The sequence below is a fragment of the Pyrus communis genome, chromosome 6 (genome assembly GCF_041283825.1).
Source record: "Pyrus communis isolate YQ-2024b chromosome 6, ASM4128382v1, whole genome shotgun sequence".
NCBI lineage: Eukaryota > Viridiplantae > Streptophyta > Magnoliopsida > Rosales > Rosaceae > Pyrus > Pyrus communis.
This window is the reverse complement of record NC_142570.1, coordinates 3,532,733-3,668,399: the sequence shown is the minus strand read 5'-3', so window position 1 is coordinate 3,668,399 and position 135,667 is coordinate 3,532,733. Positions and strand designations below refer to the sequence as shown.

The window sequence follows — 135,667 nt, the reverse complement described above, 5'->3', positions numbered from 1 at the left end:
TTGGGGTGGACTTACTATAAAGGAACCACGAGGGTCGCAAAATCACACGTGTTGAAGTTGTGTTTCTCGATACATGCCATGAACATATATGGGCATAAAAACAAAAAACAATGCCTTCTCTCTAGCTCTATTTCGCAGTAAATTTCCAAATCAACCGAGCAAACACAATTTCCTGCAAAGTAAGAAGAAACTTTCAACGAAGTGGAAGGCCCGTCAACCAAGTCTTTAAATATTAAGAAAACATTTTCTTCTAGTCTTCTTTAAGTGAAAGCATATGTGCATCCGGGTGGTCTTGGGACCATCCAGAAATGTGAAGAAGCGTATGTAAAGATCTCTAATGACCATCCAACGGTTTGGACAGGTGGTAGATGAGAGAATATTTAAACCAAGAAGAAAGATCTAACTTAGACGAAGAGGAGCACAAAGAAGACCACCGGTTATGTTGTTCTTGGACCTTGGTTCCATAGAAGAAGAAAGACTCCCTCTACATTTCCCACTTATCAACTCCCCAAATTTTTTTTTTAATTGTTATCCAATCAGGTTGTGCCGCCTAACATTTTAATAAATTAAAAGGTGGTGTATTACTCAAGAATACATTTTATTAAATTTATTCGACTTCTGAAGAATATTTTGCAAAGTATTATAAACTCTTAATCACTTGAACTTTCATCTTAAACTACCAAATTTACTATGTTAAATAAATAATTTCAATTTTCAAAAGTATAGTTTTTTTAGTGTAAATAGACACTTACGTATATGACATATACGTGCCTAGGCCACTTCTACGGGCATAGGATTTCTCACCAAACAACGTTATGCAGGCACCAATCTGCCTCTTGACAGATTTGATCACTCCAATGAACAGCCTGTCACCGGCAGTCTGCCTCACCCTCTGTATCAGCTGCGGGCGCGTTACCTTGTTCTACTGCAAAATCAATCGAAAAGTTCGAAATAAAGTGATCATGTTGTCATGATTCATGAAGATTAAACATGAAAAACAGAAAATACCATAAAACTTTGAATTCGTTGTGACAAGCAACAAGCAAGTGCATTTTCTGAGGGGGCAAGAGCTTCGAGAGAATGGACATCAGATTAGGGAAGCTCATCCATGGAGATGTGGGGGTGGTCTCAAAGCACTCTGCTGCATAGACCCGAAATCTTCACCAAACCAAACAAGGAACACAAACCAAATTACCAATTCGAATTTCGAATTGAGCTACTAACCATTAGGGAGAGTGCTAGGAGCCTTGAAACTGATCACATGGCAAGGATAAACGTGAGAGTTCACGATAGCACTCAAAACAACATATCTTCTCGGATTGACCAGTTTCCACTCCAGTGTCTACCTCCTTGCAGCTCGATTGCTTTGAGCCCCGCGCCACCATTTATGCCTTCCCCAATAACGCACGGCACAGCAAGATGTGCTTCAGCTCATTTCCATCCACAGCGGACGACAATGCCCTACACAAATGTTCAATACAGTCCACTAATTTTTCGATAAAGATGAAACGTTTCGATTTTAAAGATGTCGAACCTTGGCATTCTTGGTTCTCTGTATCCGTAATTCCTCGAGAAATTAGTACAAAACAGGACACTAGTCATATATGAACCTGTTCTTACCACTAAAAACACGTTCATTAATTAGTACAGCTGATTACACGTGTTCTTACCGGTAAGAACATGTTTATTTGTAGAGCTGAAAAATTTACAAGCTAAGAACACGTGTAAATTTTCAACTCAATCAGAGAATGTGTTATTACCGGTAAGAAGATGTTCATATATAACTAGCGTCATGTTTTGTACTAATTTCTAAAAAAATAATTTTAGGCCTCGAGGTCTACTCCTTCCTAGATCCTCTTTATTGCCTGAATACAGGGCATGACATGTCTTGACACGCTAACCCTCCACTGGCATGTTGAGTGTGAGTTCATGTGGAGGTGATGAAGAAGCTTGTCCCTCGTTTGACGGTTAAGAGGGCTTCAGAACCAAAGTTCGTGCTTATTCTAGGCATGCATAGATAAGGGTTAGTGCTATATGTTTGGTCCTTCCTAACCCCATTGCACGTCGAAAGCGAGTTCAAGTGGCAGCAACGAAGTTTCTTGGTCCCCGTTGAACTCTTCGGTTGACCCTGTTGCCTCGTTTACGATGGGCTCGTGCGAGCACAATGTGGGATACTACGACGCGTTCAAGCTTGAAAAGCACAGGAAAGATTTCGACGCGAATGTGACAAGGCTTGTGCTTGCAGGCATATGGGATGAGATAACTGATATGCTGAAAATATATGATCTTCCTGATGAAATTGAGGCTATATCAGATTGGGTAGAGCTGGGAACTGAATATCGCCACCTTGTCGAGCCTCTTGAAATTGCTAACTTCTACAGGCACGCAAGGGGAGAAGACACCGAAGTCTATATGGAGAGAGGCAGGCCAAAGCGTTACAAATACACACAATGATGGCTCGAGCACGAAAAAAACTGCCAGTACCCCGGGGGAATCCTGCCTTTGGGGAGAGTTGGAGGAGTTGCACAATCTTTCTGGCGACGACCAGGACCACCAGGCAGTGAACAGGGAGAAAAAGAGAGCGTTGAACCTTCAAGGACAAGTAGGAAAATGGATTGAGGACAGGGTTCTCGGCAAGGATGTGTTGAAGTCGTCCACCTTCAAGGCATGGTGGAGCGAACTCCCCGTTGACCTCAAAACTGAAACTATTTCGGGACTTATGAATGGTTGAGGAAATGTGCAAGTGGATTAGTACCAATTAAGTGATAATATAGGGGGCAGACCTAGGACTAGTGCCGTAGCCATTGGCATTGACGGTGTGCCAAGTGAGGTATACATGTTATGTCAACCAATGAGTTTATCGCGTTGAGTATTGGTTATATGTGGCAATTGTCATATCACGTTGTACATGAATGTGGTAAAAAATTATGGTTTGTCTAGTATTTTCTATTTAGATATTTTTTTCCAGTACTTACAAACATTCACGTTTTTCTTGAGCTTTGGGTGTCATCGATGACGATTTAGCATTGACTTTTGGTCTACCTAAGCCTGTAACGTAACTTGTAACGGTCAGACTCTCCTTTGAACCCCATATTACAGAACAAAGCGTTCCTCTGCCTGGCTCCGGCTATTCACCCAAGTTTGAATCCACTCTCTACAGTTTTAGTGTTTTGCTTTGGTATAGTTTTGATTACGAGTACAGTTTTCGTTTGTAATAGTTTTGGTTCCAGACATGCTAGGAATGTTCAGCACAAATAACATCTATACTTTTCTTAAGGGAACCAGAAGGCTTACAAAAATATGACAACAAATGCAATTGTTGAGGTTGTGTGGCTCGATACAAGCTATGAACACAAGCGAGCGTGACAATTCACTGCACAAATACCACAATAATTTACACGCCAAAAAAAAAAAAAACGGAAAGAGCACTAAATCGACAATAAAAACAAAAACAATGTCTCCATTCTAGCACTATTTTACAGTAAATTTCCAAAGCAACAGAGCAAACACAATTTCCTGCACAGTGAGAAGAAACTTTCGACGAAAGTGGAAGGCAAAGACGTTGCATTGCAGTATTAAGAAAACATTTTCTTCTACTCTTCTTTTTCTTTTGGGTCAACTTCTAGTCTTCTTTAAATATTAAGAAAACATTTTGTGGAATTAGTAGGAAACTTACATGTGAAGTACATCAAATTTAAGCCTCGTCAGCCAACGTAAAGCATTACTTGTTTATGACAATTAATAATCACTTTACAGAAATATCCTAACCACGTCAATCATATACATGTCATCTTTACACCTACTCGCAACCAAGAGGGCCACTAATGAACTCAAATAAAGATGCTTCCTCCTTTGTTGTGTGTGGGAGTGCAGATGACATATATCATAAAAAAAAAATGAAGTTCTGTTATAAAATTAATTGGTAGTATGAGAATAATACAACAATTCATACTCACAGTAGTCGACTAGTGAAGACAAGAATTCCAACCAAAACAAAACAGGAAGCCCAAGTCTTGACCAAGACTTGAGGGCATCCTTATACTTTTCTCATTCATTCCATCCCGCCACTCCTTTAAAGCAAGACCCAAATCAAATTATCAAAAACCAGAAAAGAAAAAAAATACCATAATTTAGAAAAATGGGAAGTGAAAGGCTGGGAGAGAAGTTGAATATAAGCGAGGAGCTTATCAAGAAAAGCTGCTCTCTTGCCTTCAAGGCACACAAATCCCCAGATGATCTGTTTCATGTGGAGGAATATGCTTCTGGATCATCAGATGTTGTTTTCAGCTTCCCAGGATCTTGGTCTGTGGAGAGTTGGGCTTCTGGAGAAAGTGCTTTTGGGGAAAAAAAGATCCAACTTTCACTCTTTCCTTCCATGAAAAGCATAGGTCATTATGATGAAGCTGCAGGACCTGGTGGGCACCAAGATTTTGCCATTGCAAGTTTCAACCAAGCCTTTTTGCAGAAGTTTGAACATGTATTGCAGAATTCCCAGCTTAAAAATAAGGTATCAATTTGATATTGTTATTCATTTGCTATAGTTGCTAATTGTAAATTTTTAATTTTGCTACATAAACATTATATGTAAAAGAATGTAAAGTACTACGTCGAAAACTTGACAAAATAAAACGCTATATATAAGCGAGTGTATTCACAATAAAAATATACAAGTGCTAAAACTGATGCGGACTTTTCATGTATAAGCATTTGATAGCGTTACACTTTAAAGAAAAACACTTGAAATCCAATACTTCAGAAAAACTGTCTACTGCGTGAAGATTTTTCCTCCTGATGTGCTATTTAAGTGCTTTTGTATAAAACGTATAGTTTTCAGAGCAATTTTCCTAGTTTACTAAACTATTAACACTTTGACATTTTGTAATAAAATCCAACACCTATTGGCTATGCCTTAGTACGCACAAATATAATGTGTTGCGGGATGTTAATTAGTAACTCAGGTGGTCTTTCATTCTTAATTCTCTCAGGTGCAAGAGGTTGTCAATGAAAAGAAGAGAATAGTATTTACCGGCCACTCTACAGGCGGTGCAACTGCCGTGCTTGCCACAATCTGGTGCTTTGAAAATTACCCGAAACAAAGCCATGAAACATTTTTCTGTGTGACTTTCGGGTCTCCCCTTATTGGTAACCATATTATTTCCCATGCTCTTAGGAGAGAAAATTGGTCTCAATACTTCATACATTTTGTCATGAGATATGACATTATCCCTCGGATTCTGCTTGCTCCGCTCTCTTCCATTCAACATGAATTCGAGAGGATCCTTCCCTTCTTCGACCCAAATTCCCCCGCCTATGCGAGTGAGTCGATTGGATCATCCCAGGAAGCCTTCCTTTTGTTTAGAAATGTGATGAGAAATGCAGCATCTCTTACAACTCATGCTGCTTCCAAACTACAGGGGAGTACCAACCCATTACTCGAAACTGTAAAAAAGTTCGTTAAGCTAAGCCCGTACAAACCTTTCGGAACTTACATTTTTTGCACCGGCAACGGGAAACTGGTTGTCATGAAAAACCCTGAAGCTGTGCTGCAACTTTTGTTCTACTCGTGTCAATTGAGCAGCGAAAGTGAAGGAGCAAGGATCGTGCTTAAATGCTTAAACGAGCATTTGGCCTACGAAAATGAGCTTGAAGGCAGCTTGGACATGCAGTGTGTGACTTATGATGATAACCTAGAAACGCTCCCCCTAGCCTCAGATGGTTTCTTTGATGACCTTGGCATGGTAAGTACTTTAATCGTTTCAATAATATTACATCACTTCTCTTCAAAATAGTACGCTCTAACTTTGTCGAAAATCGCAGAGCGAAAGGGCTAGATTATGCCTTCGCGCAGCAGGAGAATTCGAGAAGCAAAAACGAAGAAACCAGGAGAAAGTTGGTTCAAAACTGGAGATGATCACGAAACATTTGAAAATAATTGAAGACTACCGGGCCTTATGCGAGCACACTGTCGGATATTACAAAGCCTTCAAAATTCATAAAAACAAGACAGATTTCGATGCTAATTTGAGCAGGATTGAGCTAACAGGTATAATGGATGAGGTCATTGAAATGTTCACAAGATACGACCTCCCCGATGAACTGGAGGCTACAAAAGAGTGGATAAATCTTGGAACTAGGTATCGCCGCCTTGTCGAGCCTCTCGATGTGGCTAACTACTACAGGCACTCGAAGGACGAGGACACCGAATCCTATATGAAGAAAGGCAGGCCAACGCGCTTCAAATGGATGCAGAGATGGCTCGAGTACGAACAGAAACTGCAAACTGGTTCATGCGGAGAGTCTTGCTTCTGGGCAGAAGTTGAGGAGTTGCACAAGCTTTCCGGCAACTTTGTGGCGGTATACGAGGAAAGGGAGAGAGTTTTGAGAGTTCAGGAGCAAGTAGGGAAATGGATTCAGGACGGGGTGATCGGTAAGGATGTGTTGCTCAAGTCGTCCACCTTCGAGGAATGGTGGAGCAAACTTCCCGCTGACCTACAAACAGAAACGATTTCGCTACTTGTGAATGGTTTAGGAAATGTGCAAGCGTAACAGTACGATGGTGCGCGAATTTGGTTCCAACAAGTGGGAACCGAGAATAAGATGTAGAGTCGTCTTCATTGTGTATGTCAAAATGTATGCCAGTTCCTGTAAGCCTTACAGAATAACAGCAAAACCTGGATTTTTCGTGGATTTGTTCGTTTTCAAGATCAAACGCGAAATATAGAACTTGACACACCCCGTTCTGACGTACTCGAGATCAAACTAAAAAGATTTACGCAGAACGGCACAACAGGATTCAATCTTATCATACATCCTACACCGGCACGTTAATTTGCTCGAGTGTGCTACAAATCACTTCCAGATAATACATTATATGTTCCGAACGAATAACATGTATAAGATAACCAGAAGGGTCACAAAATAACATTAGTTTGCTGGACTGTCGGGAGCTTTTATAAATGGCTTCCCTACTGCACATGCACAAGAGAGATCAGATTAGTTTGCTACGACGCGTTTTCAACACATGGAGGGAGTGCACAAAAGAACATCAACATTACTAATCAAGGTCATAGTCGACGAGAAGAAACACATAAAGCAAATACTAGTAATCACCATAAGAACTACGAATTCTAAAACGTAACAGTAAGCATCAAGACATGAATAGTTTCGTTATGTGTAAAAGGCAAATTGGTGTATCAAACCATTCCATATATGAAGAAATGCAAGTGAAACATTTGAGTTTAATTTCCTTGCTACGGCTGCTTGAGAAAGAACAGAGAATCCATGTATACAGTCAAGTTAAACTGCGATAGAAATACCGAAAAAGCCATGAAAGTGCATACAGACAAGTGAAACAGTGATAGAAACATGAAAAAACCCATAAAAAGCAGGACTTACAAGTGACCGGAGTCATTATCTCCAGGTTCCTGAGGGATAAAAGATACCTTCTGTATTTTTTTGTCTAAGGAGATAAAAGATAAATAGTACTAAATCAAATGCAACATAAGTCTAATACCTTCATGCCTTAAACATTTGACTAATCCATAGATAGAAGTTGAAAAGGTACATAGCCCTCGACAGAGGGGTTAAGACCCTTGACGATGGTACCAACACCGTCCTAAGCAAGAGAAGCTCCTAGGTTCCCTCTTGAAATTGTACCCTATTCTCTCACATGAAACATGTTACCAGCACAAAATAATTGTAGATTACGGTTTGCTAATATCCATGTTAACCTTAAAAGACTGATGCCCATGTACAGAAATCTTACCCAGACGAAGCTCCACATGAAAATTCTACACACCATAACCTTAGAAAACTAAGATCCCCTACATTAGAAGTATAAACAGGTAAGTGTATAACATTGTTCTCAAAAGTTAAACAAATATATTAATGGACCACAAACAAGATCCGAAATTTCTAGATTACCATGACTTAACAGCTGAGATTAATGAAAGGGACCTCGCGTTTGAATCCAAATCCAGCCATAGAGATGTACAATTATGAAGAAACTATAGAGTTAAACCATTAGGAACAACTCATCCGGGATACGGATGGCTTCTACACCATTAATTAGAAATGAAAATAAACCAAAACTAAATTACGACAATCAAATACTACATAAAGGAAAAATTAAACTAAAAGAAGTAGCATACCAGAGAATAATTGATTCATGTATTGAATTTCTATACCACCTTATATATTCACATAAGAACACCGAGTCACTGAGTTCTCTAAATCAGCAAATGCACCATACAGATAAGAACCAACTCAAAATAGAAGCAGGTCAATTCCGGGCGCTCAAAACCCTATATACCCACATCTAACTAGCGAAATCAAATTCTAACACTGTAAAACACACAAAACCGAGGACTCGAAAAACCAGAGACCAGCATACATACATAACTCACGAAAAGCAGAAGCTCTCCTTAGGACCTTGTGATCATGCTACAAGAACGAGGCAGCTGAAATGTGAGACTTCCTCCATGCACACTTGTCTCTGCCTCAACAGGCTCATGCTCGTACGGCTTCCTGCAGCCAGGGCAGCGACCGTCCTCCTCCAGAATCCTATTGTGGCAGAAAAGGCAGAGCCGGAATCCGCACAAGCAAGGCAAAAAGCTCGTGTCCGTGAAATCCAAATCTTCATAGCATATAGGACACGAGGATGGCACGGCAACACCATTATAGGCCCAAGGAACACCACTACAACTGTAATGTTTCCGGTTTGAATTCGGCAAGCTAAGCTGCTTAGCCAAATTGGGCAGACTCTCAGGCCGAAATGCATCGTCAGGCCTCCAAGCATGGGCATTCCCCCAAGCTTTAGGGATAGCTCTGCCACACTGAGGGTTCAAATTCTCAACCCCATCGGACCCAATAGTCGTTTCCTGAGGAGAAACCATTTGAGCAATTGGCTCTGGGGGCGATTCTGGACATGGGATTTTCGGCTTCTCATCCGCAGCTAAGGCGTCAGCCACCGCTTCCCAATCGTCCAAGCAACCATCGTCACCACCAACTTCCTCATCCTCTGTGATATTACCAGAGCAACAGCCACCGCTGCTACTACTGCTGCTAGTAAAGGTAGTCTCGGAATAGTTGCTGCCCAAGACACTACTTGTCAAACTGGTCGGACTGTTCGACTCCAAATCGCTGTCATGGTGGTGGTGATGGTGGATCGATCCGTCAATCTGTCCACCTCTTGGCTTCATCTCCATATTACCAAATGAACGGTTGTTATTCCGCTCCTTGCCCGCTTTAATGACGCCGTTCAGTTCCTCCTTGCAATCCTTGTTCTTCACAGCGCCTAAATCCCACCAAATCCAATCAATCAAATGCCAAAAACAATAAATTTTTACAGAAATCCCCACAAATCTCCGAAATTTAACGACATATACAATCACAAAGCAATTAAATGTATAAATTATAAGATCGCATGCACACCTTGAGAAAGCCATTGCTCCCGACGAACATCGAGCTTGCACTGCTTCAATTTGGCAGACCTGGCCTGAAAAATCCCCAAATAAATCAATCAAATCGTCAAAAATCAATCAAGAAACAAACTTTCGCACCTAGAATCTCAAGAAATCTAAAAAAAGAGGGAATTAAAATTTGAAATCTCACCCTCTTCTTCTTCCCCAAATCCCTGCCGCCGTTGTTCGGGGCTGCATGGACGGAGGCGCTGGTAATTGCATCGGAAAGCATTGTTCCTGTCTCAACGGACGGATTCAAAATTCCAAAGATTCACAGAAAAACCCTAAAATTTGGTAAAAATCTTCAAGAGATTGAGAGAGAGAGAACAGGATGGATAACGGAAATTCGTAAACTTCTCTGCTCCGCTCGCCCTTTCGTGCTTCTAGAAACGTCTGGGTGAGTTACATTTATATAGCGGTTTATTCACGTAAATGCCCCTGTATTTTATTTAATTTTCGGGCTTGTCCCATTGAGGTTTACAGAATTTTGATCCCTTTTTAGGGAATTATTTATGTACGGAAAGGGTGTTTTTGTAAAGTGCTTTTAACGAAAAAACGTGCATGATTCCGCTTCACGGAGACTTTAAATCCGATACGCCATCGTTTCAGGTTTTGATTCTCTAGGAATTTTTATCTTTTGAATAATTACAAAAATATTGGTGCACGAACGTAAAAGTAAATTCCAGATGAGATACACTAAATTACACATTAATATCGATAACCTTCTTAATTTATTTTTTAAAATTAAAATTAAAATAAAATAAAATAAATAAATTTACTGTACTTCAAGTATTTCTTAATCCTTATAATATGAATTCTAAAAGAAATGCCGATCTCACTTAATGGGATAAGCCCTGATTGTTATTGTTATTGTTGTATTCTTATTTTAACGACAATATCCATAGGATAATCAATGTGATTAAGAACGCGTGTTCAATAGCTATATTTGCACAATTTGATTGCATCTTTGAAATTCATTGTATTGAGTATTTCATATCCCGGCAAATTTGTAATAAATAGTAATTTTACACTCGTTTTCTCTTTTTGCACTTTCTTCTTGTTTAAGTCGTATTTTCATGATAAGACTTACAGTTTGGTTAATGGGCTGCAATGCAAGTAATAATTTTACACTCGTTTTCTCTTTCTACATTTTTTTTCTCGGACGAAGTTTCATGTTTACTCAAAGTTTTACTTGAAAGGGTCAAAATAAAAATAAAAATAAAAAATTGCATGAAAAATAACATGAATGCACATCGTTGTTTAGGGTTTAGAAGTTCAAGATGGTGACATTAAATCAAATACTTAGTGAAACTCAACTCCTTACAAATTTCTACTTTCTTCTGACTATCAGAATTGGATTAGGACAGAAGTATGATTAACATAAAGACAATTGTCAATTATATATGTATATTTATATTACTACCACTCTTCTCTTCCATCATAAAAACATGCATTAACTGCTTATTTAATTCAAAATTTAACTTGTTATGGTATAAATAAATATTCTGTAGTTGGTATGGTATCTACGTGTTTCATACTAAAAGTTTTTTTATTGTTCATACGATGACAGCCAATATAATATGTTCATATGTATTTGATGACCGCTTTTGAACCAATATGGTTGTTTGAAATTGACATATATTCTCAGTTTGGTTCTTCACAATGAAAATCGATAAAAGTGGTATCTAAGTTTGTCCATCATGAATCGTTTTGGTCATTTTATGAAAAAGCTGTCAATATATTTATTAAATTGTCACATGAACGACCACGTGACCACCTTTTTAAGGGTTTTTTGACCAAACCGACTCTTTTACTTAACGAGAATATTGACAGATTTTTTATGAAATGACCAAAATGATTAGCGGTGAACAAACTCAAGGACCATTTTTATCGATTTTCATTGTTAGGGACTGAAGTAAATAATTATATCAATTTCATATACTGTTTTGGCTAAGAAGTCATTTGATGACACATAATGTGACAATAAACTTATGTTGGTTTAGTTATACTATTGGGAGATATTTAATTTGATCGTTGCTATCAATTGTTGATCATGATTCATCAAGATATGCGTCTTCAGACTCATTGAGATATCTACATAAAAGTTGACGATCAACTCGGTTGCCATGAGTGCAAGATGCTAGACAAAATGCTTCGTAAAACCGGAACTAATGAGCTGACGTCTCAACTCTTAAAATTATATTTAAGTGATGATTAAGAAGATGGTTAGTCAAAATTATAGTACTAAACCAACCTTAAAACCCATCACCATATATATTGACATCACATCATGTGTAATTCCACCCCTATGAATCATATATTTAATATTGACGTCGATCAAAATATGTAAGATTTAAAAAAATACGTTGCCTAAAGAAAAGATTTCAAAATATGCATAAATATCGAGGGAAAAATGAAGGAGCCGGCCTTTGACTATAACTATGAATAAACAACGTAAGTCAATGCAAACATTACAATTTGTAATTCAATACCTGAAAAAATAGAAATTAAATTGATTATTGGGAAATTTAAACCAGTAAACAATCGTTCTTCATAAGTAAACCATCCAATACAAATCCAGTCATTTGTGGTAGATTTTGGCTTCATTGTTGGACATTTCTTTCAGTCTATAGCTTTCGACTGAAATTTGCTGGTAGGAAGCTGTAAAACTCGTCGAGAAGATCACGATCCTGAAGAAGAAGGGTCACCTGCAACAATATTCAGCAACAGTTTCAATAATATGTTTTTTTTTTTTTCAGTCAATTTATGACTTGTATGTATATACGGGTTCCTTGTTATGTCGTATGAATAAGAATCTCGTCCAACAAGAGGTTTGTAACTCACGTAATTGAGAGTGATTGTGAACATATATTCATACGTGTGTGTTCAAAATCTCCGTTTCTAATATATGTACAAAAATAATAACAATAATATTAACCTCGTCCACTACTTTGGACATGTCTATCTTCTTGGCCTGAAACTCATTCAGAATATGCAAGAACAACCTGTATTTCTGCTCGTCATTGGAAAATCGTTTCTGCAAAATGAAATACGTAGAAAAACAAATGGAAAAAAAATTAAAACCATAATAGTTCGTGTCAAAAAAAAAATAAAAAATAAAAAACAACACTTGCAAATTTGTTGCTTTGAAATGTTGTACCTTGACTTTATTTACTAAATTTAACGCGTCTTCAAATTCGGCCTCAAAAAGCCAAACGGGTCTTGCAACCATCTTCTTCTTTTTTTTCCTTTTCAGCAAGAAGCTGTCCAAAACTAAAATGCTCATAAAAACCAACAAATTAGGGTTTACGCAAGGAAAAAAAACTTGCTTACAAAAAATATCGAGAAATTACTCAGAGGTTCACAGGTAAAAGTTTACAAACATTTTTTAGATATATTTTAAAAAAATAATAATAAGAAGGGCAACTCCATTTTAGCAAGCAGTTAAAGGACATGTACGAAGGACAACTCGAATTTTCAGAAAAACATCACCCAAGTCATTTAAGAGACTCATTGGAGTTCGGATGGTCAGTTGAGAGTACTCATCAGTTGATCCCCTTGCCCCTTGATAGGTCTGACATTGGACCAAGTAATAATGCAAAATATGTAAAATATATTACCAACGGTGAGTTTCATATAAATCTCACATCAATCAACGGTTTATTCATGACCTGTAGATTACAAATTATGATAGGGTTGAAATACAACAAAAAAAGAAGAAAAAAATTTAACAAATCGAATCGAAAACTCATTCAGATATGCAATTTCTAGGGTATCAAGATAGTTGAAAAGTGAGCATACTAATTACCTCAGTTTAAACTCGAAGCACCAGTGCTGAACAAATATTGAAGATCACGTTTAAATAGAGGGAGACACTCTTAATCTGTTCAAGTTTGACACAAATTCCTTGTTTAACGAAACAGTAATCCATTTAATTAGACTAATTAGTTAGATTAGAACACTGTTTCTGGAGTGGCGTGAGTTTTTTGTTACCCCAATCTTTATCGACCAAACGGTTTGATTCCTACACAATAACAAACTTTATGGTGATGAGAGTCATACTAACTCACGAGATAAATATATTACTCAAAATAAATATTAATTAAAAAAATTAAACTCACTTGCAACTTTTCGACTACCGTGTGAGTTTACAACAACAATAATAACAGAGTCTTATCTCATTATTTAGAATTGGTTATACGAATTTTAAAACGCTACTTCGTTCAATTTTGCACCAAATATTTAGTTTGTGACAAATGCTTGCCATGCTAAGAGCATAAATCGGGCCAAGATTAAACAAGGTTTTTGGACTTGCCACAACAAAAACCCAATTAGTCCCGCAACTAAGAAAGTAGAATTATGGATGAAATCTTCTTGATGCTACTGGAGCTCTTAAGAACAATGCTTAGCTACTCAATAATGAGTAAGAACTCTAACTTAACAATTTTTGTCTCTGATTTATAAAATTTCGTGCCTATAATAGGAATAATTCATATTATAAATCACTATGCAAAGATAATTCTTGCAAAAGTTGAATATAAAATAAGGTCATTTAGTCAATTAATTATGGAAAATAGATAAACGGTTTGTAATGCTTTTACTATTTTTAACCATCTGTTTTTATACAATTCACTGACTAAACGAGCTTAGAGCATTCACTATACTAAGAAAAAGTGGGCTGGACTTATTTTAAAGATTTGCATTGGGCTAAAACTTAAGCAAGTTTTCGAAATCTTTGGATGGCCAAATTATTGAGGGCCCAAAAAACAATTCTTGGGTGTCCATAAAATCAGCACCAAAGGAAGAATGAAACTGTCCATGTCCTATTTAGTTCACCTTTCCATTTCAAATCCAACCACAAAATTATGTTGCCACCAACAAGTTCAAGGCAATTTTCAGGTGTATGCATCTCATTGCGTGGGGTTCTATGACTGGTTAGATCTGATGTTGAAGGCCTAAAGTTAGGGAACTTCAAGTTTGGACTACCATATCCAACAATCTTGTGGTCCTCAATATGGTTGACCATGGCCTAAACCCAAATTACAAAAATGATAACATCAAAGTATAAACATCAAAGTTTTGGGGTAAAATTAATGTTTAGACGGTGAGCCTAGTAGCGTAGGCTTGTAACTGAGTAAGACATTAAAGTGATTGGTGATACAGCCTTGGTCAAGTGAGGCATGGTGTTTTAATTTTGTTCATTTTTGTTGCGAAGTCACTTTAAGCTCACCCTAAACCACTCGGGTTAGTAGGGATGTCCCACCCATTATGAGTGGGTAGCAAACCAAAATAATGTTTAGACCTAATACGATTATACAAACCACAAATTTAGGTGACACTGTTGAATTTAGTCGCTCAAGCACTGTTTTATCATATGAATATGAATTATGCTGGAGTTGGTCTCTCACACATTGTTTTATCAAATGAGTGAGATTGTTAAAATTAATCATCCACGCACTGTTTTATCTGATAGTTTGTATGGTAAATCAAATGAGTAGGTCTAATTAAACCCCAAAAAATGCGAAGAAATGAAGACCCTAAGATGGTGCCAAGGACATTTTGTTCTTTCTTTTAATTCATTCTCTTTGAAAGCCAAAGGCCACCACCTAATTGTCCTTTTCCTTTGCATGTGGAATTATGAGGTGTGTTGAATCCGATGATATCCTTATTTTAAAGGCACATTACAGAAACAAGTTATGAATGATAATCACAACGGTGGTTCAGTAGTCGATGACGAACTGTAGACCTATATTTCACGCGGTATATTCTGAGTTTGATTCCTGCGTTGTGAATCACAAGATGGTGGCTAGAGAAAGGTAAGAATACCCTTGTGAATCTTCTTAACCCCTGAAAAAATGCATTACCTTGACGAAGCCACCAACTGATTGCTTTATAAAAAGAAAGAAGTTGTGAATCATGAAAGATGATACATGTATATAGGATACAATAATTTATAATTTTAATGGCTATAATGCCACTCAAGCTAATTTTGAGTCCAAATCCCATGTGGTATGATGACCTTGGAACATGCACATTGCACACCTATAAGTCCAATCAAAGTCTTGTCTTTAATTCTAAGTCTCCCACCTATATATTGAAGCAAAATGATATATACCACTACAACAAAATTCCCAAAACTTAGATCTTACGATATTATAAATTCTCGTACTCTATGTGAAAAAGTTAAGAAAGAAATAGAAGGTTTTTAGGAAAAAGAATTCATACATAAGTTATCATTATGTTAACTTTTGTTATTTTATCTTTTTCAATTCATCCGATAACCAGAAATTTAAAATAATATATGAAAGGTAAAAATGACGTGTGAATAACACAACATGGCATCAAAATCCTAATGATCATAAGATTGACTATGTATATTGATGTGTCCAATTAATCTACATGAACAATAAGAAAAATTTTCACGTGACAAACAAGCATGGCAGCAGGCAGTACTCTAACCAAAAGAATGTTTTGTTCTTGGCAGTATCTGCCGCATTCCCTGTATATGGTTTGTATACACACAACTTGGGGCTTCCCAACATATCTGAACTCGTTATCCTCCACCCTTCTTCACTTGATGCCGAGATAGATGCCAGCAATCAATATGCACTTTAATTCATCAACTACTTTTGGCAAAAATTAATTCCAAAATCAACTTTTCCCTTCGCTTCGTGACCCAACTCCAACGACGCTCTAAAAAATTACTCTTTTCCTTCATAAATTGAATCTAGCAAGCCCTAATAAGTGGATTGACAAAAATATCCCGCCCTGTGAGAGGCACGTGACATGCTTGAACTCGTAATCCTCCACCCTTCTTCACTTAATGCCAAGATAGATGCCAGCAATCAATATTCACTTTAATTCTTCAACAACTTTTGGCAAAAATTAATTCCGAAATCAACTTTCCCCTTTCGCTTCATGACCCAACTCCAACGATGCTCCAAAAAATTGCCCTTTTCCTTCGTAAATTGAATCTAGCAAGCCCTAATAAGCGGATTGACAAAAATATCCCTCTCTATGAGAGGCAGGTGACATGTTTTAACTAAAATGAATGGAAAGTAACATATGTCATATATTTCAACCGTTAAGAGAGTCCAAGTCGTTAAAAATTAAAATTAAAAATGCAAATGGTACTCGCGTGCATGCTTTCAAGTTCAGGTTATACTTGTGTACAATCTCATACATATAACATATAACATATAACATATATACATATGTATATACATATATATATTATAATATATTACTACTTGAATACTTAAACCGGATATATATGTTTTGAGCTTGGAAACTTAATGTTATTTGTCGCGCTACATACAAAGCAAATTGCACATGGCCTGCACCCTGCAAATAGAATTCACTGAATTGAGCCAAGACCAAAGTTCTCGTTCTCTGCATGAGAGACATACGGATGAGTTTTGTGCATCAACAGTCAACACATTAGAAAACACGTTAAGGTATGGTGCGTTGTCCTTATCGTCCCCACAATCATACATTCAATTTTGCTTGTATGGCACCCTTTATATAAGATGAAAACTTGATTACCTCGGTTTCATGCACCAATCGTGTATGTGTCGTGCACACACTGACACATATTTGGTGTATAAAACCAAGATAAGGCAATTCTTCTACATGTATAAAGGCTGGATTAAAGTTTATTGAAAGTTGAAATTCAAATGCCACGTGTTTTTAAAAAAATTTTAGCAATAATATTTTTTAATTTTAAAACTACTTAAAATGTTTCCGGCAAGAAATACGTAATTTTTACAAGTTCATCAATTTTATTCTTTCTTGTCCACAATCATTGCCGTTCATCCAGGCGAAGTAATAAGTTCTTTTGCTTCAGAACCATTTAGCTTTCCAATGAGGGGTTAACTGGTTAATTAGGTAGGTAGGTAAGGAGAGGTTGAAAGGTTGAGACCCATATTTTACTGTACGGTTCGAAAGCACGCATTTCTTGGCCAGTTGGCCCACAATTATTAACAAATTGCATTCCTGATTTGATTTTGTTGGTCCACTAATTGTTGTCAAGCACCATAAATATAACAACCAGTATTACGATTAATGGTATTCTTATTTACTTATAAATAAAATATGTCATGGTCATCTTACATGAATGATGAAGACGGATAATATTGTGACGAGTTTGACACCTATTAACAACTAGTTCATTGTGTGACGTAACCTAATCCAACTTCTTTTAAAGTAGAATATCGTTGTACATAAAAATACCAAAAATATGGATATTATAGCTGTAATGCCTTTGTGAGTTTCCCGTCCCCTGAAATGGTGGATTGATGTGACGAAACCACTACCTCTATTTAAAAATAAGAAATCAATACGTTCTTATTATCTAATTCATATGGTCTGAATTTTATAATTTTGTATGTATTCTCGTGCTAATATGCTATCATATTGAATCTTTAATTAGTTCAACATCTCTCTTATTTGTTAGGTGCAACAAATAAAGGATTAATCCAAAATTTTGATTAATTAAATAATTAGTTCTTAAGCATGATCAAGTAAACCAAACCCTCCGTTAACCACTATGCACTCCGTTATGATTTAGTTGAATCCGATGCACTACCGGAAAATTCGCTTCAAGTAGTTATCATTTTTTAACAGTAAAATTTGTCGGCAGTGCACAGTAACTTTGGCATAATTAACCCCGGCAAATATCACGTGACCACCTTAATGCTAGGTCCAAAATTAACCCGCCATCTACACCCGGTGTTATAATTAGCCACGTGCTCTCTTGTCTCCAAATTTACCTCTCCCCGTCTCCCGGACCACCGTGGTCCTTCCACCTGAAATCCCTCCCATTCTTAAAAGTTCCCCAATTGGACCAACCAGAATCTAACACCGATGTCGGGCTCACGTGTACTCATCCTCATACAATCGTGAATTTCGGGCTACAACCTCGTGACATGTTTACCCGTTTTGAATGGTATTTTATTAACTGAGACGCTTGTTTTCTAATATTCGATCTTCGATTTAAATGCCAGATTGACCAAGAGATATAGTCGATTGCATTTTCATTCTTTGTCTTTTACGTTCATGACTTCTCCGAAAAATAGAATGTCGGATAAATAAATAAATGAGGCTCACAGTACAATTCCTAATCTAAATCTCAATCTCTGAATCAGGTACTAGATTGATTTGGAGATATAGTCGATTGCATTCTCGTTTTTTGTCCTCTATAATTATGACTTCTCCGAAAAACAAAATGCTGGATAAATAAAAAAAATAAAACCCTCACAATACAATATGTAATCTAATACCCGATCGCAAAATTAAATATTAGATTGATTCAGAAATATAGTCAAGTGCATTCCTATATTCTTGACTTCTCGATTCGATTCCCATGTTCCAAGTAAACATAATCAAGGGTGATTTGGTAATCCAGCAAGGTTTAATGACTAAACATCCTTGAGTGAAGTGAAAAACTGGTAATTAACGAATAACGACTGCCTCCCTAACCGAAACGACACCGTAGCGATTACCCGCGTCAAAAGTTCCGTACACCGACTCCTCTTCTCTTTCGGTTTAAAAGCACAGAGCCTCGAACCACCTTTCTCTCTAAACACACACCGACCGAACCACCTTTCTCTCTAAACACACACCGACCGAACCACCGTCAGCTCCTCCGGCAATGCTGCTGGAGATTCGGGAAGTTCCGCCGCCGGACTCGTAAACTCGACCCGACTCCACCAAAACCGCTCCATCTACAATGCCTCCCGCCCAGAACCTCAAGCACCGGGTCTTCACCTGCCTGAATAAGCTCTCCGACCGTGACACTCATTCCCTCGCAGCTTCCGAGCTCAAATCCATCGCCCGGACCCTCGAACCGACATCCGTACCCGTTTTTCTTTCTTGCATCCAGTCCACCGACGCCTCCGACAAGTCTCCGGTACGCCGACAATGCGTCCACCTCATCACCGTCCTCTCTGAAACTCACGGCGACTCGCTGTCCCCGTACCTCTCCAAAATGCTCACCAGCATCACCAAGCGGCTCCGCGACCCGGACTCGGCCGTCCGATCCGCCTGCCAAAATGCCGTCGCTTCCCTCTCCTGCCACGTCACCAAGCCCTCTTCTTTCGGCTCGTTTCTGAAGCCGCTAACCGACGCGCTTTTCACGGAGCAGGACCCGAACTCGCAGATCGGGTCGGCCCTCTGCCTGGCTTCGGGCATCGACGCCGCGCCCGACCCGGAACCCACGAAGCTGGCGAGGCTGCTACCGAGGCTCGAGAAGCTGATAAAGTGCGACGGATATAAGGCGAAGCCGGCGGTGCTGACGTTGATCGGGTCGGTGATCGCGTCGGGCGGGGCGTCGGGTCAAGGAGCTTTGAGGAGCTTGGTTCCTTGCCTCGTCGGGTTCCTGAGCAGCGAGGACTGGGCCGCGAGGAAGGCCGCGGCGGAAGCGCTTGCCAAGCTGGCGGTTGTGGAGAGAGACACGTTGTCGGAGTTCAAGGCTGGGTCCTTGAGAACGTTTGAGAATCGGAAGTTTGATAGGGTAAATTTTAATTCTTTTGTTTTAATTGATAAATTTATTTAATTATCGAGTTTTTAGCGTAATTAAATATGTTTAATTGTTAATGTGGGTGATTTTTAATTATGTGTGATAGGTGAAGAGTGTTAGGGAGGTTATGAATCAGATGATGGAGGCTTGGAAGAAGATTCCGGATCTCTCCGACGAGGCTTCCCCACCGCCGCGATCAAATGCTTCCTCCAAAGGTATTACTAGATTTGAATCATTGATTAATTGGTCTTAGTTTTATGGAAATTCATTGGATTAGTAGGTTTTCTAGTCTTTGAAGTGATTTTATTTGATGTTCTTCTGTTTTTCGATATTGGTTTCAGGTTCTTTGATGGATCCAGAGAATGCAAGTGATGGTGATGGACGCCATCCGGTTAGGTCTAGAAGCAGCGATGCTCCTGGTTCCAGAGCTACTCAATTGAAGAAGAAAGCTACCTCGGCAAGCAGATCAACTCAGCCTGAGAGTTCTTATGCTACCACTGCTACGAAGACAAGTACTTTGAAGAGTAAGGACAAGAAGGTGAATCCAAGGACGTTAGGGAAACCAGACCGTAAGAAGCCTTCAGATTGGGAAGCTGAGATTAGTGCGCTTGGCGCTCCCTCATCGGCTGGGGCCTTTGATGACGGTTTTAAGGAGATGGATGAGAATATCCCAGAAAGAAGGATCAATGGGAACACAAAACGTACCTTGTTCCATAGGAGTTCTGATAACAAAGTGCACAAATTTGGTGGGTCAAGGTCAGCATCTCGTGTGGCTCCGTATCATGAGGAGAGGACAGAATCTACCGTTGTTGTCAGTAATGTTACCGTGGATAATCATAAGAACCACAGAGAATGCGAGGATTTATCCCGGATCCGCAATCAACTTCTTCAGATTGAAAAGCAGCAGTCCAGTTTACTTGATCTCGTGCAGGTTTGTTTCCGCTGCTTGAAAATCGAGTTTACTCGATAGTAATTTGTTTTATTTTCCTGGATAATTGCAGCTCGAAATATGCCTATATTATGATTTACTCCGTTGTAAAGAAGAAGTATAATCAACTCTTGAATCGAAACTAATGTATTACGCTAGTACTCATCCGTGAATTTGTAGTGCATTTTGATGTAGGGCTGCTGCTAATCATTTTCTTCGTTTCACTTCCTACATTAGAAATTCATGGGCAACTCGCAAGCTGGAATGCGTTCGTTGGAGACTCGTGTACAACGGCTAGAGCTAGCACTGGATGGGATCTCATATGATTTGGCTTTGTCAAGTGGAAGGATGACCAAAGTCAAGTCACGCCGCAGCTCGTGTTGCCTGCTACCTGGTGCTGATTTTTGGAGTTCCAAGTTCTGGAGGAAAACAGAAGGCAGGTACTCAACGCGAGGGCTTCCTAATTCCAGGGGCATTGCACCGGCGGTAGCCATGCGCTACAGAGCAGATGACAGTGGCAATGCTGAAGCATTGGAGAACCTTAGGTTTCAGCTCCAGGATAGGAGTGGGTTCATTGTAAACCCTTTGGCAGAGATTCGGAGTGATTCAAGGCGTATATCAGATGCCACACGTCACTAGCGAGTTGGATTCAGAGGTACCTTACAAGATTTTCATCGCATTTCTGATGTCATTTTCATAGTGTTTGGATCGTTGGCCTGGTTGCTATCACTAGATGCCGATATGATCAAAGCAATCCGAAGGTTTGTGCTATGTTATTGCCTTCTCGGTTAGCAGCCTCCGCCAAATCACCGGCGATAGTATTCTTTCATGCGGTGAAACGAAGATACGAAAAAGAATATTTTGTGTTCTCTTCATTCCCTGCACCTCTCTTTGTTCTTTGTAGTAAGAGTTCAAGGGAGTGTGATATATCATCAAACGCCATTTTTCTTGGTGGTTGGTGCAGAGAATGTGTTGTGTACAGAGGGGTCGTAGAGTAAGAGAGCCGAGAACACGGTCCGGTATACCGGGTGTTTTGACACTTGGTGTACCGGACTCTGTTTCCAGTACATTGAAAAATCTCTTGTAGTGCAGGGCCTTCATTCCTTTTAAGTTGTAGCCTTCTTACTGATCATTACTTGCTCTGAAAGAGTTTAAGATGCGATGATGAAGATGAATTCTATACTTTTTGAAATGGCTGTTTGTTTCGGGGTGCGACCCGACCCGACCCATTCAGTTTGATCTACGAATAAAGCAACGCAATAATTAAGCATGTTTAAAAGTATTTGCAACATCATGTTATGCCTTTAAAAGGGCAGGTACATGAAAAAATTTTAGAATGTGTCGGCCCATAGCATGGACCGGGTTCAATGGTTACTGATGGTTATGGAATCTTGATCCATGCTATGAACCGGTCAATTTTAGACAAACTTAGGCATGTGAAATGGGGAATTTTGGAAAAATAAAATTACAGCCACCTTTTATAATTATACAAAAAATATTGATATAAAAGTATTAATATACCCTTCAAACGAGGTTTTCCCCAAAATGAGGACCAAGTGTCTTTTGTGGCAATTACGCAGGGAAGAGAAAGACAGATGGAATTTGGCGATGCAAGAATTGTAGAAAAGTGAAGCTTGACAGTGCCTACCGTGACACTCTTAGTTTTTTCACGGTTAAGAGCAAATGAGAAAGTTTTTTAGTTATTAAGAGTATTTAGTACTTTCATCTCGATTTTTTATTATAGTTATTATAAACTTAAAAGGGTTATAATTCGTTATGAGGTCAAAATTTTGATAATTTTTCCAAATTTTCCTAGAAAATGCTGTGGCTATGTTACCGAAGGAACTCAATGATTTCACAATTCAGGATAATAATTTATTAAATCTAAAAAAAAACAGATACATATTAAGGGGCTTGCTCAGCAGCTGCAGAGAAAAATAAAATCTCAGTTAGGGAGCTACTAAAAGGAACAGTTCAACAAGAAGCGCATAAAAACATCATAAGCCGACACTATTATCTGCTAGAAACACCAAAACATCGATTTTCTTAAGACTCCTTTGGAAGTCATTTTAAAATGGTTGAAACACTTTTGGAACCAATCTTTCGTAACAATGCAAGTGAATTCTAGAGAAATACTTTATTGCTTCTTGTAGAAAGCACTTTAAGTGCTTTTGGAACCCAAAAACATTTAGTTTCAGTCATTTTAAAAACAGTTCTAAACAAGCCCTTATATTGTCAACAATATTGTTTTCACAGTTTTGATGAGAAGAGAACACTTCAATGGATTTGAAGAGCATATTAAACACTTGGACACAACTCCGAAAATCTATTCTATGAAAATTGGGGCGTTATCGCATGTTTCAATCGAAAGGATGTACAAATCTAATAGGGTTGTGGTTTTCTTGGCTTCTTATATTGCAGAAGCAGTTGTCCATTTTGTTAATGGAATGAGATAACAGTCACACCAATTGCAGTTCAACCAATACAAAATTCACCGCATAAACTAGTATTGACTTAGAGTTCGTTTGGAAGTGCTTTTGAAATAGCTGAAAGCGCTTTTGGTGAAAATGTTTTTGGAACCAATTCTCAACAAAAATGCAAGAGAATCTTGGAAAAACACTTAAAGTGTCTCATGCAAGAAGCACCAGTTATGTGTTCTGGAAAGCGCTTTCAGTCACTTTAAAAGCACTTCCAAACCAACCCTTCTCTAATTTACACCGTCTTTCACATTGGATTGCCACTATTCTAAACAAAGGAAGGCGGAGAACTATTGTTTACTGGTACGCCGGGGTGAATGGGTTCAAAAGCTTTTTACTATCGAAAATGGCTACAAAATTTAAACAGAAAGGGACGATCTTTCATGCTTCGTACAAGATCACATAGCTAACAAATCACAGGAACTGAGAACCTAAAGCAAAACCTAGTTGGAGAGAGAGAGAGAGGTGTCAAGAGTTACCGATTGAGCTTTGTGCCAGGCGAGGCCTTTGTAGACATTGGCGGAGAAAGTGGCGGCGAGGTATAAGGTGGTAACGCCGAGCCCCGCCGTGAACGCCTTGAATGCCCAATCCCCTGCCTTGCTTACTATCCCCATCTCTCTCCCTCCGCTAGTTTTTGGTATCGTCTGTGCGTGAGTGCGAGGCGCGCAAGCTCCTCGTCCTACTAGTTAAGGGTTTGTTTGGAATTGGCTTTGGAACGACTAAAAATGTTTTATGATAATAAAAAAATGCTTTTGACTACGTTTAATTGAAAAAATATAAATCTTTATGCATTGTGAAAGTGATTTTAGGAGAAGCACCTTATGATCTTTCTTTGGAAAATCCGAGCTTTTTCTAAAAACACTTCTAGCTGAAACGCTTATAAACAGAAGTGCTTCCAACATAAAAAGCCTCAAAGGCTTTGTAAAAGCAGTATAGTCTGTTGACAACCGTTTGGTGTATAGGTGAATTATGTATGTCCTAAGCTGCTCGGGTTAGTAAGCCACCGTTTCATTGTGGATGCATAGCAAATGAGTAATTTCCAAAATCTAATTACCAAAACGAGTAAGAGAGGAGGTAAATCCCAATTATATATAAAAAAAACCAATGATTTTACCTTCAATTATATATATATATGGGGTAAATGTTACTACTAACTCAGGAATCTACACTTGGTCCTCGACAGTGGATCTTTCTATCCTTTCTTCTAAGTCTTTGTTGCAGAGGAAGATGATCTGGTTTTGTTTCTAACTCGACGTCAAAATCCTCGCCGTTGGTATGCAAAGTCCATCGATATCTCTATTGCCACCACTTCTTCTCCGACAAAGATATAAGCTGTGCAACAGAAAATGCAGGAGGCATCAGTAAGTAAAATTCTTCCCATGTTCTCATCCAATTTCAATACTAAGTAAATTATTCAAAGCTACAAGATCCTTAGACCGTTTACGCCGTCTACTAAACAAAGAAAACCTCAGGCTGAGCATTTATCAACTTTGAGAAGATTAGGGATAAACCGAAAACACGGTGAAAGTCATGTAGGCAACCTAACAAGGTGAAATAAAGGGTGGACGACTAGATAAGGACAATGCCATTGGAGATCCAAAAAAAAGTCGGAGGCAAATCTCTTCGAGGCATCTGAAACGTCAGTGAAACAAACAAACAAGACGGACAAGTGTGATGCACTAGAAGATGATCTTCGAGCATCGGAAAAACATGACAAAGAAAACTTATAGGAGATTCGACATGGTAATTGATCATTAATGAAAAGATATTAATCTCTTGGTGAATATTTTGAATCTTTTTAACACATATAGGTTGATCTCTAAAACAAGGTGCATATACGAGAGCACTTTTGGGGATGTGAACAAGTTGACCGACGATATTACACAACTACGGTCATTCGCATCTTATTCCAGGATGTTGATATGGCAACGCCACACATCATTCAACATCGAACCAGCTTGAGTTCGGCTCTAATTCACAATATTTTTCAGGGTAACACAGGCATACTTAATCTTTTCGGGAAGAACAGAAGACAAACTAGGCAAGCACTCAGATTGACCTTCTCAGTATTCAGCATCGACAATTGGATCTTGCATAACTTTACTAGCACACATGCATGAAAAAAAACACACATGACAAGAAGTAAACACTAATATTATGATTATCCCTACCTGACGAGCAACCTGTGCTAGTCGTCGACTGTCCCGAGATGATTTGAGGAACAAGCTTGACTTCTGTGGCTCTAGAGAACCATTTTGTTCCTCGATTGTCTTCCTTTCCAAAGTGTTATTGTCAAGAAGGGACTCGCTTTCAGGGTTGTTTAGCGTGCCCTTCTTGCGCTTTCTGCAGAATGTATATTTGAGAAACTTATTGTTTTCAGGTTGACTAGCAGTGCCATCATCTAAATTGGATACTTTCGTATTTGACTTATGTAACGGATAATCTTTCTCAACATCTCTTTTGCATGACAGAACCACCAGACTCTCGGCAGAGACACTTTCCTGCCCGGTCAATCTGGATTCTTCAACAAACATTGTTGCCTTCTGACCACTATCATTTTCAGTAACATTAGCACATTCGGACTGTGTACTCATTTCAGTTGTATCCAAGGGCAGTTTTGGGATCGAAATGGATGATGTGACTTTTTGAATTTCATCTTCAGACTTCTTTGAAGCATTATCTGTGAGAACACTGCTATTGAGTGAGGAAGCAGAAGTTCTAGAGCACGAGAAATCAGATACTTGGCGCATTTCCATCAACTGATGAGGATCAAGATACCTGCATGAGGGAGCTTTGCTTCTCCTAAATCTAGCTGCTCTCTTTCTCTTCTTCTGGAAGGACTTAAAGGCAAGTGCTTGAATATGGCTACCATCTGCCTGCCTCACTTTCAGTTTTGGGTTCACCTCTACCCGATTTGTATTATCACCATTCGGATTAGGGGTTTTATGCAGATGTTCATCATCTCCTCTGATGAATGTTCCATTCTTCCCATCATCAACAAGTCCGGAAAGAGAGAATTTTTCATCCAACAGGTTTCTTTCAAATGCACGAATTCTCTGAGTGCATCCATTTCTGTATAACTCAGGCTGTTTACCTCTCATTACTAGCGAGGCGAAATCAGGATTACAAGCACAGTAATTATCCTTAAGAGAATCATACGTCCCATTCGAAACTGAATTCAATTGAGATGTTATTGACCCTCGAGCAGCAGTATTACCCTCTAAATTTTGCTCATCTGACTGTCTTGGATTACTTCTCGCCTTCTCCAGTTGAGCCTGCACTTCACTCAACTCTTCCCTAAGCTCCTTCACTATATCCTCAGCTTCCTGCAGCTGGGCTTCGAGTTCGTCAATCTTTTCTTGTTGACTCAAAGACATCGTCTTTGCCTCGTCATCCTGAACACACGGCGAAATCAATCACCCCCTCGATTAATTTCATCAGTAAATTAACAACAAGCATGTCTTTTTCTCCAAGAAATCCCCTTTCAAATGAAAACAAAATATAACAAGAAATCTAATCCTTCATCAAACAACAACTGATCATATGTTGTTGAGAAAAAACACAACCTTAACCAAACAACAATTCACACTAACTCACTTCACAAAACACAACTTTGACCAATCCCAACTGCAAATCCACATTACTCGATCAACAGAAAATCAAGCACGGTCAAACCCGACATCCAAACAGACCAAAAATAAGCAATCCCATAGTCCCCATTTGAGACAAAACATGTTACCTTGGAATCCAACATTTGTTTGAGCCTGAGAAGCATCCGAAAGGCCTCGTCTTTCGCCGAAAAGAGCTCCCCCTGAAACCGCAGAGCTTTCCTCTCCGACACCACAATTCGCGACGCCGCCTCTTTCGCCGTGTCGAGGATTATCTCGGCGTACGCCTTCTTCAGCGCCGTCAATTTCTGATACAAAACCCAGAACCCAAGAGACATAAATCAAACGAAATCCGACACCAAACCAATCGCATACAAGATCATAGAACCAAAAAAAGAAAAGGTAGTTAGTTCCGAAATTACAACCTCGGACTCGCCCATTTCCGTCAATGCATACAATCCCGACGCCGCCATTGGCTTAAAACGAAGTCGTTTGTGAGTCCTGAGTAAAAAGAAGGAAGAAGAAGAAGAAGACGCGGACGTTTTTCTGTTTGCCCCCTCACTTCGCAGCAGCTGTCTGTTACGAACTGAATGTCTTTACCATATTACCGATTTGCCCTCGTTACCCTCCTTGAATTGCGGTGTTTGCCACGACCCCTGACCCGGCGCATACTCGGTGCGGTTTTTTTAGTCGCAATTTTCAGTTGCGACCCTTGTAGTTTGTGGGTCCCGCGCCATGGTTTCGGTCCCACTAGTGGTGACGTGGATGTCTAGTAGGCGTGAACATTGAGAGCGGACACGTGGCTGAATGACAGACATTTGGGTTTGGTGTAGAGAAATTTTTTATTGTGACGGGAATACGGATGGTACACGGATTTAGATCATTTCCGGATCCCTTCACTGGGGATCCGAAGATCAATGCATAGTAACCGTTTATCAAAGATCGTGCTGCCACAATTGAATGCTTTTTATATTTTTAAAAGTAAAGCAAATTTGTTTTGCTTGAAAAATATAATAAAAAAATTATGACCGCACAATTTTTGATAAAAATTACTATGCATTAATCTCTGAGATTCTCAGTGAAAAGATCCAAAGAGGATCTAAATCCGTGGTACGCCATATACTTTTATGTAAGTGATGAAAATTTTTATTTTTTAAGTTATTAACTTTTTAATACATATATTTCATCATTTGTATCATAACATGTTATATTGTTTAAAAATCTCTCTTCCGGGAGAGGGAGCATTTTGAAATGCATGGTGCGACAGAACTGGTTTAAATTTGATCCGACCCACTAACTCTTCCCGCTTTCTTCCCCCTATTATCCACAACCAGTTCCACGTGTCCTTCTTCAAGCTCAGTCCTTCCCACCCGGTCTCCTCTTCTGCTGTCTCCTGTAACTTTCTCGAGAAAATTCACAGAGAAAATCCGATCCGAAGCTCCGAAAGCTCATGCGAGCTTAATTACCGAAATGCCCTTCTCCCCCACGCTCTCCATTTCCAGCTCTTCGCCTATATCCACCTCAGTTTCCATAATTAACCCCAAGTCCCACCAGCTCACCGTCGTCACCAAGGCCCCGGACTCGTCCGTGCACCGGAGATTCTTATCCGTCCGCCATAACTTCCTCTCCGGCGACCGTCGTCTGGCGTTCTCTGCCGGGGCGAAGCCGAAGGATCTCATCCTCGGGAACCCGTCGGTGACGGTGGAGAAGGGGAAGTACAGCTACGACGTCGAAACCCTAATCAACAAGCTCAGCAGCCTACCTCCGCGCGGCAGCATCGCTCGGTGCCTCGACATTTTCAAGAACAAGCTGTCGCTGAACGATTTCGCTTTGGTGTTCAAGGAGTTCGCCGCGCGCGGCGATTGGCAGCGGTCGCTCCGCCTCTTCAAGTATATGCAGCGCCAGATATGGTGCAACCCGAACGAGCACATATACACGATAATGATCAGCTTGCTCGGCTGCGAGGGGCTGCTGGATAAGTGCGCCGAGGTGTTCGACGAAATGCCTAGCCAGGGCGTGGTCCGCAGCGTCTTCAGCTACACCGCCTTGATCAATGCCTACGGGCGTAACGGTCAGTACCAAACCTCCCTTGAATTTCTTGATAGAATGAAGAAAGATAAGGTTTCGCTGAGTATTTTGACTTATAATACTGTGCTCAATGCTTGTGCAAGAGGTGGGTTGGATTGGGAAGGGTTGTTAGGATTGTTTGCCGAAATGCGGCACGAAGGAATACAGCGGACCTTGTTACTTACAATACTTTGCTTAGTGCTTGTGCTGGTAGAGGGTTAGGTGATGAGGCGGAGATGGTGTTCAGGACTATGAATGAGGGTGGGATTGTTCCGGATATAACCACGTATCGTTACCTTGTTGAAACTTTTGGTAAATTGGACAAGCTCGAGAGAGTCTCGGAGCTTCTTAAAGAGATGGAAGCTGGAGGGAATTTGCCTGATATTACGTCGTATAATGTGTTACTAGAGGCATATGCACAATTGGGGTCGATTAGAGAGTCAATGGGTGAGTTTAGGCAGATGCAGGCAGCGGGGTGTATGCCAAATGCCGCCACTTATAGTATTTTGTTGAATCTGTACGGGAGTCATGGAAGGTATGATGATGTTCGGGAGCTTTTTCTTGAGATGAAAGTGAGCAATATAGTGCCAGATGCAGCTACGTATAACATTCTCATACAAGCGTTTGGGGCGGGTGGGTATTTTAAGGAGGTAGTGACTTTGTTTCATGATATGGTGGAGGAGAAAATCGAGCCCAATATGGAGACGTACGAAGGGTTGTTATATGCTTGTGGAAAGGGAGGACTCCATGAGGATTCCAAGAAAATTTTACTTCACATGCACGAAAATGGAATAGTGCCTAGTACCAAGGTCTATACAGGGGTTATTGAAGCATATGGGCAAGCGGCATTGTATGACGAAGCTCTTGTAGCCTTCAACATAATGAATGAAGTGGGAAGCAAACCATCAGTTGAAAGCTACAACTTGCTGTTACATGCATTTGCAAGAGGCGGATTATACAGGGAGACTGAAGCAGTCTTGTTGATAACGGGCGAGGCTGGTGTTGCCAGGAATGTCCATACAGTCAATGGCATGATAGAACCTTTTAGGCAAGGAGGTCAATTTGAAGAAGCTATCAAGGCATATGTTGAGATGGAAAAGACAAGATGCGAACCCGATGAGTGGACCCTTGAGGCAGTTTTAAGCGTTTACTGCGTTGCAGGTCTTGTTAATGAGTGTGAGGAGCATTTCCAAGAGATTAAAGCCTCAGGAATATTACCCAGTGTCATGTGCTATTGCATGATGCTTGCTGTTTATGCGAGGAGTGACAGGTCAGTATTCACGCAATAGTTTCACAATAATTTGCTTTTGTTTGTTAAATTAAACCATCCATTTTAAGCTAATGGATAAGATATGTATTTGCTAAAAGAAGTGGCAGTAAGGGATTTCGGATTAATGAATTTCAGTAACTAACCTACCAGTCTTAAGTTCTTAATCTATTTTAGGTTAGTATCGAAAAATCAGTCTTCCTAAGTTCTTAATTATTAAAGAATCCATGATATATTAGTAGCTTGCACTGCTTCAGACAATACATCCTTTACATTCTCTGTCCCAGAATCTTACAACTAAGAGGACTGGCAATAAATATGTGCAGTATGGCCTCTGCAACCTTAAAGCTCAACCTGTCATTCTCTATTCACTACATTGTTAATCTTATAGCCTTTAGCAACCGGTCACTGGAGATTTTCAAATCAATTCTACTTGGATTGCTTTTGAAGCTTGCATAAGTATCGTTGGTCCATGGGATTTTGAAACTTTTACAGAAACAAAGTTTATTTGTTTGTCTTGTGATGTCTTACCGTTTAGGCTCCTTGCTTTCAGGTGGGATGATGCCTATGAGTTGCTGAATGAGATGCTTACAAACAGGCAATCAAATATTCATCAAGTGATTGGGCAGATGATCAAGGGAGACTACGATGATGACTCTAACTGGCAGATGGTAGAATATGTTTTTGACAAATTAAAGTCTGAGGGATGCTGGTTGGGAATGAGGTTCTACAGCACTCTACTGGAAGCACTTTGGTGGCTGGGTCAGAAACAGAGAGCTGTGAGAGTTCTTAATGAAGCAACACTGCAGGGGCTTTTTCCTGAACTTTTTCGTAAAAATAAACTTGTGGCGTCTGTTGATGTGCACAGGTATTGGAGAATTTCTCTTTCTAGCCATGTTCTTTCTCTTACTTAGCTTTATTTCAGTCTTGACGTTGACCATTTTGCAGGATGTGGGAAGGTGGTGCGTATACAGCAATGTCAGTTTGGCTAAACAATATGTATGAGATGTTCCTCAATGGCGAGGATCTACCCCACCTTGCAACTGTCGTCGTAGTGTAAGCTGCTCTTTCCTTTGTGCAATTTCTTTTCTGATGTTCGTCTTCTAAAAGCCTACTTGATCAAAACTTGCTTAGGGATTATATGGTCTGGGTTGGGTGGATTTATATGGTCTAGGTAGGTGAGAATAAAAAAACGTGAAAGGCTATATTTAGGAATTACAAATCGAATTCAGGGTTTTTGTAACTTTGCCATTGGTAATGCGTACTTCACCTTGTCTGACTACAGGTGAAGTGTTTTTTATTTGATCAGACGAGGGAAGATGGAGAAAAGTTCCATATCACAAGAACTACCGATTGCAAAGGCTGCCTATACATTTCTGCAGGATAATATGCCAGCATCCTTTTCTTTCCCAAAATGGAACAATGGTCGAATACTCTGCCAGCGCCCTCAGCTCAAGCGGATTCTATCAAGCATTGAACCATCCACGGAGGGGTCCGAAAGGAATAATATAACCACGTTAAGTAACTCTCCGTTTCCTCCTCCAGGAACAAAGACATCCTCCAGTGCTGTCAATGGTGGACGGTATAATGATGCCAGTTCGGATGAAAGAACTAGGACAAGAACAGAGCTTTTGACAAGCCCGGTTTAAACACACACTCGATATACTCATCATCAGCTAACAGGTTTTGAATGTTTTACCAACTTTTTTCCCAAATCAGAACGACGGGAATGCTGCTTCACGATAAGTTCACCGTTTGATTTCTTAGAGTTTCAGTTTCAGTTTGACGGAGAATGATTTTCGGTCCTCACCGCGAAAAAGGTCAGTTAAACGTTGTTTACAGTTTTTGATACGAATTCAGTTTTGGTCCTTGGATTACCCGCGTAAGACCTCAAGCGGCGAGAATTGTGTTTTTGTAGGCGTAGGTTATTCTTTTTCATGTATAAACGTACACTAGAATTTTGCGTCGAGGAAATCTTTGGAGACAAGTTAAGAGACTGTTCTAGTTCACACTTCACAATATAAACGACCTTCAAAAGTTTAAGTACCAATTAGACGCAGTATATTTCTGATTAATATTGCAAAATTTGGAAAAAAAACATTTAGCGTGCTGCAAACACGGTACAGTACAACATTTGTCATATTATAAATGGTTTGAAATTTTTTTTTTTTTTAGTTGCACTTGATGTACCGGGCTGAAAGTTCTCTCCGAAATTTGATGTATTACTATTTTCGAGGTAAAATTTTGGACATAAATTTTAACAGACTTTACCATAGATCCTAGTTTTTTCACCACAAGGGCTATTTTCTAACTACTTTATCACCATGGGAACTATTAATTCAATTAGACCAATATTTTATCTTCTGTTTTCAAAATATATAACCAAACCTGGCAAAGAAAAAGCTAGACCCAGGAACCTTTCAGCCGACTGCAGCCACCGCTCTTTACCCTAGCTAGTGTTCTCAACCATTTAGGCCAGCTTTCAGGTGAACCTGCAAGGCATTAGAGCGTCCCATGGTGTGGGGCTCTATGTGCGGCTAGAAAAGTGGTGGATATAACCCATTTTAGAGCTTTGAGGAATTTTTCAGGCTTTATAACAGAATGTCTCATAATGAGGGGCTATTAGCTTTATATGAGGTTATATATATATATATATATATATTTATACAGTAATTTGATTATGCAATAACTTTTATTTTTATTTTATTTTATTTTATTTTTTATGTGTTAACTTCTCGTAAGTTGATTTTTGGACGTGTTATTTTAAATTTTTTTTATGAACCTTTCAACCTAGAAAAGTTCAAATTCTAATAAAGTTAGATTTCATCAATTATGAACCGTTCGTTGGATTAGAGAATTATCTCAATCTCATCCATTGAAAATACAAACATTTGCTTGGCCCTCTGAAATAATTTGATTTTCACGTACAATACAACAATTTACCTAGCACCATTTGGAAGTTACTATCATATATTTGAAAAAAAATATTTGAAAATTTCACCCACTAATACCTTGAACGTTAAATCAATTTGAAATTTTAGGAGGAAATTGTAGCAATGGTCCCTCAACTTGAACCCAATTGGAGCGATTATCCCTTAACTAAAAAAAATCCATGACCAATGGTCCCTTAACTCATCAAAACGTGCAGCTATGGTTATTTTTGTCAACTAAAGTCACTTGCCACTGAATCAAGGGGAAAATATGAAAAATGAAATGAAAAAAATTGTAGTAATGGTTGCTCAACTTTAATCTAATAGGAGAAATTATCCCTCAACCTTAACCCAATTAGAGCAATGGTCCCTCAACTTTAACTCAATTGTAGCAATGATCATTCCAACATGAGTCATGACAAAGTTGACAAAAACGACCATAACTGCAAGTTTTGATGAGTTAAGGGACCACTAGTCATGGATTTTTAGTTGAGGGACCATTGTTCCAATTTAGTTAAAGTTGAGCAACCATTGCTACAATTTTCTCAAAATTAATTAGCAAAATTGCAAGAAAAATATGTAAGAAACAAGAATTAAAAGAAGAATAAAAGAAGAGTATAAGTGTATTCGCAAGTAGAGTGAGAGTGATAGAATTTTGCTCACCTAGGTTGCTATTTTTTTAGTGGGACCCACTAGTTTTTGGGGTTAGATATAGCCTAATTTTATGCTACTCAAGAAAGGAAGTTGCTAGCCCAAGTGATGGATCTAGCCCTATTTTCCGACTCATTAGGGATAAAATTTCTCACTAAGGCTTGAAATATGGTAGCCTCATGGAGAATAAAGCGCCCATTGAGGATGCTCTTACCTCAATACAACCGAAAAACCCACCCCAATTTTTTTTTCTAGGAGATTCCAAGAGTGTTGAGCTCAAGGGTCGCTGGTGGGATCATAGCTGTTATACGATGGCTTTGGGAGATTCACGTACAGAGTATTTAAGGGAATGAAAATTAGTTGTGGGGTCTACATCACATCGAACTTCTACGATACGAATCATCTTCCTTGTAAGTTTCGATTCATAGATCAACCTTGTAAAAATTCAATTCTATAAAGTATAACTTAAAAAATACACGATTTGGATGATTGAAGTTCTACACACACGTATATACAACACACATGGGGCTTTGTATGTGTTTTCTTTCCCCAAGGTTCATGAATTTCCTTGTTAGGGTTCAAAAAAACTAGAGGTGTAGGTATACGTTGCTGTCGAGATATGCAACCAGGCTTGGAGAAAGTTGAAGAAATTAAGCCACAAAAAAGTATTTGCTTCTTTAGTTTTCCTTTTGATGTGTAATTAGATTTTGTTACATTGCGAATTATTGTGCTTTTTTATCTTAAGTAGGACTATTATTCATGTATCTATTTCTGGGGCCTGTTTGAAATGCTTTATTAAAAGGCACTTTGGCTCAAAAGCGATTTACTAAAAGTTCGCACATCGAAAGTTTTAAAAATGCACATTTGTATTAGTATTTGAAATGTTTATTGAAAGCACTTCGAAGTATTTTCATTTTTCTTTAAATCAAAATTACTTTTTATTTCAAACATGTTAAAACGTTTTATCTTAACAGCACTTTCAAATAAGCAAATCACATGGTGCGCCGTTTCATTTCATATTCATGATCTCTTATCAACTTTCAAATAAGCAAATCACATAGTGCGGTGTAAAAGTGACTTATTTCTCTTGATGCTCCATCATTTTCTTAAAGACTAAGAAAACACTCGTGGGAACACAAAGATACCAAATGATTCTTCGCATAAAGAAAAAAAAAGTCAAGAAATATCACACCGTCCAAATGCAAAGTAGTACCTCCTTGCCTGGGATTGAGATTCTCTTCGAATCTCAAACTCCAGATATCAAAGATCGAGCAATTCAGACCGTTTAATTTTAAATTATACGATCTTTATCAATCTATCTTATTAGTCGACCTCACACATAATATCTCACTTCAACGCTTAGATATTTTTCTCTTAAACATTTCAGATTGCTCGATCTATAGACCCAAAGTGTGAGATCTATAAAAAATCTCAAAGGTTGAAGTGATGAAGTACCTAGAAAAAAGGGACACTTCCATATCGATGCGAATAACAAAATCAAAAACAGATTTAGATTCAAGCACGCTTGTCTCCGTCAAGTCAAAAATATATGTCCAAGTTTAGAGGTAGAGACATCTGCTTCCATTGGAAGTGCTTTCTTTCATGGGATTCCTCACTTGATATCTGGCTTTTTACCCATTTCCCCTTTTATTCCAAAATTAGTAGTTTTGGTGAAGGCTTTTTATTCCAACCAATGGTAGAAGTTCAAGTCTTACACTCTACCATCTCTGGTAATATAAATAGAAAACAAAAGTAGGAGTTCCAATGACGCGTGAAAGAGATATTCGGTCATACAACAATGCATACTATGAAGAGTAGTGGTACGCTTACCATCTAGTTGTACCATTATTTATACTATCTCTCTAATAGAGATAAGATCCACCAACGTATGTGAGGTTCATCTCTATTAGAGAGATATGACAAATGATGGTACAAGTAGATTGTAAGAATAACATTTTTGTACTATGAATATCAGCTTTTTTCTTTTCTTTTTTCAAATAGAGAAAAATTAGGCGAGAGATTAGTTCTTTGGCAATAGTCGTGGGCGAGACATCTACTCGCTCTCGAAAGAGTACGGACTGTTACACCTAGAAACCCCTGCCCGTCCCCCCTCCACCAAAATTTATGGATAATAATGAAAGTAAACAAAAAAAATATAAAAATAAAAATACAAGCAGGGGACTATGTCAAAACCTTCAAAGAGATAACAATAATAAAGATAAAACGAAACTCACAAGCATGGGTAGGGGCTACAAAATCTAGAGCCGGAGACCATCAGTAATAAGCATAACTATTTGCTCCAAATAAAGCTAAAAGATCTGCAACTTGGTTTCTTTTCTATAAACATGTGTACACATAAATTGTATTTGACGAAATTGCTAGAGGCAATTCTTCGAATCCAGTACAGATTAATTTGGTGTGCAATGTTCATAGACAATTGTTACCAGAAATTGTCTTAAACATATATAGAAAGTAGATAGATAAGGAGGGCATTGAGCACCATTTAAGTGCATGTGTGGAATCAAACTTTATCATCAAATGAGGTCAAGAAGAAGATAGAGCGCAGCAATGCATGATGGAGGCCCACAAAAACCTTATCTTTGGTGTTATCTTAGCTGCTCACATAAGCACCATTACCCCACCATAAAAGTGATTAGTTTATCTATACATACATACCTATATATTATATGCATAGCGCGGATATGTGGCATCATTTTTTCTACTTAACATCTGACATTTGTTTTTGTGGATCTTATTTCTAATGTATTTTAATGATTCGATCCGTCTATTTTTAAAATATCGTTTATAGATCATCTTGTAAAAAATTACACAAATCCAAAATCATTAAGATGTTCATTTGTAGTGAAGAAAATGAACGAATACGGTTCTACAAATAAATCCAAACCCTTAATTCAGCAATCATATAATTTCAAATTTGCGTGACTTTTTGTAAAATGATCTTTTAAAGGAAGATCTAAAATATAGACGTTTGCTTCGTATAAATACATTAACGAGTGACTTCACAAGACGTATGGTATATATATATATAAAAAAAAGAAAGTGTACGCTTAAGGGATAACGAAATAAAATCTACCTCTTTTTTTCAGTGGACAAAAAGCGAATATTCGAACTGACGGTCCATATAGCATCTCTTAATAATTTAACTTATAATGCATCCAAAATAAATAACAAAAATAATTAGAGATTGATAACTACCATAAGCATAAAGATTAGCATTGAGCTGGTTTTATCAATAACTAATTGCAATTTGCAACCAATTTAAGATTTGGAAAGTGGGGTGTCACGTTGGGTGATGCTATTAAATTAAATTAAACAAAACACGCGAAGCTAGAGTTTAATTTTTTATAATCAGAATCGCAGAAGCAAAATCGTAGAAGATAAACTACAACACGCGAAGCTAGGGTTTCAATGGCGCTATGATTAAAATCTATAATTCTTTCCATGTATTACGAAAAGCTAGGGTTTTGAAGAGAGATAAGTTTAAAGAATAGAATGACACGCCAAATAAATGAATCTAAACAATGGTTGAAATCAAATTTAACGATTAAAACACGTATCATTTCGACTGCCTCTTGAAAAAGAAAATATTGTGCATTAGTTTGGGGTCTAGTTTTGGATGACAAGTTGGGTTTTGTGGATGACAAGTTGGGTTTTGACTGGATAAGGAAAGGAGTGCAGATAGCATATAATATTTTGTGAAATGCCATAAACCATGTGGGATGCTCTTCATCTTTTGATTCTTTTAGGGACAACATGAGTTGGTGGTTGAGTGGGTCTCAATATTGACTCTCTCTAGTAATGTTTATATTCCTTCTAACTCTTTCTATTTTTAAACAAGCTAGCTAGTAGCTAGGGTAACTCATATGGTATGGATGATTTGGATTGTGGAAAAAAATTCCAATGAAATGTGGAATCTTTGTGTTCAAGTTTATCACCAATAGCAACATTTGGTTGTCACATCCCTTCCATCTATTAGCATGAATATAATATTGTGAGACCATACTTCATGCCCTTACAATAAGATCTCAAAACTTTACGATTCTCAGCAAGTACCTCAGAACCACTCCACCGTTAGAGTCCTAACAAGATTGTACAGTTCGTCTCATAAAGGGTTGGATATTCTGAACTCTCTCAATTCACTTGACATCCATTCCACTTATTTCCCTCATTTACTGACTTGATCGTCGAAGTGCCTACTCCTTAAATCAAACTCCCCGGTGCTTGGTTTTACGATCTTTCTTGGTCTTTGTTCTCGCTGGTTCATTCCTTTGCTGTGTGCAGAATTGGATCCAACAAATACCTCCCATAATTGTTAGGAGAAATTGTGATAAAAAATATACACGTTTTAAGACGATACATAAAAAAATATTAACTTATATGGTATATACCAAAAATATATATAACAATATTTGGAAATTTCTTGTATATTCATTAATCTCCAAAGTGAAGTATATATAGGAGTTACAATTGGTATTACATATGCACTTCGTCAATATGGGACAACATATTACTATACTATTTACATCTTAACTAAGTACAACTCGCAACAATATCAGGTGGCGTAGCTAGAATTTTGTTACGTTGACAGAAGATTGAGATGGTAATTAGCGAAGGATAAAAGCATATAGTTATTTGAATTATTTAAACTCATTTAACCCGTTTCTTGTATCCATAAATATTAAGAACTTGCATTTTTTACTTGAAGGGCAATATTTAGACGGACAACTACTGTCCTCGTGTTTCATGTGACTAAGTTTTGTTTCTTTCTGTGTTGGAAGCGTCTCGAACGTTTGTTAATAGTTTTGACCAATTCCATATATCTTGTTTGCTCTACCAGCTCCCATTTTGGGAATTTTAACATCGTTGGATAAATGCTAAACAATTCTATTTCTTTTATATAATTTGGTCTATTAATAATTTTAGACCCGTATTCCACAGAGTGCGTTCTAAGTTCGATTCATAGCATTGGTGGATTTCACGATACCTCGAAAGTGTTGAATTCCGTGGCCAAGTCATCGGCTGGTCCCCTTTAAGAAAAATGAAATCAAAATAAAATAACTCAAATATCTATTTCATGTAGGTAAACATGTAACTCGAATGAATGATGCTAAACACATTACATTTTTGCACCAAAAAATGTGTCACCAATCAAAGTTTACTTTAATTCAAGTTGAAATTTGATTAATCATTGTAATAAAAATTTACATGGTGTAGAAAGTGACACATTATTTATAGCACAAATGTAATGTATGAATTTGATGTATGATTGTATGTAGCACCATCCAACTCGAATACCCATTATTTATAAATAAACACGTCATGAAACGACATTAACTTATGTTGGAAAAATAATGATTTTAAAAGAAATGTTAGTCATACCATATTTTTTATATTATATTTGTATCATTTCTTTAATAAAAATAAAACTCACATGTGTTAATGGATTTTATATCTATGAAAGAGATCGTACAAATGTGATATGAAAAAAAAAAAAAAAACTATTATTAACACTCTGTGCAAGGCTGAAGACGTTTTAAGTCCCATCCTAGTTGGTCGGGACCCCTGGGCCCTTATTCTACAAGTCGACTTCTAAAAATCTCATCTTACACTCATCTCCAGTATGTTTTTCTTTATAAAGATACAAAAAATTCAGAACGAAAAATATTTTTTTTTTGAAGTATCAATAATAATTTTCATAAAAAATATAACAAGTGTAAGCATACTCGGAATTTAATGCAAATAGTTCTTTTTCAATTAATTAACAAACAAAACAAAACTCACCTTTTTTTTTTTCTTTGGGTCAAACGATAGATTTTGTTAGTTTAGAGATTAGTTACTGACGAGATTCGAACCCACACCGTCATGTAAGGACTAGATACATTTTCATCACATGTTAGCATCTGACGCGAATCCCGAAGCTTTACAGCCTTCACACGCCGTCCGTTCGACGATCCATCACATGGTGCCGCTTCAACCTTGTCGTCTCCCACGTATATATATGTACAAACCGACCTATAGAGCCCTCGCGCTCCAATCTTTTTTATCATTCGCTCCATCCGAATCGTACGGCCTCAGATCAATCGTCGTCGAGGTAGAAACAGAGACTGATCAATCCGAAACGTCGGCGTAGTCGCGGTCGGTGAAGATGTCGTCCGGCACGTGCTCCACCGTCGAGCCCGCGGGCGCCGGAGAATTCATGCTGTTCGGCGTGCGCGTGGTGGTCGATTCCATGAGGAAGAGTGTCAGTTTGAACAATCTCTCGCAGTACGAGCAGCCTCAGGAGGCCGCCTCCAACAACGGCAATAACGGCACCGCCGGAAAGGATGACGCGGCGCCCGGTTACACTTCCGAGAACGACGTCGTCCACAATTCTGGAGCGAATCGCGAGCGCGAACGCAAGCGAGGTCAGTCACTCACTCTCTCTCTCTCTCTCTCCCCTTGATAATCTCCGATCATTTATTTAAAAATCCTTAAATCATTCGCTTAATTATGTTTATTGTATTCAGTTGATCAAGAAATGGAACAAATTTGAACAATGTTTTGGTCATCGTTTACAAAATGTGCTCTTTTTTTATTTTATGAATCTTTTGCGAATTTTTCACGTTCTAATTCTAAATTAATCAAATCGCTAATTCTGTTTTTCTGTGTGAATTGTTCATATTCGATATCGGTAAAAGAAGAAATTTCGTTTGAATTTAGTTAATTTTTGTTGGAAAATGTGTATTTATTGTTTGTTGTTGTGATCAGGGGTTCCATGGACGGAGGAAGAGCACAAGCTTTTCTTGCTTGGATTGCAGAAAGTAGGGAAAGGAGATTGGAGAGGGATCTCAAGAAACTTCGTGAAGACTCGCACCCCGACTCAGGTTGCCAGCCACGCACAGAAGTACTTTCTGCGCCGGAACAACCACAATCGCCGGCGCCGCAGATCTAGCCTCTTTGACATCACCACCGATACGGTAACAATTAAATTCCCGATAGTTCCTATAGAACTCAATCCATTTCATGTATTTTGAATTTTGTTGGAGCTTAATATGTTTACATGGATCTTAAAAGTAGTTGTTTTGCAGTCATTTGAATTGGTGGATCTAGTTTTATAAGTGCTTTAGTGAATGAAATATGTATGCAATTTCTGAAATATCGATGCGATCTCCTAGCCGATGAGAGTGAGCGTAAGATTATTTACGTTTTGATGATATATGTTCAAGATTTGGATTGCTTTTACTAGCTCGAGAAAGTTAAGAAACCCAAATCAAATCTGATGAACAATCCTATGTGTTTTGATTGTTTCAGCATTGTTTTAAAGCTGAACAAAAAGTCAAATTGTAGATTCGTTATCCTGCTGAGTGGATGTTATAATTTCGGTTGTCTAATCAATTCTTTTCGATGTTTTTTCGCAACCACCGGAAGGAAGAAGTTGGCTTATCATGATATTATCTTTTACTTGTGTGTTAGGTCTCTCCAACTCCAATGGATGAAGAGCAAGTACATCTTCAAGATAACGCATCTCAGTCGCATCCATTGCCTCCTCCGCCACTATCCGACCCTCGCAACGCCAGTGGATTTCCAATGGTGCCAAATTTTCCAATGACTGTAGGTCCAGCTGTCTTGCCAGTTCCCATTGAGAATCCTACGGAAAATCTAGCTCTACGACAAGCAAATCACGAGAATAGTGCTTCGGCTAAGCTCGTCCGTCCAGTTGCCCTTCATTCGGCCCCTCATGCCACCGCAATGTCTGATCTAAACGCGACCTCAACAATGGGCACATCAACTCTCACTCTCAACCTCTCCTTGTCAATGGACTCAAGGGAACCGTCATCAAGGCATTCGGCTTTCCAGACAATGTCCGGATTCAGCAATGGGGATGGCGTGATCAGCGTCGCTTAAGAGTGTCGGTATGTGGGAATGGTTTATAATTTAGAGCAAATCGGTAAGATGAAAATTCTCTGAAAAATTCGACAACGGGTTTAGAGAGAAGGCGAGGTAAATTAAGGTGACCGAATTTGTTTTAGTTTGTTGTACAGACCCTTGAAGATAATGTTATGTCCTGTTAGTGTTGTTTTTCTGCTGTTCTTTCTCAGATTTTTGCTTTTCTTCTTGTTTCATTTGGATTACTGATGTGTTGGTCCCCCCTTGCTGGGGTGGGGCCTGGTCTAAATTCACTAGTGTCCCTCGTAGAGGGGTAAAAGTATCAATTTGGGTTCCGGAGAAAAAGCAATCAGGGATAAGATCGAAGAGAACACAACGCACGTAGTGGTCATTATAGCGGTTCCTTCTAGGGAAAATACCCCTTCCGCACCCCATGTGGATGTCATCATAGCGTTTTGGACCAGTGATACAACACGTCCTAAAACTTCGGTGTGTCTTAACTTCTCCATGTGGTAATTAGGCCATCTCTAATCAAAGGAGGGCCGGATGGCTCATTTTAGTCATCTGACATTTCAAGAAATTAGTATTTTAATGAACAGTTCAAAATTATATTTCTTACCATCTTCAACCGAGGGTCAAAGGGCCATAAGGCCAAATATAGCCCTATGGCAAAAAAATCATCTCTAACCGAGGGTCATAAGGCCAAACATAATTTATTATTTAAATTTAAAAACTACAACTTAAATTTAAGGTAAACTGTCAATTTACCTCCTGAACTATCACGCAACTTTTTATTTCCCCCATGAACTTTTTAATTGGAAAATTAAGGACTTAAACTAATTTTTGTGGCCAATTTCTCCCTACCGTTAGTTTTTCATAGATTTCATCCAAATTAACGTTAACTCTTATCATGTGCACACCACGTAACTCTCCTTTGTGTACAAAAGCATCACTTCACTAGACTTTTAGACACAAAAGCTATAGAATCACACATATTTGCATAGGTTTATAGTTTAGAAATCTAAGGTCTTCAATTATTTTAAAGAATAAAGCCACCAAACTACCCACATTTGTTATGCACTTGCTTCCATTTAACAGAATTTTGGATGTAATGAATGAAAAATTAGCAGCAGGGGTAAATCGGCCAAAAAAATTAGTTTGAGTCCTTAATTTTTCAATTAAAAAGTTCAGGGGGGAAATCGAAAGTTAGGTGATAGTTCAGGGGGCATATTGGCAGTTTACTCCAAATTTAAAAACAACTTAAATTTAAAAACTACAAATTAAATTTAAAAACACAACAACTTAATGTTATTTAATGGCTTAGGAAGTTATAGGAAAAAAAATAGAATTTTTTTTTTTAAATTTGTAAAAAAAAATAAAAAAAAATCAACTATAACGGCTAGCTGACGTCAGCTAGCCGTTGCATTCAAATTTATGGTCTAGCACAGGGCTGGCTGGGTTAGGCTAGCCAGTTGGCCCTTTGGCATTTTTTGTCCCATGGGGCCCACAAGCCTTTTGGCCTAGCACTCAGTTGGAGACTGTTTTCGGGCTATTTTCGACCTTCTGGGCCTCTAAACCCTTCAACTGAAGATGGCCTTTAGGGACCAATGATACAACACGATCTTCTTCTCCATACAACAATGTAACATTGGCTTGGGACATTGTCACATTCCATCACATTGGCTTGGGATACTGCTGTTATAGCTAGTATATAAAATGGTATCGGTAGAAATATTGTTATGCAAATTTGTGGAATTATAAGTGGATATATCGATATCGGTTGCCGTCAATGGAAATGGTGGAAATTTTCTCAAAAACATGGAAATTAAAATGGAATTTTAGGCATGTCATATGACAGTTTGTCGATATTTAACCGATATATTAAAGATATCAACGAAATCTTTCAATTTTAGCCAAGATTTAAAAGTTTCTCCGATATGGGATCAAATTTAGACTTCACTCCTATTTTTCATATCTTTCTCTGTAAAAATATCGAGTATATTAAAGAAATTTTAAACACGAAGGGGTTTTTTATCCTTTATTTATTGTGGATGGACAAATTTATTTTTGTTATCGTGGGCAGAATGTAGCAAGGCCCTCAATAATGGATCATGGTTGTTGTAGGCACATTATAATATAGAAACGTGTACGTGACGACATTGGTGGATGGTTTATCGGAATGGCTATATGGGTTTCAAGGTGTCAACTTTTATGACTTTGGTCGGCTTTTGGCACCAGATGGATTGGGTGATTAATTAGGCACAAAAATGGTTGCTTCACCGCCACTTTTTGAATGGGATGTGGAAAGCTTAGTTTGGATGGCTGAAAATAACTAAAGTGCTCTTGGATTTTAAAAGCACTTGTTGGTGCTTTTCAAGAAGCATTTTCAAGTTTGGCAAAGGATTATTTTGATAATGATCATTATGAATTCACAATACTGATAAATAAAATTTTATTTTTTTCGGGTTGAAAAAGTAGTGCTACACTCATTTTTACTTCTCACACATCCCTTTCACTTTTCGACCATCGGATTGAATGTATTAAGAAGATTGATGGTAAAAAATTAACAAGTGTGAGAGGTAAAAATGGAGTGTGAATATTCCAGTCAAAAAATGGATTCATTGTGCAAAGATACACGATCATCCACCATAAAATTTGATATCAAGAGTTGAAATTAAAATAGTAAAAGCACACATATTTATTCTCCACCCTTGATATCAAATCAAGGGTCAAGAAATATTTGTGCACATGAAACACAAGATATAATACATGTTACAATACAAGTAAATGACATAGTTCATATGTTCCACTAAGGTTATATTTTTTCATTTCCCTCCACTAATATTATGCCACGAGTTGTACCGCCTTATGTTCCAAGTACATTCCGTTAAAGCGACACTTCTTTCCTCAAACTAAAGACTCCTTAATTTGTATTAATACATTGGACATGAAATTATATATTGAAAATGGAACAAAATGTGTCTAAATTCAAACTTTCACCGTTACATGGAGAACAATTTGGAAGATGATCTTCACTTCATCTAGTTTTCCTTCCTGTTCCTTTCACTCTTCCAGTTTTCTGCTTTCCAGCTGAGCCTTCAGCTCAATTTATACCGACGAAAGCCACGGGTTAGGTGCCACGTAAGTGTACCCCTGGAAATGCTCACCCGCAGTTGGTGTGGGAGCGGGTGAGTCTTCCAGAGGCATTGTAGTCCAGCACCGGTCAAAGTTGGCCGTGCAGTCTTTTCCGCTCACATCCGGTTTGAACTTTGGGAGCACTTCTCTGGCCTCCAACTTCTTCCAGTTGATTGATCGAAACCACTTATGGCTTTTGACGTTATCCCCTCCGTTCGGCCCGTTACCTAACCTCTGTGACGGATCCTTTTGTAGCAACTGCAAATTGAAGTAGAGATATTCCCTTGTATCTAGTTGTTCATCTGACAAAATGGAAATGAAAGGGGAGAAAAGATGAAGATGATATGGAAGCATGTACTTACTCCTCTCAGCAGAGAGTGAGCTTCGCTGGTTAGATACGACGGGAGTTTAACTTTCTCTTTGATGATTCTCTCCTGAAGTTTCTTTCTGTTTGCGTGTGTAAATGGTGGCTGCAGTAAAGCAGCAAAACAAATTTTGAGCAGGCAGACAAGAGTTCGACAAGCTTCTAGTTTGCCGATAAACATACCCATGAAACAACACAATTTTGAACGTCAACGTTGCTTTCCAACGTTGATATTCAACATCAAGCTGTCTGCTAGGGGAATTACAAGTTTACCTGCCCTTTTAGCATCTCATACAAAAGGATACCGATGCTCCACCAATCCGCATCTTTGTTATGGCCTTTAGACAGCAAAATTTCCGGAGCCATGTACTCTGTGGTGCCACACATTGAATTCGATCTGCTGGCTTCGTCAATTTCCTTTGCTAGCCCAAAATCAGTTAGCATGACCTGCATCACAGGTACCAATTTGAGGAAAAGTAGATGTCTGAGCAAGAAAAGGACATCTGAATACGATGCATGTTCCTACGACAAGAGTGAGTAAATAAGCATGGTCATTACGTGCCCATCAGAATCCACAAGAACATTCTCAGGTTTAAGGTCCCGATGGACAATCCCGCACTTGTGAAGATGTGCAACAGCAGACACTATCTCAGCAGTATAAAATCTCGCCTGATCCTCGCTACTCAACAAACATCCGAGAAAGTTGAAATCAAATCATACGAAAACATAAGGCGAAAGTATAAGCAATTTTCAAGCAATTCAAACACAAATTACCTGAAGATTCCCTGCCGGTATAGATGAAAGAAGAGATGCCCTCCGTTTATAAAATCCATGATCAAATAAAGCTTAGAATTGGTCTGCAAAGTCAATACAAAACATACACGATCTTAAGAGCCTACAACTATCCAAAACGAAATTCACATAAAATGGTTCACAGGGCAAGCAATCAAACAGTCACACAAATTTTCTAACATCTAATTTCGAAAGGAAAGTAACGACAGGATCTTTGGTACACAAAGGCCTCGTTTGGCGTCCATTGGATCGATTAGACAACTCACTGGATTCAATATACGTTCCCTTACAATTCTACCATTTTTTCGGGATTCGAAGGGAGAAGTTTCCTTAACGAGTAATACATCTATTACAATAAGCTGGGACAAAATATGGAAGTTGCATCCATTTCTTCCTTCAATATACGAGTTATCCAATCCAATCCGAGACACCAAACGAGGCCAAAAAGACCGAGTTTTGAAAACCCAGCAAGTTTTTTCTATCAATTTTCAAATTAAATTCAATAAAATTAACTAAAAGAAAATGAAAATTTAAGAAATAGTACCTGGAAAGAGTAGCGGAGCTGAACAATGAAAGGGTGCACAACCTTAGTGAGAATATCTCTCTCAGCTTTCATGTAATCAACATGGTTCTTCTTTATGATTGTGTCCTTCCTCATAACCTTCATGGCAAAAAGCCCATCACCGCCGTCACCGCCGCCATTACTGTCGCCGTCGCTCTTCTTTCTCACTTGAAAGACCTTCCCAAACGCGCCCTGACCCACAACTCTCAGCATCTCAAAATCCGCAGGCCCGAACTTCCGAGCTCCGAGCTCGGTCTTCTCTGATTCCCCACCATTCCGATTCTCAGTTCCGATTGGGGTTTCCGATTCGTCGTCATCGCTCTGGGAATCGAGGAAGTCGGAGGTGAAGGGAAGGGAGGAGGGAGTGGGAGTGAAGCGCGGCGAGGGGCCCACGAAGGAGTGAGAGCGGTTGTGGATGACTAGAGGCGGAGGCGGGAATGAGGCGGCGGCGGAGGTTGATGAGTCGTTGGGGGTGGTGGCTGTGGGGCCGAAGATTTCGTTAAAGTCGAAGTCTTGAGGTGCGGATGAGGAGGAGGGGGAGGAGGACGGCGGGATTGTGAGGCTGCTGAGCTTCGCGGCCAGCAGGGAGTGGAGCGTTTTCTTCCGAGATGACGTCACCATGGTTCTTCAGCGAGCGCTCTCTCTCTCTGCTTCTACATCCAGCGGAAGAGAGAGAGAGAGAGAGAGAGAGAGATGAGCTGAGTGTGTAAGGATGTCAGCTCATTGAAAGGAAGAAGACGTTGACTCGTTTTTGGCGGCGCGGCAATAGGTATTTATTACCGACACGTCGTTTACCCTCGACGACATCGATGTCTCACTTCGAAACGTATCGAAACGTTGAGTTGCAAACGACACAAATTTGATTAGACATGTAAAAGAATGAATTCGGTTCGGGTCGGACCTTAATCCAAAAACAGAAGTCACTTACGTAGAATAGGTTCACCGTCACGTGTTGTGGTGGTGAATCTATTATCGTCATGTGTTGTGATGGTAAACCTGTTTCTTATAAGTCATTCTTTAAAATTAAATTATTTATAATTGAGTTTGGAAATAGATGTTTACTTAGGACTATCTCCGAAAAAAATCTCATATGTAAAACTTTAAAATGATATTTGATGGTTTATGTGGTAATTTAATATTTTATACAACCCAATATGTTTAACAAAACGTCATTCTATAAATTTTTTTCATCTCTTTGTTAGTTTAATTATTGAGAAAATCAATCAAATACTTGGAATACACAACAACATTTATTATGAATATAACATCACATCTATTAAAAAATTATTAAACCAATTTGACAGTTGTTGGTAAAAATGACAGCAAAAGATTTTGTCTTCAATTGACTCAGCTCTACGTAAGAAACCAAAATGCTCGGTTGGATGGGTTTTTGCTGCCATTTTTATTGTTGTATGTTTATGTGACAGTTTTGACATCTCATTTGAAAATGATCTTGTAAGTTATAGATTTGTAAGGAATTCATTGCTAAGTTGCTCTTAATCTCATAATTGTTACAAAAAATTAAAGAATAAAAATGTTTAATAAAATCAAGAAATTGATTATATCGGATAACAAAGAGGGATTATTTATTCATCCATTCTCGTACCAATTCATGAGTTCTCGAATTTCAAGTACAAAGAATAATACTCGAGTATTCACTAATGAGTATCTCATGATGCATTCAATTTTTAACAATTTTTTTTATTTTTTTAAATGTTGGGATTTGAAAATTTTCAAATTTAGATAGGATCTACATTTCCATTCCAACTTTAAAAATCTCGACTCTGCCCGGGAAAGCACTGCTACATTCAACATAAGAGTTAAGAACACAATATGGCACTAGTATTCGCCCATCCATTTTTACATCTCACACACCTATTTTAATTTTTAACGTCGAATCAAATGAATTAAAGAATATCAATGACAAAAAATTAACAAAGACGTGTGAACGTGAACTATTTAGCTGTCTAGATTACAACACATGAATCAAACCAACAAAGCTTTCAATATAATTTGTTCTTTTTTTCTAGCATCGCAAACCAATTGAAAAAAACCCTGAAACCCGAACAATGCCACTGTTTGGATTACAATATATTGAAGCTTTCAATATAATTTGTACAACCACCACCACAGCTTCCGATATCGGACGACATGAAAGGACGGAATACTCCTAAAGAATGCCTACATTTTTCTTTCCTTCAGTAATCTACAACTCTATACCACCATGTCATCCTACCCCAAAAAATGACAATGCCAAGGAAACCAACCACTCAAATACAGAAACCGTCCCTTCTCTCCCATCGATGCGAAGGGCATTGATTCTCCTTAAAAATTGGAGAACCAAAGTAAAACACTGAAACAATGAGGAAAATGCACAGTAGACAACTCATTTTACCGCTGACAGGGCGAGGCGTAAGCAAAATGGTCGCTATCTCTCGTTTATGATCCCGGTGCTATGTTCAACTCAAGTGGCCTCAAAGATTGTTGAACGATCTCCATAACTGTTCGATTACGGCGGCAAACATCCGATAGGTCCTCAATTGGAACAGACAGGGCATTAACGTTAGCCCCGGACGCAGCATCTGACAATGCTTTCAAGAATCTCGAACGCTCAACTTCTGTCACAGCCGTCAAAGGAACTAAAGAAATACTCTCCTTGGCCCACTCCACCGACTGAGGCCCATAAGCTCGAGATAAAGATAGTAGCGTGTAGGTTACCTGCAGGATGGGAGAGCACAGCGAAATTCCAGACAAATATTGAGCACGCGTACTGCCAAATACTCATGCAGTTAACAGTGTGAATGTAAGAGTCGATGCTGAGGATACATGCAAAAACTTACCGATTCTAGTCGGGAACTTGGAAGTGCTCCTGTTAGTGAAGCAATTAAAATTCTTGTTATGCTGGACCCTCGAGGAAGAATGACACCATTCCTGATTGGTAAGTATTGTTCTCCCCCAGCAGAGTTTCCAAGATCAAATATATCAGATAAGAACGTTAATATTGAATTTGATGCCTCTCTGCAAAGAAGAGAACGAAAAGGTAAATAGCCACACTCATAAAAGGTTAAACCAAGAAGATAACTGATATCAAACACGGAAAGAAAATGTCTATGACATTTTAATGACACAATAGCACCATATACCAAAGACCACTTGATACACGCAGATTCAGAAATCCGCCAAGGCTAAGTAAGAAGCTTCAACAGAGGCAAACTTTCAAATAAATAACGAGAGGAGAGAGGGAGTGGGAGAGAGGAGGGAGTTGTGAAACAAAAAATAATTTCTGAAACAAAGATCTCAGACTCAACTGCAACCAGATATTTAACAGAACATGGTGAAAAATAATTTTACTTGAGAAGTTGAGGTCGAGTTGAAATTACTACGCATACAGTTTTGCAATCTCCTGGAAATTGTTTGAATTTTCAAACCTTTATTTACATGGAGGGAGGGAGGGAGAGAGAGAGAGAGAGAGAGAGAGAGAGAGTACCTGTGATGCACTGTAATCCCAATCAACGAGCAATCTACTAACGATGGAAATACAGCTGATGGAATAAATAATTGAGGACAATAGCGAATGCATCTTGATGCCAACAGAAAACAATCATCTGCTATATCAGGTCTGGCAGTAAATTCCTGCAATACTTGTGTAAGTTAATAAGAAAAAAGATAATATTTGAAAGAAAAAACAATTTCAGGCTCCAGCCCAATGAAAACTTACCTGAATGCTCGTGAGAAGACGTGTTGTGTGCATAAAAAGTGCTTCAATCAAACTTTTCAAATAATTTGCACAAGATGGGTCAGAACCGAATATCTGCAGCATAAGAAGCAACAAATGCACCATTTTAAATTTACAGAAAACAATAAAAAAGAAGAGAAAAAAAAAAAATTCAGGTTTTTGGGTTTTAGGATAGTTTGCCTTTATAACTTCACTGGATAAATAGAGGAAGCACGGTTGGTGATGCTGTTGATATAAACCTTGAATCTCTTCTAGCATTGCTCCAATTGTAATTCCCATGCACCTTCCAGAAGTCCTCACCTAAAGAAGGAAAATGAGTAAGGCAAGAAAGATTTCAATATAAAATTACCAGAGAATCAAATTCGTATGGCTCACACAAAGCCGGTAACGATAGAAGAAAGGAAGACCATCTAGATATATTATTCATCATATCATGTAAGGCAATAAGAGGCGGCAGGCAAAAAGACAGGAACCCATAGTTGGATCACATGATAGCTTTAAACATTTGAGCTTAACATTTAGAAGCGGGATCAACAAACTCACAGCGTATTTGCAAGCTCGGCAAAGAGACTCCATTGTCCGCATGTCCCAAGCACGACTTCACCATAAACATTCAAATCATGCATTAGAATAAAGAAAGGAGATTAAGATATCCATACTGAAATATGTTACACAGCTAGGTATGTAGAAACACTTACAGATCAAATATGGCTTTAAAAATTGGCCAAAGTCTTTGAATTGCATCTGCCACAGCTTCTGCATGATTCACATACCTAAAGATGTATCCAAATCGATCGATGTGAACTGTTAAATCACGAGCAGGCTTGCTATTTAGCGTGTCTGGGCCTTGGCTGACAATTTCCTGGTTGTTGACAGCAGTAATCAGCATATCACCAACAAAAGGATCCATACGTAGATTTTCTTCTAAAATGAAACATACCTGTAGAGGAGTAACAACGGGTAAGCACAAGGCCTCCAATGCCCTCTTAGCATGGTCTGGAGGAAGTTCAGTAATGACCTTGCTGCATGCAACAGTTCAATAGACACTTGGATCAGCTGTATCATGCAAAATTACGTAGTTCATGCAACAGTAGAACATGCAGAAAATAGTTACCTTAAGGCTTCAACTAAATGTAGTGAATCATCAGCAGCGACCTTGAAACTGCCTTCACCACTCACTGCCCTATGGTATATATGGAAGAGTCCATCCAAACATCCACAGAGCTTTAATCGGCAATCTGCATCCAAAAATAAAAGCATTCAGAGTTATTAACTATGAGGCTAACTAGGTTAGAACTCAAAGAGAAAAACAAGAAAAAAAAAAAAAAACACTATGTAAATTTTTTTCTTAAACTTATGAGATTAGTACCGTCACAAATCTGTCTAAATGCCACAGCTGCAGCTGCTGCAGAATCTTCAGATATACCCATGCCACTCATGAGGATATCTAGAACTGAAGGCAGTATGGACAGTCCGCCTGATGCAGAATCAAGCCACTTTGAATACGCTCCAATAGTTAAGCAAACTGCAACACTCTCCACATGCAGGTAAAATGAATTTAGTACACCATATTAGACAGACTGATGAAATATAACTTCTATTAAACATAACCATTCACAACAGAGGAACTACAACTAATATAAATACATTACCTGTCTGAAGTAGTTGAGGATGTTGAGGCAATTTAAGTAGCCTATCCATAACCTGTGCGAATCAAAGAAACCAAAAAAGAAGTGAGTTTTGTGAGATCATAACTTAGGCATGACTTCAGTTTCAATTTCTATAGGATTATTGGGCACAACATCATACCTTGGGCATTACTTCAGCTTCAACTGCTGAAACATAACTTGATATTGCCCGGATGCCGAACAAAGCAGCTTCCGCTGGGCGCCATTCACTTTGTTCATTGTGACAGCACGCTGCAGCCTTAACAAAATGAAAATATTCTGTTCAAACCGTAGTGGAAAAATGACATAGTGAATCCTACACAAAAAGAAACTAAAACTGCTAAAGCAGTAAAGGACCACTCCGTGAAAGAGAAGATTAAGCAATCCTTCAATGCATTAAATATTTCCAAACATACAAGTTCTTTACAGGTTAATAAGATTTCAATGGACTCACATTTAATTAAAATATCAAAAGAATATTTAATGAACTTGAAAATAAAAATATGGCCACATAACTATATTTTATGCTCTAACTTTCAGAGTTTTGGACCAAAATTTCATCCCACTGGAGTTACAGTGAGAAAAATCAATACATACCTCATCAAGCTTCATGTAAAGAATTCTAAGTGTGGCATCCCCCCCTAAAACTGATGCTGCGTCAATTAAGACATCCGCAACAGCTGGAAACAATATAGAATCAGTTAGACATGAAGCAATGCTACATTCGGTGTCTCACAAAGAAGAGTATGACTAAGGAAGAGGCAAATAAACTGACCAATCACATATAATAAAACTAAACAAAACAAAAGACCAACTTTCTAGTGGCACTGTGATCTCCAACCCCAGTGGTTTGGAAAAGGACTAATATGAACATAACCTTACAGTACAAGACATTTACACATGGATGAAATTTAACTGATGAACCAATAGAGAGAGCAGGTTGATAGATTGACACCAATAGCTTAACTTATAGGCTTTGCAAATAGTATAACTTGCACCTATAACCTGCAAATCTGGGACAAATTACATCAGGAGGCATTAACAATGAATGCAAATTGATCAGCTAGAAGTTTCGTCCTATGCTTTCTAAACGCTTCAATAATGAAAACAATAGCATACAACATAGACAAAATTTATGAATGAAACTATAAGACAATGATGGACACCCAACCAAACAGCTAGGAATTACCATATCTAGTATGCTTAAACTCCTTAAGATCCTCATTTGAAAGGTCTTGATAATCTTGAGGATATTGAATCCGAAAGCTAACCTGTCAAAAGTACCAGCCTCTCAAAGTTTAGTACAATAAAAGAATGTCAAAATGCATGTATGTGGTATTTCATTGCTTCCATCATGTTGAAGTTCAGTTGTAGGATAACTGACCATTTTCCCATAATAATGTACTTTTTATGATATGAGGAAATTAATTCTCCAATCGTTTCACACCCATTTAATTTATGTGACAAACGGTAACCATGGTGGATCCCTGTAGCAGATAATCATTTCTTTCGAAATTCACTAAGCAGACACAGATACAAATATCAACAACACTAAAGAACATATGTGATTGTCTTTAGAATCATGAATCCCAGGATAAGAAGCTAAACTATTAACTTGGTAAAAGCACTTAATTATCATGAGATCAATCCAAAAATGGAGGGTGACAAATAGTGATATCATTAAATTAAGAATACAACACACATCAGATACCATCAATTGGTGTTTGGAATGATGCCAATAATTACAATTTTAAAGCTTCTAAGAAAAAGAACTTACTAAGGATACAAGTGACTCATAAGCTGGACGAAAAAGTTGCAGCCTTCTATTTCTCTCAGCTTCAATGGAAGATTCATTCACAAATGAAATATACGATTCCCTGGAAGATTAGAGTTCTTATACTGAATGTCTTGTTTTAGACAAAATCAAGTAGACTGTAATTCTAGGATGACTAACCTTCTGGTCAAGTTCACCTGAAGACTGTGCCAAAAGTTGAATGTCATGGAAGCAATATAGTACTCTGGGTGTGATGCAACTTCCAATAACGCATGTACAATCAACATTGATTCATCTGAGCCTGAAGAAAGGATGATATCAACCAAAAAAGAAACAGATCAAAGACAATTCAAAAAATTTGGAACTCATAAGAGGCAAAAAGCATCCAACAAATCCTCAGAGAAGTTTTTGATAGCTTCTAAATATGTATACCAGTTGCAATAAGTTCAACATATGAATCACCCATGTCAGAAAATAAGCGAGCAATGGCCTTCACATCTTCCTCATCCTGAAAACAAGTATAGAGATAGGGTAAAATAACCATCAATGAAATTATTTCCCACTTAAATTTAATGATTAAAGAGTTGTCAGTTGATGCTTTTCTTGTAGGTAAAAATCACTTTTTAACCCAAATTAGAATCTACTGTGATTGGCAATTGATGAAAAAAGAAGGTTTGAAGTTTATATGAAGCTCACCTTCATATCTACCGTGATAAATAAAAAATAACTCCTTATACTTTGACATCAATGAATAAATAAATCCTTGAAAAATACAAGTGAATAATGTTTAAACAGGAGACTATGTGTTTAGACTCTTTAAGTAAACAATCCAGTATAACTTAACTTTATGAAATTATACACCCCCTCAACCCTCAGAATAAAAAATAAATAAATAAAAACGAAACTTGTACAACGCTACACATAGAATACCTTTGAAGAATCTCTTAGCTGTCCCTTCAGATTCATTACTTGAGGGACAAGAACTTGAATTAAGGGCATCTGCACAGAGACACCACCTGAGCTTCCAGCTGCTGTATAGTGGATCAATTCAGATATAACTGCAACGAAAAAGAAAACGATGAGGGGAAACAAAGTAAGAAAATCCACCCGAGGGTAAGGCATAAATTGATGCAGTAAACACACAGTAAATGCATAAATAACAATATGTTCTTGACAGAGAAACAATATGAAATGACACAAACAGAGAGCTGAGTTAACAGATTTCAATAGAAACTACACCATCCATGCTGAGAGAAATGCTCAAACATTGACATGAAATAATTTGTCAATAACATTGAACCAAATGTCAGAACATAATGATTTTATAGACAACTTCAAAAGAAATATAACTAAAAACATATTCTTTTCAAGGAAACGTTATATATTTACAAGAGTTACTTTCAGTCCCATATTTTCCACGGGTTTGATGTAAGAAAAATTAATGTATGTTACCTCTAATTCCATGACAACTATCTAGATAATACGTACTTCAAAAGATTTATTGTACTATCTAAGCAACAAAAAAACATTCAAATACCCTTTTAAATATCTTTCGATATAGAACCTCCAAATGTTGAAACTGAAATCCTAAAAAGCCAAATTGATCCAAAAAAGTCCGTTGGATGTTCTACCAGGAAATCTACACCTCAACAAATTATAGAATTACATCATACTCAAACAAAGAACAAAAAAACTCTTAAAGAATTTTCACATATAGCAAGCCTTTGAAAGAATTTTCAAAATTGAAATTGGATTTATTGGGTGCTTTTATCACTGCCATAAAATCGCCATAGTAAAACCAACTGAAAACACAGATTTATCATACAGTTCCCTAAGAACCACCAGGTTCGTAAAGTTGTTTTTACCATTTACTGCAGCCTCTGAAAGTAGCTCAGAATTCAAGCTTGAGAGAGCTGTGAGCACCAATGGATGGGATGCAAGCACAGATCCAGGGATCCTGAAACCCACATAAGTTCATTTAAGTACCATGAATTGCTATCATTTATTTAGTCTCCCTATAAGAGGAAAGTCAGACAACTGCACAAGATGTAATTCAGGACTACCATATCAACACCCACAAACAATACCAAATTATAAGAACAATTACACTGACGGCGACTTGTGTAGGCATGCAACTATGTATATTAAAGAAAGAACAGCCTTCATCTATAACAAGCATTGCGTAAATCAAAACTTGCAATGTTTGATACCATAGGGAAAATAAATGCACACACATAGATGAACTTGAAGGACTTTGTCTCAAGTTTAATGCCTTAAGTTGTACGATCAAAGTATTATGCACTCTCATATAAGCTCGAAGGATGTAATATATGATCCACATTGACTACTGGTGAATCCTAAACCACAGACTCAAGTCCACATACAAAAGTTCAGAGTAAAACTTCATATTGCAGATTGTTTGTCACTTGGGCGGCATTGCAAGGCCCTAATTAATATTTCCAATAGACTATACATCCTCAAGAAACGACTCACTCAGAGAGAGAGAGAGAGTTCATACCCATGTTTCAGTCGAAGCCAAGAAGCAAACGCTTCAAGAACCTGAAAAACCAACCAGCTAAAACGATTAAAAATGGCACTCTAGCAGCCGTCAGAAAAAAACTGGCAAGTCTCAAACATCAGCATAGAGTAACTTATACAATTATGAAACAATAATTACCTGCTCCTTAAGTTCAGTAATATTCAAACAGGCAGTCAGGATGTCAAGAGCAACCTCAATTTGTGAAGTAAGCTCCTTTTCAAATTGGCGGCGTCTTTCCGGGCGAGCTGCAATTTTGTAGTTGAATACTTCCTGAATTTAAATCCCAGAAGGAAACGAACATGGTGAAAATGTAGCCATCTGTCAATCGACTAAAGTTTTAAGAAAACATACATTGTTTCGGCTAATATATGAGACCACTACATGAATTCCCTCAAGGAAAAAGTAATAAAAAGACTAAAGAACATGATGCTGAACAACTTAGGAATCATTAGGAAGGGAAAGGTATGCTTTAGAAAGGACATGCATCATTTCTAAAGTGTACAAAACACATTCACCATATTACATGGAGAGTATTTAAATCAGCCTTGTCACACACAGTTGCACACTACAGTGCAAATATAAATTCAGCAAGCATCATATCTAATAGTTATTTACCTCGGGCAAAACTGTTAGTAACTCCAAAAGTCCTGGTATGTACTCTGGATGCAAATTCATCTCATCACGAAGCCACTTCACAATCCCACCATCCCCCCAATCTTCAGCGCGAACATGTACAGCCAAAGCAGCCACAGCAATGCTAATCTACAAAGACAGATAGTTGAGCTTAATATCCTCCTGGGATCCAAAAATCTGATGAACAAGTGTCAAAGAGACTTCTGGGACACTACCTGAGTTCTGACTTTAGGGGGGCCTTTGTGGAATTTTCTCAATAAGTTCTGCATTCAAAATATGCAAGAACAAATAACGTTCAATATTGTACAGAAACAATCAAATCATTCTTCATATAAATAAAACAGGTCCATGACACTGTCAGAAGACACTAAGGTGTAAAGCTTACTCAATTCTCACTCAAATTGTCAATGGATAGTGGATACTCACTCACATTTAACGAATCACGTAACGGGCGAAAAGCTTCAGAAGGTAGTTCTTCAATATCTCGTTGTACCTAGACAAGATACAAAATGAACTAAGAATCTACACACGCAACCAGTACAACATAAATAAGGCTTAAATATTTGAACATTAGATCTTTTAAGCTTCCATAGAAATAGGACGTAATAAATTAACTAACTGCATGATTACAGGCAGCCAGCTCTAAGGAGAAGAGAATTACCTTGCTTCTAAGGGTCTGAGAACAAAATATTAATGTTTCTAGATTGCTAGTTGCATCATGAAGCAAGTTATCAGCAACCTAAGAAAAAGAAGCAAATTAATGTTCAGAAAACTCAATAGTGACAAATTCAACTTACAAGACCCATATACAAAAATGAAAAATAAGAAGAATAAGTTCAACATTTGTTTTGGCCTAAGGTAATTATTAAACTTAGAGAGCAAAATTCCGTAGAATCTAACAGGTATAAGAATAGAATTAGAACACCAATCACTCATAAAAAAGTACTTTGGCAAGAAAATTTATATGGAAACCATACAAAAAAAGACTAAAACTGCTGGTTGACTTTTACCCTCATACACAAAAAGTGAAAATCTTGAAAGAAATATTTATCATTGACTGAAAAAAAAAGGTTAAGGGTATAGATTTAAAGCTTACTAGCTACTAGATAATTAAAAAACGCCAGATGCCCTATCTTGTATGCGTGTGAGTGTGTTTTAACTTTTACGCGAGTACTAAGCACAGGCATGGTTTAGGAATGTGATGTCCTACTGTCTTGGACACTTTTCAACACATAGCAGACATGGGGAAATCGTTTTTGTGTTAAATTTTATGATCTCAAATAGATTTTTTTTTTTTCAAAAAGTTCAGATTCATTTTGTAGTTTACACTACAATAACATAACTAGTTCACACTGCAAAAATACATGTATACTCATATCATCCTTGTTTATTAAGCTCAGTATTTAAGTATTTATCAGTTTACGTTGTTGTCTGGATCATAGATGAGCTTCCTATTCCAGATAAGAGAGATGCCAAAAGCAAAAATCAATCAATTTTCGCAAGGTAAAACCTTTCGGTTCGAAATTTTCTCACAAACTGACCAAGACCTACAAATTGCTTCCCTCTGGCATATTAAAAATGAAATACATACGAAAATAAGTAATGCTTCTGACCCAAAGCATACCACTCAATTCAGATTATTGACCAAAAACCCTAAAACTGAATTCATCTAATTCAAATGGAACGAACTAGGGATTCCAAACGACTCAAAATCCAATTTCATCATGATTGACAAAAACACCAAACTAATCACTGAAATTACAGCGAAAATCGAACACCAAACTCTCACAAGCTACAGCCACCGATCAAAATCTTCAAAAAACCGACAGGAAAATTCAAATCTACGAAAAGAGAAAAGTGAACGGAAAAGCACCTGCCAGGCGTCCAGCGTCCGCAGGAAGTCCTGCAGCCAGCGATCGGCCTGCAGGCGGACGCCGTCGTCGGGGTGGTGGTAGAGTGCATTGAGGGCTTCTTTCACTGTGTTCTGGAGCTCCATGGTTCGTCGTCGCAGCAGCTCTCCGAGCTCTCTCTTCGCACTTGGTCGATTTGTTCTTTTTCTCTATCCTTTTTTTTGTGTTTTTTTTTTTTTTGATAAAATAAAACGGGTTTTTGGCGCCCCACCCCAGTGAGAAATCGAGGGTTTTTGGGGCTGTCTTGGCCGTCGGATCTGCGTGCCGATGTTTGACTCTTGGTCAATCCGAGTAATCCGGTGGAGGGGCCGTGTGTGTAAAATATGTGTTTTCTTGGGCCAAGTGTGTAAATATATTAGTTTGTTTGAAATGAAAGAGATGTCTGGTCGAATGGGACACGTGGCACGTGATTCGGATGTGACTGGGGAGAAATTTTTTATTATGATAGGTATACGGATGGTACATTACGTGTTTTTATGTAAGTGGTGGGAAATTTTATTTTTTAAGTTATCAACTTTTTAACTCACATTTTTCAATATTTGAATAATAACATGTGATGTATCATTTCATGTGTCTGTCACACTAAAAAATGTCACGTGACTGGGTGCTCGAATTTGGGTCCCAACGTATGACTCGCGTCAGGGCTGCTATGTTACGGTCTTTTTGGGCTTCGGCGGTTCGGCCCATCACTGACCAACCCGAATACGAATCCGAACCGGAACCGTCGTGGGTCAAACCAAGTAAAACGCTTTTTCCGTTGGAAAATCATGAAACCTGCATGTGCCATTGCAATTTTGCCTCCAAGCCGCGCTAGTTCTGCTCCGGAGCAACACACAGTAGAGAGAGAAAGAAGCCAAGAGAGAGAGAGCGAGAGGGAGAGGGAGAGGGATGGCTTCGCCGTCAGAACGCGAAACTCCATCGCCGAACATCTACATACCGCCGGAATGGTCCGAGGCAGCAGACTGTATAGCATACGATTCAGTCACTTGGCCGCCACCCATTGCCTTAGTATGTGGCGCTAAAAACTGCGGAAAGTCCACCTTTTCCCGCCACCTCCTCAACATTTTTCTCCGGAGGTCAGTGAGCTTCTCAGCTCCCTTTCCCCACTTTGTAACCGTTGATCAAATTCACGGCTCTGAGGATTAGTTTTTTGAGTAAAAGTTGATTTCTTTGTGTTTGTTTCATGTTAGCTGAATTGGGTCACCTTATTTACCTGAATTCTCTCTGTTTTGGAAGTGAAATCTGTATAAATTTTTCATCTTTTAACTCGGTTTGTTATGAATTTAAATTTTTACTACTTTTTTGGGTGTGTAGGTTTGTTTTTTACCATGTTTTTCTGTAATTTTGTTTTCAGGTATAAAAAAGTTGGTTACTTGGATACAGATGTCGGTCAACCGGAGTTCAGTCCTCCTGGTTTTGTATCTCTCACTGTAATAGATGAAGTCACTCCAGGCAATTGTTTATTTTCTGCACTTACTGTGAATAATTTGCTTTAGAATTAAAAAGGATTGTTGATCATGTATTCATGTTAGAATAGCGGTTTTGTTCGGTTTGATTGCTAATTGAGTTTTCTTTTCTTTTTTGGTTAAAAATAGATTTGACAATCCCTCATCTGAAGACACCGGAGAGGTATGAACAGTTTTCTGCCTTGTTATGGTTTTGAACTTGTTAGCAGTAGTAGTTATAGTGCTTACCGGAATACACTCATTATTATGTAGTAGATGACAAATATGTAGGGCAGAATATTGTTATTTGACTTTCCTTCGGAGCAAGGTTACTTTTTTTCTTTTTTTTTTTTTTGCTAGTTTCAAGCTGGGAAAAGGGTTTATCATATTCTTTACCATAAAGATTTCAATTTAGCTCGTCAATGTTGTAGTAGATGTTGATTCCTTATTAGCATTTGGAATGGAGTGTTGTTCTCAATTGAGGAATTTAGGAACAATACAATTGGTATGAAAGTTCGGGACTTAGTAAGGGTTCAGTGAAGACATTAGTTGCTCTATAATCAAAGCTGTATGCATAGATCACACAGTATAAACAAGACTTGGAGTTAAAATTATAATTACAAAGCTGGAAATTTTCTGTTCGCGGAATTTGAAATGGGAAGTAGTTGCAACCACTATGAATCTATTATCAACATTCCATGTAACTAGGACTAGTTAACGTGAGTTCAGCCCTCCTCTCCCTCTCTCCCCCTCTCCCTCTCCCTCTCCCTCCTGCTATGCACGGATTTTGTGATGCTAGGTCTGATGTAATGAATAAAAGGAATCTTGGAATCTGATGACTTATAATTTGTCTCTTTTCCTCAGATGTCTTTTCTTTGGTGATGTTTCTTCGAAGACGAATCCTACAACATACTTGAATTCTATATTTTCTTTATATGATTACTATAAGAAGGAATACTGCTTATCTGACCGGAGTGATAGACCTACCAAGACTGGATTGCCTCTTGTTGTGAATACACCTGGCTGGGTGAAAGGTATGCTCTTTTAATTGGTCAATTGCTCCTTTCTTTTAATTGTGATTGAACAAGTTCTCCCTATCTGTAGTTTTGTTTGCTTGTTTGTTTTTCTTTCACTTGGTCAATTGCCCCCCTCTGGCTTTTTTCTGTAGATATTTTATGAACTAAATTTCCGCAGGTTTCATCCTATCCATGTACCGTTTGAGGCAAAGGCCAAGTGGCTATTTTATGAATCTTCTTTTGATGGTTATCGCTGTTTGGATATGAAAATTTGAATATTATATATGATTTCTTCATTCCTCTTGTATACTAGGTGTTGGTTATGATTTATTGGTGGATATGTTGAAATATATAGCCCCTACCCATGTTGTTAAAATAAACATATCGGCCAAGAGTAAGAATCTACCAAGTGGGGCATTCTGGTTAGATGAGGATCATGATGCTATGCTAAATCTGATAGAGATCAATTCAGCTCGTCAGGACTCTTTCAATAGATCGTAAGTCTTAGCGTCTTCAAGAATATCTGGAGACTTTTATTTTGGATGCAGGTTATTTGTACAGTTTTTTTAATTGCTTTTCCGCCCTTCCAGTACATTTAATTTCATTATTATTATTTTTTAATTCGAGAATCATTTACGTGATGTATAATTCTTCTTTTCCTTGATTAAATACTAAGTTGCAGTGGTCACATTAGTTTCAGACCAAGTGCCAAATCTCTTTAGTAAGTTCCATAAAATATTTGTAGGAGGTGATCACTTTTAGTTAAGCTTAGAAGAATTCATCTTTTATACAAGATTATTGAATCAAGTTATCAAGTGTCGGGAATTTACATAAATTATTTTGCTTCATAAGCAGCATATGCTGGTGGAAGAACACAGGGAGTTATATGGATGTACTGGATTTCCCCGCGACATATTATCTTTGTTGTGTTGCAGGGTTCTAGTACAAAAGGATGCACGCCTGTTGCGTGATGTACGAATACTGGCTTATTTCAGGCAGTGCTTTTCAAGTAGCCTAAACATTACTACAATCAAAGAACTTGCTAATGCTCTGGCCTCTCAACCTCCTTATGAAGTTCCAATATCTAGCATCAAGATTAGACATCTCCATTGTCAGGTCGGTTCTTAGTTCCTGACTGTTGATCGACTCACTGCAAGTTTCGGAAATTTTAAAATCTGTGTGTCTTTTACATGTACGAGTGAATTTTGCCTTCTATTCCTGTTTGCTGTGAGGGTCTTTAGAAAATGTTAGGGGAGAGCTTAGCGGTGATTAATTTTGTACCTCATAGCTTTTGATTTTGTGTCAACAACCAAGGGACTTTTATTACTATTAGTTGCCGTTATAATTTCAATTAAGGCTTGTAACAGTTTAGTTCTTTTATACCAGGTCCCAAGTGCTGAGAGCTTCTACAGTTTGAACGCAACCATTGTTGGCTTGGCAGTTAGCTCTGAAGGATCGAAAGATTTACCTTGGTGTGTTGGTCTTGGTAGGTTACTCTGTTTTTCAACATTTTGTCCATTATATTTTAGGGAACTTTAGCGAAAAGCTCTCAGTACTGTTCACTTTAAAGAAAAACCACATTTTTACACTAAAAAGTCAATCCTGGTACTATTCACTTTACCCTTTATTTTGTCCTTATCGTTAAAACTCAAAATTTTCAAGCCCTTTTCATTAGTTTTCCTTATATTTTATCTATTTTGTGTAGCTTTGCTCATAATTTTATGTTTTCTGGCTCCAATACATGTGGGAGTGAGTTTTCAGAAAAAATTAAGAAGACTTAGTTCTAGAACTTGGTTCAGGGTGGCAGGAAACTAGGTTCTTTAGTTTTTTATGTTTATGTTATTAGGGAAATCCAGATTTTCATTGTTGGTGCGATGCGGAAACATATAGATAGGTTGAAGCAATCAATTTGAACTAAGGTTCTTATGCATTTCAATTGATGCCTTTTTAAAAAAAATAGGAATTGTGAGAGGCATTGACACATTCAAAGGCTTGCTATATGTGATAACACCTGTTCCAAGAGGCACTCTGGAGAAGGTCAATCTTTTCCTGCAAGGTTATATCCAAATTCCTACTGTGTTGTTGCAGGTAACTGGACCCCTTCCATGTAATACATGTTTCAGAACAATTGTTTGCTTCTTCATAGTCTCTCACATGCATTCAAGTTTGGATTCTTTGCCCCTTTCCAAATACAATATGATCTTAGAGAAGGAATAACAGTTCGCGAAGAAACGTTCTTGTTGCATGGATAGTCAATCAGTCAGTTAACCACTATTACAGGGGTTGCTAGGTGTAGCGCATGTGCATGTGTGTGGTTTCGTTTTCAGAAACTGGAGATCTTCGATTGTGATTGAAATTTTCTCTAATACTCTAGTAGCACCATGTTAGGGAAGTTTATACAACAGCTAGGAGAATGTTATGGGCATGTCTACAGTAGTATACACATAATCACTCACATACACTGAACAAAATATCAGAATCTTGTCGTTGGCCGACTACTATTTTAATGGAAATCTAATGGAAGAACTTGATTTGCCACATTAAGGCTCGTTTGGAAGTGCTTTAATTCCCTTCTAACTTCCTTCGGTAAATGAAAAGAAGAACCTGCCTATCGGATCACCTAACATATATATCTTCTATCTCGTCCAATATTACTAAGTGTTATTTCTTACTGAATCTTTTGAATTTTCAGGTACAGGGCTGCATATCGCCTTACATGTCTGCAAATGTTCTCTCAACAAGCTAAGCTCGTTCACAGTTGCTTGGGTTTCAAACGACATCCGTTACAGTCATTAAGCTAAGTTTTATCCCACCGTGCGAGAGACTGACAACCAAGAGGACAGCTTGCATATGGAATTCCAAATAGACGATATTTTGTTATCGCGTGGATTTGATAGTAACGGAAATGTGAAATGGTTATATCTGAACTACTGGATTATTGCTATACTATTTACAGGCAAGTGGTGATTACACAACTAGCAAAATTACATTTTCGTTGAAACTCGTACGCGTATATCAAAAGTCATTGTTGTTGCTGTGAGTTGCAGAACTGCATTTTCAATTTATGTTTCATGGAGTAGTTTGCATTGTCGAATCACGCAACAAGTATTCTGAGATTGACAGATACTCCGGTGATTCGATTTTTCTGTAGCAATCGGTTATCAAATTACCGGGTGATACAGAAAGGCAATGTAAATGCCAGGAATGGGTAACTTAAAGTGCCATCATCATCTGCATTCTACATTTCTACAGAAGTAAATGCATGGCTGCCTGCCTTGCATAATTCCATTGGCATTTGCAAGCTTTCCAGAAGATAATTCAATGGGGTCGTGGAGTTTTCTAGAAGCAAGGTTAGTGGTGTATGAAGCTTTGCTTGGAGTAGAAGCTACATAATGTGATTGCATGTTGATCTTTTTCAATTTCGTCTTTTTTTTTTTCATTTCTCGGAGCTAAAGAAAGACTTGGCGCAAAACTTAACTAAGCACAGTGGCGTTTTAGGATTCATATAGCCGACCACACTTAGTGGGGTAAGGCTTTGGGCGTTATTTTTGGCATCGATGGTCCCCGTACTTTATCTAGATTTCACTTTTGTCACCTTGGTTTTTTTTTCTTACCATTTCCATCCTCGTAGCTTTATTTAGTCCAATCCTTCCAAATCATGCAAAACTCCCCTGAATCTAGCGTTGTCAAAGAAGATATGCACAAAAATGGATGTAGACGGATTGGACTAAAAGTGAACAAACCAAGACTACAAGACAAAACTGCAAGAAAAAAAATTACGTGGAGGACAGTGAATCGAGGGGACTATTAGTGCAATTTGGCCTAATTTCGGTAAATGACACAAAACTTAAAGTGGTTATTCCATGTATGCGGAACACTATCATATAATATTATTATTACATTTAAATTATAACATGTGACAGATTGGATTTAAACTAAAACAAACCAAGACTACAAACAAGAAAAAAACTACGTGGAGGAAAGTGAATCCGGAGAGACTATTAGTGCAATTTGGCCTACTTTCGAAAAATGGCACAAAACTTTGAGTGGTTTTTTCATGTGAGCGGAGGAAAGTGAATATGGAGAGACTATTAATGCAATTTGGCCTACTTTCGAAAAATGGCACAAAACTTGTGCAATTTGGCCTAGTTTTTTTCAGGTACACGGACCATCGTCATGTGGTATTATTATTACACTTAAACTATAACACGTGAAATGATAACACCACGTAACAGTGTTTCTGGTACAAAATCGCCTCCAAGGCTTATGATAGATAAACTAACCTACGTCCTTATCACCCCCAAGATTTCTTCTGGAACACAAAGCTATAAGTAGAACAAATCAGTGGCTCAGACTCCTCTCACAAAACGCCAACGTTTAACCCTAATCCAGTTGGTTGGCAAGTGCATGATAGACCGTTATTTCAGGTACATGCCAAGCCTAACAACCGCCATTTTTCTCCAAACCAAATTTTCCTGCATGTTTCCATGTATAGGCAGCAAAATTCCACCACCCAAAATTTAAAACCTTGCTTCGGAAAACCTTGCCCTCTCCTTCTTTTAGACATTTCACACACCAACACACAGCGAAAGGTCGTGATCTCGGAACGGTTTCGTGCTCCGCCAAGGTCATGATCTTAAGCACTTTTGAGAAGAAGCACTTTTGACTCCATTGTCGTGCTCTCTCTCTTGTTTCCGAACGAATTCAGATAGAGAGAAGGCCGGCATTTGTTTGTTTGACGGTTGTTTTCGTGTTGGAACAGCGAAAAAACCAATATGACGAAGCGATCTTTTACTCGTTATGTTGAGCAAGAGCTGGGGAGGGTGCCGCATTTTGTGCTCTACGCTTTGCTCGAATGGACGCTGATCATTCTGCTCTTCGCTGACGGGTTCCTTGCGTTTGTTGCCAACGAATTTGCCAAGTTCTTCGAGCTGCAAATCCCGTGCTGGCTCTGCACCCGAGTCGATCACATTCTGGTTCATAGGGACCAGGGTTTCTATTACAATGACTCCATTTGTGAGGGTCATAGGAAAGATGTTTCGCATCTTGCTTATTGCCACAACCACAAGAAGCTGTCTGATATACGAAAAATGTGCGAGGCGTGCCTGCTTTCGTTTGCAACCGAGAAAGAATCTGACTGCGATACGTACAAGTCCTTAGTTGGGATCTTGCACAAGGATCTCGAGTGCTTTGTCGAGGATGATCACCACCAAATTCAGCTGAGTGTGCAGGCGGCAAGGACGTGGGAGGAGACGACGGGGCAGGTTGAGAAGAGCAACAGCATTGTTCGGGTTTCATGTTCGTGTTGTGGTGTGCCATTGAAGATGAGCTCCTCTTCCAACTCCTATCCCAAGGGGAAAAATGGCAGCGCATTAGCGCAGGCGCCCACGCCTTCTCCACGAGCACCCTTGAGAAGCGATGATCGCAGCTTGGACTTGCCCCACATTCGATGCACTGAACTCAAACTCATGTCGGGTCATGAGTCCGAGCTTCCAGAGGACGAGTATGGATCACAACCACCGAATCGCGACTCTCAGTGTGAGTTTAACGTAAAAACTTGTTATACATATTTGCTCACATCCTTTGTCTATTTATACGCCTTCATTCACATCCCATTCCCAAACTTGTTTAAGCCTTCTTTTTTTTGTTTTTCGGTTTTTCGCAATCATTAACTGATTCGGGGGATGGAATTTGTACAGCAGTCAAGGAAGATCCGAAAGCAGAAGGTGAAGATTTGGCTGATGATGCAAACAGGACACCTCTTTTCGGTAAAGGAAACAGGTTTTTCGGAATCCCACTTACAGATTCAGCTACAAACAGTCCTAGGGTGGCAATGAGGATTTCGAGGAAATCGCCACTTGAAAAAACCGGCGAGTATGCCTTGGAATCTGTCGAGGAAAGCACTCCAAATGAGGCAGAGTGTGATTCCATTTTGCACCGGTTGAAGAGGCAGGTCCGGTTAGATAGGAAGTCGCTGATGGCATTGTACATGGAGCTAGACGAAGAAAGAAGCGCTTCGACTGTGGCAGCGAACAATGCAATGGCTATGATCACCCGGCTACAAGCAGAGAAAGCTGCTGTTCAGATGGAGGCCTTGCAGTATCAAAGAATGATGGAGGAACAGGCGGAGTATGACCAAGAAGCGCTGGAAGCTACGTATGATCTGCTTGCCCAGAGAGAGGAGGAGCTCAGGCTTATAGAAGCTGAAGTAGAGGCGTACAGAGAAAAATACGGATTGCTGAAGGAATTCGCTTACGAATCTGGTGATGAAGGCAAGGGGAAAAATGAAAGTGGAACTTCTCCCGGTGAGCCCAACAGCGAAAACACACAAAATGATCAACCAAAGGAGGAGAATGTAGAGGGAGCCCTTGCTGAATCTTTGAAGCCTTTGAAGGGGGAGAAAACCTACCTCCTCGGTCGGATTAAGAAACTCGATAAGAGAAGCAACTTGTCCGCTAATCATCTGGATGAGATAGGTAACACACACAGACACACGCACACACGAACACGCTCATAAGTAGAAAACGAGCATGTTAAATCTCTTGCGTTTCAAACAAGTGACCCGATTTATGCTTCGAATTTGGCAGGAAACGGAAACAAAGCTGCTCTAACAAGGCAACTGTCGATGTTGTCTCATCTCAGCGAAAGGGTGAAGGTCCTTGAATCAGACACAGGATTGTTAGAGTATGCAGCTAAGACACTTGAGAAACATAGTGAAGGAACAAAACTTTTAACAGAGATAACTCAAAACTTACAGAAGCTTCGGCATCTCGTCATGATGCCACTGGAGGAAAACAAGGAACGCAACGGGTTACCGTAGATTTTTCCGGCATCCCTAATAGTTCCGATGGTAAAATCGCTTATACTAGTTCTACATGTTTTACATTACATCTCTCTCTCTCTCTCTCTCTCTCTCTCTCTCTCTCTCTCTCTTTAATTAGATAGCTTGAAATCCCAATTCATCTGTAAATCTATTGTTTTTACAAGGTAGAAAAGGTGAGACCAAAACCTCACAGCCGAGGAGTAAACCCGGCCGCGGAGGACCAGAAGGGCCGGGCGAACCTTCGCAGACGGATTGTTTCTTGTCCATTAGAGAGTTCTTCTGTTACACCAGAGTCGTTGCTTCATGTATGGATCACCAAGCATATGATTTTCCTGTACTTTGTATTCTCTTTACCCATGAAGGAGGTTTCCCCTCCCTAAATCGATTATTTTTGTCTCAGCCATGTCGGTCTCCCGACATGTAAATGGAAAAACCACTTGGATTACCACCCAATTCGACAGATTAACAATCTTTCCGTTCACCGGAAACTGAAAGCAGCTCATAAAGAACATGTTATCGCTAATTCCGTCATCATTCGTTTCAACTCTTTTAATACAAGACACGAGTCTTACTGAAATCATCCTATAAATCACATGAATTAAGCAGCAGAACAACTTTAACCAAAAGAATGATATGTTTTCTTTCCGTCTCTTTCTCAACTAAACATCAAAACTCATCTTCTTTGTAAGACAAATCTACAAAAAGCAACACGACGCGAGAAGATTGCTAATAGGCGGTACGCTATGCGGATTACAAAAAATAATCTGGAGTTCTGCGCGTTGTATCAGGTTCAACCTGACGCGGTGCTGGGTCGAACTGAAGGAAATTCTGGTCCATGTTCTCTCCAATCTCAAGAATTGCAGCCATATTTCCACAGCGATAGCAGTAATTTGGAGCACTAAACACCGTCACAACGTTCTTTTCCTAAAATAATTAAACAAAATTCAAAAACATAACTCTGAAAGCATAAATTTGGTACGATACTTCTGCTTCTTATGCACTAACCTGGGACCAATTGTAGCCTTCCATAACAAGCTGGTGAGCTCTAGAAATAAGACTTAGCCCGTTAGTGTGGTTAAACTGGGCTGCTATATCTTGTCCAAATGTATACCCTGCACCCCGAGGAGATATTCCCCACCCACATCGATCATCCGGGTCAGACCACAAGAGATCACACATTGGACCCTCATGAGGAACCTGCTCCATTCAAACAAGGGAAAATTATGATTACCACAAATCTTCTATACATATACCATGAAATAAGAATGCCATACGTGTACCAAGAGATGCCTATGGCAGCAGTCCGTAAATCAATATCTTGAAAAAAAGTCTTACATGGAAGGCTTTAATACAAGCCTAGAGTAAGTGATGTGTTACTTGAGTATGTTTGAGCGAAGTTTAGTCAGCGATTTCTCTCTACACTAATATACTTGAGGCGCAAAAAGTGTTCAAGGAACTTAAATTGCATAGACAAGCGAGTTTAAATATTGGAACTCAGGACCGCTCAAGTCTTATTTCATATACAAGTTAACAGGCAAGCAGATCCCAACAACCAAAGTAACATAGAACATGCAGGTCAAAATCACGAAAAAATATATAAGCATCCAATTTTGCCCTTTTATGTGGCAATTTTGCAAAATCACGAAAAATATATAAGCATGCAACTTTGCCCTTTTATGTGGCAATTTTGCCCTCCTATGTGGAAAGCAATTTGTGACAACTATGTAAGCATGCAGCTCAGTTATATAGTTGTGTTAGTTTGTGTAACACACATAAAATAGACGTCCTCATGAAAAAATATATTGTTAGAGAATACGAAGATGAAATAGAATTTAAAATGAAGTCGAAACTTCAGTGTACCTCTTGTATCCGGTCCAGAGCACGAATATTGTCTAATGTATCTAACGAAGGCGAGAGTCCACCATGCAAGCAAAAGATCTAGGAGGAGGAAACAACACTTGTTAAATGAGATAACGGAAATAACATGATAATGATGCAGGACATAAAATCTTCAAAAGTTAAACCTGACTCTCAATCAAGGCTGTGAGCGGCAGATAATCGAAAAGGTCAGTGAAAAACTTCCAGACGTTGGCATTTCCATATTTCCTCAAGCACTCATCATAGAAACCATACCTGAAAAGGCAACAATTTACTGATATAAATCAGGATTTGATGTTTAAGAATCACTCTTACATCACTTCAACCAAATTTAGTTACTTCCTTTGAGTATTTGACAACTTAGTGAAGCGAATAAAGGTTATCTACAACTTATAAATGGCTTCTTTACATGACTAACTGAAACCTCCTCCGAATCGGTGGCAAATTCCACTAGTTTGTTTTCACCATCAATACTTGTAATGTAAGGTTGCACTTTTGGAGTTTGGAATGAAAACATTTGAAAAAATAATGTCTTACACTTGAGTTATTTGCCGACTCTCATGATTTCCTCTTAGAATTGTAATTCTATCTCTGTAACGTACTTTCAGGGCCACTAGGAGTGTGACAGTCTCCACAGAGTAGTATCCGCGATCTGCATAAGAAAAAGGAAACAAGACAATTACTGAAAAAAGTTGCACAGGCATACTCTGGTAAAAAAAATGATTGAACAATCTACAATAGTGGAACATTAAATTACATCTTTTGTCATATAAGATTGCAACTGCATAGTCGTCAGAGACTCAAACGACATTCAATTTCATGTTTAAATGCAAACATGCTTAATTATCATCTTCATCATCCTTCAAAAATTGACAGTATGCTCATTACTCAGAATAGGAACTAATTATAAATTCCGAAAAACAAAGATACAAAAGCTATGAATTAAAACTAACTTTAAGGCTTGCATTGTAAAAATGTACAAAACTCGTGACTCAGTTAGACATGGAAAGTAGAGGAAGCCTCAACTTCAGCCTAGTGCGTTAACCCAAGTAAAATCTAATAACACAAACAAGCACGACACTCATCCTTATAGGGTAAAGCACGCACGAAACTAATCGTCCACTGCAACAGTTCATAACCTGCTGGAATCCTTAGAATACCGAAAATGACCAGCTTCAAACTCATTTTTCTTAAAAAAGCAACAGTCTGCTGCACCTTGCTGCATTTACATATTAACTAACTTACCCATATCAACTAAATACTAAAATTCACTGAAAAAAAAAACATGAATAAACCACATTATCCAAAAATTCAATCTATTTTTAAATCTCAATAACACATAAACTAAATTAGTTAATTAATTACTTAATTAAACAACAAGGCTGTGTGAAAATGCCCAAACTGACCTACATAGTCGCCCATGAAGAGGTAATTGGTATCGGGGGCGTTGCCGCCGATCCGAAAGAGCTCGACGAGGTCGTGGAACTGGCCATGGATGTCTCCGCAAACCGTGACCGGGCACTTCACCGGCTGCACGTTCCACTCCTCGACCAAGATCGTCCTCGCCTGCTCGCACAGCGTCTTCACCTCCGCCTCCGGCAGAGGCTTGCACTGCATTAGGTGCTCAATTTGACGGTCCAGATCGGCGTGCGGTGGCATCGTCGTGGATTTTGTTCGGTGCTCGTTGATTGGTGCACGGTCTGAGCTGAACTCGACGGAAACGGAGGGGATTCTAGGTCATGTAACCGGAGCGAGGTGGTGGAAATTAGGGTTAGGGTTTGTGGGGAGGGGATTTGGGGATTGGGTGCTGAAGCTCAAGTATTTTTGTTGCTGGTAACTGGTGCGCACATTGTATCAGAGATTCAGAGTAGGGAGTTTCCCGGTGGCGGTCCCTATAGTTTTATGTATTTATGTAGTTGCCTCCCATTTTTTGAGATTTTTGGTTTTTGGCCCGATACTGTAGCCATTAATTCCAGATGGGCCATTTACAATTTTACATATTTCAGTTTTTTTCTTTCTTAAATTATAGAAGGAAGTTCGGAGCGATACAAATCCGATATTATTAATAAAATAATAGTTAGAAACGATTTTGATTGACAGAAAGTACTTTTAGCGATCCTAAAGCATTTTTAAGGGTTTTATTGGACGGGTAGTGCATTTTTTGAACATTTGACAAGCATGTATTAGACCGATAAATCACTAGAACTTTGTTTTTCTAGAAAAAAAAGGGCTGTGGTCGTCATTAGAGATAAGCTACTCATGTGTGTTGCAACAATAAAAAACGTATATTTTCTCATAGAATATAAGTGCGTATTACTATCAGGTGGAAATTACTTTAATTTAGACAATTTTAATAAAAATTACAGTATTAAGAATTACATTACTTCTAACTTGTCTAAACTTTATTTGTTTTAATTTGATTATATTATATTTTTACCAGGGATATTATCATTTTTATGAGAGAGGATAATGAACTCAAATCCGATGAACAATGGTTAATAGAAAATTTATGACGTCCATACAATAATTTATTTAGGAGCTGTTAATAATTATTTTATTTTTAACTTTTTAAAAGACTAAAGTTACTTGGTGAGTTTTTAAAATTGCTAGTTTTAAAGAAACACTCCTGATACTGTTCATTTTTAATGAAAAATCACATTTTTACCTTTCACTGATACTATTCTCTACACATTTATTTGTCATTTTTCATTAAAACTAAAGTTTTGTTGAACTTTCGTTAATTTTCCTTTTAAAATTGAGTACTAAACAACTAAAACAAGTGTTGAATATTACCCAAAAAAATAATAAAAAAGATTATTAAACGACTTGAATTCTAACTACTTAATTGTAAAAATGAGAAATTAAACGGAAACGTTTTTTTTTTTTTTTTTAACAAACGATATTATATACGCTAAAGGGGAGGGGTGGGCTTAGCCTCACAATGAGCTAGCAATAATGTGGTTCAAATTTGCCTTTTAACGAGAATTGAACTTAAGACTTCTCATTTACAAGTAAAAACCACTAAACTGTAGTATTAAGTAGTTAAGCGAAAACTTCATTAAGAGAATAAAAAAACTCAAATGAAAAAATATCAAGAATTTACTATTAATAGCCAAAATTTAACACTTAATAAATGTGACTTTTTATAAAAAAGAAAAAAAAACTTTCAAATATAGCAGAAAACTCACGTGAATAGACCTAAATGCCCTCAGAATTCAAAACCCATTTGCCCAAAAAAGCCAAACACTTGAATTGATCTCCTCGACATCTTTGGCTTCTGAATTCTCATTAGCATCTGAATTTCATCTGACTTTATGAAATCAATTGCAATCAATCTGATGAACAAATATAACGAGCAAATTCTTTTGCGTGATTTCAGTTCAAAGAAAGGGCGAAAGCTAAGATCGAAAGATTGCTTTCATGCAAAAATTTATGTTTTCTGTAATAAAAGAGTTGGCAATGCCAAACATGTGGATGAATAAATGGAAACTTATGTCCGAGTGAGAGTTTTCTCTCCTACTGAGAGTCTTCCTCACCTTCTGGTGTGAGTCTTCAAAAATCAAGAACACCTGGTGACGTCGACCCAAGCTGCGGTTGGGGTCGGTCGTCATTTCCTCCCTTCTTTATTTCTCTCTTCTGTTTTTTGGTTGTACTGCTCTCTCTCCCCCTGTTTTCAATCCAGATATATTCTTTCCTTCTTGCCCAGTTGATGTCCTTCTTCTTTGTTTATCTTTATTTCAGTTTTTAACCATGAATATCTTGGAGATCGTGTGTCGAGCTCTGGCGTTTTCACTGGCTCGGGTGTTTCCTACACCACCACCTTCTCCTGCTTATATGTCGGCAACGTTGTTCATAGGTTTCCACGGACTTCATCCCGATAGCTGGCATCCGTTGTGTTGTTGCTGGCTATCCGCTCTTTGTGGCTGTGCTCATGGAGCATATCGGGGTAGGATGCTGCGTCTGAAGAGGGAATTCTCGACTAGGGAGGAGGACTTGGACGGATCGGGGTTGCTTCGGAGGAGATGGTTAGAGTGGATGCTTCTAGAGTTTGTAAATCAATCTTTGTGTTTGGGCTGCAACAGTTGGTTGGCCCTATTGTACTTTGTTTTGTTTTGGCCCACTTTTTGCTTATCCATGTGTTAATTTTGGACCTTTGTTGTATGTTTGTTTGCTTTTGGTTTGTAATAAAAGGTGCACTTTGATCAAAAAAAAAAAAAAAAAAACGTTGGCAATGCCGAGCCTGGACCTTTGTTGTATGTGTTGTTTGCTTTTGATTTGTAATAAAAATTGCACTTTGACCAAAAAAATAAAAATAGAGTTGGCAATGCCGAGCCTCAGGGATTTACACAAAATAAACCCAAAATAGTTATATGTGCAATTATCATATAAAAACTTTCTTAACAAGTGTCAAAGGTTAAAAAAAAAAAAAAGAAAAAAAAAAGAAAAAGAAAAATGTTTGAAAACTTTGAGTTTTAACGAAAAGAACAAAATAAATGGTAAAATGAATGGTACCAGGATTGACTTTTTAGTATTAAAAAATGATTTTTCGTTAAAATAAATAATACCTGAAATTTTTCTTTGAAGTTCAAAAAAAAAAAAAAAAAAAAAAAAAAATCTACTAGTCTTTATCTTGGTGTTGCTGGGATGTCCCTACATGTTTGGTGCACAACGTGCGGCTCACATGTTTGGTGCATGTAAGACAACCACAACCTGTTCCTTGCAAAATACAGTCGAATTGGTCAATTAATTGGGAAGGACAACCTGCTTTCTCATGTAACTAGTAATTCAGACTTGTATTCTCCATATACGAATACATTAACAAGCGAACTCCATCATGCAAGCAATAATGTTTGCATTCCACCAGACCCAAGTCTTCTGAAAGTTTCTTAACAGCTAGTCCGGTCCCATTCGCTGAAGTTGCTCTGTAAACCGGACCAAAACCTTGCTTGATTGAACTTGATTTCATTGGTGTTGACTAGGAACACTATGACACCACAAAATATGGTGGCCTCTCATTTTTTTTATTTTTTAAATTTTGATCTCATAGGGTTTTGTTATTGGGCTATGATATCTACACTCTTTTGTACTTTTCACACATCTTTTTAATTTTTTACCATCGGATCAGATGAATTGAAGAACATCAACGGACAAAAATTAATAAATGGTGTGTGAGAAGTAAAAATGGTGTGTGGATGACACACCCCTTGTTATTTGTTTTTAATTTTGAGAGTATTTATGTCTATATAAATGGTTTTTCTACTATATTTGAAAGATTTTATAAAAAATAATATTTATGAAATTGCGTGTTAGATTTGATTATTATTGATAAATACTTAAAAAAATATCAGGAAACAGTATTTTATTTGACAACGGGGACGCGCGCACATGTCTGGTAGGTTGGTGGTGGCGCTGATGACCAAGTGGTGCACATTACCAACCCCACCAGCCGCAGCACCTATCCCCCTCCACCTCTCCGGCCCTGCCCTTCTCCGCCCACCACCTCTATACGCACCACCGCGCGCCACCCGGACAATCGCAATGAACACCACCAATCAAGACCAAGACTCCCTCGACGCTCTATTCAAGCAGAAAAGAATCCTCCGCTCAAATGTCCGCAAAGCCCTCAAATCCATGGATCCGACACTCAGATCCCATGAAGGTAATTACCCAATCTTCACTATGTCTCTTTGCTGCAATGCCCATTTAATTGGAATTTGATAAAATTTAATTAAATTTGTTGGTTTTTTAGATAATGCAATTCAGAATATTGTATTGGAAGCTCCATGGTTTAAATCTTGTCAAAGACTATGTGCGTATATAAGCTGCAGTGCTTTGAGGGAAGTTGATACTTGTAAGTTACTGTCTGAAATTCTTCAGAGTCCACGTAAAGGTCTGATTTTTTATCTGCTCATTTCGAAAATTCGGTTTTTTAGATTGATATGGTGCTTGGAAGTGAAATTTTTTGAGAAATTAATTGTGGGTTACTTGTGTTTTCTGTGTTATGTGAAGAGGGTGATGTGCAGCTGAGGAAAAAGCTCTATGTTCCGCGTGTTGAGGACAAGAACAGTCACATGAGAATGCTGAACATTTCGTGTATTGATGATCTTGTGGCGAATTCGATGAATATTTTGGAGCCTGCTCCGGTGGATTCTGGTGGAAATGAACGCGAAGATGGTAATGTTTCGTTTGTTCAAGAGGAAGAAGTTACAAATTTACAGTCAATTTACTTGTTCTAAGCTTGATCCCACGTAGACTAGCCAAGTCTTAAGTTATTTAAGTCTCAAAGTTCAATTTTTAGTGTTTGCATTGAAGTTTTTGAACTTAATAAAATGAGAGGTTACTAAATGGATTAGCATGTATTGACATTGACATTCAAATATTCAAACTTTTGCTCCATTTGAAAGTGATTTTGTCGAACCTTCAAAGTTTTTGATTAGTGTCTTCTATCTAAAATGCTAAAGCAAATGTCTAAATCCAGGTAACAGTGGGAAAATTTCTCATTCATACAGCTTTCAAACCAGATTAAGCATCAGAATGTTCATTGGATTGTTATAGAGTAATTTATCAGTGACAGGATAGGGAGAGGAAACATATTATCGTTTGTTTTTTCGGAACTTATGTAGGATTGGCTTCATAGATAGCATGAACACTTTATTTATGTTTACTAGAAGGATGTAGGATGGGTTTCATATTGTATAGGGTTTATAGATGTAATTCGGTTAAAATTCATATCTAAAAGATCTCTCTTGGTGCAGTAATGCAGGCAAGTGACCCAGTTGATTTGCTTCTCTTACCGGGTATAAATTTTCTTCCTACCTTGTATTAAATTGCTCATCCATTTACAGGATGTGTTATAACTGTCAAAGTCAAACGGTAGTTGACGGTACATGGTTATCCTTTTCTGTTTATAGGACTAGCGTTTGACAGATCTGGGAGACGCTTGGGTCGTGGTGGAGGGTATGTTTATGCATCTTGGCCAATATAAAGTTTTTATTCAGTCTCTCAACTACCATGTGCTCAGTTGTTTGGAGATGTCACTGTTCCATAAATACAAGGCCAAGAGCTGTGGATACTCTCTCCTTACATTTTTGTGAAGAAAACAAATTTAGGTATCGTAATTGAATGCATACCTGATGTTTCATATGGTAAACATCTACAGTTATTATGATACCTTCCTGACAAGGTACCAAGAGCTTGCAAAGGTACACAATTGGAAGCAACCACTACTTGGTATGCATCATTTTTTGTTTTCTCCCTTTAATTATAGCATACGTGCCTCGGGTACGAGTAAGTGTAGTCAGTTTTCTAGGTAATGGTTTTATTGTTGGCCTTTTATTTAAGATGGGTCGTGTTATTGCAGTTGCACTGTCCTATTCTGCACAGATATTGGATGAAGGAGTTATTCCAATCACTCCACATGATGTACTGGTGGATGCGCTTGTGTCCCCAGCGGGTGTGATCCCCATCAGCCCAACCGCTTTAGACAGGTATGACCAAGTAAATCTTCCGTTAGGCTCACTTTCTTTGGGTGCGAATTGAGATTCATTTAACATATACAGAATGAAGCTTTGAAAAAAAATACTTGAAGCCTTCCAAGATCAGATCCTCGTGGAGTTTGACCCTGGCTGCCCCTGTATCTGTTAAAGGAAGTAATCGGGGTCTGTCTGAGATATAGGGCTTGGTGTTATCTGAGGTATAGTTCTGGTTCCGTGTGGTTGAGACTTAAGAGGTAACCGCTGATTGCACAACCTTAAATCAAGACTCGGAGTTCTTTGCAACATCAAAGTTTGGTTTTTAGAACGAGGATTTCATTTTTCTCTGTTTTTGTTTTGGTCGAATCTTCTGTGTTCTTTCCCACTTACGATTAAAGTGTAATGTTATTAGGGACATCTAAATTTAACTCAAATACTGCTTTGTTGCAGATTGAACATTTCTATCTGAAATATTGTTGTTTGGTGTTTGTTTTCTTGTTGGAAAGTGTGTGATACCGAGCTCATCAGCCTTGCAATACTCATCGGTTGTTTAGGCTCGTCGGTAGTTATGCATCTCGGTTGTTCGAGCTCTTTGAATGTCTGCTCGTTGTTGGACAATAGTTGATCGATGGGTCCACGAATGATCGGCGGAATTGGTCATATCCGGGCAGTACAATCTGCCATGAGTCATGGAGTTCTTCATCACAAGTAAAATTAAATGAGCGTGACATGGTGATAATTACTTTTTAGCCAAAATGGCCTTTGTGATCGATATAACTCCTAACTTTAGTCTTTGACAACAAAAATCGATAGATTTGGTCTTTTGAGTTTGTCGACACCGTAAATCATTTTGATCATTATATGAAAAATCTATCCATATAGTCGTTAAGTAGAGAGGTTGGTTTGAAAAAAAATACCCTTGGAAATGGAAGGACCAAAATGATTTATTGTGGACAAACCTAGGGACTATTCCATTTGATTTCATTGTTAGTGACCGAAGTGAGATATTATGTCTATTTCAATGACCGTTTTAACTAAAAAGTCTTGTATTCACTAATCTTATACGAATTTCGAAGTTTGAGTCATGACCTCTTCATCAATAATAATTTTACAAATCATGTTTGATTCATGCTCACATGTGTTCACAGACTCTTTGAGATCATGCTTACGAGGTTCTAGGTTTAAATCAAGGATCTAGATATCGGGTTTCGGATCCCGGACGTTCCCTCACCCAATTAAGATTAACAAGAAGGGCCCAGAGAAACATGAAAGAAAAGAATTTGGGCCTTCAAATCCAATTAAAGCCCAACCCATTACCCACAAAGTGTTGGGCTGGTTCGACTCGGTTGTTGGCAACCCGGGGATTCCAACCAACTGAACCAGTTGAACCGCCAAGCCTGATACCACCTCCCCATTTTCTTCCTCACCACCTCTCACACTGGAACCAAATTCTAATACTCCATTACTCAATCTAAACTCTCTCTCTCTCTCTCTCTCTCTCTCTCTCTCTCTCTCTCAAATGTTTGAAATTCCCAAATCCTAACGAACCCTAAACCAGGTCAGCTCATAAGAACGACGAAGTTGATCTCAGATGGACATACTCTTCGCCCAGATCCAAGCGGACCTCCGCTCCAACGACGCCCTCCGCCAGTCCGGCGCTCTCCTCCAAGCCCTCCAGCAATCCGCCGCCGGCCGCGACATCTCCGTCATCGCCAAGACCGCTGTCGAAGAGATCGTCGCCTCCCCCGCCTCCGCCGTCAGTAAAAAACTCGCCTTTGACCTCATTCGCTCCACCCGCCTCACTGCCGACCTCTGGGACACCGTCTGCGTCGGAATTCTCACCGATCTCGACTTCCCCGACCCTGACGTCAGCGCCGCCGCCGTCTCCATCCTCGCCGCAATCCCTTCCTACCGCCTCTCCAAGCTCATTACCGACGCGCAGAAAGAAATCAACAGTTGCTTCGATTCGCCGAGCGACAATCTCCGCTTCTCCATTACTGAAACCCTCGGATGCATTCTGGCGCGCGATGACCTCGTCACGCTCTGCGAGAACAATGTGAATTTGCTCGACAAGGTGTCGAATTGGTGGTCCCGCATTGGCCAGAACATGCTCGACAGATCCGACGCCGTTTCAAAGGTTGCGTTCGAGTCGGTGGGCAGGTTGTTTCAGGAGTTCGATTCCAAGAGGATGAGCAGACTTGCCGGTGACAAGTTAGTGGATAGTGAGAACTCGCTGGCGATTCGATCCAATTGGGTGTCGTCGATGGTCGACTTCGTGTGGAAGAAGCGGAGTGCTTTAATGGCGAGGTCGTTAGTTTTGCCGGTGGAAAGCTTCCGGGCCACTGTGTTTCCGATCGTTTATGCGGTCAAGGCCATTGCTTCGGGCTCAGTGGAGGTCATAAGGAAGCTGTCAAAGTCGTCTAAGGGGTCCAGTGGGACGGTTGTGGATTCCAATGCGGAGAGGTTGGTGGGAGTTTCGGATGTGGTCACGCATTTGGTGCCATTCTTGGCGTCGTCATTGGATCCGGCTTTGATTTTCGAAGTTGGGATTGATATGCTGTATCTGGCTGATGTGCCTGGTGGGAAGCCTGAGTGGGCTTCGCAGTCAATTATCGCAATTCTCACACTTTGGGATAGGCAAGAGTTTGCTTCTGCAAGGGAGAGTATTGTTAGAGCTGTGGTTACTAACCTGCACCTGCTTGATCTTCATATGCAGGTATATATGATTAATTCCCTTACTTACTTTTAGTTTGTTTCGCACACTTACGCACCATTTGATTCGTTAGTTTAATTCGCATGAGTTCTAGTTTTAAGGAAGGAATTGTGCGTGTGTAGGTTTCGCTGTTTAAGAGGTTGCTTCTTATGGTGAGAAACTTGAGGGCAGAATCAGATCGTATGCATGCGTTAGCTTGCATTTGTCGAACAGCTCTTTGTGTTGATCTCTTCGCAAAGGAGAGCGTAAGAAGAGGCCAGAAACCTCTTGCCGGAACTGATATAGCTTCACTTTTTGAGGACGCAAGAATCAAAGACGATCTTAATAGTGTGACAAGCAAGACCTTATTTAGGGAGGAGTTGGTGGCATCATTAGTTGAAAGTTGTTTTCAGTTGTCTCTGCCTTTACCTGAACAAAAGAACACAGGGATGGAGAGCAGGGTTATTGGAGCCTTGGCATATGGAACTGGTTATGGTGCACTAAATTGGACAGAGCCTGCTTTGGAAGTGGTGGAGGTTTGCCGGCCTTGTGTTAAATGGGATTGTGAGGGCCGGACCTATGCAATTGATTGCTATTTGAAGTTGCTTGTGAGGCTATGTCATATCTATGATACTAGGGGAGGTGTAAAAAGAGTTAAAGATGGGGCTTCCCAAGACCAAATTTTAAATGAGACAAGGTTGCAGAATTTGCAGCGTGAACTTGTGAAAGATCTACGCGAGGTATGCACACTCTTCTTTTATTAATATGGTTTAGCATGTTGGCTCTTCATATATGTTGTAGGCAAGGACAGTTACTGAAATATGTTTTGCATTATGATGGAACTCTGTTTATGTAGACCATTTATGAGTTTCAATGCATTAATATGATTTTTTTTTTCTTTACTGGTGAGGTGCATAGGTGTGAAATTTGTGAAAATATGATTTAAACCATTGCATTAATATGATAGGTTAATAGAATTTGGTAGTTGGTAGCACTTGAAGTATCAAAGGAACTTGCAATATGGTATTGAATATATGAACCCTTGGAACTGGACTTCCTAAACAGCTAGCTCTTGAATCAGAAGTTCAATATAGAAAAAGGCTTGTTGGGGGTGGATAAACATAATCCGAAGTAGTTTTCTTCTTCCTTCCATAGACCTCACATACTCGAACATAGTTATTTCTAGAAACAAGTCAATTTTCATTGCACTAGGGTGCATTATCATAGCATAGCATTCCACTGCCAAAGGAATGAAATTATAAAGTAACAAGAAACTGAGGCAATCTAGTATCAGCAAATGGACATTTTAACTTCAGCAGATTGTTTAAATATAAGATAAGTGAATTGAATGTACAAATTTGACAATATCTACATCTGAATTCCTCTCTTTAAGTGATATATGAGACTGGAAAGAGACTGCAATACGCGGTTTTTTTTTTTTTTTTTTTTTTTTTTTTGTGAGCTAGAGCAGTGAAAACTCCCCATACCTTTCACGTAACCAGTATTTTGTGCCAGCTGAGAAAAAAGAAAAACACTGTATTTGATATTGGATCAGAGACTCCCAAGTTTTGAAAGATCATAACAAATGGGCTAGATACCAACCTTTCTATATCCTGATTATGGGCAGTTACAGTGGAAGTTTCCTAGTTCTTTCTTTTATGACTACTGCCTCCCATATATTTTTCTTGTCTGTTTTCTCCTTTTTGACTTCTTTATTTCTCTGTTTTACTAGAAATTCCAAAGTTCCAAGCTAATTATGCTCTTTTATCTCTTGTTTTGACAACTGGCTGATTTTGTGTTATTTTCTTCTACGTGTTATCTTACACCTCTGTTAATTTGACAGGTAAATACCCCAAGAATATGTGCTCGCCTTATTTGGGCTATTTCAGAGCACATAGATCTAGAAGGTCTGGACCCACTTCTTGCTGATGATCCCGAGGATCCATTGAACATGATTATTTCGAACATCCACAAGGTTCTGTTCAATATAGATTCATCTGCTGATTCAACAAACAGGCTTCTAGATGTTCAGGCAGTTCTTTTATGTGCTCAGCGGTTGGGATCACGCAACCCCAGGGCCGGGCAGTTACTGATAAAAGAACTTGAAGAGTTCAGGAGCGGTAGTATGGCGGATTCTGTTAACAAGCATCAGAGCCGTTTGATTTTGCAGAGAATCAAGTATGTTACAAGTCATCCAGAAAGCAGGTGAGCATATTATATATTTTCGTGAACCTGTGATGGTCAGCCATGTGCCATAGATTTTGGGTCGGGTGTATCGAATCTTTAATGAAGTTTCTTGTTCCTCCAATGTCTGCTTATAGTAATCTACATTCATTTGTCTACTTTCAAGAGGTGTTCTTTGTAGTTTGTTACCCCTGGGGTCTGATGCTGTATTCGGTGATGATTTCCATTCTATGATGGGTAGTCTTATCTCTTTCTATATCTTAATCTGTGTAGAGATATAGATCCATTGCACATAATTATATCGAATTTCCACAAGGTTATGATTCCTGGATCCAGATATTAGAAAGAAAATCTGTATAGATATATATTTTCAGCCTGTGTCAAACTTACTTATCCGGAAGGAGAAAATGACTTGGATCAAAGTGGAGGCACACCTCTTCAGTATGAAATTACTCTACCATGTCTGATGCATATATATACGTGAACACTGAATTGTGTTTTTATATTTTCTACCCTCGCTTTACTAACATCTGTTATTTGCAGATGCAGTTATGCATTTGTAGTTTGTACACACAAATAAAACATAATAATTGTTTTTCAGGTGGGCAGGAGTGAGTGAAGCCAGAGGTGACTACCCATTTAGTCACCATAAACTAACTGTCCAGTTCTACGAAGTAGCTGCAGCTCAGGATAGAAAATTAGAAGGATTGGTTCATAAGGCTATTCTAGAGCTTTGGAGGCCAGATCCTAGTGAACTAACCCTTCTGCTGACTAAAGGAGTTGACTCTACTTTACTCAAAGTTCCTCCTAGTGCAATTACTTTGACTGGGAGCAGTGATCCCTGCTACATTGAGGGATATCATTTGGCAGATTCTAGTGATGGAAGGATATCTCTGCATTTGAAGGTAAATTTGCTGCTTACCTTTTGTAACTGCTGTTAAATTACCTCTATGTTCTGGGCAGACTCCAGTTTCCTGTTCATAGTTCTTATTCCTTATTGATGAATCATGAATGTGCAGGTCTTAAATTTAACTGAACTTGAGCTGAACCGGGTTGATATTCGAGTTGGGTTATCTGGTGCATTATATTTTATGGATGGGTCTCCTCAAGCAGTACGGCAGTTGCGTAGCCTTGTTTCACAGGTTTCCTTCCTACCTCTATAGTGAACTCATTCTTTGCCCCCTTTCCCTTGTCTTCTATTGCAATGCATCTTGTTTTAGGTTGTAATATGCTAGTCAAGAATCACTATTGTTCTAAACCAGTGCATTCTATAGTCAGTAATTGCCTTTACCAAGTTAGTGATAGTCTGTTAGTGTTTCTGGTAGGAGAATCTATAGCTTCTTGAATACCAATTTTTATCAGCTTATTTCCCGAAGAGTGAAACTGATATGCGTATTTTTCCCTTTGTCTTGGTATATTGCTTGACTCGCTGGATGCCCTTTTTCAGTCACCCTTTCAAACTGTTTCTCTCTTTTTCTTCTCTCCCACTCTCCTGTTTCTGGATAAATATTCTGGCTGGAGAATCCGAGAATGGCTTTAGGATTTTAATGTTCATGTGATGTAGTACACAGCTGAACAAGATCTGTTGTTTAACATTGGTGTTCAAGAATCACTGGCCTCTCTTTGTTTTTCCTTTAATTTTATGTATTTGTTTGCACTTTTGCCTTGCGTGTTGTAATTTTCTGTCTTTGACAATCAGATGTTCTGATTTTACTTGTCTTTCTTGTTACTAGGATCCAGTACTTTGCAGCGTGACCGTGGGTGTCTCCCATTTTGAAAGGTGCGCCCTTTGGGTTCAAGTCTTATACTACCCCTTTTATGGAAGCGCTGCTATAGATTATGAAGGTGACTACACCGAAGAAGATCCGCAAATCATGAGACAAAAGAGAAGTTTAAGGCCAGAACTTGGAGAACCTGTCATTTTAAGGTGTCAGCCATACAAAATTCCGCTGACCGAGCTTCTTTTGCCTCATAAGATCTCCCCTGTTGAATTTTTCCGTCTATGGCCCAGTTTACCGGCCGTAGTAGAGTACACTGGTACATACACTTATGAAGGAAGTGGCTTCAAGGCTACTGCTGCACTGCAGTATGGGGCATCTCCTTTCCTTAGTGGGCTAAAATCCTTGTCATCCAAGCCATTCCACAGAGTTTGTTCGCATATTATCCGAACAGTGGCAGGATTTCAGGTATTGTCTCTCACTCTTTATTACTATGTGATTTGCATCTCTCTTTGAGGATTCGTTATATGCTCTATTATGGAAGTTCTATACCGTCTGGACTGATTGCAAATGTAACTGGTAAGCCAAACTTGGCAAATCATGGCCTTACCTTACTTATCCTGCTAACAGCTGGAAGAAAGAACTTATAAAATCCAGCCGAAGTTGGTCATAAATTATGAACTTGAAAAAGTAGAATTGGCAATCAATTCGAGTAGATATTATATGCAAGTATCCTTAATTTTTATCGAAATTAAGCTACTGGTATCTTGGCTAGATGTAATTTGTTGCACCTTTAATGGTAGTGCTTTGGCCTTCTAATCAACCATACAATATTGATGTTGAATTCTTTGTCCTGGAACAGCTGTGTTTTGCTGCAAAAACCTGGTATGGTGGTTTCTTGGGCCTGATGGTCTTTGGAGCTAGTGAAGTGAGCCGGAATGTTGACCTAGGTGATGAGACTACGACCATGATATGCAAATTTGTGGTTCGAGCATCTGATGCATCAATTACAAAGGAGATCGGATCGGATCTACAGGGCTGGTTGGATGACCTCACTGATGGGGGTGTTGAGTACATGCCCGAAGACGAAGTGAAGGTGGCTGCTGCGGAGAGGCTTAGGATCTCGATGGAACGGATAGCCTTGCTAAAGGCAGCCCAACCTAAGAAAAAGATTCCCAAATCTGATGACGACGAAGACGAAGAAGAAGAGGATGAAAGCGACGAAGAAGATGAGGGCAAAATCAAGAAAAAGAAGGAAAAGAAAAAAGATGGCGAGGAAAATGGAAAGCCAAAGGGACCTACAACCCTGTCGAAGTTGACAGCAGAGGAGGCCGAACACCGTGCTCTTCAAACAGCAGTGCTCCAAGAGTGGCATACGTTGTGCAAGGATAGAAGTGCTAAAGTTAATTGATGGACCGACAAAAGAAGGGAGCACCACCAATCTCTTTCCGAGTGAATCTAACAGCCGGGAATCGCCCGCCCTTGCATTTCGCGGCTCAACACGTTTGGGATATCAATGAACAGAGTTAACTTTGCTCCGTGTGGACTGCATCCAAATCCACCACGCTCATGCGCTTGCACAGGTGAGTCTGTGAGCTGGTCACTGACAACTAACCATGTGTGTTACTCCAAGGTTTTGAGTGCTTGGCAGATGCTTGCGATTTCCACCGGGATTTGTTCGCTTTCGGCTAAATTCAACGGTCACTTGCCAGCGTCTCGTCGTACTTTTCTTTACACCTTCAATCCCGGATCCAACGTTAACTGAGGCTTTCTAGTAGAAGTAGATGTTAAATTTTAGGAAATTAGTTTGGTGTTTGTGTGAAAATTGTGCGATTAAACTGGGGTTTGTCTCTCTTCCCCCTATATTTTTGTATTTTCTGTTTCTTGGCCCATTGTTCATCATTGAATTATACAGCAGAGAGCTTCAATTCATCATGTTGTAAAACAATTTTTGTAAAATTTGAGAATAATGTATTTGCATTCAGACCATGCATTCCAATTGATTCCTGATTCCATTCTAAATTGACGTTTGAATTGTTGAACTTGGTGTGGTCCTCGTAAATGAAACAAGGATCCCGAATAAATATCAGTGTATTGAGACATATCAATCTTGTCGTTTATCCATATAACAAGTTGAGTTTTGGGACGAAGAACATGATTTACAAGGATCGCGCAGCAAAACGATTGGACACGGCCCTCCTACTTCTCATGAAAATGACAACATTTTATTTATAATTTCTTTTATATTCTACTACGTACGTGTTGAAAGTTTCAAAAGCACACATGCATGAATGTATAATTATTCAACTTAATTTCTGATGATGTTACACAGTCAAAGGAAGGGATATTGAAACTCGATCTCTACCGTCAGTTTAATGTGTATAATGAACGGACGGCATCTAACCAATCTGGTGACAACATAGGGATGAAATTGAAACCTTGGCTTTTCAGCACTGGCATCATGGGATTAGTATATGATAATTTTCCTTTGACTGCTAAGCCTCACCGTGTATATATATAGAGGTTCTGCATCGTCCTCCATTCACAACCAGTTTTACACATACATCAAGTTAACAATTTTCTTCATATTTCCTTCCTCCTGTTTGCTCAAAATGGTGAGATTGTGTTGTTCATTTTTCTAGATTTTATTGTTAATTTTAATTTTAATTTTTCAAATGGGAGTGCCTGCTTGAATTTGTGGGTCCCATCACAAAATATTAGAGGGGTACTATGGAAAAGGATTATCTCCACATTCTTTTTGTGAGGATCTGGAAGATCAATCAATCATGTTCATTTATTATATATTGTGTGGTTATTAACTTCAATATATACACGGTTAAAATATATGACTAAAAAATTATATTATTCGGTCTCAAATTTTTTTTTTTTTAAATTTTAATATTGGCTGACATTTTGACTTGTTATTGCTTCTCTCTGCATTTGGTGGGAAGCAGGCCCTTTCACTCACTATTGAGGTATGGCTATTCCTTTTTTTTTTTTTTTTTCTTTTTTCTTTTCCTTTTCTATCTTATTTATTTTATGGAACTAAAATTGTCTGTGTGTTTCAACATTAACTTCAATATATTTTTTACCAGAAAGAATTTGCTCAAAACTCAGAAAGAATCAAGTCTGTGGATCTACATCCAACTGAGCCATGGTAATTGCTTGCCTTGGCAATTCTGTTATGTCTTCTATATCTCCTCGTTTTCATTTTTTTCATGTTCTTACCCTAAACCCTAAATCCTAAACCTTAGACCCTATTTGATGCAAGTGCAACCTTCTGCTATCTACTTTCGATTTCGTGTACGTTAATTGCTTGAGTTCTAAAAATGCAAGATGATCAAAGCTTGTTGGTAATGTTTTTCATGTAGGGTTCTGGTCAGTTTGTATTCAGGTGCTGTTTGTATCTGGAATTACCAATCACAGACCATGGTGAAGTCCTTCAAGGTCACTGAATCACCAGGTACATTATTTTCTTTCATATGTTCTTGTTGTGTGCCTACCGAAGTTTCTCTCATTGACAGATATGACTTTGCGTCTTAATTTTGTTTACGTGTGCTTGCAGTCAGGTCAGCAAAGTTTGTAGCACGCGAACACTGGATAGTAACCGCGGCTGATGACACGTTTATTCGCGTCTACAACTATGACACGACGGAAAAGATCAAAGAGTTTGAAGCACATACAGATTATATCAGGAGTGTGACTGTCCATCCTACTCTACCATATCTCTTGTCATGCTCGGACGACAACGTTATAAAGCTTTGGGATTGGGAGAAGGATTGGTCATGCACTCAGATCTTTGAGGGACATTCTCACTATGTGATGCAAGTGGCGTTCAATCCACATGACGCCGATACTTTCTCCAGTGCGTCTCTTGATGGCACTGTCAAGGTATTGCAAGGATTGTTATTTGTGCAAACTTAACTGTAGAATTTTCAGTGTCATGGCTTCTGTGACACTCATACTTTTGCAGGTATGGAGGATTGGGTCCGCTGCCCCGGAGTTTACATTAGAGGGCCACTTAAAAGGAGTGAATTGCGTTGATTACTTCATTCGCGACAATAAAACGTATCTATTGAGTGGTTCCGACGATTTTACTGTTAAGGTTTGTCATGAAATGTTGGTTATATATACATGTACTGAATATGATGATCATGTGTTCGTCTATGCGTGCATATGAATTTGAATATATTATGTCAATGCAGGTATGGGACTCCGAAACCAAAAGCTGTGTCCAAACTTTAGAAGGCCATGAGCACAATGTAACTGCTGTATGTGTTCATCCTGAGCTTCCCATAATAATCACAGCTTCTGAGGATGGGAATGTTCACATTTGGCATGCAACCACTTTTAGGTAACCGTCTTTTATGATTCAAAATATTTTCACCAGAAACGCAGTTAACTCGATTTCTGTTTACGTACTCATTTTGTTACCCGTTCTTATTGTCTTGCAGGCTTGAAAAGAGACTGAGCTACGATCTCGAAAGAGTTTGGGCCATCGCACACTCGAAAGGATCAGACAAGTGAGTTTTTTTCCTTCTTTTTGTTGTTGTTAGGATTCGTTTTGTTGTGGCATTTGATTGATTACCAGTGACGATATAAATTGATTTCGTACTTCATTGCTCTGCAGAGTTGCATTTGGATTTGACAAAGGAATAGTTGTGGTTAAAATGAATGGGTCTGTTGATCTCCAAGCTTAGAAGGAAAGGTTGAAGGAATAAAAGACATCTAGTGATCATGTGACTAATACCTTATCAATAAATGATTTTGACACACAAGATTAATATACTTGATGACACGTTCTCTAATAAAAGTGGATTTCACCGTTGTATGCAAGTTTCGTATTGCCAAGTGTGTTAGTTTTGTATGTCTAAATAGTGTCATCTGTACCGCGTACGGTAATAGAATTATCCAAAGAACTTTACGGTGTTACTCTTATTGTTGTATTATATGTATGAATAAAACTATAAAGAATGTTTCGAATGATCCTTAAGATTGGTATAACTCTTTACTGCTCCTGAGTTTTTTTTCTTTTCAATCGTTTGAGATACAAAATTATGCCTGAATTTTTCCGCTGATTCCGAATTAAAAGCTCATGGCATGAAGTAATACCATGTAAAAATAATCAGATATTTTACAAATAAAATCCAGAAATCACAATCCTTCTGTTACACATATCAACTACGCCGTTATAACGTATTTTCTTAGGGAGTAATACAACAGAGTAGAGTATAATAATCTAGTCAGACGATACATACGAAGATTAGATGCTCCTACGGTTAATACCCCTGATTACAACAATAAGAATGATCATACATTTAGCAAACACACTTCTGCACCAGATGTAGAACCCTAATATCACATCTGCCACCAATTACGACTTGAACAATAATCCCTTGAATTTACATTGTTCTTTCGAAACTACCACCAACCTGCATATGTAGCCATTCGGGCTGTGAGCTTTGGGCGTACTCCCTTGGTGTGTGCGAGCCAAATAACAACCCTGCAGCGTCAAATGGCTGTGCACCGAGCTGAAACACCAGGTCAACACGTAAGAAACTCATATAGCGCATAGCTTGTCTTTCCGTGTTTTGAAAGAAACTTTACTTGTTCAACCGATGAGAGAGTGGATAATTGCAATATGAGTTAACGGGACGAGAATCTAAACAAGGATAATGTCATCATGATGATAGAAAAGAACTGTGATCCTGAGAATTAGGAGGCAGCGGAATGGTGATAGCATTTAAATTCGTGATGGAAAACGAAAGAGGACTTCACCCTTCATGGGAAATCAAGGACTAAGAAAATATCATTACTATCGTGTTGTTATGCTCAAATAGATGACATGATGCATTAATGTCATCGCAAATAATACAAGAGATTTTCCGGAATCTTTATGCGTATAGCAAGGGTTAGGTTATAGAGAAAGATGAGCGTAGAAGGAAGTGCCTTGCTGTTCATTCCCTTAACAATGCCACAAGAAATGCAGTAATGCACAACTACAAATCTTGGGAAATCAAGAGCAACACTGTGGCGTCCAGCGGCCAAGCTTATGACAAGCACACTCCTCTGTTGACAGACATTTACATTCCTTGATGCATCTCTAAGATTGAAAACTTGTACCCAAAAAAATCCCTAGATGAAGGTTTACATTCTAAAAAAGCAGTAGGGTCTTCAGAAATTTATTGAACCGGATGTACAAAGGAAATTGGATCTGATCTACAGGGCTGGTTGGATGACCTCACTGATGGGGGTGTTGAGTAAAGAATGATAAAACTTCTTCTACAAGATTGTATTTCACTCAATGAATTTTACAATTACACAGAAGAGAATATATATAGCCTTTGGCTCTTTACAAATATACCCTTGACTACCTTAACTAAACTTGTAACCATTCTAACTAACTATAGTTAATAACAAACTAACCACATTTAGCTTTTACTAAACTATTTAACATCAACAGAAATGGAAGACTTGTTACCTTCCTTAATACACCCCCTCAAGCAAGATGAGGAATTAGAGTTGATTCCAATGGGAAGCTTGGAACACAAGTATCGAAACTGATTTGTAGACAAAGATTTTGTATGAAGATCAACCAATTGATCGGCACTGCAAACAAACTGGACTTTGAGAAGATTAGCTAGAACCAGTTCGCGAATGTAATGATAATCAATCTCAACATGCTTCGTGCGAGCATGAAAAACAGGATTAGAGGCTAAAGAGATGGTTGAAATGTTATCACACCACAATGTAGGCAGTTTAGGAAGAGGACAGTGAAGGTCACGAAGGATTTTACAAACCCAAGTGAGTTCTGCAGCCGTATAAGCCAGAGACCTATATTCGGCTTCTGTAGAAGAACGGGTGACAGTACTTTGTTTCTTGGCACTCCAGCTGATAAGGTTGAGACCAAGAAAGACACAATAGCCACTGGTTGATCGCCTATTAAACGTGCTTCCAGCCCAATCAGCATTGGAGTATGCTGAGAGATCAACATGACCCTTTGTAAACCATAATCCCTGGGAAACAAAACCTTTTAGAAATCGAAGAACTCGTTTGGCAGCTTGAAAATGTTGTTCACGTGGAGCATGCATAAATTGGCAGAGCTGATTGACAGCAAAAGCAAGGTTCAGGCGAGTCCACGTGAGATATTGAAGGCCTCCAACAATTGAGCGATACTCAGTGGGATTAGGTAGAAGAGAACCAGTATGATCCAATTTGTGGGAGCCAAGAGGTGTGCAACAAGGTTTGGCACCCTGCATATTTGTCCGTTGAAAAAGATCAAGCAAATATTTAGTTTGATGAAGAAAGATCCCTTTAGAAGATCGCTGGACTTCCAGCCCCAAGAAATAATGTAAAGGACCAAGATCCTTCACTGGAAATCGATTACTGAGCTATTGAATGAATTGATGACATAGATGAGAATTAAGGCCAGTAACGAGAATGTCATCCACATAAACGAGAACTATAACCAACTGAGGACCATTAAGTACAAACAAGGATGCATCAGATGAAGATTGATGGAAGCCAAGGTCCTACAGAGCTTGAAATAGTTTTTCAAACCAAGCTCTAGGGGCTTGCTTAAGACCATACATCGATTTTTGAAGTTTGCACACATGACTGGGAAAGAGAGGATCAATAAAACCTGGGGGTTGAAGCATGTAGACATCCTCTTTTAAATCCCATGAAGAAAGGCATTGCTGATGTCTAACTGGTTTAAAAACCAATTATGTTGAACAACAAGACTAAGAAGTATTCGAATGGTAACCGGTTTAGCAACCGAACTAAAAGTCTCTTGGAAATCAATGCCCTTTTGTTAATGAAAGCCATTGGCAACAAGCCGGGCCTTGTAACGATCCACAGTACCATCAGGCTTCTTCTTGACACGAAACACCCACTTGTAGCCAACAATGTTTTGAGAAGAATGAGAAGGAATTAAAGACCAAGTTCCTGTAGACAGTAAGGCATTGTATTCATCCTGCATCGCAGCTCACCAGTGAGCAAACTTAGATGCTTGTAAATAAGTGTTGGGAACAAAATCTAGTGCAATGGATAGAGGATGCTTAGTTGCTGCATAAGCCTTAGGTTTATAGATGCCTGCTTTGGATCGGGTAACCATATGATGAGTATTAACCATAGAGGTAGAAATAGGGTGAGAAGCATCTGGAGTTGGAGAAGCATCTGGAGTTGGAGAAGTATCGGGAGTTGGAGAAAAAGCAGGATGAGTATACTTGCTAAAATAGAGATCCATTGAAGGAGAAGTAACTGGAGAGCTAGAAGTATGAAGGGGCAGAGACTGAAAAAGATAGAGTTCTTTATTAAAAATCATATGTCTGGAGATATAGACTCGGTTGCCAATCGAATCAAAGCACCGATAACCTTTGTGCTGAAGACTATAGCCCAAAAACACACAATTCTTGCTTTTAGCATCCAATTTACTGTGAATACAAGGTTTAAGCCATGGAAAGCATTGGCACCCAAAAACTTTGAGTTTAGAATAATCCGGGTGCTGATGAAATAAAATTTCCCAAGGAGATTGTGAGACACCAAAAATGGGAAGACGATTAATGAGATATAGGCCAGTAGAGAAAGCCTCGACCCAAAACACATGAGGGACATGAGAAGCAACAAGTAAGGTCCTAGCTGTCTCAACAAGATGACGGTGTTTTCTCTTAGCACAGTCGTTTTGTTTAGGCGTGTGTGGACAACTGAATTGATGAAAAATACCATGTGCACTAAGAAAAGATGCAAACGAATGACCAGTAAATTCACCCCCTGAATCTAAACGCAACACTTTGATTTTATTACCAAGCAAATTTTCTACATAGTTCTTGAACTCAACAAACGTAGAAAGTACATCCGACTTTGCTTTCAAAGGGAAAAACCAACTGTATTTACTAAAATCATCAACAAGAAGTAAGTAATATCGGAAACCACTGCTAGATGTAACAGAAGCAGGTCCCCACAAATCACAGTGTAAAAGTTGAAGACTGTGAGTAGTTGCTAAAGAAGACAGACCAAAAGGAAGCTTGTGGTTCTTTGCCAATGCACAATCTGAACAGAAAAAATCAACTGTAGACTTGCCTTGCACTGCAAGAGTATTTGTAATATACCCGACGAAAAATGGCAGAAGATGGATGACCCAAGCGCTTATGCCATGTCTTTATTGGAGCTTTAATATTGACAAAAGCTGATGCAGCAAGTGAAGGAGAAGCTTTACCAGAGACGAAACTAGAAGATGTAGTAGACTGCAAAGGATAGAAGTCATCTTTAACTGAACCCCGCAAAAGCGTCTTCCCCGTGTAACGATCCTTAACAACGGATCCATCAGAATCAAGAGTCAATGAACAATAATTGTCCCAGAGAAATTGAAAGGTAGACAACAAATTGTGTTGTATGTGAGGAACATGCAGAACATTTGACAGTGTAAAAGAAGAAGTAGGGGTTCGTAATGTAGATGAACCAACATGAGAAATGGACAGACCTTTACCATCACCTATGTAAACCTTGTCTTCACTAGTGTAGGGAGTAGAAGAGTTGATGTGTGATATGTCATTAGTAATGTGTGAAGTAGCTCCTGAGTCAATTAACCAAGTAGGAGAGGGCTTGGCATTGGAACAAGCACATATTGCTTGGAGCTTGGCAGGAGGGATTCGACCACATATCTCAGGATTCATACGGTCAAAGCAGTAAAGCGCTTCATGACTTGAATTACCACAAATCTGACAAGGAGCCCGAGGACCAGAAGAAGAATCACGAGATTGAGCAAATGAATTAGAACGATTGAAACCACAAGTGAAAGAATTACCATGATGAGAGCCTCGATTGCCACAATTGATCTTCCCACGATTCGAATTGTAACGAAAAGAGTGCTGAAGTGGTTGATTCTGAGCAATATACGCCTGAGGTGAGGTGGGAAGAAGTGGGGGTTGAGCTTGAATTGATAAGGCATGAAATGGTTCAGACATACTGGAAGAGACACCTTTCTTGCGACGATTCAGAGAGAGCTCTTTGGTAAGAAGCAAGCCATGCAATTTATCCAAAGATGTAGAAGTTAACCGAAGCATGATTGAGTCGGTGAATGATTCAAACTCATCAGGAAGACCAGCTAGAATAGCAGCAATGAGATCGCGATCAGAAATTGAGGCTCCAGCAGTAGTGAGAGAGTCGGAGATCTTTTTGAGCTCTTGCAAATAATCAGACATGGATCAAGAACCTTTCTCAACACTTTGAAGTCGAGAGCGAAGCTGATGAACATGTGCATCAGAAACACCCCCAAATCTTTGTTCGAGCTTAAGCCATAGATCACGGGAAGACGAAACACCAACTGTGAAAGGAATCACCTCTTCAGACAACGTGGAATTAAACCAGATCAGGAGATTCTGATCCTTCTCATACCAAACTTCGAAAGCCGGATTAAGAGTGCGATCAGGCAGAAGAGGGGTGGGACAGGGTTCTGTGCCATCGACGATACCAAGAAGACGATAACGCCGAAGAATCGGAGCAAACAGAGCACACCATGGTAGATAATTGGTCCTCTTGAGCTTGATTGGCACCATGCTGCCAATATTTTGGATTGTGAGAGAGGAATATGAAGAGGAATTAGGGTTAGAAGAGGGATTGATAACAGGCACCGACTCAGATGAAGTTGCCATGAGAGAGCAAGAAAACAGATCAAGATCAACAAGCGCAGAACAAAATCGCCATAGAGAACAATCAAATCAAGGTACATATCAAAAAATCGGAACGGAAGAGAAGAGGATCGAGAAGAGCCGTGAGGCGATGGCAATGAAACCACAAAGATGATAAAACTTCTTCTACAAGATTGTATTTCACTTAATGAATTTTACAATTACACAGAAGAGAATATATATAGCCTTTGGCTCTTTACAAATATACCCTTGACTACCTTAACTAAACTTGTAACCATTCTAACTAACTATAGTTAATAACAAACTAACCACATTTAGCTTTTACTAAACTATTTAACATCAACAGAAATGGAAGACTTGTTATCTTCCTTAATATTGAGTACATGCCTGAAGATGAAGTGAAGGTGGCTGCTGCGGAGAGGCTTAGGATCTCGATGGAACGGATAGCCTTGCTAAAGGCAGCCCAACCTAAGAAAAAGATTCCCAAATCTGATGATGACGAAGACGAAGAAGAAGAGGACGATGAAAGCGACGAAGAAAAAAGAAGGAAAAGAAAAAAGATGGCGAGGAAAATGGAAAACCAAAGGGACCTACAACCCTGTCCAAGTTGACAGCAGAGGAGGCTGAACACCGTGCTCCAAGAGTGGCATACGTTGTGCAAGGATAGAAGTGCTAAAGTTAATTGATGGACCGACAAAAGAAGGGAGCACCACCAATCTCTTTCCGAGTGAATCTAACAGCCGGGAATCGCCCTTGCATTTCGCAGCTCAACACGTTTGGGATATCAATGAACAGAGTTAGCTTTGCTCCGTGTGGACTGCATCCAAATCCACCACGCTCATGCGCTTGCACAGGTGAATCTGTGAGCTGGTCACTGACAACTAACCCTGTGTGTAACTCCAAGGTTTTGAGTGCTTGGCAGATGCTTGCTATTTCCACCGGGATTTGTTCGCTTTCGGCTAATTTCAACGGTAACTTGCCCGGGTCTCTTCGTACTTTTCTTCACACCTTCAATCCCGGATCCAACGTTAACTGAGGCTTTCTAGTAGAAGTAGATGTTAAATTTAGGAAATTAGTTTGGTGTTTGTGTGAAAATTGTGCGATTAAACTGGGGTTTGTCTCTCTACCCCCTATATTTTTGTATTTTCTGTTTCTTGGCCCATTGTGTCACATCCCGGCCCGGGGCGGATCACTTCCCGGGTCCGTCCACCACCGTAGCATGATATTGTCCGCTTTGGGCTTACCATTCCCTCACGGTTTTGTTTTTGGGAACTCACGAGCAACTTTCCAGTGGGTCACCCATCATGGGATTGCTTTAGCCCCCTTCTCGCTTAACTTCCGAGTTCCTACGGAACCCGAAGCCAGTGAGCTCCCAAAAGGCCTCGTGCTAGATAAGAATGGGAATATACATTTAAGGATCACACCCCTGGATGATGTGGGATGTCACACATTGTTCATCATTGAATTATACAGGAGAGAGTTTCAATTCTTCATGTTGTAAAACAATTTTGTAAAATTTGAGAATAATGTATTTGCATTCAGACCATGCATTCCAATTGATTCCTGATTCCATTCTAAATCGACGTTTGAATTGTTCGACTTGGCGTGGTCCTCGTAAATGAAACGAGGATCCCGAATAAATATCAGTGTATTGAAACATATCAATCTTGTCGTTTATCCATATAACAAGTTGAGTTTTGGGACGAAGAAAATGATTTACAAGGATCGCGACGATTGGACACGGCCCTCCTACTTCTCATGAAAATGACAACATTTTATTTATTGTTTCTTCTATATTCTACTACGTACGTGTTGAAAGTTTCAAAAGCACACATGCATGCATGTATAATTATTCAACTTAGTTTCTGATGATGTTACACAGTCAAAGGAAGGGATATTGAAACTCGATCTCCACCGTCAGTTTAATGTATATAATGAACGGACGGCATCTAACCAATCTGGTGACAACATAGGGATGAAATTGAAACCTTGACATTTCAGCACTGGCGTCATGGGATTAGGATATGATAATTTTCCTTGATTGCTAAGCCTCACCGTGTGTATATATAGAGGTTCTGCATCGTCCTCCATTCACAACCAGTTTTACACATACATCAAGTTAGCAATTTTCTTCATATTTCCTTCCTCCTGTTTGCTCAAAATGGTGAGTTTGTGTTGTTCATTTTTCTAGATTTTATTGTTGATTTTTTTTTTTTTTTTCAAATGGGAGTGCCAACTTGAATTTGTGGGTCCCATCACAAAAATATTAGAGGCATACTATGGAAAAGGATCCTCTCCGAATCCTTTTTGTGAGAATCCGGAGGATCAATCAATCATTTTCGTTCATTGTATATCGTATGGTCATTAACTTCAATATATACAGTTAAAATATATGACTAAAAAATTATATTATTCAGTCTCAATTTTTTTTTTTTATTTTAATATTGGCTGACATTTTGACTTGTTATTGCTTCTCTCTGCATTTGTTGGGAAGCAGGCTCTTTCACTCACCATTGAGGTATGGCTATTCCTCTTTTTTCTTTTCTTTTTTTTTGCCTTTTCTATCTTATTTATTCTATGGAACTAAACTTGCTCAAAACATTATTTTTTCTTTTCTTTTTTCTTTTCCTTTTATATCTTATTTTTTCTTTTCCGTTTCAACATTAACTTCAATATATTTTTTACCAGAAAGAACTTGCTCAAAACTCAGAAAGAATTAAGTCTGTGGATCTACATCCAACTGAGCCATGGTAATTGCTTGCCTTGGCAATTCTGTTATGTCTTCTGCATCTCCTCGTTTTGATTTTTTTTCCTTCATATTCTTACCCTAAACCCTAATTGATGCAAGTGCAACCTTCTGCTATATACTTTCGATTTCGTGTACGTTAATTGCTTGAATTCTAAAAATGCAAGATAATCAAAGCTTGTTGGTAATGTTTTTCATGTAGGGTTCTGGTCAGTTTGTATTCAGGTGCTGTTTGTATCTGGAATTACCAATCACAGACCATGGAGAAGTCCTTCAAGGTCACTGAATCACCAGGTACATTATTTTCTTTCATATGTTCTTGTTGTGTGCCTACCGAAGTTTCTCTCATTGACAGATATGACTTTGCGTCTTAATTTTGTTTACGTGTGCTTGCAGTCAGGTCAGCAAAGTTTGTAGCACGCGAACACTGGATAGTAACCGCGGCTGATGACACATTTATTCGCGTCTACAACTATGACACGACGGAAAAGATCAAAGAGTTTGAAGCACATACAGATTATATCAGGAGTGTGACTGTCCATCCTACTCTACCTTATCTCTTGTCATGCTCGGACGACAACGTTATAAAGCTTTGGGATTGGGAGAAGGATTGGTCATGCACTCAGATCTTTGAGGGACATTCTCACTATGTGATGCACGTGGCGTTCAATCCACATGACGCCGATACTTTTTCCAGTGCGTCTCTTGATGGCACTGTCAAGGTATTGCAAGGATTGTTATTTGTGCAAACTTAACTGTAAATTTCTCAGTCATGACTTCTGTGACACTCATATACTTTTGCATGACTTCTGTGACACTCGTATACTTTTGCAGGTATGGAAGATTGGCTCCGCTGCTCAGGAGTTTACATTAGAGGGCCACTTAAAAGGAGTGAATTGTGTTGATTACTTCATTCGCAACGATAAAACGTATCTATTGAGTGGCTCTGACGATTTTACTGTTAAGGTTTGTCATGAAATGCTTGTTATATATATGATGATCATGTTCGTATCTGCATGCATATGAATTTGAATATATTATGTCAATGCAGGTATGGGACTACGAAACCAAAAGCTGTGTCCAAACTTTAGAAGGCCATGAGCACAATGTAACTGCTGTATGTGTTCATCCTGAGCTTCCCATAATAATCACAGCTTCTGAGGATGGGAATGTTCACATTTGGCATGCAACCACTTTTAGGTAACCGTCTTTTATGATTCAAAATATTTTCACCAGAAACGCAGTTAACTCGATTTCTGTTTACGTATTCATTTTGTTACCCGTTCTTATTGTCTTGCAGGCTTGAAAAGAGACTGAGCTACGATCTCGAAAGAGTTTGGGCCATCGCACACTCGAAAGGATCAGACAAGTGAGTTTTTTTCCTTCTTTTTGTTGTTGTTAGGATTCGTTTTGTTGTGGCATTTGATTGATTACCAGTGACGATATAAATTGATTTCGTACTTCATTGCTCTGCAGAGTTGCATTTGGATTTGACAAAGGAATAGTTGTGGTTAAAATGAATGGGTCTGTTGATCTCCAAGCTTAGAAGGAAAGGTTGAAGGAATAAAAGACATCTAGTGATCATGTGACTAATACCTTATCAATAAATGATTTTGACACATAAGATTAATATACTTGCTGACACGTTCTCTAATAAAAGTGGATTTCACTGTTGTATGCAAGTTTCGTATTGCCAAGTGTGTCAGCAAGTGTGTTAGTTTTATATGTCTAAATAGTGTCATCTGAACCGCGTACGGTAAATGAATTATCCCAAGAACTTTACGGTGTTACTCTTATTGTTGTATTATATGTATGAATAAAACTATAAAAAATGTTTCGAATGATCCTTGAGATTGATATAACTCTTTACTTTGGCTCCTGAGTTTTTTTTCTTTTCAATCGTTTGAGATACAAAATTATACCTGAATTTTTCCGCTGATTCCGAATTAAAAGCTCATGGCATGAAGTAATACCATGTAAAAATAATCAGATATTTTACAAATAAAATCACAATCCTTCTGTTACACATACCAACTACGCCGTTATAACGTATTTTCTTAGGGACTAATACAACAGAGTAGAGTATAATAATCTAGTCAGACGATACATACGAAGATTAGATGCTCCTACGGTTAATACCCCTGATTACAACAATAAGAATGATCATACATTTGGCAAACACACTTCTGCACCAGATGTAGAACCCTAATATCACATCTGCCACCAATTACGACTTGAACAATAATCCCTTGAATTTACGTTGTTCTTTCGAAACTACCACCAACCTGCATATGTAGCCATTCGGGCTGTGAGCTTTGGGCGTACTCCCTTGGTGTGTGCGAGCCAAATAACAACCCTGCAGCGTCAAATGGCTGTGCACCGAGCTGAAACACCAGGTCAACACGTAAGAAACTCATATAGCACATAGCTTGTCTTTCCGTGTTTTGAAAGAAACTTTACTTGTTCAACCGACGAGAGAGTGGATAATTGCAATATGAGTTAACGGGACGAGAATCTAAACAAGGATAATGTCATCATGATGATAGAAAAGAACTGTGATCCTGAGAATTAGGAGGCAGCGGAATGGTGATAGCATTTAAATTCGAGATGGAAAACGAAAGAGGACTTCACCCTTCATGGGAAATCAAGGACTAAGAAAATATCATTACTATCGAGTTGTTATGCTCAAATAGATGACATGATGCATTAATGTCATCGCAAATAATACAAGAGATTTTCCGGCATCTTTATGCGTATAGCAAGGGTTAGGTTATAGAAAAAGATGAGCGTAGAAGGAAGTGCCTTGCTGTTCATTCCCTTCACAATGCCACAAGAAATGCAAAACTACAAGTCTTGGGAAATCAAGAGCAACAGTGTGGTGTCCAGCGGCCAAGCTTACGACAAGCACACTCCTCTGTTGACAGACATTTACATTCCTTGATGCATCTCTAAGATTGAAAACTTGTACCCAAAAAATCCTAGATGAAGGTTTACATTCTAAAAAAGCAGTAGGGTCTTCAGAAATTTATTGAACTGGAAATAGAAATGCATTTCAAGGATTATATATTGGAAATAGATCCAGAAAGAGTAGGTCACTGGATTTTATGCAGGTTATAGAAGTGCAGCTTACTTACATCTTTTGGAGGAAACGGTTCGACGGTGGGATTCATGTTCATCCTTGAATTGACTGCTTCAAGCTTCATTGAAAGGAACTACAGAATCGAATAAACAGATTACAGACTTGGGTTAAACAGTTTAAAGCAAAACCGTGTAACCAAGTACCACTAGATAGAGTCAGAAGGAATAGATACCTCGACCTGGTGCTGCAGTGATTGGATGTAATTAATAATCTCGTCAAGGACAAGTGCTTTCCCAATAACCTTTTCAGAAAAAGAAAAAAAGAAAAAAAAAAAAAAGAAGTTAATTCAGAATTCGGATCACAAAATTGATTTCAGAATTCGGATCATTAGATAATTACAAAGATGTTTAGAATAAATCCAGAATGAAACAACATATTACATAACAAAGATTGCCCTTACTAACTACGTTGATCATATGCTAAGTAAATATTATGACAAACATAAAACCAACGAGACAACTTTGAATACCTTGTTGCATCCAGGAACCAAATCTTGGAGAATTTTCATCCTTTCGCTGATCTTCTCTCTCCTAGCCTGTCAAAACGAGCATGGTACGCAACATGTTCAAAGAGTGAATGAATCACACTGATTTACCAAACATGTCAATAAAACAGAAACCTATCCCTATCGATAACTACAGAGCTTGATTAAGAACATGCAAACCGTGATAGATGTTCTAGATTCTTGTACTGAACATTTAAAAGGACCAAAAGTGTATTACTCTTTCGGCTAGACTGTGGCTATCTGTAGCTTGTCCCCTTCTTGCCCTCACATGGATAAAGTCTTGCTTGGGTGGCTCGGAAGGTTTAGTGCTTTCTTCAGCTGGCTTGTTGTCACCAGCAGCTGAACTTTCTTCAACTTCAGCCCTCAAACTGCCATTTTCGTTACTGGATCCCGCTAATTTCATCCGTTTTCCACCCGAATCTTTCTGTTCGAGAACAAACAGGGCAAAGAAAGCAATAAACAACGATACAAAAAATTCAAGAACAATCAAACAACATACAAACAGACATCAATAACTAAAAATCATGCAGCTTAACTAGCTTAACGACACACATCACGCCATTTTCGGATGCATTAACATTCAAAATTAAGTCTTTACATATAGCTGAGATAGTAGAATCGCAATTTCACAAACTTTACTACTTCACTCAAGTATTTTCCAACAAATAGTTTACTAAATTAAGTTCAAATATAAAGGCCCCCGACTAAAATTCGTTCCCTTTTCCAACTATTTCCCTCCATTAGCCATAATTCAGCTAAATTATAATAAAAACACATACAAAGTTCATTGCTTTAGCATTAATTTGCACCATTTTCTCAGAAACCAAACATAAAGTCGAGCCAAGCAATCAAATTTCACTTGAAGGAGTGAAAAATTACGAACCAAGCCATTGCCACTACTAGTGGAAACCTGCTTCGAAGACTCGTCCTCAGAGCTCACATCCCTTCTCTTTCTTCCGCCACCGCCACCACCGCCGCCACTTTGCTCAGTCACAGTCGATTCCTCCAACGACCCATCTCTGTTCACAGAACTATCTCCAAGCCCACCCAAACTCTGACCCAAGTTACCCATTCGGAGCCCCAACCCGCCACCGCTGCCACCGGGTTCGCCGCTAAAGGGCCAAATCTCCGCCAGGCTGTAGGATGCCGGGTTAGCTGCTGAGAAGGAAGACTCGTTGATCAGTGGAGGATCCATTTTGTCAACAACGGAATTCATTCGACCCGACCCGACGCGGTATCCGAATCCGCAACCAAAACTTGAGGTTCCCAGAGAGAGAGAGAGTGAGCTTGTGGGGAGAGAATGAGGGGTTTAGTGAGCTGATGGGTTATTTAAAAAGTGATTTAGAGAGAGAAAGATTTGGTTTTTAGAGAGAGAGAGAGAGAGAGAGAGAGAGGCATTAATGGATGATGATGAAAGTGAGAGAGAGAAAGTTAGAGAGAGAAAGGGAGGAAGGGAGGGTGGGAGTGGGGGCAGAGATGAAGCACAGTTTGATCCTTTTGGCTGGACGGGAGGAGAGCAGCGCGCAGTGCGCCCACTGTGCTTTTTAACCCCACCCGACAGTAAAAGGCCTTTAGAGAGAGACGGAGAGAGAGAGAGAGAGAGAAGCGGCTCCGTTTAGAAAGTGGACATCCAGAAATGCTACCATCGGCGCGTTAAGGTACTCGCTCTTTTGCAATAGACACGTGGCACTCAGTCTGGGTTTTATTAATTTATCATATTATTTAATTTCCTGTGTGAGTTGCTTGATTGGTTGATCTAAACCAGATATGGGATCAAGTGCCTAACCAACACATTATTAGAAGGAAAGTGGGGATCAAAGGATCCAAACCCACATCTGTATTTCAAATTACTTGAGGCTATATTTCCCCTCCCCCACCTTCTTTTTTTTTTTTTTTTTTCCTTTTTTTTCACAAAGCGATATATTAATGTATGCTGATTTATGAAGAGAAATGAGATTTTGGTGCAAAGGGACGCACATGCTATTCTGACCAACAAATTTAATTCACATTTGCATGCTTGATGATGTCATTCGCTAAAATTTTTTATTCTCCAAAAAAGTGATATTTTAATCTGTTCTAATAGACGATGAAGAGGAATCATATTTCGGTGCAATGAGACAGACGCATTGCTCTGACCAATTAGCCTAATTTTACATATGTGCAATTCACAATTCTGTTAATGTGGTTTGGACATGTGAACTGAAGAACTACATATGCTTTGGTTAGCATATGCGATTATAAGACAGAGACTCAGGATAAAAGAGGTAGAAAAACCTAGTAAGACTTAGAAAGCGACTCTAAGAAAAGACATGGAGTACTTAGAGCTAATGAAATAGTTGGCGCAAAACCAAGACTAGTAATGTTTTAAGATTCATATAGCGGACTCTACTTAGTAGTATAAGGTTTTGTTGTTGTTGTAATTTACTCTGAAGAAATAATATGTCAAATTTCCATAGTAAATGAGAAATACCCAATTTAAAATAGTGCCTAGAAAGTGAAAGTAACAGTTAATGTGAGTAAGATTTTCAAATTGGGGCATCTTATTCCCTTTCAAAAGAGAGATTGGGTGGAAACAATGGTTGGTGGGTACTTGTACTAGTGAACAACACAAACCCTCCAAATTAAATGCTCAAATAAATTTATGTTGGGGAAAAATGCTTTTCTCTTTCTAACTTCCTTTTTCTTAAGAGCTAAATAGATTTGATAATTTGGATTATAGCACCATCAAGACCTAACCCTTCTTTTTCTCATTTGTCACAATTATTATTGGTGGTGCCTAACTTGCTTAGCAAAAAAATGGTACCCATCCAAGCAAGATTGGTTACACTTGAGAAAGTGTGTTTGAGATTATGCCTAAAATAGTTTTGCATTTGGCCAAACTCACGTGCCCTTGTGGGATCTTCGGCATTTGCCAAAGTTAACTTGAGTGGCTTAATTTCCCTCTTAAAGCCTCCTACTCCTAATTTGGTTATCAAAACTTGATGCATTGTCTATTTGGAAATAGGGTTAAATGCTTATCTGCCCATTTCACTTTCATGTCCACCTCATATATGTTGCACCTGCCTTTCATCAAAAGTGATGTGTAATACTCAAGAGAGACTTACATACACGCTTTTTGATGTCGTTGCAGCGTTTCAAACTAATAGTACAATGTTGTGTGCTTTAAATTTCTCACATAGATCGTTCTATTGGTCTGGGATGCTATGGTGGCGTACTCATAGGTGCAGGGAAGTCTCCCTGCTATTCCTCGTGTCAATTTTACTGTTTGCATTAAGGCATTAGTATGTGTCAGCTGAAACTGAATATTGAAATAAATGTTGAAGAAAGTTGTTAACTTTTCTTTTTGTCTTTTTAGTAACTCATTACAGTATGTAATCTAGTGATAGATTATTTTTCCCTAACAGTGAGGAACTAAAGAATGTTCGTTTTATGGTTATTCTTGAGTGAAGCTCATCTAACAAGTTGGAGTAGGACTCTACCCCTCCAAATTTTCATGAAGCAGCAAACTTGGCTCTATGAAGTTGTTATAAGATAATATTTGGCGTTGATTGAGAATATGATTCACTCTGAAACCCTATGTTTAGAGTTCGTCGATTCAAAGATTCCGACAATTCAAGATCTAGGCTATTCAGATTTTTGGATTTTTACAAAGTGGGCTAGGGAGATAGACTAAGATGAACCATATGATTAAAATTGAGTTACCTGAATCTCTCGGTTTGCAAATTTCGAATACAGAGATAATGAGTGAATCTCAATTCACCTTCACAATTTTGAACAGAAAAGACAAAAGTAAACAAAGAAGAAAATAGTACAAACTGTACCATGACAACTATTTTGTGTAAGAAGTTCAACTTCGTGCTCAGTTGGGAAAGAACTAGGTCGACTTTTTCTGCAGTGACTAGTACATGAAACTGTGACAAAAATATGTTCCGGTACGTTTTGCTCTTTGTGGCTACTTTTTCAAAGCTCTCAAACAAAACCCCTGCATTCTGCATGTGATAGCCATAAAATCTACCACGCTCAATTTCTTCCTCTCAATCATTGTTCCTTCTTTTTGGATTTTTTTTTGTATGAACCGAAACATAGTATGCAACGGAATCTTTAGCCGCACATCCAACCGTCCCTTCATCGGCTCCATACCAAGCATAGAAGGGTTTGTTTATAAAATTATCAATTTCCGAACTGCCATTTATGTTCATCAATATTAATAAGTGCAGGATATGTAGGTATGCAATTTTACTTCTGCCAAGGCGATATCTTTAACTCCTATGATCTACAGATTGAGAAATTCGAACTTGAGAGCAAGTAACTGGAAACCCCACTGTAATCATTGATAACGTTAACTACTATAATCCTTAAAGAGGGGAAATCTACTTGGAATCAAGTGGTCAAGAAGCTGGCCTTAATCAATTGACCTACCTCATGTACAGAAAATTGGGAATTACATCCCAATACAAAAGTAGTAAAAGTTTGCAGTATGGTCTTGATGGCAACTTTTTTATAATTTTGATGGGTATAAAAAAAAAAGTCCCTTGATGGGAAATCGAACACTTGGTTTTGCTTGGATGGAGAATGGTCCAGTTAATCAGCGGTGTAAGAAATAGATTTTGGGCTGGGATGGGATGGGATGGCAATGCCCAAATTTTAAGTCCAAATTGTTAGAGGTGAAAAGACAATTTTGGTCAAAGCCACATTATTTAGGACCCTCTTTCAAAATGGTCCCATGTCCTACAGTCTAGTGTTTTTTGGAACAAGAGGCCCCAATTTACAAGCAAGATAAATGATTTGGAGGGTAGGGGGTGTCCTCTTGAGTCTCTGACCGAACCACCAATAATATAAAGAGCAGATACAAAATACAATTAAGTTTGGAAAACAGGACACACATCCTATGAACTTTTTGGATGCCATCCTTGATGGATTGAGTACTACTTTTCATATGTAATAATAATGTATTAAAGATGGGATGGGAGAAATCTGTTCTGTCATCGATTGTACAATTATGTATTTGCATCTCATGTGACAAGAGAGATATGTGATTGTTTAAACTGGTAACACTCGAGAACAAAACGGGCACATAAGGCGAAAAAAGAAAAAGAAAAAAGTAACATGTAGTATGATTTTATAACAGTGATGATCAAATATGGCTTAGAGGGATCTGGATTCTCTCCTCTTCCATTTTCCTTCTCCTTCCGTCCCATCTTATTTAAATACTCAAGATTAAATCACCTCAGCATTTTATATTAACTTATTTACAAAGAGAGAACAACATAAGAAATCTCTCAATGATTTTCCATTTCTCTCTCTCATGATTTTCCCTGCATAACCAAATGTACAGTCTGGAAAGAAGAAGAATGCACAGAACCTTCTTCCTACCCTAAAAAAAGTCTTAAAACTTATCAAATTTTCAGTCTGCTCTTTGTACAGTGGTCTTAAACAAGAGGATGTACAACTTTTGATCCATTGAGAAATACAGAAACCCGCTTACAGAGTGTGTCACAAAAGACCCGAAACTTGTTCCTACAATGCAGTGCCATGCTGGCCCATATACCCCATCAAATTCCTGCAAAACAATTACCCAACCCTGTCAATATTTGCACATAGACGAAACAATGACTCACTACTAATCACACACGCACGGCAAACATGGGGTTTTATCACAAAAGAACTCGGTGCAATTAGTGGTAGAACCATTCATTATATATTGGAGTTTTGAAGTGGGACTTTTTGAGTTAACACAAACCCCACTAAACAATTACCAACTAATCAAAAAATAAAACCCACATCAGATAGCCACCAAAAACATCAGAAAAATCAAAATTTAACATCCTAATCATGATAATTAAGCTTATAATTACCTTTTTGAGAGTCAAAGCAAGAGTCTTGGAGGTGAATTTTTCCAGGCTATCATGCGTCTTTCTTGCACACTTCACAGCATGGATCTGCATAAACGGCGGCATATCAGCTGAAACAACTCTCACCCCATTACTTGCTAACACATCCGCCAACTGCACCTGCGGCCCAGACAGGGATTTCCTCCTTCCGCCGCCGCCGCCGCCGCCGCCGCTTGCGGCGGACGAAACAGACAGCCTCCTCCCGCTATCAAACTTCTTCTTTTCCTCAAAACCCAACAACCCATTTTGAGCTTCCTTCTTCTTATTCACCACCGCCACCACATCCCTACTGGGTTTTTTGGGTTTTTCTGATTCCTCTGTTTTCTTGCTCTGTTTTTCGCTTCTGGGGTCGAATGATTTAGGGTGAGGGTTCGATTTGAGGAAAGACTTGGAGGAATCCATTGACGTCGACATCGATTTGGCCTGCAAGCGAGTGTCTGTGAGGCTCTGTGAACTGCGGAGTCGTTGACTTGCGTTGACTCTGGAGGTGGGATTGGAGGTGGAAGAGGGTTTAGAGGGCAGGGAAGGAGGATCTAGGTAAGTGGAGTGCTTGGAGGGCTTTGGCTCTGTCGCTGCTAACATGCGCCGGTGGGTGGTGCGGTTAGACATGATGGTGTTTTTTTTGGGCGGTGGGGGGTGCATGAATGGGGACGAAATGAAAGTGGAAGTTTTGGTTTTTGTGTTGTTATGTGTTTTGGGTCAGTGGTGGGGTTGGGTGGATTGGGACTTGTGTGGTAAGATCTAGGCACGATTGAGTTCTAACATGCGCCGGTGGCGGAGGAAAAGGAAAAGGGCGGGACGGGCCTCGTGATGTTTTGACCGTTGACTCACCCAACTATCTAAATCCCATGGGAATTTAGTGTTTGAGTTGGCTAGCTAGGGCAACATTTTTGGGATCTTGTCTTGTAATTTTAGCGTAGGGGAAGGAATTTGGTTGCTACCCTACAAGTCCTATTTGTTCGCTTAGCGGCATTTAGTATTCGTTTAGTTGAACGTTTCAGATCTGGCTCACAAGAATTGAAAACGATTTATAGTGAGTTTGATACTAAGTTGTAAGCGAGTAAACAACATAAGTAACTTTGTAAACATCTTACATTGTCGGAAAAAAAATTTGAAAAAGTAGGATGTAATTTTCACAAACAAGATAAATTATTACTTAAAATTGAAAATTAATACTAAACAAACAATAATCGACATTCACAAGCTTTAGTCCAGTTATAACATTCTTCACCTAGTAAGAAGTAATTTTAAGTTTAACTCACATGAATGCAAGGACAGTATATACTTGTGTGATGAATTCAAATTCAATACTTAGTTGTGGCCGAGACGTGGCTAGTCCATTGTTGTGATAGCATAACTTTGTTGCAAAAAAAACACTAGTCCTTGGAGATCAGTGTAACAAAAATTCATCAAAATCATCGATTTGCATGTTCCTTAAAGAAATTCAATACAGCTTAAGTTGACAAGCTTTACTAATTTACAGAGATACAAGGAGACGTGAAATTTTGGTCGGACCGACGGTCCGAGCTTTACCAGTCTAAAATGGAAGAGCAGTGGGGAGGAAAAACGAAAAGGGAAGCCGAAATGTTCATTACGTCGCCATGATCTACAAGACGCTGGTGTTCAAAGAAGAGCCCCGCGTGACAAAGGGACTACATAGCCCGAATCTAATTCCATGGACTTGGCAATCGAGCGTCTTTGAAAGCAGAAGTGCCGCCGGACGCTGCAGGGGATGGAGAGGATGCCATGTAATTGGTTCCTGATGCAGATACAGTGGGTAGATTTGCAGGATGCCCCTGTTGCCCAATGGGAGCAAAGCGCGATGGACTAGTGCCGGTTGGCCCTAAACTTGCTCGAGAGGGGTGTGGAACCTGCACACAAATTTGATAACTGAGTATAAGCTCATGAAAATGTAGCAAAGCAAAGAGACATCAATTGTTAACTATTTCCTCAAATTTCTAATATTTTCTCTTGTGGAAAACTACTTTTAACTTGTAATTCAAAAGATTCTTAATTTATATGCTCTCACAAGACAATGATAAAACCATCAATACGGTGGTCGACACAAATGAAAATATAAACGAAACGTGCATAGACACTTGGTTGGTACTGTAAAAGTAATGAAAACATAAACGAGACGTGCATGGACACTTGATTGGTACGGTAAAAGTAGTTCTAGAAGTAGTGACCAAAATGCATTACCACGTTGTGCTGAATATGAGCCGGCCTTCTGAGAGGAGACTCTGAAGATGGAGATGTGCTGTTCATCCGGAACATATGGCGAGAATGAAAGTTATGATTTGAAAGCTCATCGCCCTCAACCCCTTCCATCTCAAGATTCGCCTCTGAGCCCAACCTAGCAGCAGCATGCCTAGTCATTGAACCGGAATCATTTGTTACATCAACTTGAAGTGATACAGACGGGCGAACCACCACTCCTTGCATACAATTTCGTCTCTTTAATTCTTCCTCTGCATTTAAGATCTGTAAACCAACACGAACAAGCTCTCTAGCATCGATACTTGCCCAAATGTACCACAAAGAAACACAGAAATCGACTACGGAGCCAAAACTTACCTGCTTCAACACTTGAACCAGATTATGTTTCTTCTGATTCAAAACCTGCAGCTTCTCCTCAACTTCTCTCTTCCTTTTTTGCTTATCACTTAACTCCTCCTCTTTGTTGCATCTCTATCATATAAACAAACAATTGCAGTTACTAAACACGAATCGAAACTACGCTAAACAGTTCAGCAAATCAAAATGCATGCTTGTGATGTATAGATTTAAGTTTTTCTTTCTCCACACATTACAGTTTAAATCCAATTTTCACACTTCAATATAAGAACACAAACCCATACAATTGCCCAAATCAAAAACAAAACTTTCCAAAGCAATTCAGAATCCAATTGAAAACCAGATATAAATACACATATAGGTATAGATATACCTCAGAATTAGGGTTTTCCACTTCATCCAATTTCTCAACCTTCACAGGCAGTGAACTCGCACCAACATCCGCAACATCCGACCCTTTCTCGATCAAATCGGGCTTAAGAGCAGGCGGTGAATCGTACCCACCGCCGGATTTCACCGACAAATCAGCACCGTCCAATTGCTTCCCATCCTTCTTCTTCCCGGACGGCCCAGCTTCGCAATCAGCAGCAACATTCTCCGGCGCTTCGAATTTAATCGTGGGGTGAGACAAATTTCCCGCCTTTGGAGCTTCGCTGAGCTGGCCCGGGATAAAATCAGGGTTAGGGTTAGAAGAGACGGCGGCGGCGGCGGCGGGGAGGCCGGAGCGGAGGCGGGAGAGAGCTACAGAGCGGCGGGTTAAAAGGGATTTGAAGTCCTTAAGGGAGATTTTAGGGGTTGGCATAAGCCACCGACGTGGTACGTCGGGAACTCTGTGGAGATTTCCTCTGTACAACGAAATCGCCACCATTTTTTAACGAATTTTTCTGTCGATATTTTTGTTCTTCTGCAATTTCTCTGTTCTTTGTTTTTCGAATTTTTGATGAGTTTTATCAGAATTAATATAAAGTAAATAAATAAACGAATTGTAATGAAAAGTAAACATGGACCACTCAGTAATCGAGAGATACGTAAAAAAAATGTCCTCCACTTGTGTAGCACCGTTCATATTACAAGCATACTAAAAAATCTTTAAAATAATTAAGTACGAACATGATCCTTTTTTTCCTCTCTCTTTTTATTCTAGCATAAATCCTTGGAGTTGGTGTTTATTTTTAATGAAGCAATAACGTTAATGAGTTAAAAAGTTAGTTATTAGATAAAATTTTTGACGTCTGATTTGATCCACTATCACTACAACTATTAACTTTAGACAAATACCTTAATAGCCAAGTTAATGTTAACCAGATAAGGTTTTTTATGTCATGGCTCATGCAACATACATATCGAGTCTGCAAACGGGATTTAAATTTGACTTGCATGTGTGGCCTCTTTCTCTTAGTTGGGCTTTTTCTAACAGAATTTTGTTCGACTAAAAGCTGGTTTGGTATTACTGTGTTTTGAAGAAAAAAAAAATTATTTTTGCTGTGTTGTAAGAATAAGTTTATTTTTGCTGCTTCACGTTTTCAGCTTTTTTTCACCTAAAATTGTGAAAATAAGCTATTTTTAAGTGTTTACCAAACACTTTTTTAAGCTCAACTTTTTTTTATACCCACTTTTTATAAAAACAGCTTAGTACGAATTACCAGTTTGGCACAGCTGAAATTATAAAAAAAGTAGCTATGAAAAAAAAATTGGGGTGTAAAATGTGTTTGATAAATGTAAAAATAAGCGATTCTTTTCAAAATAAGCTTTTTTTTCAAAGTAGGTGGATGAACAGTAAAGTTTAAGAAACTTTCTCCTTCATCGTATCAAATCATCGAATCCGATTGTTCGGGAGGACGAGGTCCCTCAACGAGTCGAGTCCGACACTTGATGTAAGCTGAAGATATACGGGACGAAGGAATGACTGTTGATTACCAAGGTCGAATTCAGAGAGCTCCATTTCACTGATACGGTTGAATTTAGAGAGCTCCATTCACTGACACAGAGAGACAGCTTGTGAAAACCCAGGTCGAATTCATGCCCGGAGCACGCGAATTCGAACAACAATTTCTTCTCCGGCGCCCCACGTTGAAGACGCCCCGCCACTGAAGTTATTTGGACCCCGATATCGGGACGATGGACCGTCGGTGTTAGCGGCAAAGGCGTGATGGCGCTTAGTCGAGGCCGTCCCATTGAGACCTTACTGCGACGGCGGCGCCGGGAGCTCTTTTGGAGAAAAGGGCAAGGGTGGCGATTGCACTTGCCCACCCTCCAATGGTAGCATACCTTCTGGTTCTTTGACGGGTCGGATTGCTGCCCACCCAGTTTGAGGAAGACCCGGTTGCTTCCCCCTCCGTCTACATCCATTAGCTACGGATTCGAATCTCTCTGTGGCTATATACTTTGAACTGAAACTCAAAAGCTTCGATTTTCCCCCTTTTTTCTGGGTTTTTTTCAAAATTGATTGGATGGATTGGCTGATTGGAATCCGATCATAGAGTTGGAGAGATTCGGAAGCTCGGAATTTCTTGCTCTATCTCTCTCGAGGGTCGGCGATTTTGGTGATTGGGAAGGGGAGAGAACAGATGGTTGGAGAGGGAGGGATTTGGATCTTGAGCTGTGAAATCCGCCGGAGATTTTGGTGATTGGGAACGGGAGAGAACAGAGGGTTGGAGGGGAGGGATTTGGATTTGAGCTGTGACCCGAAAATGATGAAGATTGAAGATGAAATTATAAATAAATAAATAAATTATTATATCCCATTTAATATTATACATTTTTAGTCATTTAACATAATCGTAACAGTTAACATTATTTTTTTTGTTAAAAGCACTTTTACTAAATACTGCTTTATTTTATAACTACTTATTTTTACAGCATAGCAGAAATAATTTTTTTTAAAAGTATAGCAATACCAAACTAGCCTAAAGCTTTTCAGAGGCGTCTTTTATGTCCACATGTATGCCTATGTTATGTTTTTGGGTTCATGCTTTGAATGAAATCCTCTTTTACCTAAAAAAAAAAATAGTTGCATCATGCAAGGCATAAAGTTCCAACAAAAGGCTCTATCAGCTAGTTCTTATTATTTTCATGTTGTATAGAAAATCTTATTGTTTGCAACGTTAGTACCATAGCTTTGGAGGAAATATATAAACTCAGTAGTAGAATGGTTCTTCCAGTAGTTCAGGAAACTCCAAGAACATCTCATTCTCTCGAGATACCATGGCTTCCACAAACGAACTGTCGCACGCTGGAGATGTAGCCTCTACTTCATTGCTTGAGATTGCATAATCCATGTCGATTTGGCTTTGTTGTACTGCTACTTGTGCTATGTTCTTCGATGAATACTCAGCCTTGTTTTTGTGTTCTTGGGTGTCACCAATTGGCATAAACGCGTCTTCAAGGAGAAAATCGCTCCAGCTAAACGTCTGCAGGGTTGCGTGCTCTTGAGCGGCAGATGAAGATGTAGAAGATGGTGATGACAATGTGCCTTCGTGACTGTAAAAATTTGGTGCAGAAGATTGGAATTCCATGGATTTTGAGGCTTCTGTCACCAAATTTATGGCCTGCAGCTGTGTGAGAAGGTCTGGGGGTTGGCTGCTAGGTTGATTGTGGCCCAAGAAACTGTCTAGAATTGGCTCCGCTTTGGTCGGTATCATTGTAATTGGCATCAAATGGCTGTTGATGTTGGAAAACCCTTGTGCTGGCAATAAGTATGGCTCTGCTGGTTTCATCAGCATTGCGTTCTTCAAGTCTTTGTTGAGAGAACCTATCCCGATTCTCATGCCAACTTTCGAAACGCCACCGATGTTTCCATAATCCGCTAAGACTTGAGAGAAGGGCTTATGAGTAACAGGATCAATTCCCATTTCTGAGAGCTTCTTCTTCAGCTTAGTATTCCAGTAGTTCTTTACATCATTGTCTGTCCTCCCAGGAAGCTGTTGAGCTATTGCAGGCCATCTGCACCACAAAACTCATAAGAAAAAAAATACCCTTATATTTTAACATTTCCCCCCAAGAATAATTTCATGACAATTAGACTTCCACAAATTTAAGGGCTTTTGGTTGTCAGAAAACGCTTTTAGCTCCTCAGACTCAAATATAACAACCCTTTATAAGCTTTCTCTCCAAAGGGTAATGAGATCTACAAACTAGGATAGTTGGAACGAAAGACAACACAAATCGGGTCGGATACCATAAAACAAAGACTAATCGGCTAGGAATTAGGAATCCTTGAAATTGAACAGCAAGAAATTTGCATAAATACTTACCTGCTACCTATGGTGGCATGAAGCCTGACAATCAATTCCTCCTCATGGGGTGTGAAGGACTCATGCTTCAGATTAGGCTTGAAATGATTAGGCCACCTAAGCCTGCTGCTCTTCCCACATCTTGTAATTCCTGTAAACACACTTAAATTAGGTTAATTAATTATCCTCTAAATGCAGTATTTAATCCTACAGCACCCCTGGAAACCGGATAATGAAAGAATTTAGGGAAGAAAACATCCGATTTAACCTGGTTTTTTCGGAACAGAAGTCCAGTTACTCGTCCCATGCTTCGACTCATGCGCAAGTATCTTTGCATCTTCCTCCGCAGTCCAAAGAGTATCCCTTTTCACATGCAGCTTGTCACAACAAGCAGGTCTCACCATCCTTATTATCTGTCTTCTTATCTGCACATGAAATCATAAAAAAGAGTAAGATTGAACAGAAAACAAAAGTAAATAGTCGGATTTAAAAGAGAGATGCGACCGATTTACCTTTGATTAATTCTGCTTATGCAGATGCTCATTGAGAGAGGTATGAGATGAGATGAGGAAAGGTACTGGTTTAAAGTATGACAAGTGTGGGAAGGCAAGAAAAGCATGAGGGTTTTGCTTCCATTTAACTAAGTTTGCATGATGAATGACATCTTTACATTAACGGTATAAAAACCAGTCTTTCCATATGCTCACATGCTTGGCTCATAAACCCTTTTGAATCTGGTTCGAATTGGGTGAATTATTTGGTTAAATTTAGAATAAATCTAAGTAAAATTGTATATAAATGACTCCTTAGATTATTTTGCCCTTTGTGTAAAAGGAAATGAGTACTCAATACTGTTTTAGTTACAGATAATCACAAGCTTGATGATTCTAACTATTTTAAACAAAAAACTCAAGTAATGAAGAAATTAACTTTAGACATGCGAGGGTTCTTCAACTTTCTTTAGATGTCAAAGATGGTTGACTCGCGTGTGAAACTCAAGGCTCACATGTGCTCCACATGTTTGATTTGAAAATTCGGCACACGTGAAGGAGCGTGTGTGAGGATGTGATGGTAAAAGAGTCTCTCATCGGTGAAAAGAGAAACTTTGCAATGACTTTTAAGAGGTTAGGCTACTCCTCATATTACCAATTAGTTTTAGGGAATTGTTATTGACACTCCAAAAATCTCATTTTGCACTCCAAACTTTCTATAATTAGAAAGAAAAATACACTTGTGAGGAGTGTAGAATGAGATTTTTGAAGTGTAATAACAGTTCTCTTAGTTTTATAGTGAAACCTCAACTTTTTTTTGCAATCACCATGTTACCATGATGAGACAGAAAATGATTGGAACCTATGATGGAGAAAAGAAAAAACGAAAAAACGAACACTTAAAAATTAATTTATTGGTACAATATTTTTAAAACTAATATTCCGTAATCATCATACTAAATTCAATAACTAGTTGATTATAAAACAGAAATTGCAACACCAGTGCTGGAGTCCAAACCACATAATTGTAATAAATTAAAAACTGCAACGTAGTGTCTGGTTTACGCTTCAAGGAATCGCGATTTTATAGTTTTAAGTCTCAATCAGATTATTAAGGACAAAAGCATTATTTTTTAATTATTTATAAAAGAAAAACCCATGTGGGCTTCCTCATTGACATAGGCTTAATGAATAAATAAAGCCCCTTAGAAGATCTCCAAATAAGATATCAAAATATTCAAATCAGTAATAACGGTAAAAAAGATAAAAGCAATGTTTTCCAACCGAGAAGCTAAATCTAATGTAGCATGACATGGAATGAGATCTCTCATCTAGGGATGGGCAAATACCCATTGGTTATGGGTAACCGCGGTTATCCGTCCATTTAAATTTGACGGTTATGGTTATGGGTAACCGTGTAGATAAATAAACGGTTATGGATATAACCATTTACCCGTGAAATTTAAATGGGTGGTTATGGGTATTACATGCGGTTATAAACGGGTACTCATTTAACCGTTTATTTTAACATATGTAAAACTAAAAAAAAAATATTAGTTTCTAACTAGGTTTAGATCCTGAGATATATTTGGTTATAAAGAGCCATATAATATATATATATATATATATATATATATATATATATTATGCCTCACTTGAGAGAAAAATATAGTTGATAGAACGGGCTAATATTTAATATATGTGATTGAATGTGCTAAAACATTAGAGTGTTCGACAATTTTGTTTTGAAGTCTTTTGGAGCTTTGACCAATTCAAGATAATGATTACCTTGAGCATTTAGAAACATGTTATTATCAGATGATGCGTACATATATATATTATTAGAGTTGTTAGAGATTGAAGTGAAACGGGAGCCATGTATTATTTTGTTTATTTTCTTCACTAGTATCAGATAAAGAGAAATGAACGTAGAGAGGGATAAATGAGGAAAACATGATTATTACTTTTTGCTTTTCATCTTTTTATACTACACATGTGATACAAGTATACGTCTTTTTTAATGCATGTAAAAGGCTTACACACCAAAACAATAAAAACAAACTTCTACTATTTAAGCAATATAATTTTGACTTCTATTCTTTCACTTTCCACCCTTAACCATATGTGGTTGTTTTCTTTATGTGGGCATTCACACCAATTTCACAACGGAAATCATTACTTGAGTATTTATAGTCTCAACAACTACTAATGTTAGTGAGAAACAATTCAAGAATTAATTACAAAAAACAAAATGGCACAATTTTCTATTACTCGTAGGGCAAGTAACCACATTATTTTTCTTAAAAAAGGCACAAGGTACAGAGAAATATCATCACAGTAATTCCCAAGCCTATCTTTACTCTTTATGCAGCTCCACCCCTCTCTCTCCCCTTCAATTAAATTTAGGCCACAACGCATTGTTAAACATGCTCCTGACACTGAGCTAAGGAACTGAATGCTTGTTTAATACAAAGCCGTTCACAATATTCATCAAGCAATCCAAGTAATCTATAAAACATGGTTTCAATTTCGATATTTTTTCAACAATGATTGCATGAAACATTCACCATGAAGCATGAACTCTAATTTTACGTTTTTTTTTTTTTTTTTTTTCAAATTATAGATTCAACTTAAATTTATTGTTCTTATAATTGTGGTGAATTGAATATGCGTGAATAAGAGAAGAAAAAAAAATGGGATTTTTCAAACCCTACACGCATGGGAGCTGCAGCCTAAAGTCACGCTGCCCAAGCCACCAAGTCGTTCATGCTCCAAAACTCTATGGTCCAAAACAAAGCCGTTTTGCATCACCTTTTTTACGGACCTGGGTTGCCTGCAGTTGATCCGCAAACCGTTCCACTTGTTTTTTTTTTTCTTTTGGACCTTGTTTTATTTTTGGCTCGCATGAAATGACAAGCCCATAGGTTAGACCTTGTTTTTCACTTTTCCTTCTTAGCTCAATAATTGGGTATATAATCTGTTAATCCATTTACTTCTCATTTGTTGCCCAGCAACCCAACAACCACTCTTTTGGGCCTGCAAGCCACGACAACCCTATATTTTGAGTCGTCACTCATTCTTTTCACACATAGGTCCCGAAGCAATTCCCGTTCACTACATATGTATATTGTGTTTGTTTGCAGGTATCATGAACCTAGAATTCGTATTTAAACTCGAACTTGAAGTTTTGAAAATAAGTGCCATAGAAATTCGAAGTTTCATAAAACAATACACCCATAAAAATCCGAAGTTCTTGTAGGTGATTTGTTAGGATTACATGTAGATAATGCTTTTAAAAACAACTATAAAATTTAGTTTGTGTAAATTACTTTATTGTCCATAATTTTATTTTGTAATAGAAGACAAAAATATTTTTTCACCCTCTTATAGTTGACAAAAAGAGTTTCATTAATATGTGGTTTAAATTAACTTCTTCCTTACAAATCAGTTATGTGTAAATAAACTAACTTGAAATAGGTCCAATTTTATGGAAAGAGATCCTATCCAGATCCCTTATACCAAATCCACCCAATCAATCAATTCAGGCCCTTGAAATTTGATCCAACAGCTACAAACAGGGGGCCCCTTTAAAAGTTTTAATAACTTTAGCCGTTGGACTAAATTTCAAGAGTCCGAATTAGGTGATTGGGTGGATTTGGTGGAAGAGATCTGGAAAGGATCCCTTTCCCAATTTCATGGCCTAACAATTAGATTAGTCCAATTTTTAGTTATTTTTTTATTTAGGTCCATGAATAGGACTCCATGTGTCAGCACTTTTTGTTGTTAGGTTGATACTTTGCATTGTGATTACTATTTTATTCTACTATAGCTATTCAATGGAAAAAGGAAAAAAAGAAGAGAAAAAAAAAATGATACGATCGGTAGTTTGATAGGTATTCTACTCAAGAATAATCGCTAAAAAGATAGCGACTAATACCCACAAAAGTCGCTACCTTCATACCGATCCCTCCCTTTTCAAAATTTTTATTATTTTTCAGTTTTTATTTATTTATTTTTTATTTTGTTAATGTTTCTTTTATTTCTTTTATCATAACAACAAACTATCATATTCGTATTTTTCAAAATATATTTTTTCCGTGCAAAATATATTATAATTCATTTTTAAACACTTGTAATCAATGATTTAAAACCTAAATTTAAAGATATTTTTCTATTTTCTCACTTTAAGAATCAATAAAAAATAGTTTCAGAATCTAATAATCAGTAGGATCATATCCAAAGGTTTTGCAATATTTTCCTTAACTCTAGCGCAAAATATTTCTTAAAGCTAAAAATTTGAAATTTTTTTTCTTACAAAAAACTCTGTGCTATAAGACAAAGTTAGAGTCATTCTATTCACACCACATATTTCCTAAAATTAATTTAGGACATTTCCAAAATTTTGGACACCTATAAATCTCTTGGGGGGCCTCGCTATTAGTTATATTTTTTTTCTATTTTTTTTTTCAACTCAGGTACCCTATTAGTCAGTATAAACCCAGATTTCTGCTGATCTTTTACAATCTAAACTACCTATCATATACTTTTACAGTCTAAACTACATGTCATATAAGTACTTGTACAAGCTAAACTACCTATCATATTATAATATTAGTCGGCATAAACTTAGATTTCAACTGATTTTTTATAATCTAAAGTACCTATTATATAAGTACTTTTACAGTCTGAACTATCTGCCATATAAGTACTTGTACAAGCTAAACTACCTATCGTATTGTAACTACCTATCATGGTGGAATAAGTAATTTTACATGATTCTAACAGTAAGATGTAGTCCTCCATCTTGGTAATGTTAAAAGCCCCCGAAGCTAACACAATCAATGTCCAAAGCCTCTTGAGCAATTACTTACGTAAGACAATCAATGTATAATGCTCGTGAATCATGTAGACTAGAATCATGTAGCAAATACCAGCAAAAATGAAGCTTACTGTTGTAAACGACTCAACGAAAACATGTAAAATTACTTGTAGTTCTCATAGCTTCATGCAAATTCAAATTCAAATTCAAAATTGGATACTAATATGCAGGAATTGTAAGGAAAATTCAAAACAGGAGTCGAATAGAGTTTTTGATGAAATGACGAGATTTGATGAGTAATTTTTTTTTAATACAACGATATATTTTACACTAAAAAAGATGAGATTTGATGTGTAACTTAAAGTTCCATGTTAATTCTGGAAGAGTTATGATAAAACATTCAACGACAGTCGGTGCAATTTTGTTTTCAAATTATGAACACTTTAATTGCTCTACTTATTAGACCCTACCTATGACTGTGCAATACATTAGACCCATATCAAAACATACGGATCATGATCCTCTCCTGAGCAAAGGGTGAGGATCCTTCTGACTAAATTCATCGGTCCGTTGAAATTTTATTCAACAGTTACAAACAGGGGGCCCTCTAAAAGTTATAATAATTGTAACCGTTGGATAAAATTCCAATGACCCGATGGGGTTGGTCAAGAGGATCCTCAGTCTCATCTTGCTACCAAATTTGACAGCAGCTTCATAAAAAATTTATAATTATTAAATGTTTTTTTATTAACTTTAATGGTTTAAAGCATTGCCTTTAATTTCTTTTCATTACCAATACAATGTTTAAATATTTTTATACTTTTTAGTTCCTTTCATTACTACCAAGGCAAAGAAAATAAATATGCATATTTATTTTATGTTTAAAATTTGACATATCTAGTGGAGATCAAAATTTTAAAAGATGTCAAAGTAGCATTTAAGTTGGCAAATTTAAATTTTATGTTTAATCATTAACTAAGAATCCGTCAATCTTGAACTTTGGTGGTTCTCCAACTACGTGAATGCAATTCAAGTAATCATGTGATATGCTAGACAGGAGCCCAAGAGTTCATCAAGACGAACCGACCTTCTTCCCACCCTGATGGTGAGGTGCTCCTGCATCACACCTCTTGGTCTTGGGTTCGAGGGTTGGTGTCTTGGTCCTGGGTTCGAAGGTTGGTGTGCTTCTGCTGCTCTGCTGTTGCCTTTGAATGTGATTAACATCAAGACGAAGCTTTTATTAAATTATTGTATAGTTTATTTTTTTTAATTTATATCTTAGACAAAATTCATGGCTGCTATTGCTCGTTTGTCCTTGCTTTTTATATGTTTTTGTGCTTATTGGGATATTTTATTTGGAAAGGGATCCTTTTTGAATTCCTTCCACTTGAGCCAACTGCGCAAAAAATTCGAGCTTTTGAAATTTGATTCGACGGCCGAGTTGACCAAATTCACCGATCCTTTCTTCTAAGTTTGAACTCTAGTTTCTCTCTCGTTCCTAAATTCCAAATCCTTGAAATCCTTCGAAATGGCTTCAGTATTGATGTTCTCCATAGTCCAGTTCCAACACAGGGTTTAGAAATGCACCTCCGAGGATAGAGATGCCAGAGTAGCATTGAGGAGAGAAGCCCAACGTTATCCCCGGAGGTGCACCGCCGTTATCTCCAACGAGGTGGAGATGCTTGCTATCTTTCATCTTAGATGGGTGAAGCCTCTCGTGAAACTTTGAATCCACATCCAAAGCACCGATGCCGACAATCTGCTCACCATGGCTAGAGGGAGGGGTTTGGAGGCTACAGTCACGAACTATGGCGGCCATCGACAACCACCAAGGCCATCGACGAGTACGCAGCACACTGTGCTTTCAGAGGTTTATGGAGAAATTTCAGTTCCAAAGATCATCGACTTAGAAACTTGAGGAGGCAAGACGAACCCACAATTCACTATTGCAACGAATTATGGACGTTGACACGGTGATCGTATCAACCATGGAAGAACTCCGTCTCCTAATCAAGACGAGGAAGGAGTGGAGGTGTCACAAGACAAAAGGCCACATCTGTCTTACCCCCGAGATCTCCACAAGGGACAGTGAGGTCATCTTGAAACATGGCAGGGATAATAATCTGTTTCGTTCTCGCGGTTAGAGTAAACATCTGACCTTGCATTCTTGATGACCATTTCTTGCGTTTCTTGATGGTCATTTCTTGCATTTCTTGTTCGATTGGATACCATTGATATAAGATCGATCACCAAGTGAGTTTAATTTCAATCAAGAACTTTCTTGTAGGGGTATGAACATTTGGGTTTTGCTATTGGAAATATGACATACAATCTTGAAAGATTAAAACCCAGAGAAAAATAGTTTTATGATTCTAGTGCTATATTTTCTACTGAACCAAACCGGAAACTAACATTGTAATTTTTACTTTTCGCATTTCATTCACCGCTTTTTAAGATCCATATGAGTTTATTAATTCATTCGATCAAGTTTTCAAATAGAATGTGTTTTCCTTGGGAATTAAGTTTAGCTCGATGTGTGTAGTGGCTGCTATTTCACTCAGTTTGTAGTTTCACTCTTGCTGATGTTGCTTTTGATTGTTGTTAGTGCCACGCTTCCTTCTCTTCATCGTTGTAAGAACCATTTCTGTGCTGCTGCATTTCTCATTGCCGTTGGAGCCATTGTTGATAGTGCCACGATTCTTCTCTTCACTTGTTGCTTCTGCGTTTCTTCTTGTTGTTAGAACCATTGTGGCTGCCACTACACACATTAAGGTAAACTAAATTCCAAATGAAACACATATTTTATTTAAAACTTGATCGAATGAATAATAAACTTATATAGATCTTAAAGAGCAGTGAATGAAATGCTTACAATGTTAGTTTCCTATTTGGTTCAGTAGAAAATATAGCACTAGAATCATAAACTACTTTTCTCTATGTTTTAATCTTTCAAGATTGTATGTCATATTTCCAATAGCAAAACCCAACTGTCCCTACGAGAAAGTTCTTTATTGAAAGTAAACTCACTTGGTGATCGATCTCATATCAGTGGTATTCAATCGAACAAAAAATGCAAGAAATGATCATCAAGAAATGCAAGAAATGGTCATCAAGAATGCAAGGTCAGAGGCTTACTCTAACAGCTAGAATGAAACAGATTATTATCCCTACCATGTTTCAAGATGACCTAACTGTCCTTTGTGGAGACCCCGTGGGCAAGACGGATGTGGCCTTTTCTCTTGTGACACCTTCGCTCCTTCCTCGTCTTGATTAGAAGATGGAGTTCTTTCATGGTTGATACGATCACCGTGTTAGCGTCCATAATTCGTTGCAATAGTGAATTGTTAGTTCGTCTTGCCTCCTCAAGTTTCCCATTCGACGATCTTTGGGCCTAAAACTTCTCCACAAACCTCTGAAAACACAGCGTGCTACGCACTCGCCGGTGGCCTCGATGTTGATGCTTGCCACGGTTCGTGACTGTAGCCTCCAAACCCCTCCCTTTGGCCATGGCGAGCAGATTGTTGGCATCAGCGCTTTGGATGTGGATTGAAGGTTTCACGAGAGGCTTCACCTAGTTGAGATGAAGGAACCTCGTTGGAGACGACGGCGGTGCACCTCCGGGGATAACGTCGAGCTTCTCTCCTCAATTCTACTTCGGCATCTCTATCATCAGAGATGCGTTTCTGAACCCTCTGTTGGGACTGGACTACAGAGAACATCAATATTGAAGCCATTTCAAAGGAAATGAGGACGAGAGACACAAGGATCCCAAGGATTCAGAATTTGGAGCCATTGTTGAAAGTGCCATGATGTTGTGCTAGGATAACACCAAACCAATTAGAACCAACTCAAGCTAACCTACATGAAATATATCAAATGGAATGCAAGAACAAAAATAGAAAAAGAAACCAAGATTTTAACGAGATTCTTCAACAGTCAGTGTAACTGGAATACGTCCTTGGAGCAATAGGAGCTCACCCAATAATCCATTATCAATCAAATGGAAGTGTTACAAAGTGTTGGCAATCTCACAACCCAAAACCCAATACACCTAATAGGTCTCACACACCAAAGAAACAAATTGAGAAGGAAATATAATAAATAATTTCCTCTCTATACATATCTCAAAACTATAACAACAACAATTACTTTGATGGATGATTGCTAACCAAAAAGAGGAGCACTTACTTTCTTCTTCTTTTTTCAAATGGGGGCTGCGGCACCCCTTTTTTCTTTTTTCTGTGCTGCTCTAAACAGCCGTGGCTTTTCACATGGGCCAATTAAAACCCTAGCTACAACCGTGGCTTTTCACCTGGGCCAAAAAAGAAAGGCTCTTTAAATGGGCTGCATATTTTTGTTTTTGATCATCGATATGTCAGGTGCCTTAGCTGATGGTTAGTCAAATATTGCAAGTAGCTAGCTCTACACGACTAGGTATATGATGAATTTGAGTTGACTGAGTAATTTGTTTGTGCTACTGCTCTTATTTCTCCTTCAATTACAAACTGACAGAGCATATATGTATATATAGATATAGTTACAGCAATACTGATGAGCAAGCAAGCCTGATAGAATTCTAGTTCTCTTGTCATTCTTATACTTTCTTCACTTAATTGTCATCCTAAATTTTCACCCTTTTTAACGTGTGTGATCATATCAAAATAACCAGATTAGCGTGTGGGAGTTGAGGGAATAGGGAAGAGATCACGCTATGCAATACCTTAAGAGACAAGTGCCTTCAGCTACTGAATTTGTATGCTTGTAAATGTCAAAAGTTGAGTTATCTAAAGGGAGTGTGCTGCAGGTGTTTATCAAATACTAGGCTTTTGAGTTTGATGTGCTAATAATGTTTAGTGGTATGATTTGAGATCTGTACGGTTTCTTGTTTTCTTGTCTGGTTAGGGTGATCATTTTTTGAATCAAGAAAAATATAAAGGGAAAATTCTCGAGTACAACCGTTCCCTACATAATCAAACTGAAGAGCATGAAGAGCAAATGAAGGAATACAATGATCCTAAATATTACAATCAGTAATAAGAAGGCCTTGGTGAGCGAAGGCATCCACCACAAAGTTAACCTCTCCATAAATATGTTTCCAGTCATTGCAATCAAAATTTGTCGCCGTCCACTTGATATCCTCAATAATAGGAACCAGATTCCATGGCATTGCACCCCTGTCCAACACTGATTGAATGACCAACTTAGAGTCACCTTCAACCATAATCTTTGTATAGCCCTTCCTCTGAGCAAAAAGAAGGCCCTCTCTAAGAGCCTTAGCCTTCACTTCAGAAATAGTGGCACCATTCAGATTTAAAGCTCCACCTCCAATAATCTACCCATTATGATTCCTTAAGACAAATCCCGCTGTTGCCTTGTCCCCATCCACCGAACTGTCAAAATTTAACTAAACAAAACTCTTATCCGGCGAATGCCATTTAACAATTGTGAAAGTATCATCAATATTTCTTCTCAAACCCTTACCATTGGCTTTAAGATATTGCTCACTCATAGATATAGGCAATAACTTAGATCTTGCCAGGATGGACAAAACATTTCTGAACACCATATTACTACGGTCATTCCAAAATTGCCAACAAATGAGTAAACATAAACTCAAATCACCAGGAACTTCCTTATCAACATGCTTTAAAAAATTTAACCAGTCTACTGCCAAGTCGAAGTTAGCATTAGTGAAATTGCCTGGCTTAACTGATGATGATGATCCTTGAAGTTTACAAACTTTCGGATTTTAACTTCAATCCCGTTCTTTAGTGGTTGTGGTTCTTAATCTATCTTTGTAAATATATCACGTTGATTTTGCTGGTAGCTTGTAGTAATGATCTTAGTGAATAGGTATTTTGACACATCTAGATTTAGGTCGGTTCAATGCCAATATTTACGCTTGTGTTATGAAAGTTGTTCTCCTAACCTATCCGTAGCTTGTCTTAACTTAGTCAAACATCACCTTGAACACTCAATGAAATCAGAAAACTAATATATAATGGTCCATGAAGCATTTTCCTCTTTCTAAGTATTGATATTAAAAAAAAAAAAAAAGTATTAATAAAAGAAACTTTAAGGCAAAAAGACAAGCTAAATTATGATCAAAGATACTGTTCAGTGAATAACATAAAATTCCGACCCATAAATAATATTTTTAATCATCCAAATCGTTCTTTTTGTTTTTGTTTTTGTTTTGTTTTTTTTTTTTTTTTTCAGCTACTAATCGAAGCTTTTGGCTTTTTGGCCTCAAATTTTAAAATTCAAACTTTCCAGACTAAGAGTCGGGTAATGATATCCCCGGCCAACCTATAAGTTTAACCCCTTTTATGGTTCATGTAATCATACTTTGAATTTTCTGATTGCTACTCCAAAAATATCTCCGATGATATTGATAACTAGCTGTTAATACAAAAAGAAGGATGAATAGTTAGGTCTATAATGGAAGACTAAGAAAGTTAAAGTTTGAATCATCTTCTCTGTTAATACAAATAGAACGATGAAAAACTAAATTTACAATGAAAGAGGGTCAAAGTTCGAATTCCGTTATACATGGTGTTGATTTCTTCGTCACAATGGATAAAGTACTTCATCACTTTAATCCTTTTTATCAAAGTCAGTGGTACTCTAGAAAGAATCTCATTTTCAGAGCTGTTACAATGCATGAATTGTGCGAGTGACGTAAAATATAACAGAAAAGTTTGACCTAAATTAAATAAATAAATAGAGAAGAGGGTCCGAAGTCTGAATTTGGTCAAAACTTCATTCCATGGTGTCACACTTACGTGTTGTCAAATTCTAGACGTGCCATGCTTGCATTCATGCATGTCGGTGTCAAATTTTCTGCACTTTCTTTATTTGTTTATATATTTATTTCCTGCACTAAAAACCTATTCAAAGTTCAAACTCGTACTAATATACGTCAAAATTCAGTTGTGGTTCAATATTTTAGTGAATAAAGTGTTTGCTCGAAACTTCTTCATTTTCTAAATTATTATAATAGTATCAAACTCTTCTCTTTCCCTTTATAATAATAATTTTTTTTTTTTTTAAAGTTCAAAACTCATTGTCGTTTCTACGTAAATGTTCAAGCCATATATATTATAAGTAATGCTAGGTAGATCAAATTTTTTAAACCAAATTTGCAAATTAAATGATGTGGTTGTAGATGATTAAATTATTAATTAAGTGTCGATTAACATGCTCGTTCCTTATTGATGACACATAATTTGGTTTAAAAAATTTGATTTCCCTAATATTACTCAAATATTATTGGGGTAAATAATAATCCAGGCATGGTCAAATTTATAGTTTTAGTGATGTCAATTTATCGTACATTGGATTATAATGGTAAAAGAATGGTGACTTGTTTTGGACAAAAGATAGAAAATCTACCATGATATTTTAACGACCCCAACAACAAATATATGAAATCACGATACCCTAATCACAACTAAATATTTAACTCGTAAAAAATATTGGTGATCTTTGAATATCATAAAAACAGTGCAAAGTTTTCTTGATGAAGGATACAAGAAGAGAAGATGAGCAGGATGACATGAATTTTTTAACTTTGTCAAAATTATAATAAATAAATCTCTTCTTAACAGAAAGAAAGAAAAATATGCCAACGAAAATTATTTTTTCTCTTCACTAGAACAAGGTCTAGGTTTGAGTTTCGTTGCTGATAATTTTCTTGGTGGGTGATATGTAAAAACCAAAAAAATGCTAAGATCCCTCTATAAGTTCTCAAATATATTTGCGATAATACCTTGGACCTGTGGAATGGAAATACTTGACCTCATCTCTTGTCTTTTGTGTGATAGGTATCACTTTTGAAAGGTAAACGAGACATTTTGTGCTTTTATATTTGGCCATATTTAAGAACATTTTTATATATTGGAGGAGTGCTTCAATTTCAAGTTTTAAATTGAATTAGTTTAAGGATCTTTTCCAGTTTGGCAACTCTACAAGTCTTCATTGATACTTAAGGTGTCTTTTTTTGCCAAGTCAAATCATTCGACATCACTCTCTTCAATTAAATCCAAAAACATTTCACAAGAAAAAGGGAGGTGTGGAAAATCTAGTGTTTGTCACATTCCCTTATAGGGACTTGCTCGTTCCTTTCACAAAGGTAGGGAATGGGATTTACCATTTGCAAAAGCACCCTTGTCTAAAGCACTTTGCATAACACACAAATATTTGTTGTCTCTATTCAACGAGATAATATAAAGATAGAATTCTAGTGACATCGTCGTTTAATATGTGCAGTATCATCACCTATTTAAAAACTAAAAAACAAAGAGGTAATACAAAGTCAATACTAAAATAGAAATTGCGTAATCCTTAAATCGGTAATAGGCGACTACTAGGCAAAACTCTATGGTGGTTGTTGCACACCAAGATGGTATAAGTAATTACATTCTTCAAACCTTAGAGGTCGAATGTTTGTTTTTGTTTTTTTATTTTTTTTTTCGGTTGAACAAAGTTTAAGGGGAGAAGAAGCTAGCCCATATCAAGATTAGAACATACCACAAACCTCTTTGATTAAGGATACAAGAAGAGAAGATGAGAAGGATAACATGAATTTTTTAACTTTGTCAAAACTGTAATAAAGAAATCTCTTCTTAACAGAAAGAAAGAAAAATATGCCAATGAAAATGATTGTTCTCTTCGCTAGAACAAGGTCTAGGTTTGAGTTTCGTTGCTGACAATTGTCTTGATGGGCGATCTGTAAAAACAAAAAAAAAAAGAACTAAGATCCCTATATAAGTTCTTAATAGACTTGTGATAATGCCTTGGACCTGCGGAATAGAAATACTTGACCTCATCTCTTGTCTTTTGTGTGAGATGTATGACTTTTGAAAGGTAAACAGAGACAATTTTTGCTTTTATATTTGGCCATATTTAAGCACATTTTTATATATTGGAGGAGTGCTTCAATTTCAAGTTTTAAATTGAATTAGTTTAAGGATCTTTTCCGGTTTGGCAACTCTACAAGTCTTCATTGATACTTAAGGTGTCTTTTTTTGCCAAGTCAAATCATTCGACATCACTCTCTTCAATTAAATCCAAAAACATTCCACAAGAAAAAGGGAGGTGTGGAAAATGTGGTGTTTGTCATACTCCCTTATAGGGACTTGCTTGTTCCTTTCACAAAGGTTGGGAATGGGATTTACCATTTGCAAAAGCACCCTTGTCTAAAGCACTTTGCATAACACACAAATGTTTGTTGTCTCTATTCGACGAGATAATATAAAGATAGAATTCTAGTGACGTCGCCGTCTAATATGTTCAATATCATCACCTAATTGAAAACTAAATTCCAAAGAGATAATACAAAGTCAATACTAAAATAAAAATTGTGTAATCCTTAAGTCGGTAGTAGGCGACTACTAGACAAAACTCTATGGTGGTTGTTGCACACAAAGATGGTATATGTAGTTACATTCTTCAAACCTTAGAGGTTGAATTTTTTTTTTGGTTGAACAAAGTTTGAGGGGAGAAGAGGCTAGTCCATATTAGGATCAGAACATACCACAAACCTCTTTGATTGAGCATAAGTATTACTTTATTTTTATTCAGCAAATGAGTTTTCGTTGGCAAACAAAAACTAACTAAGATCGTAAATTTTTTTTTGTTTGCCATCAAAAACTCTTTTGCTGAATAAAATTATAGTAAATTTCATAATTATTTTACGAATACATTTTAAAAGATAAATAGTACGATGAGTTGTGCATTCAAATTTGTTAGCGCCGGTCAAACTCACACGGACACAGCGAATTCTTGAATATTAATAAGTTAGCTTTGAAATTGGAGAACAAAATTAGAATACGAAACCATGCCTTCTTGTTTCGAGATTTTAGAACTGAAGAAATAGGTATAATTAAGATTCTTTTAATCTGTTTTATGAGTGCAGTTAATTAGAATAAAGTTAATAAACTAGTCTTCCCAAGCATACAAAAGCAACACAGTTTTTTTTATTTTTTTAACAAACGATATTATCCATACTAAGTGCGAGGGGTATATTTAGCCAGACTAACAATAATGTGGTTCAAACTTATATTAGACGAGAATCGAACCTAAGACTACAAGAAAGAGGCGGCTTCTCGTTTTGATAATTTTATCTCTAATTGTCTCAATTTTTGTTCAGAGGTTTGATAACTTGAATATTTTTGTTTTTATACAAACGATATTAGAAGAGGGTTGATTCGAACTCGAGATCTTGGTTCCATAATTTCAATTATATTTCAAAGGAAATGTTAAAGGGACTTTCTTAAGAGTGAAACTCTTCATGAACTCACTGTCATCTCATAGTTTAATTACTTCATATGTCAACATGAGGTGATAGAGATTATATGCAGAGTCTCACTTTAAATAGAGTCTGCTTAACATTTCTCACATTTTTTAATACACAATCATTTACATAAGGATTATAAATTGTTATTGGACTTAATTATGAGGATGGAGATTAAAACGAAGAATGTTTGAAACCTTGGAGAATTGCTTTTGGTACCCATGCTTGCCAATTGCCACATACAAACATCGAGATATTCAAAATTCAAAGGCGGACCACTCAACAGAATATTCCCACTTTATTAATCTAATCTAATTTATTTTTCAAGTAATATTAGTAAATGCTCATGACCCTTATTATTATTAATTGATGAGTTTAAATTTATACTTGTTACGGTGCTAAATAAGACAATGAACAAAATATTTATAGACCTTCTTTTATAAATAACATTATATACGATGGTTGATAATTAAACTTCTTTATTAATTAAAAAAAAAAAAATTTAACCATCAGCTCATGCATTCTGTTTTCTTAAAAGTTTGCAACGGTTGTTTTTCTGTTTTCTTTCCACCCATCTTCTGACTATAATCTTATAATATTGTTTTTATCTTTAAATATGTTTGTGGACCGTGGATTATTGTTTCTATTTTATTTAGAATAATACTAGAGAGACTAATTTGAAGACTAAATTTGTAAACTAAATGATGTATTACCAATAAAAATAAACATGTTTATCAACGTTTAAATAAATAAATTAATCATCAATTTTCATGTTTTTTAATTTTCAAAACTTTATTTTTAAATTTAATCTTCTTAACATTATCATTTTATTTAATTACACTTAAAGATGGGAGTGAATGAGTTGAAGGGTGAAAGAGAAACTAAGCTAAATCCAAAACTAAGGTTCTGCTTCTCATGACAAGTATTTTTAATTTTTTAGTATTACACAAATAAAATATGGAAATATCAGTACATAGACGGTTTTTTTTTTTTTTTTTCACTTTTTAATACGATTTAATAATATTTTTTGGTGATCATTTTTCCATGCCTTCATCCGATAATCATAGGAATGGACATGCAATAACAATCGCATGCAAAAACAATTATGTTTGGATTTGAGATTTTAGAACAATGTTTCGCTACTGAAAAAATAATGGCAAATGTTGCTGAAACCTAATCACAAATGGACAAAGTTTCAATCATAGTTTTCAATTTTAATTATTCAGACACGTGTCTTAATTGGTTTTTTAGCTGCTCTTCTTTCAGCAGCGGAGCATTCTTAATTTTAGGTATAATCTACACAGTCAACCTGCAGTGATTTTTGGAAGGGATCCCTCCCGGATCCCTTCCATCTAATCCACCAACGTCACAATTCGGATCTTTGAAATTTGATTCAACAGCTACAAATAGGAGCACACTTTAAAAATTATAACAATTTTGATCAAATTCCAAAAGTCCGAATTTGTGATCTTGATGGGGATCCGCCGTGATTTTTCTTCACCCCTTTATTATAGATTTGTTTTTGCCAACTGTTATTTAATTGCAGATAATTACTCAACAAGATAGAAATAGAATTTACTCACAGTAAAACACTAAAAGTTACCATATAGTAACTGCAGTAAATTCTCGTCTCCTGCCTCGCACACAACGGCGAAGTGGCGGGTAGCGTTTGATTACCAGATCCCAACCCCACCACAAACTCTTATAACAATTTATTCAATAATTTCCGCTCCAATCCAATATAAACGTCTCTTCAAATTTCCGTTCTTTCAATTCCACTTCGTTTTCAAGTTCATTTCTTTCAAATTTCCATTTGAATTTGAGAGAAAACAAAAACGAAAAATCCTAAACCCAAATTTCCCTCATCTTCCAGGAAAAAGCTCGCATCACCGACCTGGATTGGATTCAAGTTCGTTTTTTTTTTTCTTTTAAATTTCTTGACGCGTCTGTGCGTTTAAGTTGCGGACTACAAGTTTGAATCAAAGACTCGATTTTTTGCAAAACCCAGAATTCAAGTTTCATTTTTTCGTAAAACCCAGAATTCAAATTTTCGTTTCTTGGTTTCTTCTCTGCGATTGGGAAGCGGTTTGCTTGCCGGGAAATTCTAGGGTTTTGTTTTTTTACGAAATTGGGGATGAGGAGGGCCAAATTGGACAGATTGGACACCTCCTTCTCTCTCAACAGGAAAAGATTGATTCAGATTCTGATCGCTGTTGGACTTCTGTATCTACTTTTAGTCACGTTTGAAATTCCCTTCGTGTTCAAAACCAATACAGTCTCGCCGGACTCATTATCTCGACCCAACAGGCTAAATAGCAAGGAGGTGGAGGAAAAGGATGCCCCAAGTCGCCCTTTTGAGCAAGTTTCGCTGAACTCGTACCAGCCGACTCAGAGTCTGCCACCCAGAGAATTCGATTTCGTTTCGGGTTTGGTATTTGACCCGAAAACTTTTGATTCGGAGCTTTATAAGCCGGCGAAGGTTGCTTGGGAGGTGGGGAGGAAGTTCTGGGACGAGGTGATGTCTGGGAAGGTGCAGATTGATGCTGAAAAGGTGGGGAACCGATCGGAGGCGTGCAAGCATTCAATTTCGGTATCTGGGTCAGAGTTTTCAGCACAGGGGAGGGTGATGGTGCTGCCGTGTGGGCTGACGTTGGGTTCGCACATAACGCTGGTGGGGAGGCCGAGGGCGGCGCACCAGGAATTTCAGCCCAACATTGCCCTGGTGAGGGACGGTGAGTCGTCGATGGTATCACAGTTTAAGGTGGAGTTGCTGGGATTGAAGACTGTGGAGGGTGAGGAGCCACCGAGGCTTTTGCATTTCAATCCAAGGTTGAGGGGGGATTGGAGTGGAAGGCCTGTGATTGAACTCAACACTTGTTACAGGATGCAGTGGGGCTCGGCGCTTCGATGCGAGGGCTGGAAATCTAAGGCTGATGAAGAAACTGGTGAGTGATTATGAATTGTTCTGTTTATGCTAGTTTGGTACATTGGTTTCTGTTTTGAGCTTTTAACATTCATTGAAATTGGAGCATTGCAAGTAAGCTAGTACTGGAATGGGAATAAAAACAGTAGTTGGATTTCTTTAAATTGTGGTATTGTGCCAGTTCGATGTGCAGAATGCAGTGTCGATGTTCAAACTTCAAAATGTGTTTGAGTTGATAATTGCTCATTGATAATATGTGGCAGAAGTACAAAAACTATAAGATTTTCGTTTTCCTATTCAGGAAGAAATTCGTTGTTTTGGCAGTTGGTGTTGGCTCATTATCTTGCTTCGATTGTTATGATTCTCCTTATTTCCAGAGTTCATTCATCCTTCTAAATGTGGTCCACCAAGTTGTGTAATTCTTTAGACTGGTTTTAGTTGATGGTCAGGTGAAGTGCGAGAAATGGATTCGTGATGACAATAGTCACCCAGTGGAGACCAAGGCAACATGGTGGTTGATCAGGTTAGTAGGCAGAACTAAAAAGGTGCCTGTCGACTGGCCATACCCCTTTGCAGAGAAGAAATTGTTTGTTTTAACTCTTACTGCTGGCTTGGAGGGTTATCATGTTAATGTTGACGGGAGGCATGTCACCTCTTTTCCTTATCATATGGTGAGTAATATTCTGCTACCTCTTGACCTCGTGATGATTAAGGATTCTTTGCTAAGAGTTTTGTTGTGATGTTGACAGGGATTTTCTCTTGAGGATGCCACCGGGCTGTCTCTGAGTGGGGATGTTGATGTGCAATCGGTATTTGCCGCTTCTTTGCCCTCATCCCATCCTAGTTTTGCTCCACAGAAGCATCTTGAGATGTCAACCAAATGGCAGGCCCCGCCTCTTCCTGATGGAGGTGTTGAACTCTTCATTGGTATCCTTTCTGCAGGCAACCATTTTGCCGAGAGGATGGCAGTAAGGAAGTCTTGGATGCAGCACAATCTTATCAGATCGTCAAAAGTGGTAGCACGTTTCTTTGTTGCATTGGTAAGCAATAGCAATAATAACACTAGAATATTTGTAGTTGGTTGATGCACAGTTTTTAAGTGGGGGACTTACAATCTTTTCTGTTGATACTCGGACAGCATGCTAAAAAGGAAGTGAATGTTGAGCTGAAGAAAGAAGCAGAGTTTTTTGGCGATATCGTTATAGTACCTTACATGGATAACTATGACTTGGTCGTATTGAAAACTGTTGCCATCTGCGAATATGGGGTGAGTTGTGGAACAAACACATAAATGAAGATTTGATACTGTTAAGTATTCTCCTGGAAATAGTTTTCTTATAATGCTGTTGCTTCTGTTTCAGGCTCGTAGGATGGCTGCTAAGTACATTATGAAGTGTGATGACGACACATTTATTAGAGTGGATGCCGTTATCAAAGAGGCGTATAAAGTACCAGAGGGAAAGAGCTTGTATGTGGGGAACATAAATTACTACCATAAGCCTCTGCGCTATGGTAAATGGGCTGTGACATATGAGGTATGAACGAACTTATTGTTTCTGATATCCTTTGGCATGTGTCGAAGAATGTTGATCATGTTTCAATTATTTCAGATTTATAGTCTGTGATATTGACTTGTAAGAATCTTTATTTTGTTGAAATCTTGTTAAAGTTTGTCGATGTTGTACTATGTTCAGTTTCTTGCATTGTTTTCCGCTGACGCTTGTTTTCTATATTAGTGTTCATAGCCATTTGTTCTCTGTTTTCTTGTTTCAGGAGTGGCCAGAAGAAGACTATCCACCCTATGCAAACGGGCCAGGTTACATCTTGTCATCTGACATTGCAAACTTCATAGTATCCGAGTTTGAAAGTCGTAAATTAAGGGTAAGTAACATCCACGCCCTCTCTGCCCTTCACGCACACACCTACACCGGTATGCTCATGTAATGGGTGGTTGATTCTAAGCAATCTGATCTTTGTGCAGTTGTTTAAGATGGAAGATGTGAGCATGGGAATGTGGGTTGAGAAATTCAACAGCGCAAAACCAGTCAAGTACGTGCACAGCTTGAAGTTCTGCCAATTCGGGTGCGTCGAAGATTATTACACCGCCCATTACCAGTCTCCGAGACAGATGATCTGCATGTGGGACAAATTGAAACGGCTGGGACGGCCTCAGTGCTGCAGCATGAGATAGTATTTCTGGTATTTCATGACCCCATCTCTAGATTCTAGGACATGTAAGTTTTTTTGCAGTTATAGCACCAGATGATCTGGTCCCTGTACATACAGAAATTGCCGGTATAAATAGGAATTGCGTTTCCTTATTCTTTCGTTGTTAGTTGTTACTGGTCGTAGCTTCTTCGTTTTCTTGACCCGATGTTCCGGGCTCTCGGGAGGAAGACGACGATGGTGACGAAGAGGTCGAGATCGAGTTCGACCGGAGGTGCGTGTAGGGAATTCTGTTTGTGTACAACCATGACTAATCACTTTAGAAGAGGACTAGTCATCCGAGGAGAGACAAAAATATAATCGCGTATAACCAGTGACGCCAAATATTGAAACAGTAAGGTTTTATGCGTTCATATTTTGTTTTTGTCAAACGATAGATTTGTTTGATTAGATGTTAGATTATGATGTCGACAGAGTTCGAATTTAAGTCGTGGTGCAAAAACAACACTGCTCTCCACCAGTTATTACAAGGCCACTTGCGCCACGTCCATATTTTATTTGATTCTCTCTTCAATTTACTAATAGAAGAAATAAGGGAATTTTAATGAAAAGCTGCTGTTACTGTTCATTTTAACGAAAAACTACATTTTTTTCATTAAAAAGTCAATTTTGGTATTATTTACTTTACCATTTATTTTGTCTTTATCATTAAAACTCAAAATTTTCAAATCTATTTCTTTAGTTTTCCTAAGAAATAAATGGAAATCTAGGAATGCCGTTACTTTTGCCGCAAGTTTTAATGATCTTACCTTTAATGAACATTTACTAGGGAATCTGAACTATCACGGGCAACTGGCAGCCCTCTTCCCTCTTCTTTATTATATTTTACTTCTCTCTCATTTTTAGGATAGTGCTGTCTACACATATTTTTCTATATTTTTACATATTTTTTATTACTTTCTATCAAATCATCTCTGATTCATTTAATCCGACAACTGAATATTAAGATGGGTGTATTGTAGGTAAAAAATAATGTGTATAACACCACTCATGTTAGCGTGAAACACGATTTGACATGCCAATATCGTGTTACAAGG

The 135,667-nt window shown here is 38.2% G+C and overlaps 21 protein-coding genes and 1 pseudogene across 29 annotated transcripts; 11 read left to right on the top strand and 11 right to left on the bottom strand.

The window, feature by feature from the left end:
• Positions 1–3,924: 3,924 nt before the first annotated feature.
• LOC137711096 (protein EDS1L-like) lies at positions 3,925–6,687 on the top strand. Its single transcript, XM_068450299.2, has 3 exons — positions 3,925–4,507; positions 4,986–5,738; positions 5,818–6,687. The coding sequence occupies exons 1-3, from the start codon at positions 4,139–4,141 to the stop codon at positions 6,544–6,546; spliced, it is 1,851 nt and encodes a 616-aa protein (XP_068306400.2). The 5' UTR covers positions 3,925–4,138; the 3' UTR covers positions 6,547–6,687.
• An 81-nt stretch (positions 6,688–6,768) lies between these two features.
• Positions 6,769–9,846, bottom strand: LOC137711097 (uncharacterized). Of its 3 annotated transcripts, XR_015963354.1 has the most exons (5): positions 9,613–9,846; positions 9,433–9,496; positions 7,924–9,295; positions 7,766–7,823; positions 6,769–6,968 (listed from the first exon to the last, which is right to left on the bottom strand). XR_015963354.1 is itself a non-coding variant. In XM_068450301.2 (4 exons), exons 1-3 carry the CDS (start codon positions 9,691–9,693, stop codon positions 8,424–8,426), a joined length of 1,017 nt encoding a protein of 338 aa, XP_068306402.2. In that variant the 5' UTR covers positions 9,694–9,845; the 3' UTR covers positions 6,769–6,968; positions 8,397–8,423. The 3 variants fall into 3 exon arrangements, 1 of the variants encoding a protein (XP_068306402.2); XR_015963353.1 differs by having other exon boundaries at positions 7,766–9,295; XM_068450301.2 differs by lacking the exon at positions 7,766–7,823 and having other exon boundaries at positions 8,397–9,295; positions 9,613–9,845.
• Positions 9,847–12,040: 2,194 nt separating this feature from the next.
• Positions 12,041–12,730, bottom strand: LOC148696126 (paired amphipathic helix protein Sin3-like 1). Its single transcript, XM_088696146.1, has 3 exons — positions 12,622–12,730; positions 12,400–12,498; positions 12,041–12,169 (listed from the first exon to the last, which is right to left on the bottom strand). The coding sequence occupies exons 1-3, from the start codon at positions 12,691–12,693 to the stop codon at positions 12,089–12,091; spliced, it is 252 nt and encodes an 83-aa protein (XP_088552272.1). The 5' UTR covers positions 12,694–12,730; the 3' UTR covers positions 12,041–12,088.
• Positions 12,731–18,763: 6,033 nt separating this feature from the next.
• Positions 18,764–22,100, top strand: LOC137710507 (TORTIFOLIA1-like protein 3). The gene is made up of 4 exons (XM_068449548.2): positions 18,764–19,974; positions 20,087–20,195; positions 20,322–20,911; positions 21,146–22,100. Exons 1-4 carry the CDS (start codon positions 19,192–19,194, stop codon positions 21,545–21,547), a joined length of 1,884 nt encoding a protein of 627 aa, XP_068305649.2. The 5' UTR covers positions 18,764–19,191; the 3' UTR covers positions 21,548–22,100.
• A 2,348-nt stretch (positions 22,101–24,448) lies between these two features.
• On the bottom strand, positions 24,449–27,573 carry LOC137711665 (uncharacterized). The gene is made up of 4 exons (XM_068450921.2): positions 27,419–27,573; positions 27,125–27,301; positions 25,557–26,780; positions 24,449–24,717 (listed from the first exon to the last, which is right to left on the bottom strand). The coding sequence occupies exons 1-4, from the start codon at positions 27,464–27,466 to the stop codon at positions 24,682–24,684; spliced, it is 1,485 nt and encodes a 494-aa protein (XP_068307022.2). The 5' UTR covers positions 27,467–27,573; the 3' UTR covers positions 24,449–24,681.
• Positions 27,574–28,321: 748 nt separating this feature from the next.
• Positions 28,322–32,371, top strand: LOC137709682 (pentatricopeptide repeat-containing protein At1g74850, chloroplastic-like; annotated as a pseudogene). The gene is made up of 4 exons (XR_015963352.1): positions 28,322–30,330; positions 30,881–31,195; positions 31,276–31,383; positions 31,637–32,371. The product of XR_015963352.1 is annotated as a pentatricopeptide repeat-containing protein At1g74850, chloroplastic-like (transcript).
• Positions 32,372–39,851: 7,480 nt separating this feature from the next.
• On the top strand, positions 39,852–41,987 carry LOC137710439 (transcription factor MYB1R1). The gene is made up of 3 exons (XM_068449460.2): positions 39,852–40,333; positions 40,677–40,885; positions 41,382–41,987. Exons 1-3 carry the CDS (start codon positions 40,075–40,077, stop codon positions 41,811–41,813), a joined length of 900 nt encoding a protein of 299 aa, XP_068305561.2. The 5' UTR covers positions 39,852–40,074; the 3' UTR covers positions 41,814–41,987.
• A 2,596-nt stretch (positions 41,988–44,583) lies between these two features.
• On the bottom strand, positions 44,584–47,487 carry LOC137710646 (serine/threonine-protein kinase AtPK1/AtPK6). Its single transcript, XM_068449726.2, has 6 exons — positions 46,631–47,487; positions 46,069–46,151; positions 45,853–45,973; positions 45,568–45,741; positions 45,293–45,400; positions 44,584–45,188 (listed from the first exon to the last, which is right to left on the bottom strand). Exons 1-6 carry the CDS (start codon positions 47,267–47,269, stop codon positions 44,904–44,906), a joined length of 1,410 nt encoding a protein of 469 aa, XP_068305827.2. The 5' UTR covers positions 47,270–47,487; the 3' UTR covers positions 44,584–44,903.
• A 1,106-nt stretch (positions 47,488–48,593) lies between these two features.
• Positions 48,594–59,176, bottom strand: LOC137711072 (transportin MOS14). 3 transcript variants are annotated; one of them, XM_068450274.2, is made up of 26 exons: positions 58,871–59,176; positions 57,659–57,736; positions 57,428–57,490; positions 57,213–57,260; positions 56,980–57,126; positions 56,503–56,634; positions 56,344–56,384; positions 55,691–55,782; positions 54,756–54,883; positions 54,258–54,333; positions 54,006–54,126; positions 53,829–53,928; positions 53,241–53,322; positions 52,649–52,731; positions 52,194–52,310; positions 52,037–52,088; positions 51,754–51,909; positions 51,499–51,622; positions 51,325–51,406; positions 51,083–51,246; positions 50,928–50,982; positions 50,565–50,684; positions 50,367–50,459; positions 50,136–50,281; positions 49,489–49,666; positions 48,594–49,366 (listed from the first exon to the last, which is right to left on the bottom strand). In XM_068450274.2, the coding sequence occupies exons 1-26, from the start codon at positions 58,991–58,993 to the stop codon at positions 49,088–49,090; spliced, it is 2,880 nt and encodes a 959-aa protein (XP_068306375.2). In that variant the 5' UTR covers positions 58,994–59,176; the 3' UTR covers positions 48,594–49,087. The 3 variants fall into 3 exon arrangements, with proteins under 3 accessions (XP_068306375.2, XP_068306376.2, XP_068306374.2); XM_068450275.2 differs by having other exon boundaries at positions 57,424–57,490; positions 58,871–59,100; XM_068450273.2 differs by having other exon boundaries at positions 51,083–51,406; positions 58,871–59,121.
• Positions 59,177–59,685: 509 nt separating this feature from the next.
• LOC137709719 (polynucleotide 5'-hydroxyl-kinase NOL9) lies at positions 59,686–64,408 on the top strand. 2 transcript variants are annotated; one of them, XM_088695438.1, is made up of 9 exons: positions 59,686–59,983; positions 60,262–60,359; positions 60,503–60,536; positions 61,217–61,386; positions 61,682–61,865; positions 62,304–62,484; positions 62,755–62,854; positions 63,329–63,456; positions 64,061–64,408. In XM_088695438.1, the coding sequence occupies exons 1-9, from the start codon at positions 59,796–59,798 to the stop codon at positions 64,112–64,114; spliced, it is 1,137 nt and encodes a 378-aa protein (XP_088551564.1). In that variant the 5' UTR covers positions 59,686–59,795; the 3' UTR covers positions 64,115–64,408. The 2 variants fall into 2 exon arrangements, with proteins under 2 accessions (XP_088551564.1, XP_088551565.1); XM_088695439.1 differs by lacking the exon at positions 63,329–63,456 and having other exon boundaries at positions 59,701–59,983.
• A 1,451-nt stretch (positions 64,409–65,859) lies between these two features.
• On the top strand, positions 65,860–68,644 carry LOC137711175 (putative myosin-binding protein 5). 2 transcript variants are annotated; one of them, XM_068450382.2, is made up of 4 exons: positions 65,860–66,906; positions 67,068–67,844; positions 67,956–68,218; positions 68,356–68,644. In XM_068450382.2, exons 1-3 carry the CDS (start codon positions 66,144–66,146, stop codon positions 68,186–68,188), a joined length of 1,773 nt encoding a protein of 590 aa, XP_068306483.2. In that variant the 5' UTR covers positions 65,860–66,143; the 3' UTR covers positions 68,189–68,218; positions 68,356–68,644. The 2 variants fall into 2 exon arrangements, with proteins under 2 accessions (XP_068306483.2, XP_068306484.2); XM_068450383.2 differs by having other exon boundaries at positions 65,920–66,906; positions 67,071–67,844; positions 68,356–68,590.
• Positions 68,645–68,704: 60 nt separating this feature from the next.
• Positions 68,705–71,975, bottom strand: LOC137711176 (serine/threonine-protein phosphatase PP2A catalytic subunit). The gene is made up of 6 exons (XM_068450385.2): positions 71,476–71,975; positions 70,607–70,721; positions 70,216–70,324; positions 70,052–70,129; positions 69,197–69,388; positions 68,705–69,115 (listed from the first exon to the last, which is right to left on the bottom strand). The coding sequence occupies exons 1-6, from the start codon at positions 71,726–71,728 to the stop codon at positions 68,942–68,944; spliced, it is 921 nt and encodes a 306-aa protein (XP_068306486.1). The 5' UTR covers positions 71,729–71,975; the 3' UTR covers positions 68,705–68,941.
• A 3,405-nt stretch (positions 71,976–75,380) lies between these two features.
• LOC137711255 (5-formyltetrahydrofolate cyclo-ligase, mitochondrial) lies at positions 75,381–78,029 on the top strand. The gene is made up of 8 exons (XM_068450486.2): positions 75,381–75,728; positions 75,819–75,959; positions 76,079–76,243; positions 76,825–76,866; positions 76,981–77,026; positions 77,229–77,299; positions 77,430–77,556; positions 77,629–78,029. The coding sequence occupies exons 1-8, from the start codon at positions 75,455–75,457 to the stop codon at positions 77,639–77,641; spliced, it is 879 nt and encodes a 292-aa protein (XP_068306587.2). The 5' UTR covers positions 75,381–75,454; the 3' UTR covers positions 77,642–78,029.
• A 660-nt stretch (positions 78,030–78,689) lies between these two features.
• On the top strand, positions 78,690–86,138 carry LOC137710477 (protein TPLATE). The gene is made up of 7 exons (XM_068449507.2): positions 78,690–80,257; positions 80,377–80,973; positions 82,077–82,438; positions 83,019–83,322; positions 83,437–83,559; positions 84,151–84,603; positions 84,998–86,138. The coding sequence occupies exons 1-7, from the start codon at positions 79,133–79,135 to the stop codon at positions 85,544–85,546; spliced, it is 3,513 nt and encodes a 1,170-aa protein (XP_068305608.2). The 5' UTR covers positions 78,690–79,132; the 3' UTR covers positions 85,547–86,138.
• Positions 86,139–86,656: 518 nt separating this feature from the next.
• LOC137710680 (coatomer subunit beta'-1-like) lies at positions 86,657–89,121 on the top strand. Its single transcript, XM_068449778.2, has 9 exons — positions 86,657–86,750; positions 87,090–87,110; positions 87,231–87,292; positions 87,507–87,598; positions 87,701–88,026; positions 88,109–88,240; positions 88,341–88,489; positions 88,590–88,658; positions 88,766–89,121. Exons 1-9 carry the CDS (start codon positions 86,748–86,750, stop codon positions 88,833–88,835), a joined length of 924 nt encoding a protein of 307 aa, XP_068305879.2. The 5' UTR covers positions 86,657–86,747; the 3' UTR covers positions 88,836–89,121.
• A 5,219-nt stretch (positions 89,122–94,340) lies between these two features.
• Positions 94,341–94,691, bottom strand: LOC148696125 (uncharacterized). The gene has a single exon (XM_088696166.1). It carries the CDS (start codon positions 94,689–94,691, stop codon positions 94,341–94,343), a length of 351 nt encoding a protein of 116 aa, XP_088552292.1.
• Positions 94,692–96,236: 1,545 nt separating this feature from the next.
• On the top strand, positions 96,237–99,374 carry LOC137710682 (coatomer subunit beta'-1-like). The gene is made up of 9 exons (XM_068449780.2): positions 96,237–96,948; positions 97,282–97,302; positions 97,473–97,534; positions 97,733–97,824; positions 97,927–98,252; positions 98,365–98,496; positions 98,582–98,730; positions 98,831–98,899; positions 99,007–99,374. The coding sequence occupies exons 1-9, from the start codon at positions 96,946–96,948 to the stop codon at positions 99,074–99,076; spliced, it is 924 nt and encodes a 307-aa protein (XP_068305881.2). The 5' UTR covers positions 96,237–96,945; the 3' UTR covers positions 99,077–99,374.
• A 133-nt stretch (positions 99,375–99,507) lies between these two features.
• Positions 99,508–102,884, bottom strand: LOC137710683 (transcription factor bHLH79). Of its 2 annotated transcripts, XM_068449782.2 has the most exons (7): positions 102,058–102,884; positions 101,392–101,598; positions 101,139–101,204; positions 100,842–100,910; positions 100,665–100,742; positions 100,055–100,091; positions 99,822–99,932 (listed from the first exon to the last, which is right to left on the bottom strand). In XM_068449782.2, exons 1-6 carry the CDS (start codon positions 102,388–102,390, stop codon positions 100,065–100,067), a joined length of 780 nt encoding a protein of 259 aa, XP_068305883.2. In that variant the 5' UTR covers positions 102,391–102,884; the 3' UTR covers positions 99,822–99,932; positions 100,055–100,064. The 2 variants fall into 2 exon arrangements, with proteins under 2 accessions (XP_068305882.2, XP_068305883.2); XM_068449781.2 differs by lacking the exon at positions 100,055–100,091 and having other exon boundaries at positions 99,508–99,914.
• Positions 102,885–106,449: 3,565 nt separating this feature from the next.
• Positions 106,450–108,068, bottom strand: LOC137711573 (uncharacterized). The gene is made up of 2 exons (XM_068450825.2): positions 107,030–108,068; positions 106,450–106,734 (listed from the first exon to the last, which is right to left on the bottom strand). Exons 1-2 carry the CDS (start codon positions 107,705–107,707, stop codon positions 106,579–106,581), a joined length of 834 nt encoding a protein of 277 aa, XP_068306926.2. The 5' UTR covers positions 107,708–108,068; the 3' UTR covers positions 106,450–106,578.
• Positions 108,069–108,461: 393 nt separating this feature from the next.
• Positions 108,462–110,748, bottom strand: LOC137711404 (uncharacterized). Its single transcript, XM_068450639.2, has 4 exons — positions 110,016–110,748; positions 109,643–109,756; positions 109,268–109,549; positions 108,462–108,936 (listed from the first exon to the last, which is right to left on the bottom strand). Exons 1-4 carry the CDS (start codon positions 110,508–110,510, stop codon positions 108,733–108,735), a joined length of 1,095 nt encoding a protein of 364 aa, XP_068306740.2. The 5' UTR covers positions 110,511–110,748; the 3' UTR covers positions 108,462–108,732.
• Positions 110,749–112,674: 1,926 nt separating this feature from the next.
• Positions 112,675–114,670, bottom strand: LOC137709923 (transcription factor MYB35-like). Its single transcript, XM_068448905.2, has 4 exons — positions 114,387–114,670; positions 114,143–114,299; positions 113,896–114,025; positions 112,675–113,584 (listed from the first exon to the last, which is right to left on the bottom strand). Exons 2-4 carry the CDS (start codon positions 114,276–114,278, stop codon positions 112,780–112,782), a joined length of 1,071 nt encoding a protein of 356 aa, XP_068305006.2. The 5' UTR covers positions 114,279–114,299; positions 114,387–114,670; the 3' UTR covers positions 112,675–112,779.
• Positions 114,671–131,184: 16,514 nt separating this feature from the next.
• LOC137710800 (hydroxyproline O-galactosyltransferase GALT6) lies at positions 131,185–134,725 on the top strand. The gene is made up of 7 exons (XM_068449931.2): positions 131,185–132,426; positions 132,843–133,075; positions 133,154–133,444; positions 133,543–133,671; positions 133,766–133,939; positions 134,178–134,285; positions 134,386–134,725. The coding sequence occupies exons 1-7, from the start codon at positions 131,616–131,618 to the stop codon at positions 134,593–134,595; spliced, it is 1,956 nt and encodes a 651-aa protein (XP_068306032.2). The 5' UTR covers positions 131,185–131,615; the 3' UTR covers positions 134,596–134,725.
• The last annotated feature ends 942 nt before the right edge of the window (positions 134,726–135,667 follow it).

Coding starts and splice junctions, on each gene's coding strand:
- LOC137711096 (XM_068450299.2), top strand. CDS start 4,139: ATGGGAAGTGAAAGGCTGGGAGAGAAGTTGAATATAAGCGAGGAGCTT. Junction 4,508..4,985: donor ATTCCCAGCTTAAAAATAAG/GTATCAATTTGA, acceptor TAATTCTCTCAG/GTGCAAGAGGTTGTCAATGA. Junction 5,739..5,817: donor TCTTTGATGACCTTGGCATG/GTAAGTACTTTA, acceptor CGAAAATCGCAG/AGCGAAAGGGCTAGATTATG.
- LOC137711097 (XM_068450301.2), bottom strand. CDS start 9,693: ATGCTTTCCGATGCAATTACCAGCGCCTCCGTCCATGCAGCCCCGAAC. Junction 9,497..9,612: donor ATTTGGGGAAGAAGAAGAGG/GTGAGATTTCAA, acceptor GGGATTTTTCAG/GCCAGGTCTGCCAAATTGAA. Junction 9,296..9,432: donor GGAGCAATGGCTTTCTCAAG/GTGTGCATGCGA, acceptor GGTGGGATTTAG/GCGCTGTGAAGAACAAGGAT.
- LOC148696126 (XM_088696146.1), bottom strand. CDS start 12,693: ATGGTTGCAAGACCCGTTTGGCTTTTTGAGGCCGAATTTGAAGACGCG. Junction 12,499..12,621: donor ATTTAGTAAATAAAGTCAAG/GTACAACATTTC, acceptor TTCATTTTGCAG/AAACGATTTTCCAATGACGA. Junction 12,170..12,399: donor TGTCCAAAGTAGTGGACGAG/GTTAATATTATT, acceptor ATATTGTTGCAG/GTGACCCTTCTTCTTCAGGA.
- LOC137710507 (XM_068449548.2), top strand. CDS start 19,192: ATGCCTCCCGCCCAGAACCTCAAGCACCGGGTCTTCACCTGCCTGAAT. Junction 19,975..20,086: donor AGAATCGGAAGTTTGATAGG/GTAAATTTTAAT, acceptor TATGTGTGATAG/GTGAAGAGTGTTAGGGAGGT. Junction 20,912..21,145: donor GTTTACTTGATCTCGTGCAG/GTTTGTTTCCGC, acceptor TTCCTACATTAG/AAATTCATGGGCAACTCGCA.
- LOC137711665 (XM_068450921.2), bottom strand. CDS start 27,466: ATGGCGGCGTCGGGATTGTATGCATTGACGGAAATGGGCGAGTCCGAG. Junction 27,302..27,418: donor CGGAAATGGGCGAGTCCGAG/GTTGTAATTTCG, acceptor GTTTTGTATCAG/AAATTGACGGCGCTGAAGAA. Junction 26,781..27,124: donor AACAAATGTTGGATTCCAAG/GTAACATGTTTT, acceptor CCGTGTGTTCAG/GATGACGAGGCAAAGACGAT.
- LOC137710439 (XM_068449460.2), top strand. CDS start 40,075: ATGTCGTCCGGCACGTGCTCCACCGTCGAGCCCGCGGGCGCCGGAGAA. Junction 40,334..40,676: donor CGAGCGCGAACGCAAGCGAG/GTCAGTCACTCA, acceptor TGTTGTGATCAG/GGGTTCCATGGACGGAGGAA. Junction 40,886..41,381: donor TTGACATCACCACCGATACG/GTAACAATTAAA, acceptor CTTGTGTGTTAG/GTCTCTCCAACTCCAATGGA.
- LOC137710646 (XM_068449726.2), bottom strand. CDS start 47,269: ATGGTGACGTCATCTCGGAAGAAAACGCTCCACTCCCTGCTGGCCGCG. Junction 46,152..46,630: donor AGCTCCGCTACTCTTTCCAG/GTACTATTTCTT, acceptor TTGACTTTGCAG/ACCAATTCTAAGCTTTATTT. Junction 45,189..45,292: donor CTCACTCTCTGCTGAGAGGA/GTAAGTACATGC, acceptor TTCAATTTGCAG/TTGCTACAAAAGGATCCGTC.
- LOC137711072 (XM_068450273.2), bottom strand. CDS start 58,993: ATGGAGCTCCAGAACACAGTGAAAGAAGCCCTCAATGCACTCTACCAC. Junction 53,323..53,828: donor ATGAGTCACTTGTATCCTTA/GTAAGTTCTTTT, acceptor TACTTTTGACAG/GTTAGCTTTCGGATTCAATA. Junction 51,910..52,036: donor TCCTCAACTACTTCAGACAG/GTAATGTATTTA, acceptor AGAGTGTTGCAG/TTTGCTTAACTATTGGAGCG.
- LOC137709719 (XM_088695438.1), top strand. CDS start 59,796: ATGGCTTCGCCGTCAGAACGCGAAACTCCATCGCCGAACATCTACATA. Junction 59,984..60,261: donor CTCAACATTTTTCTCCGGAG/GTCAGTGAGCTT, acceptor TTTTGTTTTCAG/GTATAAAAAAGTTGGTTACT. Junction 62,855..63,328: donor ACCTTGGTGTGTTGGTCTTG/GTAGGTTACTCT, acceptor TAAAAAAAATAG/GAATTGTGAGAGGCATTGAC.
- LOC137711175 (XM_068450382.2), top strand. CDS start 66,144: ATGACGAAGCGATCTTTTACTCGTTATGTTGAGCAAGAGCTGGGGAGG. Junction 66,907..67,067: donor ACCGAATCGCGACTCTCAGT/GTGAGTTTAACG, acceptor GAATTTGTACAG/CAGTCAAGGAAGATCCGAAA. Junction 67,845..67,955: donor TAATCATCTGGATGAGATAG/GTAACACACACA, acceptor CGAATTTGGCAG/GAAACGGAAACAAAGCTGCT.
- LOC137711176 (XM_068450385.2), bottom strand. CDS start 71,728: ATGCCACCGCACGCCGATCTGGACCGTCAAATTGAGCACCTAATGCAG. Junction 70,722..71,475: donor CTTCATGGGCGACTATGTAG/GTCAGTTTGGGC, acceptor TTTCTTATGCAG/ATCGCGGATACTACTCTGTG. Junction 70,130..70,215: donor CAGCCTTGATTGAGAGTCAG/GTTTAACTTTTG, acceptor TCCTCCTCCTAG/ATCTTTTGCTTGCATGGTGG.
- LOC137711255 (XM_068450486.2), top strand. CDS start 75,455: ATGTCTGGTAGGTTGGTGGTGGCGCTGATGACCAAGTGGTGCACATTA. Junction 75,960..76,078: donor TCTTCAGAGTCCACGTAAAG/GTCTGATTTTTT, acceptor TGTTATGTGAAG/AGGGTGATGTGCAGCTGAGG. Junction 77,300..77,429: donor TTGGAAGCAACCACTACTTG/GTATGCATCATT, acceptor GTGTTATTGCAG/TTGCACTGTCCTATTCTGCA.
- LOC137710477 (XM_068449507.2), top strand. CDS start 79,133: ATGGACATACTCTTCGCCCAGATCCAAGCGGACCTCCGCTCCAACGAC. Junction 80,974..82,076: donor TTGTGAAAGATCTACGCGAG/GTATGCACACTC, acceptor TTAATTTGACAG/GTAAATACCCCAAGAATATG. Junction 82,439..83,018: donor ACAAGTCATCCAGAAAGCAG/GTGAGCATATTA, acceptor ATTGTTTTTCAG/GTGGGCAGGAGTGAGTGAAG.
- LOC137710680 (XM_068449778.2), top strand. Junction 87,293..87,506: donor CTACATCCAACTGAGCCATG/GTAATTGCTTGC, acceptor TTTTTCATGTAG/GGTTCTGGTCAGTTTGTATT. Junction 87,599..87,700: donor CAAGGTCACTGAATCACCAG/GTACATTATTTT, acceptor GTGTGCTTGCAG/TCAGGTCAGCAAAGTTTGTA.
- LOC148696125 (XM_088696166.1), bottom strand. CDS start 94,691: ATGGTGCCAATCAAGCTCAAGAGGACCAATTATCTACCATGGTGTGCT.
- LOC137710682 (XM_068449780.2), top strand. Junction 97,303..97,472: donor CTCTTTCACTCACCATTGAG/GTATGGCTATTC, acceptor ATTTTTTACCAG/AAAGAACTTGCTCAAAACTC. Junction 98,253..98,364: donor CTCTTGATGGCACTGTCAAG/GTATTGCAAGGA, acceptor ATACTTTTGCAG/GTATGGAAGATTGGCTCCGC.
- LOC137710683 (XM_068449781.2), bottom strand. CDS start 102,390: ATGAATTCCGTTGTTGACAAAATGGATCCTCCACTGATCAACGAGTCT. Junction 101,205..101,391: donor GCCACAGTCTAGCCGAAAGA/GTAATACACTTT, acceptor TCGTTTTGACAG/GCTAGGAGAGAGAAGATCAG. Junction 100,743..100,841: donor CACTGCAGCACCAGGTCGAG/GTATCTATTCCT, acceptor TCGATTCTGTAG/TTCCTTTCAATGAAGCTTGA.
- LOC137711573 (XM_068450825.2), bottom strand. CDS start 107,707: ATGCACCCCCCACCGCCCAAAAAAAACACCATCATGTCTAACCGCACC. Junction 106,735..107,029: donor TTGCTTTGACTCTCAAAAAG/GTAATTATAAGC, acceptor ATTGTTTTGCAG/GAATTTGATGGGGTATATGG.
- LOC137711404 (XM_068450639.2), bottom strand. CDS start 110,510: ATGGTGGCGATTTCGTTGTACAGAGGAAATCTCCACAGAGTTCCCGAC. Junction 109,757..110,015: donor TGGAAAACCCTAATTCTGAG/GTATATCTATAC, acceptor TTTATATGATAG/AGATGCAACAAAGAGGAGGA. Junction 108,937..109,267: donor CTCATATTCAGCACAACGTG/GTAATGCATTTT, acceptor ATTTGTGTGCAG/GTTCCACACCCCTCTCGAGC.
- LOC137709923 (XM_068448905.2), bottom strand. CDS start 114,278: ATGGTGAGACCTGCTTGTTGTGACAAGCTGCATGTGAAAAGGGATACT. Junction 114,026..114,142: donor TTCTGTTCCGAAAAAACCAG/GTTAAATCGGAT, acceptor GTGTGTTTACAG/GAATTACAAGATGTGGGAAG. Junction 113,585..113,895: donor CATGCCACCATAGGTAGCAG/GTAAGTATTTAT, acceptor TTTGTGGTGCAG/ATGGCCTGCAATAGCTCAAC.
- LOC137710800 (XM_068449931.2), top strand. CDS start 131,616: ATGAGGAGGGCCAAATTGGACAGATTGGACACCTCCTTCTCTCTCAAC. Junction 133,940..134,177: donor AATGGGCTGTGACATATGAG/GTATGAACGAAC, acceptor TTCTTGTTTCAG/GAGTGGCCAGAAGAAGACTA. Junction 134,286..134,385: donor TTGAAAGTCGTAAATTAAGG/GTAAGTAACATC, acceptor ATCTTTGTGCAG/TTGTTTAAGATGGAAGATGT.